At 44.4% G+C, this 144,179-nt stretch overlaps 1 long non-coding RNA gene across 1 annotated transcript in view; it reads right to left on the bottom strand.

Annotated features, from left to right (window-relative positions):
- The window catches only part of LOC109285325 (uncharacterized), a 7,462-nt gene extending 41 nt beyond the window's left edge, over positions 1-7,421 (bottom strand). Inside the window, exons 1-2 of the long non-coding RNA XR_009461129.1 lie at positions 4,692-7,421; positions 1-2,212 (exon numbers count right to left, since the gene is read on the bottom strand). The exon at positions 1-2,212 is cut by the window's left edge and continues 41 nt beyond it. This is a non-coding gene — a long non-coding RNA (uncharacterized LOC109285325). The remainder of the gene's footprint in view (positions 2,213-4,691) is intronic.
- Between the last annotated feature and the right edge of the window lie 136,758 nt (positions 7,422-144,179).

Raw genomic sequence — 144,179 nt, 5'->3', positions numbered from 1 at the left:
AAGCAACCATGGGAGAGAAGCAGATAGCAGTGTTGATTAAAGAACACTGGGTGAATCTACATGTCCAATTAAGGGTATTTGGGTTTACTATGCAGTAAAACAGCACTGGGCAGGTATCTACACATGCAGCCTCCTCGGAGGGGATTTGTTGCTTATGGGAGTAGGCTGCTCCAGGCCTCCTCCTGCCCTGCTCCACTCTCCTGCTCTCACCCTCCCATGCTAAATGGCCACATGGCCTGGCTCACCACCCCACCTTTGGGTTGCTACTTGACCAGCTCCACCTGTACCTGAAACACAGCCCACCACTATGCAGCTGTCCTTCCCCATAGAGACCTAGCTGGCCATCACCCTCCTCAAGCTAACCATGCCCACCAGCCTACAGTACATCGGCCACCTCTTCGGGGTGGGCAAAACAACCACTAGGGAGGCCATCCTGGAGGTCTTTGGCATCCTCCAGAACATTCTGGCCTACACCATGCTCCAGGTCAATGACCCCCTGAAGGTGGTGGCAGGATTCTGCACCCTGGGCTTTCTGTAGTGCACTGGGACCCTGGATAGGACCCACATCCCCATCACCTGCCTGCCCTGGGGGCACTACCCATACTACAGACTGTGGAGCTTCCATTCAGTTGTACTTCAAGCTGCGGTGGACCACCCAGGCTCCTTCAGACATATCAGCCCTGGCTTAGCTAATAGTACCCACAATGCCTGGTTCTTCTGGAATTCCGCCCTGGTGCAGAGGTGTTCCAGACCTCCATTATCAGGCAATGTCATTATCAGGGACCCCACCTACCCACTCCTCACCTGGCTCATGTGGCCCTACATCAGCCAGCTCAACCTATACCAGGCATATTTCAACAGGTACCTAGGCTGGAGCCATGCACTGGTGGAGTGTGCCTTTAGCCACCTCAAAGGATGCTGGTGCACCTTCACTGCCTGCCTCAAGGTCATGGAGGCCAATATCCCCTGGGTCATCGTCACAGCCTGTGTGCTGCATAACATCTGTGAGGCCCAAGGAGAGCTCTTCCACAAGGTGTGAGCAGAGAAGGGAAGCAGCAGGCAAAGGAGACCTGGCACTTGGAGCATCAGCTGTGGAGGCAGTGACAGTAATGGCCCCCCACTCACAGAGGCCCTGGACCTCAGTGGAAACTGTGGACAGTTTTCAGCAAATGTTTTTATTTCCCTCCACAAACCGAGACCCTGTCCCACTCTCCCTCCACAACTACAGACTCCCTCCCACCCTTCCCCCCAAACCCAGACCACACCACTAATCCCACCACCCACCAACAATAAAGCACCCTCTTCCCTGTGCAAACAATATACACTGTGCTGTGTGGTCTCCCAGGGTGGGGGATGGTGGGGTGGAGGTGCCTACAGGGAGGATTCAGGGGACAGGTGCCCAGCACCCCAGCCTCTGGCCATACGACCATGGGTGCGCACACCACAGCAAGGCCATCAGGTGGGGAGCTCACCCAGGGTTGAGGGTGGCCACTGTTCTGCCTGCACTGCTGGATCCTCCTCCTCCATCATGAAACCAAGGCCAGCAGGGCCCATGTGCAGTGCTGGCCCTACTGCAGGCAGTCCCTGTTAAAGTGCCATATGCCTCATGGGCAAACAACGGCGGTGGGAGGAGGAGGTCCCTGGTAGAGGGGCCGGCTGCTGGGGGACCCAGCGTGAGTGCAAGGGCAGGGAGCCCTGGCTGCTGCAGGTGCTGCTGCCCCTCAGCCTAAGCCCACTGTGGGACTTGCTGCTGGGTGGCTGTCACGGGACAGGCAGTGCCAGGGGCAAGGCAGCAGGTGACATGAAGGTGACCATCAGGGCCAGGATGGTGTCCAGCACCTGGTGGTCCTCCTCTGGAGCCTCCACTGCCCAGACCACCATGGCCACTTGCCGCTCCTTCACCTTTAACATTTTCTTGAGGAGAGCAATGTGCCTGTCCTTGAAGGCCAGAAGCCTGTCCCAGAACACCTGGTCCTCACAATCCTTCTCCCAGTCACATGCAATGTCTTTGGCGTGCCAGGCCCATGAGTCTGCCAGCCACTTCTCTGCCATGGTGACCAGCTGGTACAACAGCAGGGTCCAGTCTTGTGTCTGCCGCTGTTGGAAGCAGTGCATGTGGAGCATGCTGGCCAAGGGTGGCAGTGTCCCTGAGGGCACATCCCCGGTGGTGGCTGGTGCCTCTCCCTCATGTGCACATGCTGGACCTGCAGAACTAGGAGAGAGAGGCTTTTTGTGATAGTTTGGAACATTTCAGAGATAACATGTTCTATATCAAAGCACTGTGCACTGCCTGACCTCAGATCAGGGGTTGTACATGCACAGATGCCCAGGGACCATGGTAAGTTGGGTGGATGGGCTCTGCCATAGGCAGCTGCTGGCCAAGCTCTCCATTCCTGCTCCCTCCATAGGCAAGCAGCCTGTCATTCTGATCTCCTAACCAGGCCAGGCCAGGCCAGGCCAGGCCAGGACAGGGCTGGCTCCTGGCAGCAGCTGCCACAGCTCCAGACCCACTCCCCCCGTTCTCCTCTTGCAAGCAGGGGCGGACAGGGGAGAGGAGAGAAAGGGAGGGGAGGACCCTCCCCCCATGTGGGGCCCTTTGGTCCAGGTCTACAGCCCAGGGGTGGGAAGGAGAGCTGGTGCGTGCTGGGTGGCCGTGTTGCTACCTTCCCCCCCCAGCCTTCCTCCCTGTATTACTGGGGGATGGGAATGGCAGGCATCTGTGGTGGCCCAAGTCTGTCCCTGCAGGCAGTGATGAGGTGTGGATCCCACCAGTGTCCCAAGCTGAAAGAGCATGGTGCCTGGCTGCCTGGGCAGTGACCCCCATCCCCTCCCAGGGAGGAGCTGGAGCTCATCGTGGTGGTTGGTGCCATCTGTGGCCTGGACTCCTGTGTGGGGTTGTCCACCCAGAGCTGGTGTGGCAGTCACTGGCCTGGGCTCCTGGAGCTGCTGGACAAACCCAAGGGTGGGAAGCACACCAGGACCTGTGTCTGGTGCCCCAAGAGGCCCTCCTCTGCAGATGAGTCACTGCTGCCAGGCCACAGAGGAGGCTCTAGCAGGACACCCTTGCTGGAGAACAGGGCACAGCTGCTTTCAGGGTCCTGGGGAGCCAGGATACAGTCCAGCTGCCACATGAAGGGCATGGTCCTGCAGGCAGCCCTGGAGCAGTGGTTGTGGTTGGTGACATGGACTCACTGCACCCACAGGGCCTCAACCTTCATGTGGCACTGTCATGCTAACCACTGGTGCCTGCACTCTTGCATGTGGCTGACCAGGACCTCATAGATGTGGGCATTGGAGCACCTGCCCCAGGAAAACTGGCTCTGCATCTTGCCATCACCCCACAGTGCAAATCAGGTCTGTGGTCTATCTCTGGGACCAGTTGGGGCCCCAGACTATGGTGTGTGACTCCTTCAATGATCCTTAGGGATTCCACTTGAGACTGGAGTAAAGGCCAGGCTGAGGCAGGCAAAGCACCCTTCCAGCTCTTGGGCTGGAGAAACTCCAAGCCCCATGCCTCTGGGGCAAGTCTGAGTGTAGTCCCCTGGTGGTGGGGCTGACTGGGAGCAAATTTGTTCCCGGTCAGCATCTACACATATGCTACTGGGCAGTACCTACTGCACAGTTCATTTACTACCAGCATTTTTAGGTAGTAAACTAACCCTGCAGTAGATTAATTTACTGTGTAGTAACTTCCTGCACATTTAAACAATGATGCTTTACTGTGCAGTAAATTACTGTGCAGTAAAGGATCTCATGTAGACACACCTACTGAGGAGTAAGTAGGGAAGATAGACAGCACTGGCAAGTTGCAGCTTGTTGATAAGTGAAAAGAAAGGTGACAGAAACAGGAAAATACACTAAATAAAAGTAAAAAAGGCAAAAACAAGTCAAACTTAGAGACCAAAGGAAGAAAGCCAAGAAGATACAGGACAGAAGATGCTTTTGTGTACACTGGACTAAATCCTGAATTACTCACTTGACATTGCTCTAGGCTTGCACCAGCATAACTGAGAAATGAAGATGGTTCATGTGTGACATTGTTACCAGTACTTTTCATGAACCAAATGTGATATATTTTAAGATACCTCACAGACCCCTGGGATCAAATTTAGCCCTGATGTAACCCTTCTTCCTTCATGTGAATTACACCAGAGATGACCACACTTTGGCTCACTGCCTTTTTTTCTTTTTTTGAAAGGTTAAGCTTGCTATCGGAACCACAGGTCATGTTAGATTTGACATAAGCGGGCATATCAAAGGTATGCCTGCCTTTGAAGGAGGGCTGGTCCTGTGGGGAAATGGTGTATGAAAGATAGAAAGCCTCCACCTTACCTGCAGATGCAACCAAAAAATCTGAAGAAGTAAAAAACTCTGTGAGTCTCTTGGGCAACAGGCCAATGGTAGGTAAGTGGGAACAGATAGGTGATTATTCATTATTCTCCCCTGGTGCAGGTGGATTTAATTTGCTTAGCTGTCTGCTGCTGAAATTCTGTGACAGTATGATCTCATTTTATCCAAATTCCATCAGTTTTGAAAGAAGCCCAGGGATATAGATAGGATACATCATTTTACACTCCAAAGTCTGAATTTGTGAAAGCCGGGCCTCAGCTACAATGGTGAGGAGAGAAACGTAGGCACCAAGATACAGACGTATTCAAGATTTGACTCCTTTGACCTCCACAAAGCTTTACCTGTGTATGCCAGGGCTGGATCCAGCCTGTCATTGACAGAAGTTGGCACAGAATCCGGTGGAAGCTGAAAATCTGGTAAGGGGATGTTGTGGTATTGTGGCAGCATAACTCCTCCTTCTCTAGGGCAGGACATCACCCATCATTCCTTCCTCATGGATTATGAAGTCTTCTATTGATTGTTATCCTTGTTTGGATTAAATCTAATGGTTGTAATCCTTTCTAGGAAGTAGATGTGTATTTAAATTCTTTCTGTGAAAATACATCTGAGGATGCTATAAGTATTGTTAACAATGGCTTGATTTGAATCCTGTCCTCCAGCTAACTCTGTCTTTCTTCAGATTTTTCAACTGCTAACCTAATGAAGGCGGTAACCCTTGCCACTTGTCAGCTCTTGTGAAACACACTTCAATATTTGGTATTGCAGTCCTGCTGATTGTCTCCTTCCTGGCCCTAGAGAGCCTTAATATTCCTTTGTCCTCAGTAAGAATTGAGATCTCCTAGCATCTTAAGGGTTCTTTTCACCCCCTAGCTTTAAGTATAAATGCCAAATGCATTTATTAGCTGCAATAATAATGTTCCAGAATCCTGTTAATTTAAGTGAGAACAGAAACAGGCTGAAATATTCTAAATAGCTCTCTTCATCTTTGTTTAATTCCAACAAATAAGGGCATCTCCCTAATACATATAGAACCATAGATACATAGAAAATTAGGGCTAGAAGGGATTTCAAGAGGCGTAGTCCAATCCTCTGCTTTAAGACCCCTGCTTAAGCCAGGTGTTAAAAACCTGTAAGGATGGAGAGACCACAACTTCTCTGGGTACCTTATTCCAGTGTGTCCCGGGGAGACCAAGAAGAAGGATTGGGAAGCCCCGCCTGCAGGGCACAGCATGGAAAAAAACCATCAAAATAAAGAGGGAAGCATGAAATAACTACTCACCTGTAGGAGGCACAATGCCGGAGGGACGAAGAGAAGAGCCCACGTGGTTCACAAGCTGCGTCTTTATGCAATTAAAACCAGTGGGTGACGTCACAGGGATGCACCGGCCAGCAAAGATAAAAGCGGCCACCGGCAGTAAGGCGGAGAGAGTGAGTGAGGAGGCAAAGGCTCTCCGTGCCAGCAACAGACAGGGCCGGCATGAACGGGGAGCGCCCATATGATGGGTGGCAGCTGGAGCAGCAGGGGTCCCTCACACCAAAGGTACCGAGGCAGAGCCCCAGGAGGGGAGGAGTACCAGGGGTGACTTCCCCCTTGTACCTCCGAGGAAGTTCGGTGGTGGAGGTTCCGAACAACAGTGCAATAAGGACGGTGACCCAGAGGAACAGGCTGAGACCTACCCTGGGGAAGCAGAAGTTTGTCCACCCAGCCGCTTCCAGGTACCGGGTCAGGGAGCTGGGCTGGGAGCGGAAAGGGAAGAGAGACCCCGCAGGACCAGCATGGGGGGAATACTGCCAAGCACGGGCAGGAGTGCGGGAAGAACCAACCGGTAGGACACCGGACAGGAAGACCCTTTTGGGGTTCTTTTTTTTTTCTTCTTTTCTTCATTTTGTTTTCTTTACCCCATGCTTGACAGGGGAACCCATGCCGACACCAGGAACAGAGCCGACGGGCTCAAAGGGGCCCCAGGCATAGGGTCTGAAACAACTAACGATCCTGCCCCAAGGAGGAAAGTGGGACACAATAAGGCACAAGGGACATCCACTGAGGAGAGGTGGCTGTGTTGACACCTGGCACCCCGCCAGAGGTTGGTGTAAGGTTGGGGTGTAGGGGAGGTGGAGCCCCATGAACATCCCGTGAGTGGAGTGGTCATCCCTGAGGGGACCTTCGAGGCTACCCCACTCCCCGAAGTAACATTCAAAGACATGACAGGTGAGTTCGGGGGAGCCCAGAGGGACAACCAAAGCCCACCTCAGGGAATCCATGAAGCCAGAGAGCATGTGCCCTCTACAGTTCGGGCCAAGGTGGCACATGAGTGGGCGTTCGAAGCCAGGCAGGCACACAGTGCTTTACTACCCTCCTAGATTCATAGATGTTAGGGTCGGAAGGGACCTCAATAGATCATCGAGTCCAACTTTCTTTCTCCTAGTAAGAAAGTTTTTCCTAAACAACCTAACCTAAAATATTTAACTTAAATTTCCCCTGCTAAAGCTTAAAACTGTTGCTCCTTGTTCTGTCATCTGCCACCACTGAGAACAGTCCAGCTCCATCCTCTTTGGAACCACCCTGCAGGTAGTTGAAGGCTGTTATTAAATCCCACCTCAGTCTTCCCTTCTCAGCTAAGTACAGACAGTTAAAAAGCCCAAGGCTGAATCAATTCAGTCTTTGCAGGTTAGTCTAATCAGCAGAGATTAAACTGAGAAATAACTGGACAGACATTTGCTTTTGATTCAGGTAATGCAGCCACATGCCTGCAGTGGCTCAGGCCACAAGCTGGGAGGTGCTAGAGCACAGCTTTAGCATGTAGCCAGCACGGGCTATATGTTCACTTCCTCTTCCTGGTGCCCCTGAGGTCTCTGGGATTTGCACTCCAGAATTACAGCTGCAACAGGACTCTACAGCATTGCTCATCACTTCCTCTTCCTGCTTCCAGGTGCCTCTGGAATTTGTAGTTTACAGTTGCAGCCAGCAGTAAGTTTTTTAGCAGAACAGAGCAGGGTAGGGCAGGGCAGCTCTGTACTTGGGGAAAGAAAAATTTAACCCCTTTCCCTGGCCCCAGACCCCTCTGGGGCAGTGCCTGCCTCTGCACCCACCCACCCACCCCTTCTCTGCTGGAGCAGACAACCCAGTCCAGGGCTGGAAAGCCTGCTGAGAAACTGATTTAACTAGAACCTGGAAGGGGCCTGGGACAGAAGTTGCATAAACTGGTTTGAACCAAGTCAGTTAAGTCTGATACTACATTCAACCAGGTTTATCAGTTTCAGCCATTTTGAAACTGGTTTATGTGCACTGAATTTCTGTTGTGTTACAGATTTAAACCAGTTTCTGATCACTTAAACTGGTTTGTGTGTAACTTATGTCCCTAGCTGAGTCCAGACTCAGCCTTTCCTCATAACCAGGAATCTGAGTTGTCCATTTCCTGCAGAAAAATACAGATTTTCCCCTTCGAGGCAGTTTCCTCTTTTGCAAACAAATCTCTGCAGGCTGGTAGAGTTCCATCCTGCAAGAACTGCTTATAAAAAGGGTGGGAAACATTAAGACCTGCCCCGGGGGCAGGGTCTGAGAATCCTAGTCGGCCAGGGCTGGCTCAGACTCAGTTTCCCTCCTGCAGTCTTTGGGTTATGTAGGGTTGGCAGGGGCTGGAGCCTGGGGGCATCTGGAGTCCCCTCTAATAGGGCTGGGGAGGCAGGGGGCTGTGGGTCAGGAATGAAGGGCACCGGCAGAGCTGGGGGGGGGGGGGAAGGCTGTGGAGCTGTGGGTTGCATGCAATTCATGCTATCCAGATACCCAACTACCCAGATATCTCCTGGAAGAATGCTTGGCCAGCTCAGATCGATCACAATCCTTCCTGACCAGCAAAAAGAGCTTTTTTTGACTCAGGAGGTGCACAGGCCAACTAGAGGCAATGCACTTCTTGACCTGGTTCTGGCCAAAGGGGATGACCTGGTGACCAACTTAAACATAGAGGGCAAGCCTAGGTGATAGTGACCATGAAATCATTATGTTCACCGTCCATCGCAAGGCTGACAAAACACATGCCAAGCTTGAAGTCTTAGACTTCAAAAATGCGAATTTTAATAAGCTCAGGTCACTAGTAGAGAATGCCCTGAGAGACCAAGGACCACAGGTAAAGGGAGCATGAGAAGAATGGTTGTTCCTTAAGAAGACAATCCTTAAGGCTCAGAGAAAATCCATTCCCTTAGGAAAAAAGTAGCAGAAGGGTCAAAACACCCTCTTGGCTAAGCAGAGAAGTTTCAGCCCTCCTTCAGAAAAAGAAAAAGGTATACAAACAATGGAAGCTTGGGACAGCCTCTAAGGAAGACTACTAGACAATGGACCTCACTTGTAGAAAACAGATTAGGCAAGCTAAGGCAGAAACCAAACTAAAACTAGCTATAAGAATCAAGGACAACAAGAAGTCCTTCTTTAGCTACATAGGGAATAAAAGGAAAACTAATGGGAGTGTGAGGCTGCTGCTCAATGCCTCAGAATACCTGGTCACTACCACTCAGGAAAAAACGGAATTTCTAAATGACTACTTTGCCTTGGTCTTTCACAGGACTAAGGGGAACAATATGCCAGGTAGGGCACAGAACAAGCAGGGTGGGATTGACACCATTCCCACCATTGCCATAGAAATGGTGTACAATCAATTAAAGAAATTAGATGTATATAAATCAGCAGAAACAGATGAACTCCACCCAAGAGTGCTGCAAGAGTTGGCTGAAGTAATCGCAGAGCCCCTGGCAGAGGTCTTTCAAAAATCATGGGGCTCTGGAGAAATCCCAGAGGATTGGAAGAGGGCCAATGTTGTTCCCATCTTCAAGAAGGGGAAGCGTGAGGACCTGGGAAACTACAGGCCAATTAGCTTAACTTCTATTCCAGGGAAAATCCTAGAAAGGATCAAAGAGGCTATATGTGACAAACTTGCAGAAGGCATGATACTGAATGACAGCCAGCATGGCTTCATCGCGGGCAGATCTTGTCTGACCAACCTCATTTCTTTCTATGATCAGATGACTCATCCCCTGAACGAGAGAAAAGCAGTTGACATCATATACCTCTACTTTCAGAAAGCCTTTGACCTGGTATCCCATGAGGTACTGATCAGAAAAGTGGAAGATATCAGGCTCAACTGCAAGACAGTCAAGTGAGTGTGAAACTGGTTGTGGGGTGGGATGCAGAGAGTTCAAATGAATGGCTTGGTGTTGTCCTGGCAAGATGTGGGCAGCAGCATACCCCAGGGTTCAGTACTTGACCCAGTGCTATTCAACATCTTCATCAACGACCTGGATAAGGGGGTGAAAAGCCCACTGGCCAAGTTCACGGATGACACCAAGATAAGGGGTTGTGTGGACACACCCGCAGATAGGCTGCAGATACAATCAGACCTAGACAGGCTGGCATGTTGAGCAGAACAGAACCAGATGAGGTTCAACGTAGAGAAATGCAAAGTGCTGCATCTGGGAAGGAAGAACACCCAGCACACCTACGAGCTGGGCATCTCTAACCTGACCAGCACTACAAATGAAAGAAATCGGGGGGTTACAATATACCCCAGCAGGAATATGAGCCGGCAGTGCAACACAGTAGCTGCTAGGGCCAATAAAACTCTGGCATGCATCAATCGATGCATCTCCAGTAAAACCAAAGAAGTGATTCTCCCGCTTTACTCAACATTGAGTGGCCGCAGCTGGAGTATTGCATCCAGTTCTGGGCTCCGCACTTCAACAAGAACATGCTAAAGATCGAAAGGGTCCAGAGAAGGACCACTCATGTGATCAAGGACTTGCATGGCAATATGAGGAGAGGCTGAGGGATGTCAGACTCTTCAACCTAAAGAAAAGAAGGCTGAGAGGGAACCTGATTGTGGCTTACCGCTATATCAGAGGTATATATCAGGGGCTTGCTGAACAACTGTTCACCAAGGCGCCCTGGGGGAAAACTAGAAACAACAGCCACAAACTCTTGGAAGATAGTTTCGGGCTGAACATTAGGAAAGATTTCTTCACAACTAGGGTGTCCAGACTATGGAACAAGCTCCCCTCAGAGGTCTACCCTAGAGGTCTTCAAGAGAAGACTGGATGGTCACCTGGCTGGGGTCACCTGACCCCAGATGTCTTTCCTGCTCATGCAGGGGGCTGGACCCAATGATCCTTTAGGGTCTCTTCCACCTCTATGATTCTATGCTGCCAGGGTTGGAGGAGGTGGGGGTGCAGGGAAAGTTGTCAGGGGCAGGGGCAGAGCAGGGAAACAGTAACACTGCCAGGGCAGGGGGGAGACTGCGTGGAGAGCTGGTAGGGCTGTTGGGAGGAAGGGCAGCGATGTGTGGGTGGGGGCTGGGGGAGCAGGGAGGGGTCTGCAGGCACTCTCAACAGACACTCTGGCATGGGGGAACCCAGGCAACATCCTCATGCTGGGACCCAGCTCCACCATGCCCCAGGTGCTGTAGCACTGGCCAATCACCCTGTCCTATGCTGCGGACCAGGTCTTAATGCCCGAGGCCAAGCTCAGCACTGCCCAGCTTGGGCAGGGCCCAAATTCACAGTGCAGGCAGTAGTGGCCAGGAGGAACAGGCTCCACCCCACCCTACCCCACCACATGCGAGGGGCTAAGCAATCCACACACCTCTCATGAAGAGACCCATCACTAACTGACCAAAGTCCGATGTAGCCAGGGGTTGTTTGCTAGTCAATGGGAGTCCATTAGCACTGAGGGTGCAGCCAGAAGCTGGATGCCTTTTGCAAGGACAGAGTTTAATTACAGAGGGCCCAGGCCTTCTACAGGCTCTGTGAGATCTAGGTGAGTTCCATGTGAGGGCAGACGTCTTGATTGCTGCCAGAAAGCCAGAAAGTTCTGTCTGGCTCTGAAAAGGATCAGGATTTTCTGCTAACTCTAAATACTGTGTTTACTCAAATATAAGATGACCCTGAATATAAGATTACCCCCCTCCCCAATAAGTAGATTTGATATATGGAAAATTTATAAATTTGACATAATTTTAGAGATTTATAGATTCATAGATGTTAGGGTCGGAAGGGACCTCAACAGATCATCGAGTCCGACCCCCTGCATAGGCAGGAAAGAGTGCTGGGTTCAGATGACCCCAGCCAAATGCCCATCTAACCTCCTCTTGAAGACCCCCAGGGTAGGGGAGAGCACCACCTCCCTTGGATATAGAACCTACCTATTGGAGATATGCCTTGAATTTGTCCCCCTCCAACTGCTACAGCTGGGAAAATAAATCAGAGAGGTCAGGTAGCCCGCTTGCCCTCTATCCCGCCATGCCCCACAACCTCCTACCCCTGCAGCCCTTTCCCCTTCCTCCTTACCCCTGCTGTCCCTGACCACATAGAAGTGAGGGGCAAATTTAAAAATGCTGACCTTGAATAAATATATGCAAATTAGTATATGAACCCACAGACTTAGTTTATCACAAATTGATTAATTTTACCTTTTTTTGAAACCTCTGCAAGTTTTAGCACAGGTACTCCATAAACAGTCTTATGTGAAATTTTTATACCTACTTATATATAGTACAAACTATGCATGATATTAATCCAAAACCAAAAGGCTTATGATTTACCATATAGTTCACTGGGCTGGACCCCTGGAGAGTCAACAGTGTTGCAAGCTATGGTGACCCCATAGCTCAGCACTGCTCAGTATGTGTGTCTACTCCACATACCCTCCACAAAGGATCTGTGTGATAATCAGCCCAAATTCATGATTGGAACTGGATGTTTCTGTCACAAGTCCTGGGACCCTCCAAAAATGTATATGTAGATAAGGTGCAGAGCAATCTGGTTTGGCTCCACCTCATGGAGGACAGGCCCACACTAATCATATGCAACAGGCTGAAAGACGGGGTGACAGAAAAATTCTGGGTGAATTGTTTGGGGCCTCATTTGGTGATGTTTGCTAGACTTTTAAGACTGGTGAAGAAACAATAATCATTGGAAAGAAAGGTGCAGTTCAGCTATAGGAGTGAAGAGGAAGTTGAAATGTATTCAATGTAGTAGTTGACTATGACTTGAAAAAGAATCAGTGCTGATGGAGACTACACGCAATACCATACCACTCTACCATATATCTTATTCAGCGGGGTTTTACTAATTGATCCTGGTGGTAAGTTCCCATTAGTATGTTTGCACAATATGGGCCATGTGTTTTAAAGTCATGTTCAGTATTGGCTGCATTTAATCAGCTTCAGAGCTGGTTTCCATTACTGAACACATGCTGCTTTTGGCAGCAGTTTTATAATGATATGCAAGGTATTTAATGAGGTTTCTCTGTCTGCAAATATAAGATGAGGACCTTTTCTCCCATGCTGATTGTGGGGGAAACCTCATCTTGTATTTGAGTAAATATGGTAGTTGAAAATGAGTGGATTCAAAAGTTGTAGGTTTAAAAAAACTGTAATATTATGCATGAGATGGTTTAACCCAAGTACAAATGTTTCAGTTTGCAGAGACCATTATCTCAGTGAAAGCCTCTTACTTAGCAAGACAGAATTTCCTTAGAGCCAACTGTTCTATAGACTCTGGCTAATCAGGACCACTACAGACTAGGCACACCAAGCTAGAAGTTTACCCATGGGCTAAGTACAGACAGTCAAAAAGCCTGAGGCTGAATCAATTCAATCTAGGCAGTTTCCTCTAAGCTGTATAGGTTGAACCAATAATCAACTGAACTAACATCCAGTTTTCAATTGGGAAAGGCAGGGGGAGGTCTGCACTGACCCAGGCCAGTAGGTGAGGGACGCTAGAGCACATCTCCCAGCCTGCTGGCCATTGCCAGCCCAGCCAAGTATCCCCAAACCTGTGCTGTCCCCCCACAGGGGGTTAAGAAGTCCCCTAGCCGGGTGCTGGTCCACCTTGGAGGAGCCTCCTCCTCAGCAGGTTTCCCCCAGTGTGGGTTCCCCAGCCCAGGCAGCCCTGGGGAGCTGAGGGGAGTTCCCGCCCTCCCTCTTTCCAGCTGCTGATTGCTTCAGTGGCTGCCACAGGAGAGAAGGAGGAGCTCTGGGCCAGGTGCTCACCCATGCAGCCCAGCATAGGGGCACTGAGGAGCCCTGGCTTAGAGGGTCCCTCCCCCAGCCCAAGGTCTCCCAGCCCAGGCCAGCCCCAGGGTCCCAAAGGGAATTCTTCCCCTCCCCAACCCCAGCCCCTTGCCTTAGCTGCCATGGGTCTCAGGAATAGCCCAGGGAGTGGAGGGAAATTCCTCTGTTCCCCTGCATTAGTTTTGCCTCAGACTTGCAGCAGCTAAGGCAAAACCACCTGCGGAGGTACAGGAGAATTTCCCTCCTCTCCCTGAAGCTGCCTGAGACTCACAGCAGCTAAGGCAAGCAGGAAGGAGAATTCCCCTCAGCTCCCTGGGGCTGCCCCAGGTTGGGGAAACCTGGGCTGGAGTGGGGGGAAGCCCCCGAAAACGGGCTCCCTGGTGCACCCATGTTGGGATGCATAGGAAGGCACCTGGCCCAGACATCTGCTTCTTCCTCTCTCCTATGGCAGCCATTGAAGCAGTCATCAGCTGGGGAGGGGAGAAGGCTGCCAGGTTCAAAATCCCCTACCACAGGTGCTTTCCCTCTGCCCACATGCTGCATAGACCCTAGCTGCGGGGTCTGGACATCTGTTCCCCTGCCCCCCTGCCCCTATGGGCTGATGGACACAGACAGGAAGCAGGCTAAGGAACAGAGAGACAAGGCAGTACCTGCTCTACTGGAGCAGGCAGCATAGCCCTGTGCTGCAAACCATTCTGGGATGCTGGGGGACTGTGAGTTAACTTGAATCTGGAGGGGATCTGGGACAGAAGTTCCATAAACTGGTTTGCCCTAAATCAGTTAAGTCTGATACTACATCCAGCTAGGTTTATCTTAAACTGGTTTTGGCCATTTTGAAAGTGGTTTACGGGCACCGAATTTCTGTCCTGTTAGAGGTATAAACCAGTTTCTGATCACCTAAACCAGTTTATGTGTAACTTCTGTCCCTAGCCATGTATACTATTTTAGTCCTCATGACTGGAAAGCAACTTCAATGGCCCCAAGGGGTCTGACTGTTCCAAGAAGCCAGGACGCATGGATGATAAGCCTTGCTCTACTACAAATATTCAATGCAACTTTAAGCAGAGCAAGCCCACTCTCTGCATACCTGTTTCCACTCCCACCCTTTGTCTATCTTGTCTCTTGGGACTCTTAACGCCTCCAGGGCAGGAACTGTTTCTTACTGTGTGTTTATACAGTGACTAACACAGCGAGGTCCTGGTCTGGATTGGTGTCTGTCAGGGTTTCTGTAATATAAACAAATAACAATGAATTCAGGGTTGGCCAACAGAAATCACAGGGACTGTGCAACGTGTAGGACTGAACTGAGCACCGAGTGAGTTTTTGTCATGAAATTATGGCTGCTGATTACGGCTGCTGCCTTGGAGGAAAGCTAGAGCAAAGTCAGGATTATTTAGTACCTTTGTCTGATGTAACAGATGGGAGGAAAAACCATTTCCCTTGAGCTTCGACTTCACATATGAAGGAGTGTGCAGGAGTAGGCAGCACTGCCTGTGGCCCCATTGTACTCGGAAAAGTGTTCATCAGAACAACAGCAGCAACTGCAAAGCTCTTCAAGTTGTCACAGAAAATTATTATGCTGCTTCTGCTTAAAGTTAAAATTGTGATAAAATGTGGTTAAATTCATGATAGTAAATGAAAGAGAAAAGGCAAATGCTGTCCTGCATGGTAACCATACAGCTTACAATTTAAAACAAGGCTGGAAAAATTTGAGTTTTATTCCCTACAGTTGAAGTGCTTAATTCTGTCAATTCATTTTAACAACAGCCTTTAAGAAACAAACTGTGATACATTTTGTCTGGTATGTAACTGCCTGGATGATTTCAGGGGTGCTGTGCATTTTGACCACATTTAAGGCACATTAATATTACTCACATACAAGAATAAACCCCAAAATATGGTCTGATTAATAATCTCTAGTATTCCTTCTCTAGTACACCTTTCAAAATGTTTTGCAATTCATTCGTTTTTACGGAATAAAACATTCCTTGCACATTGCAAAAAAGAAACTAGCTTGACCTGAAATTGACCTTTATATGTACAAGTTTATTTATTGTACCGGAACTGAAAACAGAAAAACTTCACAAAACAAAGCCAAGCAATGAAGAGAAACAGCTTTGAAAGCAAACCAATTGTACTTACTGAAAGATGGGCCTGAAGAAAAACCATGGGTATGGTATGAGCACAGTCAGGCTTCGAGGCACATAAAAACTCAGCATCAATTCAATTTTGTAAATAGCACTAATTTGCCTCAAATCCAAAATCCTGACTGCCCTGAATTTGTGGGATGTTTAAAAACCACAGCAAAACATTGTGTTTGCAATCCACATGTATGTTAATATTTCCCAAGAAAAAGTGCTCCTGGGGGGTGAGAGAGTTAAATTTTATGTGGAGCTTGTTTCAAAACATATTCAGTGCAGACTGAAACTGCTATGAGATTGTTGCTAAACAATTTGGACTTGCAGTGACTTGCTGGAATTCAGAGTAGCTCTCATCCTTTCAATTAAAACCACTTTTCAATACAGCCCCTAACCACATTCTCATATAGAAGCCATCGTGACTATGTGCTTCCTTCAAAATGATCCATGCACTTTTTCAGTATGTCAGCTTATGTGATAAGAGGGTTAAGGCAAGGACATGGGAATATATGTTTAGCTTCACTGATGAATGTGATAGCTCATACTCCTGAGCTAATGAACCTTCGAAATACTCACACTAACTGATGATCTCCTGAGGTCTCTTCCAACCCTAATTTTCTATGATTCTGTGATTCTTGTCTTATCCTTTTTGCATTGCAAATGGACTTGCATACAGGAGATGGGGAAATTATCATTTTCCTCTGTAAAAATTTTTGCAAAAGTGGAAAAATCACTTATTTTAGAATTGTTTTTGTTGAAGAAAATGAAAATGGAAAATTTCAATGAAAGCAAAGGGCCATATTTTCCTTGTGGACACAATTAGTTCCACTGAAGTTTGTTGTGTTATCTGAGTAAGAGGAGCTGGTCTGGACCACCTAAAATCGCTGAAGTATTACAACGTTGAGCTGCAGTGTTTGTTCTCTATTAAGATTTGTATTCAGAAAAGGGTTTTCCCTCACAGGGCTTTTAGTGTCAGCCAGACCCCAAAAGTACTGAGGTGCACTAAATTTACAAATGATAGCACTGGAGACAGGAGGAGAAATAACCCAGCATTTTCAAATCACATTACAGCTGTAACATGAGTTTGGCCCGAGTTCTGTTTAAAAACTGCATACCTAACCACATTATTAAAATACTAATGTGCCACATATGAGCTTCCTGAATGAACTATATTTTACTTTTCTCAGCCATCTGTTTTTCAGAGTTGATGTTGGTGGTTTTAGTTCTGGTGCTAAAATGTACCTTGCACCCAATGTATTTCCTGTTCTAGGTCTTTCTTGCAGAGACCATGAGAGAGAAGACAGCTTTGGAGACTGTGACCATCCTGAGCAGTGCTAGAAAACCGGAAGCAGTCTGTTGATGTTGCTAAGAAAATGCTCACACGCTGAAAACAATCCCAGAAAAACAACAGAGAAAGAGAGAGAACCTTTACAAGTCAGTAGAAGTGTTTTACAGATTAGTGCAACCTATTGGCTTAGTTATTTTAGGACCAGCCTAGATTCTGCCAGGGAGCAACACGGTTCGGTGGAAAAAGTACTAGCCCAGAAGTTAGGAGCCACTGCCCAGCTCCATAGCTTCAGACAAGTTAGCTCCCTCTCCCTGCCTCCGTTTACCTTCCCATTCTTCTTGTTGTCTTGTCTCCTTGGCTGGGTGCAGTGGGGACACTGATGTCAGTGGCGTAGGACTGGAATACAAGCAATAGTATTAAAGAAGATTTAGGGGCTAAGAAACCATCCGAGTCATACTTCTGCAAAGGGTACTTTGTGCACGACTGCTTTGAGACAGCTGGTACAACAGGCCAGTGTTATGAATTACTGAGCAGTGGTGCTATCCCCACACTTGTTTCACGCAGTTCTGTTCCTCAGGTGAGCTCAGGAACTGATACCATTCAGTCTCTCAGTAGGCCAATGACACAGGGGCAGGGGGTCTCTCCAGCTTGCATAGCTGTGCAGGAAGCAGAGCACAATCAAGTCCTAAAAACAGAGAAGAGGGGGTAAAGGTTGTAAAGCACCAGGAGGCTCCTAAAAGGTGAAAGCTTCTCTGAAAATGCAGGCCACACATCTAGTTAAAAGTAGCCTGCAGTTTTCTTTTACCTGAATACATTACAAATGAAAGCCTCATTTGTTGTAGCTCAGCTATGGTAGCCAGTTTTTCTTGTTAAGGTTGCCTCTGATGATACTGTCCCATTATTACCAGAATCTGGGTAAAACACAGCTAATTTCCACTTGTAACAAATTTAGCTCCAGTTAATATTTTTGTCATGTCTCGGGTTGTTATAAATTAATTCAAAGTGCAGGTAACCTACTCATAAAGTTTAATTAGAAAGCACAGACTTGAACTTTAATCAGGAACAAAGCTGTCAAGAGTTGTGTGGTAAATTAGATAATACTGTATGGTTTGCATCCAGGGAGAGTAAGACACATTTATGCCACAGCTGAAAATATCTGTATGTGCATGTTCATTCTGACTAACACAGATGCAGATACATTTTAGCAGTATGGTTGAATAACATATAAATATGACCCATAAATAATTTAAGCAACATGGAGCTCAAAAAGTTAATGAAATTAGTTTTGAAACAAACCCCGTTTGACCTACTTATATAAAGAACAGGACCAAAAATATGAAAAATTATATATCAGATAACTCAAGTAATGAATTATTGCAAAATGTTGTGAATGGATTGTTTGATAAATATTGTTTGACTGGATTTACTTAACGGAAGTGCAAGAATGTGTGTCATTTATTTCTTCGTCGTATTTATGTCCCAAAACTGAAATGGTATTTGTATCTATCCATACCCACAGATGTGAATGTGCATGCATGTGTGCGCACATACATACAATCTACCATGAACACAGGATTAAAGTTGAACAACCAAGTACTTCTGAGTCAGTGAAGCACTGTCAAAAGGAATATGCTTGACTCACTCCACAACCTCCATACAAGCATAGGGTTTAATTCTCCTCTCTCATATACCAGTGTTTTTCCTGAGCAAATCTATTGATTTCAAAAGGGCTACTCCTGATTTACACCAGTGTAAGATTGGTACCAGTGGGTGCATCTACATGAGAGGTTTAGTAGGTGCATCTACGTGTTCATTAATGCGCCTTAGATACTGTGCATTTAGTTTAGTCCTCCCTTAATAAAGTATTAACTAAATGCACAGTACCTAGAGTTACTGTGCAGTAGCACCAGTGCATAGTTATTTAGTGACACTTACTGTGCGTTAGCCTAATAACACTGTGAAGTAGGCTATTAGAACAGTTATACTGTGCGGTGTTATTAGGCTAACGCGCAGTAAGCATCTCATGTAGATGTGCCCACTGTGCAGCTGCCTAATTAACTGTGAAGTAAACATCCCAGCATCTACATATATACCCCTATTAGGGCACATGAGACTACTAAACTCTGATGCAGGCTAGTACTTATAAATACAAGTACAAGCCTGCTCCGGAGTTTTCTCATGTGTAGCAGTGCACGTGTAGACACCGACACGGCTGGCTGGAGCACAACGGTATTTCAGTGGGTGAGGGCTGCCTACTGGCTAGCTCCACACTGAATCACCCTCATGCCCCAACCAGCCCCTCCACAGCACATTTTTCCCAGTTGGAGCAGCTCCAGGCTGGCAGACTGACCCCCTGGACCACTTGCCAGCCTGGGCTGCTGCAACCCAGATCAATGTCCTGTGGTCAGGGTGCACATGCAGATGCGCGCCCAGAAGCAATAAGTTCCAGAGTGATGAGCTTTGGAGCTTATTACTGTGCATTAATAGGCATGTGTAGAGACCCCCTGTTGTACTGTTTTATAACTAATGGAAAATATTAGACACACTTGTAAGTTCACAAACAAGTTTACATTTAGTAGGTACATGGGCTCATGTTTGGTTTTGTAACTCTACTGATTTCAGTGGAGTTAAACCAAGAATACATTGGGTACAGGGTCTGCACTGCAATCTGATACTGGCACAGTACAGGCTCTAAATTGATAATATGAGCACATAACAGATGATAAGTGAAATATATAGCTTATGCGACCAGTCTTCAGTCTTTTATTTGCCCCCAAAAAGAAAAAGACATTATTATTATTTAGGTTGGAGTAGCAGACAAAATGTGCTAGGAGCCTTTCAAACACAGAGACAGACACAACACCTGCCCTGAAGCGTGCAGATACATGGGTCAGCTTGTAGCTCACGGGCATGGGGAAAGGGAAATGTCACCTAAAGGTCACAGAATCTGTGCTGGGAAGCAAGGAGTTATAAACCTCTGGGAATAGATCCACTGAATCAATGAGCCTCTCATGTGATTTATAACTACTCGTGTGACTCAGGCATGTAGTACTGAAACTGCATGATGCTGAATGAGCACTCCCTTTGGCCCAACTAATGCCAAGCATTTAAGCATGTGAGTATTGATGTCACTACTACTCACATGCTTAACGAGAAATGTTTTCTTAAGTGCTTTGCTGGCTGGAGGTCAGAATGTTCAGGACCTAGCAGGCTCTAACCCTGAACATCAGAGGCATAGCTGCTCGTTTCTGTACCCTGGGCAGTGGTGGTACATGGTGCAAGGGTAGTAGCCAGAGGTTTGCTAGTGGCGGTGGGGCAGGGGGAAGTACTGCCTCCTTTATTTTTGCCACTGATATGTTGATGAGCCATTTAAACATCAATTTGTAGTGGGGAAAAAAAGAAGGCCATAAAGTTAACCCCCTCTGACACCTCCACCTTTCTCCACCCCTTCCCCCCCCACACTGTTTGCTATCATCACTCAAATGCTGCCACAGCTGCTCTGCACTCTTTGCTAATGGAGCCAGAGCTTGAGCCACTGCATGGAAGGTACTGGATGTGGAGGAACATGGGAAGGAAATAAGGGAACAGGAGGGTGAGGCACTCTCCAGGCTCCATTCTGGCACCCATTTAAGGGTGCTTACCCATCCACTGTTACACTGCTGCTAAACGTAAAGTATTTCCATTCTGAGCCAGCATACAGTTTCATAGTTGCTCCTGAATGACTGTGTTGACTGTTTTTCTTTTTGTGGCTGGCAACCTTTTCTTTTCTATGCATGGAATGGACAATCTAGGTCAGCATCACCTTGTGGACAGATTTCTGTTATGTCCAAACAAACTGCACACAGCTAGAAAAAATGGATTTTCAGCAAAAGGCCAATTTATCAAAATCAATCAAAATCCAAACTATTTGTGGGAAATAGCCACGTGCAACAGATGGTTTGTCATGAAAGATTTCTTACAGCATGAAATTTAACATAAAACCCAAAGAGCAAGAGCATGCCTAGAATAGCCAACCGCTGAGTGCTTAGGATACTCGCTGAAGATATGGGACACTGAAGTTTGGGTCATGCTTCAGGCAGCTGGAACCCAACCCCTGGTTTTCCACATCTCCAGTGAGTATTGTCACCAGACCTTTTTCTCTTACGTCACAAATAAATACAAACTTTTAAAGGTCTTGGTGATATCTCTGATCCCTGACTATGACCTCTAGGAACTACTCCAGTAAAAATATTAAGTATTAACAACACGGCTATTCAATAAATATTGCAAAGACATTTTTTTCCTGAGTCATTTGTAAGGCACTGTAAGCCACTTGCACAGAACTCTGTAAAGAATGTGTGATGATACTAGCAATGAGAATGCATTAAAAAGGTAGCACCTGCATGGCATTAAGTTGACTTGCCCTTGAATACACAGGATTCTTTACGAAATGTCAAACTCAAGAATGCAGGAATCTACAAATTATGGTGAATCACACTCTTACAAAATATATAAAGCTTTATCATACAGTACATCTGCAGTTATAATGACTGTAAGAGATCTGCAACTTAAACTGCAAACAACCCTAGAGGACCAGGTTCTGTAGTTTTACTGTACCAGGAATTCAGGAGCATGAACAAAAAAGTCTTTATGCAAAGCTCAAAAAGCACTGAAAACTGAAAAACAGACTTGTATGTTCTTTGTGTATCCAAGCAATTTCCCAGAAAGGTTTCCAGTTTTACAGTTAGCTTTTGTACTGAAAAGAAAAGAAAGATAGTAACCTTTAGAGTGAGTGACAGTAGCATGAAAACATAATACTGTGTGAAAACATATTATATTACATATTGCATCATCTGGTGGTTTAATTAATTGTACAATATTAGTTTCTGTTGACATCAAGTATTCTTACTCTAGCAAAATAAATCATAGACAGTTTCATAATCAAAAAAACATGTTTCATTAAAGGAAAAATACAGGCAATTATATTTGAATAACTTGGCCCCCATTCTTGGGTTGTGCTGAGCTGCAGTCTTTGCTGAACTGATGGGGGCAAGAGAGGGCAAAGGTGACTTTATATCAGATCTACATCAACTAGGATATCCTCTACACCTGGAAAGTCCCTGGTAACCCATTAGCAACTGGCTGTACGGCCCCTTTCCACCAGAGATGAACTAGCTGTTTAGCCTCATCTGCATTATGTATGGGATAAACATTGCATTTCAGGAGCTGGGGAAGATGCATTTCCTTCATTCTGTTCCCATTTCTACTGCTAACTTTTGTAAGCCTCTTAACTGTTCAGTGCCTCGGTTTTCCCTCTGTAAAATATGGATAATACTTACCTTGTCAAGAGATGTTGGCTCCAGAGATGAAATTGGTATATCTTTATTACTATTAGAGAAATTACTTGTGAAATATACACTATGAAAATTTTCTGGAGAGAAACCTTAGAAGCCCACCTATGATGAGATGAGTCAAGTGTGATCACATGGCACAGGAAGTTTTGCACAGAAGCACTTCCAGTGACACTGGGTACATCTACATGAGACAATTACTGCACAGTTGACTAATTAACTGCACAGTAAACATCTCGGTGTCTACACATGCACCTGTATTAGGGTGCACGAAACTAATAAACTCTGCAGCAGGGTAATACTTGTAAATATAAGTACAACCCTGCTGCAGAATTTTTTCAGGCACAGCAGTGCATATGTAGATGCTACTCCAGCTGGCTGAGTCACAAGGTGCTTCAGCTGGCAGGCACACTGAAGCACCCTCATGCCCCAGCCAGCTGCTCCACTGCACATGGAGCCTGGTCAGATCAGCCCTGGACTAGCAGGCTGACCCCCCCCACCCACCCCCCCGAGTCTCCTGCCAGCCCAGGCTAATCTATTTCTGTGCCATCCTTATAGTTAAAAGGCTTTTCCCAATATCTAGCCTGTATCTTGCCAGTTACTTCTTGCTGTATACCTGTTGGACATGGAAAACAATCTGTTACCATCTTATTTATAACAATTTGCATGTTTGAAGATTGTCATCTCATTTATTCATTCTCATTCCTTTCTACATGGAAAGATTAGCAATCACTCAAGTGTCCCTGTGGCGCCTGCGCCCCACTCTGTCTCGTCTATCGGGGTGTTTCCCCTCCCCTCAACTTGCCTGCCACGACTTGGATGTAAATATATACTTTAAGAGGGGTCTACAGGGGAGATCTTTATCCTGGGTGGGGCCTCCCAATAGACGGTGTTACTCACGGTCGTCTGATGTGGTGGTCCATGGGGCTCCGCCTTCCCTATACCCCGTCCACGCGCCAACCGCTGGGTGATGCGTCCCAGATGTTTCCAGGCCTTGTATGACGGCCTCAGACCGGTTTCCCAGTTCCCGGTCGTTCTACCTCCCTTCTGGGAGCGATTTCTCCTTTCTCTTCTTTTATAGGAAATACTCCTCCGAGTTAAGGGGAGCTGCAGGGTGCTTCCCCTGATTCCAGCTCCCTCTTGGAGCCTCCGCTGTCTCCCCTCTCCTACCAACAGCAGGGTGCTCTCCTGCCTCCTGAGCATCAGCCGCTTCAGGAGACTGAGAGAGTGCCTTGGCTTGTACTCTCTGTCTGCCTGCTGCTCTGCCTCCCGTAGAAGGCTTACAGCTCTTAGCTAAGCTGCCTGCTTGGGACCCGCAGGCTGGGTCCTCTCCTCGCTGTGCCTGAGCTCGCAGTACGAGCAGCCCGCTCATACTCTCTCTCTCCGGCTTCCCCTCTTTTCCTGTTCTGCTGGCGTTTTTAAACTTTCCCGCAGCTGCTACAGCCGCTGGGATAGGCTCAGCTGTTCCCTGCGCCGGGAACAGCTGTTGCCACAACCGGCGTAATGGTGGTTTGCGCGGCTGCAGCCGCGAATGTGGCTCCTGCTCCCGCTGCTCTTCAGCAGGTACGTACGCCCCTCTGGGGGCTTGCTCTTGGGGTCTGGGGTCTGCGGGTCCTCCTTTCTCTCCCTCAAGAGCCTGTGGGGGCACTTCGCCGCCATAGTCCCTTATAGATAGGCACCTATTTAATTCATGGGAACTGCTCCCCTGATTTCATGGTCCGAGCATGGCACTAGTTACCATTTTCGCAGTGGAGTGTGGTGGGTCCACTACGCTTCTGATTGGTCGAGGAGCACTAGAAGTCCTGCCCCTCCTTGGAAATTGACAGATGGCCATCTGTCAATCTCTGGGAAGGGCCAGGACTTCTGGGGACCCTCAGTCAATCAGAGGCATTGAAGGGGGTATGCCTCACTCCACTGTGAAAATTTCCCCCTGCCCCACCCACCCCGCCCCCATGCTTCAGGATGCCAAGGCTTCCTGCCTCTTTTTTCCAGCAAGTGAAGGGCGGGGGGTGGGGGAGCTCCCTCTTCCCCCTCTTCCTCCTCTCCCTGCCCCTTTGCTTTCTGGCCATTTTTTTCAGTTCTTTTGCAATCCGCATGTTTTTTCATGGGGACTGGACTTTTTTATGGGGGACCTACCAAATTTGTAGTTTCCACGAAACAAGCAAAATTACAAATTTGGTAGGTTCCTACTTATGGATCACAGTTTTGAAATCTCTTACACTTTTGTTTGATTTTCCCTAACCTATCTCCAATTAATTTATAGTCTTCTTAAAGGGTAATGCCCAAAACTGGACACTGTACTCCATTTGTGGCCCTACTAGTACTGATCAAGCCAAATAACTACCTCCTGTGGCTGACCTACAACACTCCTGTTAATCCAGTTCAAAATGAGGTTTTTCTTCTTTGCAACAGCATCACATTACTGACTCACATTCAGTTTGCAGTCCTTTTTCCTCCCAGGTCCTTTTCTGCAGTAGTTTTCTAGCCAGTAACCCCTCATTTTATTTTTGTGCATTTAATTTTTCCTTCATAACTATAAAGCTTTGTTCCTGCCATTATTGAATTTCAGCTTACTGATTTCCAATTACTTCTGCAATTGATCAAGATCATTTTGATGCTAATCCTGTCTTCAAAGCATTTGCAATTCCTCCCTGTGTGGTGTCATTCACAAATTGTCTAAGTGTACTCTTTAATCCATCATGCAAGTTATTAATGAAAATATTGAATAGTATCAAATTCGAAAGACATTTCTATGAAATGCCCTCCCGTTTGACATCAAAACTTTGATAAAAATTTTGGGTACAGTTTTTCAATCAAATTTGAATGACTCTACTTATCACAAGTAAGAAGTGTCAAACTGCTACAAAAGGGAAAGAACATAGAATAATAGTGGATTGTCTATAATATCGTATCCTTAAAATAAAATACACTCCATTAAACTTGAATTAATATTAAGTTATTTTCACTAGATTCAAAACTTTAAGAGTGATGGAGATCTCCATACACCCAAACACCCAAACACACCCGCAGCCCTCCCACACACTGCCACCCCCCCACCATAATCTCCCACACACCCACACCCTCCCACAGCCCCCACCCCAACCACAAACCCCACATCCACAATCCTCCACACCCACCCCCATCCTCTCCCACACACCCCACCCACACCCCAGTCCACCCCACCACACACACACACACACACACACACACACACACACACACTACAAGAATAAGACTGCATTTTGAGCTATTATGCAACCACCTCTAGATACACCGTGCAAACACATAAATCAGGACACATTTAAAAAAAAATAACATTAAAATAAGTTATAGTGGATGCTTGATTTTTTTAGTATATGATTTTTTTCCCAGTTTCAAGATGGCAGCTCCCTGCCTCCTAAAAGCAGTACTTCTGGGGCAAGGGGAAGGACTTCTGGTGGCAAAGGCAAGGGGTTAGGGGTAGGACTTCCATTCCAAGATGGTGACCAGGGGGTGGGCACCCATCAAGGGGCCCTCAACAGTTCACCAAAACTCATTAAACAGCCCTCCAACTGAAATAATTGCCTGCCCCTGAGAGACTAGACTTTAATCTCTACAGGAATTAAAGCATTACAAAGACAAGGGTTCTGTACTGAAGACAGTCTTCTAATTTGCTTATTGCAATTTACATGGGTCTACCCTAATTCAGAGTGAGGGGAGAAAGTCTACACCCCTACATTCCCTATGTCCCTCTCCCATGTGCTCAGCAACTCAGGTTTTATCTACTCCAAAGTTTTTGTCTCCTTTTTCCTGCCTGAATTCCCCACTCCCTTGTACCAAAGCAGAGGTGTTGAACTGACTCTGGTCAGAGGTAAACTTCAAAAGAAATATCACGATCAATATCCCATTAAGTACCTTTCAACAGTGCTGTTTGAAATTTATGGTCTCCCTTCCTGCCTACTCCCTGTCTACTGCTGTTGGAATTAATCCCTTGGTAATCCTAGAGCAATCAATGCAAACAGAGATTAACATAATGTTCATAAAATAATGCCAGTATCTTCCATTTCCTTCACAGACAGCATGTGACATTCTCATGCTATAGTCATTTAAAAAATAGACCCAAAGTTAAGGTTCAAAGTCCAACAGTATTTCAGGAAGTGCTGAATCTCTCACAGACTTCAAGATATGTGATGTACCCCAGTCACACACTATCTCAGTAGCAAGGGCTGGAAAGACAAGCCAGAACTCCTGACTCGTAATATGATGCTCTAACCACTAGTCTGTTTCCTCATAATAATAGAAACCAAGTCACTTCACAAAAAAGGAACTTTTATGAGAAAAAACATGGGCATAGAAGATGTGTAGGTCATTATAGTTTTTTCCTCACTTACATATGTTTCCTTCATAAACAGCCAACTAACTTTCAGTAGATTCATTTTCATTTCACAATATGTTGTATTAAATCTAGTACGGGTATGCAAAGCAGGCCGTATTTGGTTTAGATTCGGATTCGGCCCAATTCAGGGAACAGTGATTTGATTCGCTGATTTGGATCACTGTCCTGAATCAATTCTGCCGAATCTGAATTTGAAGATTTGATTCCGATTTGGAGAATCAGTGATTTGGCCATAGACACAGCTTTATATGTTTTTTTCTACATACCTCAAGGTACCAGGCATGGCTTGTGAATGCTGAGATGGTGGGCTCGGTTTGGCAATTGGCCATGGGGGGACCCTGGGTGCCCCCCCAGACCCAGGAGGCACCAGTCGCTGAGCCCGGAGCGGGGGGGGGGGTGGGTGTCCCCTCAAGCTCTGCTGCAGATCCGGAAGTGGACCAAAAGTGCTTCTGTTCCACTTTTGGGTCTACCACCAAGTGTGCTGGGGACCCCCCATGCTTTTGTGGGACGCTCCATCCGCCCCACCATCTCAGTGTTCATGAGCTGCCTGGTACCTTGAGGTATGTAGAAAAAACATATAAAGCTGTGTCTATGACCAAATCATTGAATCTCTCCGAATGAGTCTCCTGATTTGATTCGGATTCGGAGATTCGGCTGCCAAATCAGGCCGAATCTCCTCCGAATCGAATCAGTGACCAAAGCTTCGCACAGCCCTAAAATCTAGTTAATGCCAGGTCACAATATCAGGACCATGATATTCCCTTTTTATAGTAAAGGGTATAAAATATCTGAATACCAACATTTCATAGACTATTACTCCAGGTATAAGGATCACAGTCTTTTCCTATAACACGTTATTTGATGACAACATGGATATTCTATTTGCTCTTGGGACAGGGAAGGAATGAAAGTTTGTATGCAAAGTGCAGTAGGCAAGTAGTAACATCACTGGGTATGGGGATGGTGAGCAGTGGAGCAGTGACTCTGGGCACTAACTTAAAAGGGGGGTACAAAAGTAGCAGCTAACACCGCTGGCAGCCCAATGCTCCAGCAATGGTAACACTCTTCCACTGCCAATGCCCAGGACATAAAACTGCCCAGCTATGCCTCTGCAAGCAAAAAAAAAAAAAAAAAGAAAACCACATACTCTGCTAGCAGATTGAGGCAAGGATAAATTTGTTTTCCCTATTTCATTCTAGGTAGCAAAAGAGAAAGGCACACAAGGAGAAAAACAAAGGAACAAGCTTTTCTTGGATAATACATTAAGGCTAAAAGCTGCACAGGTTCTTTTGAAGACTTTCTGAAGTCTGCAGCCAAGTCAATAACATCTTTCCAAATAGATTTTTTTTTTGCAGGCAGTGACCCAAGCCAAAGCTCTCAGCCCATCTCACCCTAAGGAGCAATTATGGAACATGCATGTTTGTTAATCAAGGTAAATTAGAACTTGGAAAAATGATGGTTGCATGTAAAGTTTTGGTTTAAATCACCTAAGAATGGTCATGTTTGAGAATGACTAACTGAAAACAGAAAATAATGGTTATTGTTCTCTGAAATGGCTGGAATTCTTGTGAGTTGGACAGGTGGCTGGAGACTCTGCCCCCCAGGTATTTTCTCCCAAAGTTCATATCAGATCCATATTCAGATATTTTAAAAACAAACTTTCCATTCCACTAGCATACCTGCTTGGATGCTTCCACACATCAGTGCTTCAATAAGGACTAGTAGACCAGTAAAGTAAAAGGTCCAAATGACTTTCAGTTTGCATATATTAAATTCCCATTGTTCCCTGCAAAATGAGCAGTTAACATACAAGTACCCATGTGCATGTGCAAAATTAGCTTGGAATCAAGCCATACCCTTTGTTATTTTGGACAAAGATCTCTGCTGGGCACATTTACTGCTGCAGTTTTGTTGCCACTGGGCATGTCTACACAAGACACTAAAAGCACAGTAGACTAAGTTGACTGCACATTAGAGCGTCACAGCAAAAGCTGTACTAATAAGCTAATGCATGGTAGAATTAGTCTACTGTGCATTAGTGTCACCTAAAAGACATGTGCCGGTGCTACTTACAGCACATTAAGTTAGCACTTGTTATTATGGGTAGTAAATGCGCTGTAATTGTATGGCACATTAATGCACATGTAGTCATAATTACTGGGATCTAGAATGTTCTTTTAGTACTAAGCAGATGATCAGTGGCCAGTCAAACCAGTTGTACATAATTAGCTTCACTTACTATAGGCACACCCAGGGCCACCCATGACAGCAGACAGCTCAATGTGTTTTGAGCATATTGTATTGATAATAGTGATAGCAAGCCTTTGCATGTATTACTCTAACACAGGCTTCCCTCTCTCCTTCCTTCCCCCACCCCTCCAAACATTTATGTTGTTGTAAGTTTAAAGAAAGATAAACATTGAACAACTTGCCATCTACTACAGCCAGTCAGAAAATGGACGAGATTTTTAGCTGATTTCTTTTGCCATTTTTTGGTCAGAACATCGAACCTTTAGAAAATTCTCAGGTAGCTCCGCTAACACAGACTAACTTCTTCACGCCAGCTGTGCTACCTGCACTTATTCATAGGGGTAATTCAGAGACTTGGCCATTAATAACAAATATAGTATTACTATTCTAGAAAATATAGCACTTATTATTGACCACCCTCCAGAAAGTATTGAACGAGTGGGGGCTCTCTTTTCCTCTGTCAATAATATATAACTCAGAGACTTCTAAAATATTACATATTGTGAAGAAAAAGAATCTCATGTAACCAGCTGTTGCCAAGATCTTTCAGCTCTTTATCATTGCTGTGGTTTGTTTTGAGAGGATCATATCTCATTTTGGCTCATCTATAAAACAAAGAAGCTCTCTTTTCCTTTGACAATTACATTGCTCCTTTTTTCAATGGGAAAATATTTATACTGCACCTAATGTGCAGTGCTCTCTGCAAATTCATTCATAGCATCTAATGAAGTGGGCTATTGCCTGTGAAAGCTTAGGCATTTCTGAAAGAGTTAGTCTAAGATGCCACCCTGCCCTGCCTTTTGCCTAATATATATAAGTGAAAGGATAAACTTGGTCAACATGTCTCTACAGATCACTCATTAAACTTGCACATGTTTGGCAGATACCCTTATTGTTCCCTTCAGAGCAGAATTTAAATTTCTTCACAGCAACTCCTTCACAAGACCTAATCAATAAGAATAATCAAATAGTCACCTTTTATAGCTGCATACCTCAAGGACAAGAAGCTCATAATGACGCAGGGAGATGCAAACAACACATTTCTGGGAGCTAAATTCTGTTCTGTTTTAATCTCACATAATCCCATTGATGTCAGTGAGGGTGTAATCATGAAAAAAGTTCACCCAGATAATTCAATGTAATATGACTGGGTTCTTGATTACCTGGGAACCTAGGACTTGTATTTATGTCACATACAAGACACAGTTAAGTCTTTCCTTATTACTGTTATCTGATAAACACAGAATGCCTCAATGAAGCAGTAAACTTGTGACTTGATTACCTAAATACTTAAAATACTGTATTTACTCACTTATTACATGAATCTTTTCTCCAAAAAACAGCTCCCTAAAACTGGGGTGCATGTATTAAACAAGAAAGCTGATTTTCTGCCTAGAACAGAAGCACGCCATTTGGATTTCGGCTCTACAGTGCAGCAGTAGTGCCACTACTAGTCAGCCAGCTGAGGAGTCAATTGTCTTAATGGCTTATTGTTCTTCAGTCCGCTGGGATTAAAGACCACCTCTCCTTTTTAATGGTCTCAATGTTCCACTGATCAAATTAGCTTTTCTTTGGGCAATTTTGCTGTCTACTAGCTGTTCCTGGTCTCCCTGTTTCTGTTTCACAGCCCTGAAAACTCTTTAGCTTTTTTCAAAATCATAGATCTACCCAGGAAGACTAGTCTTCAGCACCAGCCAGGCTTTCATCTTTTAGTTAAACAGGAAAGGGAGAGGGAGTCAGCTGAAGATTAGGTTCTGTCCCTGTTCTATGTAGCCATAACTCTGGAAAAATCTTCTTTTCTTTCATTCTGCCTTTCAAAAACAAGGTATATATTATATTCCTGGGTGTGAGAAAATATGGTATTTCTCTGAGCTGGTGATGCACCATAACATAACGTCATAGGACCACGGCACTTCCATAAGTTCATTTCTCCATGCATGAAGTTGGCCACAGCCAACTCTAGCCCTTCAGGGCATACTCAGTTTGTCTCACTGTAGCAGGATCTGTCCAGGAAGCTGCGTCCCCCTTCCTGGTCTGGGCCACATGGCCCTGTTCTGGTCAGGAGAGGAGTTTATATAACCCAGTGCTCCGCCCTTCTGAACCACAAAAATCCAGCTCTCAGATGGGTTCCAGTTCCCCTTTCCTTGTTTCTTCTTTTCTTTACTAGTAGCAGGGATAGAGTTCCCTGCTATAAGCAAGCCAAATAAAAGTGAAGCTTTTATTTAGACCACGCTTCTCACAGGAAAAGTGCCCAATGCTCCATTACATTGGCCCTGGTGTAGTCACTTATGCAAAATGGTTTAAATCATAATAGCAGCATCTGAACCACCCCTTGCACAGAAGTAAGTGTCTTATAAATATTACCATTCTGTTATTTCCTACCTTTTCTAATTCTAATACTGCTTTGATAAAGATTCTAACATTTTAGGGTCTATCCTGATTCCAGTGATGCAGAATCAAGCTCTAAACCAAGTTGATCTTCCTAAACAATAACTTTGAGCCTTTTCTGTTGATCCAGAATACACTGCTCATTACTTCTACACTTCATTTTAATTTTTCATGTGTATGTCATTGCTTGCACCAGATAAAATCAGGGGAAAAATATCTCAGATGACTCAATGGAATATGGCATTTAGTTCTGATCATTTGCAGAAGCTGAAAATGTGTTGGGAAGAGGGAAGGGGTTAGAGAAGGTAAATTAGTTCCAGAGAATCACTGCCAAGATGCAACTGTGTATTGCCAAAGCATGTTGGTGTTGCCATAGGGGGTGTTATCTGTTGAAATGTAGTTGTTTTTCATTTAGAGATAGATAAGAGTTATGGGAATATATTGAACTTAATTACAGTTTATCCCTCACAGAATAGGAATCTGTATCTTTTCAGATGCTACTGCTGTTTACTTACAATATTATAAATATGAATGAGAGGTAAGAAACGTGAATGAAGTGGTGCATAACCTTTTTTCCCCAGGGAAGCGTATGGGCAGTACCCAGTTTGGCCATGGACTGGATCCAGATGATGGTGTCATGTCAACCCGACAACCAGAGCAGGTGCAATTAGCACCATCCAGCTGCGCAGAGGCAGGGGCAACCCAGCCACACAGGGGAAGGCAGATTGACCCATCCCACAGGAGAAAGAAGGGGATGTGGCTCTGCCATGAAGGTGGGATGGGGTGTGACCCAGCCCCAGCCCATGGGGGGAATGAGCATGGCCTGGCCCAACCCAGCCCTATGGGGGGAAAGGAGGTGTGTCTTCAGGTTTGAGAATTTGGCAGGGGGAGAGTGGCAGTATTAATGGCCACCACTCCCCCATTGCCAAATTTCCCAACCCATGGGGAATGCCATGGGCCAGATGTGATGGCTCTGGAGGGCACATCTGGCCCAAGGGCCAGAGGTTGTGCACCACTGGTCTAGAGCAGTTGTGATCAACCTTTTTGCCCTGTGGGCTGGATGGGTGATGCCTGGTCCATCCGCAGGCCAGACCTAGCCAGTGGGCCTGGTCTGCCTCTCAGGAGCAGAGTGGGGGATAGCCCAGACCTGGTCTAGCAGTACAAGGGTAAGGGGCATGGTCTGGCTCCAATATGGCTCCACAGTGGAAGGGGTCATGGCCCAGCCCTGACCTGATTTCATGGAGCTTGGGAATTTGGCAGTATTAATTGCCACTGATCCCCCACCACCAAATTTCCAGACTTGTGGGGAGCCCCATGGGCCAAATTTGGCCTGCAAGATGGGAGCAGAGCACCCCTGGTCTACAGAATGGGAATAAATCTGATTTCATAACTGTGTAATCAACCAATCCTGAACATGAGGGGAAAATGTTAGAAATCTTCTGTGCTGAACAAGGGAAGGCCTAGGTATATTTCCAAAGCCTGAGTAGTTTGAAGGAAATAACTCCTGTATGGATTCTTTTTTATGTCTAATCACTTGGACATCTGCATTAGAGAACAAGGAGGAAGCTGGAAGTTCGCTATAATTCTACTTTGTGCCATTGTATTTTACAACTCATAATAAATAGCTTTAAGCTGCAACTGTGGCTCCAAAAAATGTTTCAGTTGCTTAAAGGGATGGATTGTGCTTGAGTGTGGCAGGAGTGGGTCCACTCAGGAAGATTCCACCTTGGAATTGGTGTGTGTGGAGAGTGGCAGGATGTAAACAGGGTGTGATTGAAAGCATCACCCCAGGGAATGCCAGAAAAGCAGTATAGACATACCCCAAGCAACCACATGGGGATGATTAAGAATGAGAGCATAGATGGGAATGACAGGGCAAGAGAGCTGAATGAAGATAGACTCCCCAGAATGGTTGTTTTTGAGAGGAACAATTTACAAAATGTGGGAAGAAAAAATGGGTGAAGTAGATTATTATAGAAATACACAGCAGGGCAGTATGCTATGGGCAGAGTAAAGGAGGAAACCTAAAAGACATTTGATTTAAAAAAAAAAAGTCTATTGTCTTTTGTCACAGAGCACTGAGGTGCCCTGTGCCTGAAGAGGGGAAAACTGCTAGGGAAGGAGCCCTAGCAGTGACTAAGGAGCACAACTGTGGGTTGCCGGGGCAACCAAAGCAGGTCAGCTGACCAGAAGGGGCAGCGCCTGGCCCTTATAAAGCCCAGGAGCAGAGGCCTGAGGCAGTCCCCTGCCAGCAGCCAGAGAGGCAGGAGCTCCTGGAGTAATGAGGCGAGGAGAAGCCTAATTGCAGGTACAGCTTGACCTGAGTTGAGCAATGTTGTTATAGCCAGGTGGCTTATGTTTATGTTACAGCCCAGGGGCTTGTGTTTTGCTTTGTTGCTTTTGTACCGATGGTTTGGGTGAGGCTATTAGGGGTTGGAGGAGGCCTCATAGGGGACTCACAGCAGAGTGTGAGGACCCCAGCGCCAGTGCGGGCGCAGCACAGGGGTGCATAGACCCCAGCCCCGGAGAGCGGCGTTTGAGAAGCCCAAGTTCATAGATTCATAGATGTTAGGGTCGGAAAGGACCTCAATAGATCATCGAGTCCGACCCCCTGCATAGGCAGGAAAGAGTGCTGGGTCTAGATGACCCCAGCTAGATGCTTATCTAACCTCCTCTTGAAGACCCCCAGGGTAGGGGAGAGCACCACCTTCCCTGGGAGCCCGTTCCAGACCTTGGCCACTCAAACTGTGAAATTGGGCACAGCGAGCCCCAGGATGGGGGTTGCACTACTGAGAAGCCCAAGTTGGGCATGGCAAGCCCTAGACAGGGGGGCAACATTTAGGAAGTCTAGCATCATAGAGAAGGCCCAGAGAGAACAGGAAGGGGCCAAGATAGGGATGGACCTGAGTTAACATCGGCGAGGTGTAGACTGCGGTGTAGGGGAGGAAACGGAGCCACAGATAGCGCCCCTAGCAGTGGGGCAGTATAAGGGAAGCCTCCTGCTGATTAACATCAATTAATTAAGATCAAGGCGAGTAGGTGGGCAGTTGCCCCAGAGACGGGTGTGGGGGCCACATTGAGGGTGGCCCAGATCGTGTACCTGTCACATCTTTCCATGCAAATTAATTTCCCTAACTCTGTGTGCACCAGAAAATACTGTAGAATTTGCTTTGCCATGATCCATATGGGTAATCCAAAAGGGCCCTCTCCAAAGAATGTACTTGACATTCCTGGTCTGAAACAACAAGAAACAGAGAGGAGATGAACCAAAGGCATAAAATAGACAAGCAAGGTATAGCTACTCCCGCTTAACATTGTAGTTCATAGAATCATAGAAGTAGGGTCGGAAGGGACCTTGTAAATCTTCAAGTCTGACCCCCTGCCTGGGCAGGAGGGAAACTGGGCTCAAGTGACCCCAGCCAGGTAGGCATCGAGCCGCTTCTTAAAGACCCCCAGAGTAGGAGCCAGCACCACTCCCCTTGGAAGTGGTTCCAGATCCTAGCTGCCCTAACTGTGAAATAGTTCCTACGGATGTCTAATCTAAACCTACTCTCCAACAGCTTGTGACCGTTATTCCTTGTTATCCCGGGGGGGTGCTAGGGGAAACAAGGATCCCCTTCTGGTCCCCCCTAGTGATTTTATAGATGGTCACAAGATTCCCCTCTCAGCCTTCTCTTCTGAAGGCTGAACAGGTTCAGGTCGTGTAGCCTCTCATTGTAGGGTCTGCCCTGCAGTCCCCGGATCATGCAGGTGGCCCTCCTCTGGACCCTCTCAATGTTGTCCACATCCCTCTTGAAGTGGGGTGCCCAGAACTGGACACAGTACTCCAGCTGTGGCCTGACCAGTGTCACATAGAGGGGGAGGATCACCTCCTTGGCCCTACTCGAGATGCACCTGTGGATGCATTATAGGGTCCAGTTAGCCCTGCTGACTGTGACCTCGCATTGTCGGCCCATGTTCATCTTGGAGTCAATGATGACTCCAAGATCCCTTTCTGCCTCCATGCTCTCAAGAAGGGAGTTTCCCATCTTATAAGTGTGCTGCTGGTTACTACTGCCCAAATGCAGCACCCTGCACTTGTCCGTATTGAAACGCATCCTGTTTTTGTTAGCCCACTCCTGCAACCTATCCAGGTCTTTCTGCAGTCTTTCCCTCCCTTCTAGCATGCCCACCTCACCCCAAATTTTGGTATCATCAGCAAATTTGAACAGGTTGCTTTTCACCCCATTGTCCAAATTGCTGATAAAGAACTTGAACAGCGTGGGCCCAAGGACCGAGCCCTGGGGGACTCCACTGCCCACTTCCCCCCAGGTCAAATATGACCCGTCCACCACCACCCTCTGAGTACGACCTTTCAGCCAATTAGCAATCCATCTGACCATGTAGGCATCGATGCCACAGTCGCCTAGTTTTTTTAATGAGGATGGGGTGGGAGACAGTGTCAAAGGCCTTGCTGAAGTCCAGAAAGACTACATCCACAGCAACACCTGCATCCAATGCTTTTGTGACCTGATCGTAAAAGGCAATCCGGTTGGTCTGACATGACCTGCCCCTAATGAAACCGTGCTGGTTGCCCCTGAGCATCATCCCCAATGCTGGCCCATCACAGATGTGCTCCTTGATGATCTTCTCAAAGAGTTTCCCCAGGATTGAGGTAAGACTGACAGGCCTATAGTTGCCCAGGTCCTCCCTCCTCCCTTTCTTAAAGGTGGGGACCACATTGGCTATCTTCCAATCATCTGGCCCCTGGCTCGAGCACCACAAGCGCTCATAAAGCCATGCCAAGGGCCCAGCAATAACCCCTGCTAGCTCCCTCAACACCCTGGGGTGGAGAGCATCTGGACCTGCTGACTTGAACACGTCCAGCCCCTCCAGAAGCACTCTAACCTGGTCCTCCTCAACCTTAGGTCTTGAGGTGTTCCCCTCAAGTCCATCTTGAAACATGGTGGGGGAGTCCCGGTCCCTGCACAAGAAAACAGAGGTGAAGAATTTGTTAAAGATGTCTGCCTTCTCTGGCGCAACCACCAGATTGCCCAGAGCATCTTGCAGGGGCCCCACATTTCCCGGTGCCTTCTTCATCCTCCCTATATATTTGAAAAAGGACTTTTTATTATCTTTGATCTTGGACACTAGTCCTAGCTCTATCTTCCTTAGTGTTCCTAATAGCCCCCCTACAGGCCCGAGCAGTGGAGGTAGCCCCCCTCCCCCCCCCCCTTTCACCGGGTGTACGCCGCCTTTTTGGCAACCAGGCATTCCTGGACTTCCTTGGTGAGCCAGGGAGGCTTTCGGGCACTCTTGCCCCCCTTGCTTTTTGTTGGGATTGTCACCCCTTAGGCCCCGAGTATCGTATCTTTAAAGAACGACCATTCATCTTGGGCACTGAGTTCCCCAGCCCTCGAGAACCCCAGCATCTCTCCCACCAATTTCCTCAACTCGTTGAAGTTGGCCCTCTTGAAGTCTAGGGCTACCGTTACATTCAAGTTACTATCTGTTACTAAGTTACCGTTACTATCAAGTTACATTCTTGAAAAATGTGCCTTAAGCAAAACAATGTTAAGTGAATACAATTACATTACAATAGTTACCTACTAGCAGCTGGTGGCCAAACAACATTGTAACTGAACATTACGCGACTCTAAACAAGTATATTCTCTAATAGATCAGTGATGTAATAACGAAACAATGTTAACCAGGATGATGTTAAGTGAAGAGTACCTGTATTCAGGTGAACCATACATACTTATTGGGTAAATACTGTTTTGTTTTGTTTTTGTTTTGTTTTTTCTTGGGGGGGGCAGTTTAAGATTAAAGACAGGAGCAGAAGATGAGGTAAATGTGGAGAGTGAGGAACTTGAGCAGATTTGAAGTGGTAGAGCACACTGTCAAGGGTGCAAGGTGAGAGCTGTAAGAGAAAGGTAGGATTGCCTGAGTAGAAGCAGAGGAAAGAGGGAAAACTCACTTCCATGAGTGCTTAGCAGGAAGAGGAAAAAGGAGCATAAACTAGGAAACAGACAGAGGCAGTGAAGTGTGAGGGGAACAAAGTGACCAAGGTGGCCAGAGAGAGCAAAGTTGAGCATGGTAACCACGGAGCTGATGGATCAGAGGGCAGACTGCTCTTGGACAGAAGCCAACCCAGTACAAATAGGTAGGAAAGAAAAAAGCACGTATGTGTGGGAGAGTGCATTTATGCCTCAGGAAGCCATCTCCATGTGTTAGTGTATTAGATTTCTTGATTCAAAATCAGTGGAATAAATTGCACAAGATCAGCATGGGCCAACTTCCATATATGGACTTTTGAACATGTCTGGGCTCAACATCAGCCAAAGAGGTGGGGCTGCCTGTGCCTCAGGTACAATAGCTCTGGGCAGGGTTCAAAGGTAGTTTCTGCTTCTGACTGCATAAAGCAGAGAAACAGGGAAAGTCTCTGGAGTCTGCTGAGTCTGCGGCCAAAACTGAAATTAGGACAGTTTGCCAAATAGAGCAAATAAATTGTTAGGAAAGTCAGTAATCCTTAAACAAATATCTTCCATAAACATAATGCCATTTGGACTGTTTCTAGGACCATATGTGAACATTATTGTGATAGCTCACATTTGCCTTCCAGACATTCAAACTGAAGTTCCATGGGCCTGATCCTATGAGGTGCCAGGCACCCAGCTCAGGCTTACTAATTTTCAGTAATCATTTAGCACCCTGCAGGATCAAGCTAATCTGTATGCCTGTACAAAGTGGCAAGTATTCACTTCGGATTCGGCTGATTTGGAGGGATAGTGATTTGATTCAACCAAATTGGATCTGAAGATTCAATGCCGCTTTGGAGATTCAGCCATAGACTAAGCAGGTGGCAGTCCTCACCATGCTGGACACAGTTGCCTCCAGCTAGTAAACTGCTGTGGGCAGAGGGGGGAGGAAAGGGGCGTGAGGGACAGAGGAATTGATACTGGGACAAGCTGCCCAGCCAGGATGGCAGGGGGTGTGGGATGCGGGCACAGCAGTGCTGGGGGCGGGGGCTATGCCCTGCTGCCGCTTGCCCAGCCGGGGGGGGGGGGCCCAATGCAGGCGCAGCTCGCCCCAATTCCCAGCACTGTTGAGCCTGCATCCTATGCTCCCCACCCTGGCTGGGCAAGTGGTGGCAACGCCTGCATCCCACACCCCCTGCCCTGGTTGGGCAAGCGGCGGCGGCATAGCCCCTGCTACCAGCGCTGCCGTGCCTGCATTGCACCCCCTGCCCCAGCTGGGCAACTTGTCCCAGTCCCAACCCCAATCCCTCCCGCCCCCCCTTTGCCCACCACAACAGACACAGCTGTGTCCAGTGTGGTGAGGACTGCTGCTTGTTTAGTCTATGGCCAAATCTCCAAAGTGGTGCTGAATCTCTTCTGAATCGATTCAGAGGCTTTTGATTTGATTCAGACCTTTTAATTGGTCTCTTGATTTGATTCAGATTCGGAGATTTGGCTGCCGAATCAGGCTGAATCTCCTCCAAATCAAATCGGCTACTGAAGCTTCGCACAGCCCTACTAATCTGTGCATTTGCCTGAACAGAATTAAAAACAGGCACTTTTAGCTATTGTCTTGAAAGTATGAGTGCATGTGTTAGGAAGAGAGAATAATATAAATTACTAGGACTATTCATATCAATGTGGATTTTCAGGATGGAGTCTTAAATTGGAAGGCAGGGACCAAAAATATTAGGAATTTAGGAACTGCTCACTCAGATCAGCCCAAAGGCCCATCTAATTCAGTATCTGGCTTCTGACACTGGCTAGTAAAAAGTGCTTGACAACAACCCTGAAGAAAGAAACCCTGAAGCAGACAGTTATGAAATAAGAGTAGTAGGGAATATGGGTAATTTATTTCTTTCCTGTGGCTTATTCCTTAAAGCTTGAGGGGTTTTCCCCTGCACATCAGTGTAGATATATTCTCCACTGGCAGGTGGCCTTTGGAAGACAAGGTCAGCAGCATATAATTTAGAGCAACCCTGAAGATAGTTCTTTCTCATTAGCTGGTTCATTATCTTCTCTTTTACTACAATATCACAGATGGTATAGGTAATGGTATTTTGTTTTGAGGGCTAAAATGAATAATCCTATTTCCTCCTCTGTCTGTGGCACTGATTCTTATCATCATTTTATCAGCACATGGCAGTCAGTGAGTCTCCCAATTCAGACATGCACTTATGAACCCAATCTCCTACATTCTAGACCACAGCTATGTATTTTAATCTGATCATATCAATGTTACTGTTAACTCAGGTGAACCGAGGGAGGGCTGGTTCAGAATAACACATTGCTTCAAGCTGTTATATTTTTTACCTGATGAGGAGTAGCACTCAGGAAGGCATATATTCACCAGACCTCCTGAGCCCTTGAGACAGCATTCTGGATACGTTTCTAGCGGGCTACAAAGGGTTGTTCTCTTTTCCACACTGATACTGGTGTAGTCCTTTCCTGTCACTCTTTATTGTACAGTAAGGTATAGTCAAGGTCTTAGTATTCTCACAAGGAAATCAGTATTTTGCAGTTTGTGGTAGGATGACCTTTAGATTTGGAGGGAAAAGAGAAAAAACATGTGAGAAAGATGAAACACACCAAAAGCAGCCTCACAATGCATGAGAGCTAGAAGTGGGACACTTTTTTTTTTTTTTTTTTTTTTTTTTTTTTCTGGTGAATTGTTTTTTCTGGGGGGACTTCCTTGGATTTGGCAGATACTTTCAACCGGTAAAAAGAAGCAGTGGTTAAAAATGCAGAAATAATTTAATAATTGTTAACTGTAGCTGGTTGATTTTTAAAAAGCCAGACATTTATTTTCAATGTTCTGGAAACAAAAAAATAATAATTTAATTTTGAAACGTGACGTTCTTTTAAAAACTGACATTTTGAAGGTTTTAATGGGTTTTAAAAATAATAACTTGAAAATGAAATGAAATGCTTTTAGTTAAGCTGGAAAAAATAAAATATTTTGAATGTGGCAGGACTTGAGCAAAGGGTCCCTCTGCCTCATCACAGTCCATCCTGTCATACCTGACCTACTCAGAAACCTCCCAGTCCCACTCTCCATCAAGCCTTGCTGGAAAAAAAAGAAATACTGTACTTACTCAAACACAAATCAAGGGGGTTTTGCTTCAGTTCACATGGGGGGTGGGAGGAAGCCCCTCATCTTACAATCACGTACAAGGAAATCTTACAAAATACATTGCCTATCCTTAATCTGCTACCAAAAGCAGCAGGTTCTCAGCAATGGAAACCAACTATGAAATGGACTGAATGCAGCCAACACTGAGCATGACTACAAAACACAGAGCGCACACTGGCCAAACATGCTGATGGGAACATTTTTATTTATTTACAAATTTGATTAAAAACACACTTATTACCCTACACCTACAAAGCTTCCCATATTGAGCATCTTTCTTTTACAAAAATTTCATATTTCAAAAAATACATATCCAAAAACCCTAAACTAAATATATTAAACCCTTAAACAACTTACATCAACTTTCCACAAAAAAAAAACCTTACAGAACTCTTTTTCTTCATACAGAACCCCATGAAAAACTATTACCTCAAAAACCACCTGAAATTCTGCCCCTCCCATAAGTCCTCTCTGTTGGTTCAGTGAAACGAGTGTGTCCAGGCTGCTATTAAATCCCTTCCCAGCCTTCTCTTCTCCAGACTGAATAAGCGCAGTTCCCTCAGCCTCCACTCACAAGTCATGTCCCCCAGCCCCCTAACCATTTTTGTTGCCCTCCGCTGGACCCTCTCCTATTTGTCCACAGCCTTTCTGTAGCAGGGAGCCCCAAGCTGGACATAGGACTCCAGATGTGACTTCACCAGTGCTGGATAGAGGGGGAAAATCACTTCCCTTGATCTGCTGGCAACACTGCTACCAATGCAGCCCAGTATGCCATTAGTCTTCTTTGCAACAAGGGGACTCGCATTCAGCTTATTGTCCACTGTAACTCTCAGCTCCTTTTCTGCAGAGCTGCAGCTTAGCCAGTCAGCCCCAAGCCTGGACTGGTGCATGGGATTGTTCCATCGTAAGTGCAGGACTTGGCACTTGTCCTTATTGAAACTCATGAGATTTCTTTTGGTTCAATTCTCCAATTTGTCTAGGTCACTGTGAATCCTAGCTCTACCCTCCACTGTATCTACTACTCCCCCAGCTTGATGTCATCTTGCAAACTTGCTGAGGTGCAAACTCCATCCCATCTTCCAGGTTGTTGATGAAGATATTGAACAAAACTGGCCCCAGGACCAACCCCTGAGGCACTCCACTTGAGACTGGGTGCCAAGTAGACATTGAGCCATTGACTACTACCCTCTGAGCCTGATGATCCAGCCATTTTTCTATCTACCTTACAGTCTATTTATCCAACACATACTTTTTTAGCTTGTTTGCAGGTTTGTTGTGGGAGATCATATCAAAAGCCTTGCTAAAGTCAAGGTATATAACTTCCTCTTCATTCCCATGGATGAGTTGTGCTTTTTTTTCCAATGTCCAATGATTCCTGTTTCTTCACCAGTCTTACATGCCTGGCAAACATCATGAAACAGGGCTCTAAACCAATCGCCCAGAATCCCTCTATCACACCCTCTCTGTCTGGTGCATATGATTAGTGTGCCCCTGCCCTCCATTAAGTGAAGCCAGGCCAGGTTGCCCTCTGTCTCATCTGCATATAAATTTTTGGAGCATCCCAGCACTCGTGACAAGAACACCCGATTCCAGTGCCCTGATTAGCACATGGGTCCTTTATGGAGAGTATCTGGAGTACACACACGTACTGAGCAGTGCTGAGCTGTGGGGTCACCATGGCTTGAAATGCTGTTGACTCTGATGGGACCCAGCCCAATGAAGTATGTGGTAAATTACAAGCTTTGCAGCTCTACAAAGTCATGACCAGCATCAGCCAGCTAACCAGAGAAACAGCATTGTATGGGCACCTTAGCAAACACCAGGGAAGCCTGTTGCCCTGTTTTAACAAGTTTGCATCCTGTCGGGAGTGCCCTGTGGAAGGCTAGGAATCTCCTGTTGTACAGGCACACAGATGTAGAGGTAGTAGGCTGCGTGAGTATGGCACTGAGCAAACTCCAGACCTACTACCTGAAATTGGTAGTGGAGGATGGAGAGGATATGGACAAAGCCACCTGGCACAGAGATGTGTAACAGGATCATCCAACATCCCCTGAGCAGAGAAGGGAGTGGTGACAGTGAAGAAGAGGAAGGGATAAGCAGAAGCAAGGATAGTGACAGCGACAGCAGGAGTGGATCCTCCAGTGGAAGCTGGAGCGACAACGATGGAGAGGACACTTGAACTAAGTATGTGATCCTGCAAGCAGGCAGGGATGGAAGGGAAGTGTTGCTTGGTCTGAGGGATCAGGATTTGCTTGGTTTGTTTTGTGCGTGATGCGGATATTGTATCAGGTTTGGGTGGCCAATGGGCCTTTGTACGGGTGCATGGGTGTGGTTTTTGTAATGGGTGAAGGTTTTTTCTTTTGTGGTATGATACTAGGAGTGTAGATATACATAACCTTATATATATAGACATATATATTTTTACCAAAAAAAAAGTTTGTATTGAGCCTTTTGATGGCTCAGATCAAGTATAGCCTATGCTAGCCTGGCAAGGAAAACACTGTAACCATGGCCTTCCTAGCTGAGGGAAGTCTTTTTAGCTGCATCAGGGAAGAATACTGTACTGGCAGGGGGTAGTACCTGCCAAGGTAATGTATAGCAAACCTCCCACTTAGCTGCTGGAGTGGGAAGGTCTTGGCTTTAAGTCCACTTTATGGAAATGGGAGATTTCTCCCTGGGTTGCCCCTGGGGCCTTACAGCTGAGGGCAAGCAAAACTTGGGGGCATCTGAACCCCAAGCCTCTGGGTTTGGGCCTGCAAATAGGATGCCTGCCAAAGGTTTTGGGAACTTCTGAAGCCTGAGATGGGGGTGGAAGATGTTTGCTGGTAGTAGAGCCACTTTTGGACTCTTGGGTTTGGAAATAGTTTTGGCTAATTTGGCCTGGGATACATAATTTCTTTTTAAGTTTGTATTATGTATCAGTAGGTGCAAAAGTGCTGCTCAGAAGTGTGTTTATAGAGTACTTGTGCTAAAACTTGCAGCGGTTTCGAAAAAAGGTAAATGCATCCATTCTGGATAACTAAGTATATGACTACTATATGGAAATTACTACGGTCATGTTTAATTTCAAGGTCGTTTTCAAATTTGCTCCTCACTTTTATGTATTCAGGGAGAACAAGGTCTGACTGTAAGGAGACGGGTAAGGGGTTGCCAGGAGAAAAAGTTGGGGGAAAGTTAAAAGTAAAGGGGTACCTGACCCCGCAGATTTATTTCCTCTACTGTACCAGTTGGAGGGGGACAAATTCAAGGTAAATCTCCAATAATTCGATTATATGCCTGGAAAATTATAACAAATGCGTACATTTTCCATATAGATGTTCTAACTATTGGGAGTTGTCTTATAATCAGGGTTATCTTCTATGTGAGTAAATATGGTAATGGAGTTGTCAGAGGAATCCTAGGGCAAGGTCTTACTGCCTGACAGGACTCTCGGAGTCCATTGGCTCCCTGGGTTTCTGGTCCTGGACGTCACCTTGCCAGCTCCCCTTGGAGCCTGGCCTGTTCCAGGCCCAGTCCCTCTTGGCCCTTAGTCCCAGGGCCTCCAAACACTGTCTCTCTGTTTGCCAGTATCTGGATCCCAGCTGCTCCTGGGCTTCTACCACTCCAGGGACTAGAGCCTAGAGCTGTGTAGCTGCACTGTCAAAAGCCTTAAGCCACTGCAGCAGGGAAAACAGAGAAAGCAAAGTCTGTCAGTGACTTGGTAACTGATACAGATTGTAGGCTTGACAACATGAAGATATGGGAAGTTTTTCTATCAACACAAATGGTTAGAAGGATATTTATAATTTCTTTTGAACAAAGTATATTTTAAATGCAACCTTATGTTTTAACCCTTGGGGATTGTGTGCCATGTTTAACATCTTTCAGCAGGTCATTTTCCATTCACCGCGTTACAAACATATAACAAACATCTTATTGTTTGCTCACTGTCACCGTTTGTGACAAAGAAGTAACACCAGTCCAGGGAGTAACAACAGCAGAAAAATACTGTGTTATTCGGAGGAGAATCAGGCCCATTATCTGTCTCTTCTGAGTGCACTGTCTAGAACAATGATTCTTAACCAGGATGCAAGGTTAAGCTCTAGGTGGTACCCTGAAATTCTTTCAAGGGTGCCCTGAGTACCATGCAATGATAGCACTATTCGGCATGCAAACACGATTCACAAGATAAACACAGAGATTTCAAACAGGAATGAATAGTATTAAAATCATTCTGACCTGTTATGGTATTTCTGAGTTCTTTGCAACAGAAAAAAAATGCTCTATTAGGTTTTTCTCTAGTCAAATAATGAGTAAAAATTAAGAGCTGGCATTTTCCAAGGGGTGCTTTTAGTCTAATGAGGGGTGCTCTGTGTCCAAAAAGGTTGATCAAGCAGTAACAGCTCCCTACTTGAAATATTCCCTAACTGCATTGACTAGAAATGCCAAGGGGAGGAACTCCTAGCTATTTCTTCATAATAAGTATCATTGTGCAGATTTTCTACTCCAAGTTTAATGAGTTTTAATAGTATCACTTGAAGGATCACTTGAAGGGCGGTGCCATGCCTTCACAGAAACTTCCTTGTGAATCTGAACAGAAATATCCTATTCTTGTTTCAGTGAATTGGGGAACTGGTTAAAATCTGTTTCGGTTGTACATTTTCAGGGATTAAATATGCAGTCCCTGCTAACTCAAAGGGACATTGCCTGTTTACATGTCACTGAACATGCTAGAAATGTTATTCCCTCCCATCTCAAATGTTATTCCCTCCCAGGGAAAATCTTCTTTTTTGACATAATGTCTCTAAAGATGCACATAAAACAGGAAAAATGTGTAATTAAATTAATTTTCTTTATTAATACATATTTCAAGTGAGATGGTAGAGAAAACTGGGGATAAAACAAGTGAGAAATAAACCACTTAATAAATGATAGAGGAATGGAGTATTTATTCTTCAAGGATGGGCTGATGCTACTTTAAGTGTATATATGGTAGATATTACTTATTATAAAATAAGTATATTGTGACTATTATAGTTATGAGCACACTAATAATGTGATCAAATAAACATAATCAGGAATTTTATGCCAAGGAAAAAGAAACGATGGAGCAGCAAAACACTAAAATTGAACCTTCAAAGTGGGAGAGCAGGAATTACAGGCATGGAAGTATTTCCACATGAGGAGCAGCTGAAAAGTTAATGATGTTTAACTGAGACACTAGACCAGGGGTCAGCAACCCCCAGCACCTGTGCCGAGCACAGCATATGGGGTCATTTTGCTAGGTAGCTGCTGCCAGCCATGAAGCCCAGGCTGCTCCCAGCAGGCGGTTGGGCAACTGCAAGCCCTGCTGCAAGCAGACCGGGCTCCGTGGTTGGCAGCAGCTACCCACAGCCTGGGCCAGTTGTAGGCAGGAGGCTGCAAACATCTGTTCCAGGCTCCAGCATTAGCTCCATACTGGTGGGTGCATGCGCACCTCGGAGCAGACAGTGGGGAAGTGGCCTGAGGCAGCACAACCCCAGCCTCTCCTCCACTGTCAGCACAGGGCTGATGACTGGGCTATGGAGCCTGGCGCAGCTGTTTGTAGCCAGCCTGGGCTCTAGGCAGCTGCAGCAGGCAGGCTGCAAACAGCTGTTCTGGGCTCCACAGCCCCAGCATCAGCTCCATGCTAGCAGTGACTGCATGTGCACCTCAGAGTGGACAGCGGGAGGGCTGTGCTGCCTCAGGCCCTATCCCCACCGTCCGCTCTGAGGTGTGCATGCTCCCACTAGTATGGAGCTGATACCAGAGCCCGGAGCAGCAGTTTGCAGCCACCCAGCTGCAGCCAGCCCAGGCTCCGGTAGCTGCTGCCAACCATAGAGCCCAGGATACTTGCAGCAGGGCTTACAGCTAAGCCAGCCTGACTCCCACCAACTCCGAGCCCAGCCCCAACCCCCCACCAGGATGAGGTTGGCACTGCCCTTTGCCAGGAGCACCACACCTTTTGCGGGCTTAGCTGTGCAGGGTGGCTGGGTGGTTGGGCCGATGGGCAGGCTCTGGGCCGGGGCCTTGGCCAGCTGTACTGCAGCCTGAGGGATGGCTCCCCAGGGAAGTACAGGGGCTCTGGTGGGACCAGGGCATTGTTGGGTTGGACTTTGTCCAGTGGCCCAGCAGTCCGGCTCCATGCCCCTGCGCATCTGGTTTTGTGTGTTTGTCTGCCTCTGTCTGGTTGTGTGTGTCTGTGTGTGCACACATGTCTGGTTTTAGATGTGTGTGTCTGTTCTGGGTGTGTTCTGGTTCTCTGTGTTTGTGCACGTGGTTCTCTGTGTACGTGTGTGTGTGTGTGTCTGCTTCTCTCTGCTTTCCTTTCTGTCTATCTGTCTCTCTCTCTCTCTCTCTCCTCTTTTTCTTGTCTCTTTTTTCCTCTCTCATTGCAACATGTTCAACAAAAAAGGAATACACAACAACAAAGGCAACATTTATGATTATTAAATATACTAATATGCAGTGCGTCCTGCCATGTACCCCTTCACCCCCCCGCCCTCATTTTGTTTTCTGGCATGCCGGCACTCTGGCACCTTCCAAGGTAGACATTGTGATTTTTTCGGCACTCTGGCCAAAAAATGTTGCCTACCCCTGCACTAGACCAATAGTTCTCAAACTTTTAGGCTCAAGGCACCCTTCATTAAAATCAAGGCACCCCTCTGAAAATGCCAGTTCTTAGTTTTCACCCGTTTTTGACTATAGAAAAGTAAAAGAGCAGTTTTTCTGTTGCCTAGAACTCAGAAAGACTACCACAGGTCAAAATGTATTTAACACTATGTACTCATGTTTGAAATCTCTGGGTTTATTTGGTGAATTATATTTATACAACTAGAAGTGTTAACATTGCATGGCACCCTGTGGCACCTTTGAAAGGATCTCAGGGTACCCCAACACCCTGGTTAAGAATCACTGCACTAGACATGATAAAGTTCTCCAAATGATTAATAATACTGAGATATATTGCAGCCTTTAATTGACCCCAATTGTGATGGAAGGACAAAGTAACACTCAGGAAAATTAAGATCAATAAATATAAAACTTAGGAAAGGAAGTCCTCTCTTATACTGCACACATAATTAACCTGTGGAAGTCGTTGTCACAAGATAGTATTGATACCAAGGGCTTGGTAGGAAATTTTTACATTTATATGGGTACAAAGAACATTCAGACCCTGGGATAAAAATGTGAAAAAATGTTATAAATGATCAGACTGCAGGGCATAAAGCAAACTATTAACACACAGGGTCAGGAAAAACTTCCCCAGTGACCAGTTATTCCATTACCAGGTTCCTTGCTTCTTCCTTTAACACAGATGGAGCTGGCTGCTAGTGGAAACAGGACACCAGGACATAAAGAACTATTGGTCTCATCCAGTATAGCAATTCTTACAACTTAAAAGGGCCAGGGCATCATAGGATGAAGACCACATTTGCATGAGGAAGGTACCAGGATAACTTGAAAGCCTCAATCTATTGTTTGCATGAAATATAAACATTCCCTGTCATGGTCTAAGATTAGGTTAATTGCAGTCACTAATTCTGCATGTTTCTCCATTGAAAAATGATCATAAAATCAGGACAGGAGAAATTACTATACATGAGGAAAAATCATAAAACGATGCATATCCTTCACATACTGGGGGCCCAGTCAGGCACAGCATGCTCTAAGACAGTGATACATCAGCTTTGCTGTTTGAGGACCATGTTGGCAATTGGTCAAGAGCCCAAGGGCTGCACCTCATTTGCATGAATAATGTAGGAATTTTACCAGAGTGCAATGCACACAGTTAGAACCTTGTAAGTGCACACAACACTATATTAAAAAAAACACAGAAAGACAAAATATGCTTTATGGTTGAGGGCTCCAGTGTATCAAAAGGGAAATCTGACCCCACTTCTTTGAAACTGACTTTTTGATGTCAAGCTTTATTTTTGAGGTAACACATTATAGGTGCAAACTGTTAAGTGGTTGTCTTCCTGTGATCTGATCACATTTGTCAAAAGGAAATATATGTCCTATATAAACTGTATAAAAAGTATTTGCAAAGAGGCATTCCCAAAGAGCAACCCCCATTGTATAACTGGGAATATCTGTCACTTGAGAGAGTTGCAAGATGTGTTTGGTAAAACCTTTTATTTTATGGACCAGCTTTAGTATAGACAGAAATATTAGACAAGCTTTCAAAAATAGATTCCTTTCTCAAGCACCCTGTTTTCTGCAAAGGGAATGGGGGAATTTCATAGCTGGGAGCATGTATAACAAGGTTCTTTGGATAAATCCAATATCTTTTATTAGACCAACTAAAATAGTTGGAAAAATTCTTCTTTGCAATCTTTCAGGTGCAAACAGCATTCTCACATACTAGCCTTTGGCTTCTATTCTATTCCAGAGGTTGTCAACCAGAGGTATGTGTACCCCTGGAGGTACTTGGGAAAGCCCCAGGGGGTAAGCAGCAGTGGCGCAGAGAAGCAGAGGCACTTCTGGTTTCGCTGCTGGCACTTGTGGTCTTGCTGCTGCGTGCAGGGGACCTTCTCCCCCACCCCACTCAATCAGCCACTGACTGATCGGCAGACTCGAAGGAGTTTTAGTTTACTGCACCCTAAGTCATGTAAGGAGCATTACGCCACTGAATCTCCTACACTGGCTGGAATTAATGCACAATACACCACTGACACGTCCAAACACCGACACCACTAAAGTGGTGGAAAAGCATTTAGCCCACTTTAAAGTGTCGAGCACACATGCCTATCATTTAATCTACACACGGCCTAATAAATTCCCTTTCAGGATCAGGCCTGAGAGACTGCAGACAGAGTGTTTTTTGTGAGAAATGTGCCCCCACAGGTAGTAGGGTATTCTTGTCTTTGATAGATTTTGGCGTGCAGTTTGTGGGGGTACTGGAGATATGTTGGCAGGTTTTTTGTTTTGAGCTGTAAGACGTTGGCTTTTGGTGATGAGGTTAGCAAGGTTCAGTGCTTGTTTGAATTTACAAACCACCTTTCACAGCCGAGCCTATGAACTTCACTTCTTCAGCCTCCTAGGTACAGAAACTCATGGACTCCAATATAGACATTGGATTAATGACACACTACAACCTGCTGGACATCCGACTTCCCAGGTACCTCTCCACTTTTACCTGCTAGATCCCCCTTCTCCCCTACCCTAGCCTGTCTCTCTCACCCCCTGACACCTCCATTTCCACTTTCACTGACTGGCTTTCTTGCCTGCATTGCATGCCAGCCTCTGGCTTCTTCACTATTCCTTCCATCCAGGAAAAGCACACACCAACTGCAGGTACTTCCTCAGCTTGATGAAGGGTTTTTCAACCCAAAAGCTTGCTAAGATATATTTCTGTAACTATTCAGTTGGTCTGCTAAAAGATACCAGATTAGATTGACCCAAAGAACCTTGTCTGCCAGTACCATGTCCTTAGAGCCCCTGTCCCCAGTCAGCTGACTGGAAGGAGGCAGGGTTTTGGGCACATCTAAGCTCCATGGCTGGGGCTGGCAGAGAGAGTTCTCTGGCAGCTGCTAGAGAAGCTCCTTCAAGAAAGGCTCTGTGACAGTTTTGCTGCCTGAGATGCTGCTACTGCTACTGTGCTGCGGTGCACTGCTTACCTGTTGTTATTTAAAGTGGTGGAGCAGGCTGAGGCTGTAGGTGAGGAGGAGGCATCATTGGGACACACTGCCATGTTGTGTAGAGGCCCCAGCACCAGTGAGGGCACACCTTAACACACAAAGTCACACGTCATGAGTTTTGCTTGTCAGCAGCCTGAGATGCAGTGTACCAGAAACCCCTGCACCTATCTCCTTGAAACTTGGCAGACCTCATGCCCTCAGAAGGGGCTACCATCCCTGCTGTTTTCATCCAAATCTGTTTAACACACCCTGTGGCGGAGCACAGGGTGCTCCTGCCACTTTAAGGGCCTGGAGCTGGCAGCCTCCAGGTGCCTGATTAGGGCAGCCATTTTGGGGCCTATATAAACTAGGCAGTTTGGCTACAGGAGGGCAGGCAGCAACATCGCCTGGCCTTAGGGCTGTTGTGTACGAACCGGAGGTAAGGGGGAGCTGCAAGGGGTTGGCAGGAGGCTCCTGGTCCTGGGCATGACCTGAAACTGCACCCTGCCGGGAGTGGGTGGTCTGGTGGGGCTCTCAGTGGCGCGGGAGCCCCCAGGAAATGCCAGGCCAGTGATCACCCTGGTGAAAGGCGAGTTGGGGCGCCTTAACCCCTAGCTCCCACCACCACTGGGTGGGTGACCCCTGAGTGGGAGGAGGGCCGAGAGGGCCCAGGTGATGAGCGCCGAGAGGGCCCGTGTGTGTGAGGGGCCCAGAGAGGGCGGACCCCAAGAGTGGGAGTGATGTGGGCGAGGTGCCGCGGTTGCTCCTAGGAGGAAGGGAGTAGCGGCACGGTGAGGCCCGAGGAGTAGAGTGGCTAGGAAGACCCAGCCCGAAGGGGAGAGTCCCCTCGACTGGCCCATGCTGGGGCCAGGACCAGTGAGGGTCAAAAGGGCCAGGGGCCCACCGCGAGGGATGCCCAAGAGCTGGGGACCTGGGGTCCCGACTGGCCTTGAGGTGGGCCAGGGCTAGGTAGCCAAAGGTTCCGGGGGAACCACACCCGAGAAGGGAACAAGGCTTCAGGCGGGTGAGGTAGCCCAGTTGGTGGCGGAGTGACCGCCTGTGTAGGGAAGACCATAGTGGTGTCGCGTAGGAGATTCTGGGGCCCAGTGCAGGGGCTGGTGAGATGTTGAACACCATGATGCCATCTGCGAGGCTTGGGCTGCGGTATTAGGGGAGGTCGGAGCCACAGAGCGCCCCTGGGCATCGGGGCAGTCGAAGGGCAGCCTCCTGCTTAATTATCATCATAATTGAACTGATTATCATCAAAGGCGTGGCGGGCGAGATGAGTGGGCGGTTGCCCAGAGACAGGTGGGCGGGCCATGAAGAGCTCGGCCCTGAGTAGGCCTGCTGTCACGGTGACAGGAGGGCGGGCCACAGAGCTCGGCCCCGGGAGGCCCCCTGTCACACACCCGATACGAGTTTAGCTTTCAGCAGTTCGAGGTACAGTTTCCCAGAAACCCCTACACCTATCACCTTGAAACTTGGCAGGCATTGTGCCCTCAGAAGGGGCTACCATCCCTGCAATTTTTATCTGAATCAGCCAAAAAATGATAAGTCACAGGTATTTCAGTGATTCCTCAATATAGTCTATGGCTAAATCTCCAAATCTCGCCAAATCAGCACCAAATCTTCTGAAGCCAATTTGGCCAAATCAATTCGAGACAGTGATCCAAATCATCAAATCAAATCACTGTCGTCCAAGTCAGCCAAATCCGAATCAAATGCTTCCCTATTCGCACAGGCCTACTGTCTATAGGGCAATGGCAATCAGGATGTATTGTTTATATTTTTAAGGTACTATGCTGAACCATCTCAAAACCATTATGATAAGTAAAACATCATGATTAACTCTATTATCTGATCCCTTTCAGGATTGTATGGGAAACTGAACCTATGAGATTTGGTTATGTGAATACAGTATTGGTCATTAAGCACAAAAATGTGCATCTGGCAAGTATCAGGGCCCCCCAGCGACCTTTTCCTAATTCAAACATCTGACCAGTACATCAGCAAAGATGGGCCATGCCATGGAATCATCATTCCCTATAGTAATCATGATTTATTTGGGGGAGAATGATTTTAGTAATAGCAAAAGGGTTAATTTGGTAATTAGGATAAAGAATGATTTTTGCCAGAGTTCTACACTAGTTTGGGCTAGTTGGAGATGCTTCCAAGACAAGTTTGGTAAAATATCACCAAAGATCAACCAGACACCGAAGGAAGCAAACTGGGAAATTAGTAAGATTATCACTGTAATATAGTGATTTTTTTTTACACAAGAATTAAGTATACCTCTCTGGACCTATTTAGAAAGAATGAAATACATGGGGTCAGATATTTTTATGAAGGGCCTTGGCAGTGGGCGGATTCCCACTTAGTGGGCTGCTTGGGCACAAACCTCAATCACAACATTTCACAGCAAGGGTTTTGCCTTTGTCTCATGCAGCACATGGCTTTTTCATCTCCATTGTCATTCCTCTATCCTGGGTGAAGGACTGGATTGTGAGTCTCAAGGCAGGTTCAGAAGTAATCATCCTCAAGTTCTCAGAGCCCAGAACCACGATGGCCAATTAAATTCCAAATTGTAACATCCCAGCTAAGGTGGTCAGGATTGGTTCTTCACTGCTTAATTGTTCATTAAAGTTTCAGCTTCCATATACTCTGGTATATGTAATGTCCACATCAACAGGCTTGCAAACAATTGAATATGTAGAAGGCTCTTATCTTGAAAAAATGATAAGATATTAGCTCATTCTGAACCCTAAAGTAGCAAATTCATTTAGATATAATATCCATAAGAGATTGGGTTTTCTGTTTCACACAGAAAAATTGAGTAAACAGAGGATTTTACCTTTTATTGGAGGCAAACCCGGATTTCTTGTTTTACAGGAGAAACCCATGGATTTTGCAGTTTGGCAATTGGCTCCCTGAAGGCTGGCAGAGTTCCAGCCTGCTGGGAGGGAACAGGAGGAGGGCAGTGAGACAGGGGGCACTGTGGGCATGTACATGCACATGGCCCCAGGCAGCCTGGAGAGAGCAGCTCCTGCAAGTAAGTGGTGGGGGGGAAGAGGAGGATTGAGGCCCCCGTAGGGAGGGAGGGAGCTGGGCAGGGCTGCGACTGGGGCTGCTGCCCAGTCAGGCAGTGTGTGGGACTTGGGGCCCACAGCTGCAATGCGCAGGTGCAGGGCCCCAGCAGGGAGTGGGACGGGGCCCCAGGCAGCTCTCTTGGGGAGCAGGGGGGTGGAGCTGGCTCCCACCACGGTGCACACTCGCAAGGGAAACGGGGGGGACCCATACCCCCCAGATCTGTACGTGAGGTGGCTGCAGGCTGCGGGCACCTGCCCTGTTGCCCCTCCCCCCCCCCCCCCTGGGGCCCCCACAGCCCAGCAGGTGCAACCTGGCATGGCAGGGAACAGCAGGGCTGTGCAGAGAAGCTGCTCACTGCTGTGAGCTCCGTGCTGCCCTGGCGACGTGTCCCCTCTGCGCATGGCTGCAGTGAGGGCAGTGGTGCGGGGTTGCACACCTCAAAGCAGTCCCACATGCAGGAGGCACCTCACCAGGGCAGTGCAGAGCTCATAGCAATGAGCAGCTTCTCTGCATGGTCCCACTGTTCCCTGCCTTGCTGGGTCATGCCCACCAGTCTGTGAAGGCCCCAGGGAAGGGTAGTAGAGTGGGAGCCTAAGCCTGCAGCCTGTGCCCACCCTATGTACAGATCTGATGGGCATGGGTCCCCCCATCCCCCTTTGGGAATGTGCACTGCAGCAGGGAGCCAGCTCCCCCCCACCCTGCAGCAGGGGGCAGCAGGGTCAGGGGGCTATGGACCTGAGTCTGTAGCCCTGACAGCTGGGGGACCCCTTTGGCAGGGCTGGGGGAGCAGGGGCTGTGGGTGGGGGCAAGGGGCACCATGAGGGGCCTCTAAACCAACCCCCAGGCTGTGAAGGATTGGCTGCTGGACCAAAAGTGACTGCGGGTGGGCAAGCCATGGCCCCGTAAAGCCAAGTGGAGAGGCCACAACTCCTTCCGCAGGGCCCACAGCAGCCACGGCTGAAGTTTGGGCCCACTCCCACCACCTGGGGGGTAGAAGTATCTTTACTTGTGTTCTGGCTGGAAATTCCAGCTCCGGGGCTCCACATGGTGGTCCATAGCTTGCCAGGCCACTGCCACTTCTGGTCTGCGGTTTGCCAGGCTGCAGCATAGAAAGGCTGGAAACCCCTAGCTTAGGGCCCCAGCATGTCAAAATCTGGTCCTGCTCCTGGAGAAGTGTGGCAACCACCCCCTGCAGCATATTCACTTTGCTGAACTATACCTTAAAGAAAGTCTTCAATTTGTGACTACATGATCTAATGAGATACACAGTAGTAAAAAGCAGAAACATTATGTTACTGAGATACCATTTCCAAGCATATTTTGTTAAAATTAAACTGTCTTTGATATTTGTAGGAGTATAGCTGTTAGGAAACCAGTCAGTTAGACGAACCCAAAACAAGCAATTCTTCATGGTTCATCAGACTGTGGTGGGGCACCTGCAGTTCCTGCCGCTTTAAGGTCTCTAGTTGGCAGTGGAACAGCCTGCAGCCTGCAGTGGAACATGACCCTAGGAGGACCCTGGGATTAGCTAAGGGGGAGGAGTAGCCTCCATTTTAACCCAGCCCCTCAGAGAGAGAAGCAGCAGTTGGTGCTGAGCAGGTCAGGAGGCAACATCAGGCTGAGCTGCTCCTGGAAGACCTTGGAGGTAAGGGCAGGAGAGATGGGGATGGTTTGGAGGCTCCTGTTCCTGGGCATGACCTGAAAGTGCACCCTGCCAGGGAAGGGTGGTCTGGTGTGGCTCCTAGTGTCATGGGAGCCCCCAGGAAATGCCAGGCCAGTTACCTCCCCAGTGAAAGGTGAGGAGGGGCACTTTAACCCCAGCTCCAGCCTACAGGTGGGTTACCAACACTGGCAGAGAGTGGGGCCAGCCAAGCCCCATGCCAGAGCTGCCTGAGTCTAGTGTAGGGGCCAGGCACAGCAGCAGTCACCTGAGCCCCACAGGGTGAAAGATCCCAGTGCAGGGGGCCAGGCATGGTGGCAGCCACCTGAGCTCCACTGGGTGGGAGACCCCAGCAGCCCAGTGGGCAGTCGGGAATGTGAAGCAGCCCAGTGAGGGACAGAAGGCCCAGTGAGGGCCCCAGTGAGAGGCAGAAGGTCCAGTGAAAGGCTGAGTGTATAGAGCAGCCTAGTTGAAGATGAGTGGCCCTAGTGAGGTGCAGAACCACGGACTTGGGGAAACAGATGTATCGGATGGGATAATATGGAAATACCAGATGTGGCAGTAATACTGGAATTGACAATATGCAAATACTGGATGTGACACAGAAACAGCTGCGAGGCACAGGACACATGTAAAGGGAGGTTAGAGCATGTACTTAGGCCCTTGTTATCAGAAGGTCAAGCAATGGGCAGCCTCCTGCCTTAGAAATAACATTCATATTATTTTCATCAAGGTGTGGCAGGAAACTGAGGTGGAGGGTTAGCCTGGAAAAGGCGGGCGGCCGGCACTGAGACCCAGCCCTGAAAGGCCAGCCTGTTACACAGCATTAAGTCCTTTCTGTGAGCTTGAATTAAAGCCACGTTGGCTTGCCATCTGTGGCAATATCTCTTGTTATCTTCAAAAAATGTTAACAGATAAGCAATTCCATCTTGCCACAAAGAAGAGAAATACCTTTGGTAAATCTTATTATGGTGTCACCAAATAAATCCACTATTCTTGTTGGATAGTCATTAATCTCAGTCTCTGATATGGGATACAATTTTATATAGGCTTTTTTTTTTTTTTTTAAATCTTCAACAATGAAAGGCCTTGATATGTTGCTATTGCTGAAGCAGTTTTGCTAGAGAACCATCTAAGAAACAAATAAGAACTATAGGCATTAGATCCTCTTTGAAGAGACAACGTATTTTTTTTACCCCAATTATTTATGACCTAGCCATACTCATTTTAATCTGTTTCTACTTCCTCCATAGTATTAGCCTTACCACCATTGTTATACCAGCTGCTGCTTCCCTAAGTGAGATTGCTTGCAAGATTTTATATGAAGGCTTGTTTTCCACATATATTAATCCTTTGAAAAATGAAAGAAGTAGGCTAAAACAGGACATGATCCAAAATCTGTTAAAACCAGGAAGGCATTCCGGTGCAGGAAAAGCAATTCAGAATATTAGAACACCCTGCAGGAGACCCAGGTATTCTTGCAATGGATTAAATTTGGCCTGAGTGGCATAAAAGAAGTGGGGAGGAGTCTTCACAGAACAGTAGAAGGTGAAGCCAAGGAAAGAGTCAAATAAACTACAGGGAGTCAAGTAAACTACAGGGAAGGTAGATCACAGGAGACCAGAGTAGCCTTAGGGAGGGCTGAAGAACCACAAAAAATCAGAAGAACAAACATAGGCATACAATGCTTCAGGGCACTTAGCAGGGGGTAGGAACAGCATAAAAGGTTTTGTTTCAACCATTATCCAAAAAACAGATTGTAAGGAAAAGTGACAGAGTATAGGTAACTTTAACTTTATCATGTCATGACTTTTGTATGCTACATTTTACAACCTTAACATACTGTTTCTACAGCTTTAGTAGAGCCTTCCCTATATATTTCAAAATATTATAGGCACATCCCCACATGCAGGACGTATGTACTTTTTGCTGCTGCACATGCTTCTGCACACACACTTTGGTGTGGGGCAAAGTGCCCCACTTCAGGCAAACTGCCCTTTCCCCATTTCTCCCAGCTCCTGATATGGCTGGAGTAGGGTAGATCAACAAATTCTCCCCCTCAGGGACTCTCCTGCCATGCCTTAGTTGTTGAGAGAATAAAGAAGGATGTTAAGCCCTGAGAGAACATGCAATTAATCACCCTGATATTAAACAAAATGAAAATTGGTTTTATTCGGTTTCTCAGTTACAATCACCACCCTCGGTCGTTTCTTTCACAGCTTGTGGCTCAGCTTCCCCTTTTATTCTGTGTTGCCACCAGAGAGGTTCTGTCCTGACCTCTTCTCTTGTTTCTGCTCTCCTTTGCAGGTCCCCTCTACCTACCTCAGTATTCTAAGGAACTACCTCCATCTGACTAACCAGGTAACTGATCGCCGTGAGGCTTCTCAGCAAGTACAGGGATCACGCTGTGATTTGTCTCACCCAGCGCGTGAGGCTCTGTTGCTCTGGCTCCAGGTCCCAGCCATTCTTGGTGATGCTAGCCTCTCTCTCTTTCATGTTTCTTCGTGTGCCACCAGAGGCAATATGCCCCCCCCCCCCCCATGTCCTCTCCTTTGTAGCCAAACCCTCATCTCCCATGTCCGTCTCCCCCGTGTGTAACAAGGCACATCTGTGCCCCAAGCCAGCATCCTTACCCTTTCTGTGACCTGATTCTCCCCCCACTCTTGGGAAAGGAAACCTACCAAGTAACAGGGTTGACTATCACCCTGTTACATCTGGCATCCTGGAGGAGCCCAGGTGGAACTAAAGGAGGGGAGACATTCTGGCTGGCAGCCAGAGCATCTCCCTGGAGGACGGAGCCTCCATGTCTGCTGGTGTACACTCCTGTTGTGTGCACCATGACACATTTTTCATGGCTTTTTAATTTTTTGCTACTGGGATTTCCTGGTAGCAGGTTTTGTCCCCACACTGCTGGGGCACATTTTAACTGTACATGCCTGCACATATGGATCCAGCCCCTGGCCATTAAGGAATCAGGTAAACTGTTCTTAAACATTCCCTACAAATATTTCTTTTTAATATTGATTTTGATTATAGCTGGAAGGCTGAACTCTTCTGCTATAATTTGCACTGGTGGACCAGTTTGGACTGGTTAGGGGAGGAGGAGGTCTGAATATGGCCTAGGGGCACAACCAAGCTTGAGCCTGTTAAGGATGAGACCCAAGTAACACTATACCCTGAGAGGGGGAGAGCCAAGGCCAGGTACACAGTGTGAGGAAAAGCAGAGAAGAGACTGAGACTGGGCCAGAGACCCAGAGCTGGAGTGAAACAGAACTAGAGTTGGGAACCTGCAGCCCCAAGAAAGGCAGAGACTAGGGCTAGAGGCCCACAGCCTGAGAAAGACAGGGGCAAGTCCTAAGGGTCTGTGGCCCTGGGAGGCACGGAGATTGATCAGAGGCTTATATGTCCTACAGGTCAGAGGAGGAATTTTGGACTGAATGCCCACTGAACTGATCAATTGTTGACACCTGTGAGGCATGAACATGGCTGGAGGGGAGGCCAGAGGCCACGTATAACCAGGAGGACATAATGTGAACAGAGATATTGTGTGGATGAGTAGGCTAAGCCAGCAAGACCCTGGTACATAGGCAATTCCTCCCCCCCCCGCCCAACTCTCAAGTATCATCAAAGGCATGGCAAATGAGTAAAAAGGGAGAGACCCAAAACCTAGAGGCAGAGTTCAAAAGGTCACCAGGAGAAGATCTCACCACATACGGCGCACAGCTCCACTACACTTGGTTTTGTGGTAAACGGATGCCTGCTTATTCTTCTTCCCAGTCTGTTGTTAGTTTAATACTTTCTGACAAGTGGAAGCAGCCCACCCCCTGGATGTCTGGTTTCCCTTCTGCTAAGGTGGAACCCATCTAATTATATCTTCTCCTTATATAAGATGGCCCAGTGTTCCACACAATTAACACCTTTTACTTGATACCACGTACCTGTCAGTTCACTTCCAGAGTGTTTTGGAACTGTCTTCCTTTGCATGTGGGACAGAAAGTATCTTTTTGGAGCTAGACTGTTCTCAGTGGTGGCAGATGACAGAACAAGGGACAATGTTCTCAAGTTGCAGCAAGGGAAGTTTAGGTTAGATATTAGGAAGAATGTTCTCACTTGGAGGGTAGTAAAACACTGGTACAGGTTATCCAGAGAGGTGATGGAGATTCCTTGGAGGTTTTCAAGACCTGGCTAGACAAAGCTTTGGCTGGGATGATATAGTTGGGGATAGTCCTGCTTTAAGCAGGGGGTTGGACTAGATGATGTCCTGAGGTCCCTTTCAATCCTAACTTTCTATGATTCTATGACCTTCATGAGGATGACCTGGATGTTCTTCTTCCTCAGCATCTTTTTTAGTTCTCCTAAGTCATCTATATTTTGTGAGGTATCATGTGAAGCATGGCCATCAGCATATACTGCCAACACCAGTCAAATTCAAAGTCCTATTTAATCTTGCAATCATCCTTTGTGCTGTCTTTGTAGAAATATCATCCCATTCTCCGCCTGTGCCTTGCAAAATGGCCTTTGCAACATGCTCCAGCTACAATGATATTGCTAATACAGCCTACAGTTTTCATTTATATCACTAACAGTATTTTTCTCTCTTTGGCACCTGAACAAATCCAGGGATTTCAGTAACTACCAGCTCCAAAAGTTACGTGTTTTAATATTTTTTTTAAAGCACAAAAGCTTTAACAATCAAATGAGCTTGCAAGGCCATGAAGTAGGGAGGAAAAGGCAACAGTTTGCACTTGGCTTTGTTTTCATCAACACATTAATGATATATGCTATGGTGTCCAGCCTTTGCAGTAACATTACTGCAGAAACTGGCTTGCCTTTCACACCCATTTTTAACAGACATTATTATATTAAAAGAAAAAATTATGAACAATATGCTTTTTAAATGTCTGTCTTTTTTTTTTTTTAAAGGTGTTTCCCCTTTTGGTACCTATGTAAGAGGGTAGTAAAGCACTGGAGCAGGTTACTCCAAGGTGGAATCTCTATCCTTGGAGGTTTTTAAGAATCAGCTAGACAAAGCCTTGGGTGGAATGATATAGTTGGGGACAGGCCTGCTTTCTCAGGCCCCTTCCAACCCTAATTTCCTATGATTTTATAACTAACGGTAAATGTTACCACTTGTGTGTGTATCTTACCTATCTGAGAATATAGAGGCTACAGTATTGCAATGCACTCTACATGGGGCTGCCCTTAAAGACTTCCCAGAAGTTGCAGCTACTGCAGAACCCAACAGCACACCTGATGGGGTGGGGCACCAGGAGCACATAACTTGAAGGCTGCAGAGTCTACACTGGCCCCCAATAGCTTTCTAGGTAAAATTCAAGGACCTGGTTTTGACTTATAAAGCTCTAAATAGTCTGGGCCCTACATACCTAAAAGACTGCCTTCTTCCTCATGCCCCATCATGACCCCTAGGGTCAGTCGAGAACAACCTCTTGCAAGTACCATCAATATGCCAAATCTGTTTGGCAAAAACATATGGGATGTCATATTCAACAGTCACTCCTCAGCTCCAGATCTCTCTCCCCAACAAGACCTGCCAGAGCTCAAGCCTGGACATCCCAAGTGCAGTGAGATCTTGTATCTAGGTAGACATTTAGCAGAAAAAGCTAGGATGAGATATTGGGTTTTTTGGGGGGTCTGTCTTATGTTGATACTCTACGTGCTTTTTAAGTTATTTTGTCCTTTTGTTTGTTCTCCTGTTTTATGAGTCATTCTGCTTTCTTATTGTAGGCAATCTTGAGCCTTTCTTAGGAAGGGTAGCACAAAAATCAAATAAATAAATAAATAAAAGGAAGAAAAGAAGGAGAGATGTTCTTAAGTTATTGTTTACATTTTTTTACATGTCAATTAAGTTCCTTGGCTTATATCAAAAAAGTAGAAAATAGTATTGATGAAGTGATCACTGTGAGGAAGTCTATATTCCTGATTTATACACTTTGCATTACAATGCAAAGTGAAAGTAATGATCATCAAGATCCACGAAGCATGAAGTTTAATGTTATGATGGGCCTGCTCCCAGCTTGGCTGCCCCTCAGGCCGCATCCAGATGAGCATAGCCGTGTGGTATGTAGCACCACAGACACATCTGTGGTTCCACATGCCATACTTGCAGGCATTTCCTGCACTGTTACCTTGAGTGTAGGGGTGTTTTTTGACCCTGGGAGAAAAAGTGGGGTGGCATGCATGGAGGCAGCACACACCACCCAAAACTGGAACCTGGCCAGCCAGAGCCATACTGCAGCTGCTGGCTGCAGCTCCCAGCTGCAGTAGTGACACAGCAGCAACTTCCCTGGCTCCCAGGACCCACAGTTGCTGCTCCCCCCTTCCATACCCCACCCGGGGTAACTCGCTGCGTGCCAGAGGATGCATACACAGGCATTCCCCAGGGACAACTCGCAGTGACACAAGGTGTGACACTGCTAGTTGTCCCCAGGGAATCAAATATCCACGCTCATCTGGATGTGGCCTTAAAGTCAAAAGTGTTTATGACCTGCAATATCTCCTATGAATAATTCTAGAGTTCCTGTTTCTTTGGAGAATACTTTAAATATTTAAATCACTACATAATTCAGTCAAATTTAAGGGATCTTCAATAAGGAAGAGTAATACAAAAAAGATTTGAGATGCAAACACATTTCTCTGGTCAAGTCATTGTTATATACAAACAAATGAAAGCCAAAATATTATCTTGTGCTATTCTTTTAATTTTAAAAAGCCCTATGTCCCCCCACCACCACCATTCTCCTGCCTCTGCATCTCAATATACACATACCCACACACACAGATTTTGGGTTTCATTCCATTAAAAAATAGCCAGCAAAATCAGTGGAAACAAAGTTAAAAATAATACAACATAAATTGTGAATTAAGGAAGGGCAAATTTAAGAATCTATTTTGCATTAGTCTATTGAAAATATCTAATAGTAGCTCTGGCATGAGTTGAGGTAGAACTATTTTATACATAAACCAACTGGCTCTCTTTCAGAGCAGCAGCTATCAATAATTCCATGCTGGGGACCATCTGATAGGAAATCAACTCTGAGCCTCTGGAATGCCAGCATTCCCCACTGCTCTGTTTTCCCAGTTGTCAGCTCTTTTTATAAATTGTCCATTTATAGCAAATCCAGCACCTGCCATGAACACCTCATGCTGCCAAGTGCTTGACTCAGTCTCAGAGAGAACCACTCCACACTTTCCCAGTTTTGTTTAATCTTTTACCAGCCCCAGAGTCGATACATTTCCCTAGGATTTCTGACAGCACATTTATGTGTCATTGAAAACACTGCATAGTCTATTAGAAGCTGCCTTTCATTTTCCTGACAGCAGACAACAGCCAATTCTTTGAGTCCTGAATGGATTATCCTCCTTTGGAGGATGCTGCTTTCCCTTTTTCATAAATCGGACAGCAGGTACCATTTAAAAATGCTTGAAAATGAATCAGGAATGATGTTTTAAAGAAATGCCCCATACGTTGCTATTTTTACTGTGAATAATTTGTAATTTTTACTTTGCCTCTATTTGAATGTATAAATGTATGATTCATTGATAAAAAAAATATTGCTTGGTTGGCTTTATGCAGACATGCTTAGGAAAAGAAGGCAGTAGATGCCGTTAGTATCACCCTTGTCTTATCCAACCTCCCACTTTTCAGGTACCCATATAGTAGCTACAGGGTGTTGAGCATCTGGTCCAGCCACCAACACTAGCCACCTGAGCGGGAGCATGTCTATGCAGGGAGCAAGCATGATCTGGCTCCTGCCACGGAAAAGCAAAGCCAGTCCATACAATACACTGCCTACATCTGTCCTACTATGTAGGGCTTCAGAGCCACTTACAGTCAGGGAAGGAGCTCAAGCTGCTGTCTACTCAAGTTAAAAGAGAGCTGCTTGTAGGCTGCTTTATGAGAAGGGACTCTCAATTTTTGAATTCACTTCTTCTCCCTTTCTGGTAAAAACAGCCCAAGGACGTTGGCTTTCAGATCTTGCCATAATTACTAGGGTTGTACTAAGCAGGCCCTATTTGATTCGGATTCAAATTCAACCTGAATCAGAGACAGTTTTCAATTTGTTGATTCAGATCACTGTCTCTGATTTGAGTCAGCCGAATCCGAATCTGAAGATTCGATGCTGATTCAAAGAATCAGCAATTTGGATATAGACACAGCTTTAAAAGTTTTTTCTACATACCTTGAGGTAGCAGGTGCAGCTTGTGATTGCTGCGATGCTGGGGTGTATGGAGCATCCTACAGGAGTGTGGGGGGGGCCTCCATGTGCTCAGCAGTGAACCCAGAAGTGGAGCAGAAGTACTTCCGGTCCACTTCTGGGTCCACTGGGGAGCACGCTGGTGGGGGGGGGGCCTGTGCCCCCCCCAGCTCAGCAAGCAGCTGCATGTGGACCCCAGGTGCCCGCCCCTGGACCCAGGAGGCACCAGTCGCTGAGCCGGGGGGAGCGGAAGGGCCTCCCACACACTTCCCAGTGGACGCAAAAGTGGACTGGAAGTGCTTCTGGTCCATTTCTGGGTTTGCTGCCGAGCGCGCTGGGGACCACCCCCCATGCTTCTGTGGGATGCTCCATGCAGCCCAGCATCACAGCATGTGTGAGCTGCCTGCTACCAAGAGGTATGTAGAAAAAATATTTAAAGTTGAGTCTATGTCCGAATCTTTCTGAATCCATTTGGAGGGTTCTGATTCAATTTGGAGAGATTAATGGGTCCTCTGAGTCAATTTGGATTCGGAGATTTGGCCACAGAATCAGGCCAACTCTCTGCCGAATTGAATCAAGGACCAAAGCTTCGTATTTCCCTAATAATTACACCATTAATCCACACCATAATTACATGCATTTGTTTGGGCCTCTGGGGACAGCTAAGATTGTCTGTAGGAAGACTGGGCTAAGACAGATTTTTGTTCCTGGTTGGTTGCTTTTGATTTGTGCTAGATATTTCCTCCTGAATTTGTTATGTTTTCATCTGGGTTGTGGTTTCAATAACACAGAGCTCCCAGAGCCTGGCATAAGTGATCTTACTTCAAGCAGGGCAAGATAAAGAAATGAATTATAATTTGACTTTTAAAAACATAGTGGGCCTGATTCTCAGTACTTCACATTGCACTTTTTCCTGTACAAGGTGTATGTCAAACACAAGCCAATCATCATTCCCTATTCACAAGAAAGGCGCATTTTATACCCTTCTACACTGCATAGGTGCAAATTAATTTCACAGCCTGCAGAGGCAGTAGGAGATTAGGTGCACTGCCTTCAAACCGTGCATTATTGTTCCCTCCCCACTGTACCATTGCACAGAGGAAGAACATTTATTCCTATTATAAACAGACTGCTCCTGTTGGCCCCATCCCATAAACACGGGGACACCCAATGCAACCTCAAGGCAACACATTTAAAGCTGAAACAAGGGCTCTCTAAACACTTCATTAGTTTCTAGAACTCATCGCCCAAAACTTCAGTGCAGTCAAGAGCTTAGAAGAGTTCCAAAAAATAATCGGTTTGTGTGAAAAGAGAACTTCCAGTTAGATGTGAAAGAATTCAAACATTCACATAGGATAGCTTATAAACCTTTCTCTTAAAAAAACATAGTCCATTCACTGTCTGGGATAAAAAAGAAGCTGTGGGCATGTTATTTTACAATTTGTCCTTAACAGGGTTTCTTGATCCTTCATCTGAAGACTCTGGTAGTGGCCCCTGGTAAGAGTAGGACAAGTATAACAGAGGGAGCATTCTACTAATTCAAGATGATTGTTCCTAAATTCCTACCACATGCTCCTGCTTTTAATTTCACAGAAGTGTAGGTATAGGCTGGAATTCACACAATGGTAGACACAATGGACAGCAGCTAAGGAGCAAGCTCTATGGCTAGGAACAGACATTATAAATAAACCAGTTTAAGTGATCAGAAACTGGTTTAAACCTATAACAGAATACATGTTCAGTGCACATAAACCGGTTTGAAAATGACTGAAACTGATTTGAGATAAACCTGGTTGAATGTAGTATCAGACTTAACTGATTTGTCTCAAATCAGTTTATGCAAAGTCCATACCAGACCCTTTCCTTGTTTAATTTAAACCAAAGTCTCCCAGCATCCCAGATGCTTTGTAGCCCTGAGTGGAGCTCTCAGCTCCAAAGCAGAGCTGGCCCTGCCCCTCTGTTCCCTGGCTGGAGCTCTGGCAGAGACTTGCAGGCAAAACAGGGTCTGCCTGGCTTCCCCCTGCACCCCCCCCCCTCACCACTCACTGCTCAAGCAGGGGTCCCTCCCTCCTCTCTCCCACAGCACCAACCATAGCCAGCATGTGGTATGCTAGCTAATGCTAAGAGGTGTCTGTGTAAGGCAGATAGGATGAAGGTAGACAGAACAGTGTCCACTTAGGGCTTTTTGGAGCTAATCAACAAATAGTTGGTAATGTCCCTCCATTCCTTCCTTGGAAAAAGTTGTCTAAGAAGAGCTTGAACTAATGAGAGAGGCTTTTGTTTTGCTGATGAGCTGATAAATACTGTGTAACTCCCTGCTGTATAAGTAAATGGTGTGCAACCCCCTGCTGGCTCCCTTGCTGGTCAAAGGAGCAGGGGGTGGCGAGGAGGGGAGAACCCATCCTTAATCAGAGCATCCTGCTAGGGTCTAGCCATATCCCCTCCCTCAGCTCAGCACTATAGAAGGGAAAGGAGGGCTGCTCTAGCACCTTCTGGCTTCTAGCCTGAGCCACTGCAAGACATGTGCCTGAATTTCCTTAGTCCAGAGGGGATTCTATTCAGTTACAAACCAGTTCAGCCTAGCCAGGTTACACTAACCTGCAAAGATTGAATCAATTCAGACTCAGGCTTTTTGAATGTCTGTCCCTAGCCTATGGGTGAACTTATCCTTTCCACTTAGACAATGCTAAATATGTGGAACGTTAAACATTGTTGAAGTTAGAATGTCCTGAGAGCAGTTGTACATTAATGGGAGTGGTGCAACATAGGATGCTGGAGGACTGCAGACTGCTCATTTTATCTCCATGGAGCAAGGCTGAAGTTCCCTAACACAAGCTACATAGAGGAGCCTAGCATTAACCCTTGCCTAAAATGGTCTAAGTCTGAGATACTCAAAGATCACTTAGCATGAGTTAATGAGCTTTAACATGTGGACACCCATCTTTTAGCATGGTTTAAGTGTAATGTGTAACTTCACCCTAATTTTCCTTGTTAGCAGGACTGACCCTATAAACCTTTACTCATGGAATTGCTTTCTCCCAAGTGCATGCCAACCAAGTTAATGAGATGCTTCATTTGAATAAAGAAATACTGCTGTAAGGGTTCACAACAGTAGCTGTTAGGCTTAATCAATTCTGAAGAAGCTTATGAGGGCTTCCTCTCCCCCCCACCTCCGCCCCAGCTTTTTGAAAAGCCTTGGGATGCAATCACTAGGCAGGTGAGGCAGCAACTGTGACGTTTTAAGTTAATAAGTAACAGGTCTCTGTTACATGAAGCTCTATGCACTAACTGCCAATATGGATGCAAAACACTGGTACAATCAGAATATTATCAAATCTGACAGCTGTCATTCCATGAGAGACCATGCAGCTGCTGTCTAACCCCTTTGTAATAGCCTAGTTCATGCAAAGGAAACACAAGAAAACGGTGAATCAGGTCCTCTGAGACTACTCACAGCGGAATGAAGGACAGCTTCCCTTGCAGCCCTGTGCTCTATCTACAAAAAGCACTGTGTTTGTGCTAGCAGTACCTACTTGTGATGCAGTCATCACTAATATTTGTAAAATGTTTTGAAATCCAGTCACTGCACTGTATGATTAATATCCTGAAAAAGTCATCCAATAATAAACTGACCTGCACATCTGAAAAGGGAGACAAGCGATGGAAAGGAATTGGGTTTTATCAGTCAGCTGCCTCTACTGTTATTTGAAATACTGAGAAAATATAATTTTGAAATTATGACAAATAATAACAATCTAGTTGTAAAACATACTTCTTTCCTCTGTTCAGGAAAAATCTAAAAATAAATACAGAAACTAAAAATAAAATACTTTAGACATTTGCCATTTATATTTCCCTTTGCCTAATTTCTGCCAAGCTAACCTTTCATAGCTATTAATTATTCACTCTGGTTTGTGTCAGAGAGGTTTGTGCAGCTACCATTTCAGATATAAGGACAGTAAGAAAATACTGTAAAAAACTAATTCTGGAACATAAATCTGCTTTGCAGACTTCCAAAATCATTTCTAAGCACTTAAAACAGTCTAAAAAATACATAATTCTTTTCTGTGTGGGGATTAGTAGTCAAGAGAGATAACACAGATTTAAATTCATAGTCTTCTACTGCATATAGGAAGAAAGGAAACCTCTGTAACCAAAGAACAGCTAAGAATAATTGTCATATGGATAGGAAGCAATGTTCAAGTCACAGCTTCCAACTTTTTTTCCTAGTGCCATTTCACAGTCATGCAAAAGTATATGTTCACTTCAACAGCAGATTACCAGCGGTAGATTTTACCTCCTTACTTGGAGCATTTCAGTACTTAGGGATGTCAAAATTATTTCAAACAAACTGCTTGGTTAGGCTTAGCCCTCTTAATGAAAATCTGTTTTTTTTGGGGGGGAGGGTTGAGGGGTGGGGGTTATATATACCCAACTTAATAATAAGCTTAGTAATATCATTCTACTAAATCCTAGTCTTCAGTGAAGGTGGTTCAGAAAATTCCATTGAAATGTGGGTGATATGGGATAGATTGGTCAGAATTAAAAAAAAATTTCTCAACAATAAGTGTTCAATGCTTAAGAATCCTAGTTTTGTTTGTTTAAATCTGGTCCATATTATAGTGAGAAGAAAGCATATAGTGACAGTCAAAATAACTGTGTTGGCACTTAGCAAAAGATCCTCATATAACTATGACAAATATTCATAAGGTATCAAGTCATCAGACCCACCTATATGAGGATTAAATAAATCTAGTGAGGTTCCAAAGACAAGCAACAACACAGTAAGTAGAGGGCACTATAGTCTGCAGACTTAATCTTATTGTATGTGTAAGTATTTTTTCTTTCCACATTGTGTTAAAATGATAGCTATTTGTTCTTGTGCAGACATGCAGTCCTTTAAGAAAGCTGCACGTTTCGGCTCCAGTAAATAGTGCATGCATCGTGACACATAACTTATGTCTAGGATCTTGGCCATAAGCCTAACATCTTCAGTCACCAAATCTATATCATGCAGAAAATATTTTCCTACACTTGATCATACTGGATTTTCAGACCAATGTTTCAGTAGTACTCAGTGTATCACTGTATCTGTTACCAGACACCATCATGCATCATATGAATGACATATATTGATATGTGATGCCTTATCTTGACCTCCGGCATTTGTTCTATATATGTATAAAAGGTTAGTCCATGGATAATTAAAGGTTGGTCCATGGATGACTGCATTAAATGGTAGCTCTGTGTCTGTATTTGATGGAACTATGCATATGCAAACCACATGATCAGAACTAAACAGTACATTTAATAGAGCAGGATTTGAGTTTAGTGCATTATTTCCCCTAAAGCCATTTATGAATATATATATATCTACTACTTGTAGATTTCAGTCTTATTTTCACATAATTTAATCCAACTACACATTGTACTATATTTTTCTTTTTTGCCTGTAGTAAAGTAACTGTTCCAAATGCACAGAATTTACAAAGCCCCATTTTAGTTGAATTAGGGGTCTGTGGGCACATCTGCACATGCCACTATGACACTGTTGTTACGGCACAATCATTTAGTACTTCCTTTTGGAAGTACTAAAAGACAGCACAGAAACAGCCTGTACTGCACCAGGCATGCCACACACGGTTATTTTTAGGCACTCCATCACCATAGCAAAGTGCTGTAACAAAGGAATGCATTACTACAGCGACATAGCTGCAGCGTCACAGTTTTTGCCCATGGATGCTACGTAGCCATAGCGTGTTACTACAGTGACACAGTGTCATGTGTAGATATGCTCAGAAAGTCACAACAGGGACTTGAACCCTCCTCTCAGGTGAATATATTAACTACCAGACCAGGGGTACATTTTTTATACCTCTCTTTATGGTTGTTTTCTTAAGCAGTAGATCCAATTCTTTTATATAGCCTTTATGTCTATCAAAGGCTCTCTCTCATTCAAGTAATAGACAGACTCACATAAATAATATAGTAGGAGCTCAGTCATCCATTCCTGACAATGTTACAGGCTTTTAAGGACTCTTCACCTACTCCAGCATTCCTTTAGTAGCTATTTCCAGAAAATAAGTTAAAACTTCACAGTACCAACACTACATAAAGTAAAAGCATCTTATATCAAGAGCAATTAAGCCCATCTTTTGATAAGATTCACAGACACCATCCATATGTAAAAAAAACTGATCACTACTAACTCCCTATTTTGGAAGGGCTGCCTTTTTATAGTAACTTTCCCAGCATGCCTTTCTGGGTCTAAGTCTTTAAATCTGGTGATGTCAAACAGCTCCTGCTCCAAAGGACTTATTTTGTGGTTAGCTGCTGCTTGCTGTGGTTCCTTCTCTGCTAATTAGTAGTATTCATCCATTTTGTATTTGCTTTGTACACAGCACTTCAATCTTCTCCTGGGGGAAGGGCAAGGTAAGTAATGTATGAAGAGACTATTTAGACTTGCTAATAAAAAACTTGGTGGCTGTCTATATATTGCACCATTGGGAGAAAAAACATGAAACAAATGTATTACAGCTTAAGGAGCCTTCCTGGTGAGCCCTCAGTTCCAAGTAAAGGTTTGATTGTAACTCTCCTAAAAGCAAACACAATCTCAAACAAACTGTTCTAATGCTGAAAAGGCAAACAAACCCTAAGGCAAAACTAAACATGGCTTAGTGTAAATTGCCTGGCACTTTTTTCCCACAGTTTGAAGGGATATAAGTAGGCCAAACTGACTCCCTGATACAACTGCCATTTTCCAGATGGGAAAGCTGAAGGCATAGCAGGTTATGTTATTTGCCTACAGTCCCATGTCGAGAAGCTTAAATACATGTCCAAATTAGTTTGACAGGAGCAGAACCCACAGGTCCTGATTAAAAGCTTTTTCTTTTAGTCACCAGATTGTGCTCCTGTTAATTGAGAGTGATCTCCAGTTCCTAAGCAAGGGAGACGGAAAACACTCTTATAAAACAGATATATACCTTAAGACATGATATAAAAATTAAGCTGATAAAATGAGCTCCTCTCAGACTCCCAGCCCATTCTACCTCAAATCTAAAACTAGAAGAGTACAGATGCTTTGGGGCTATTGCTCTATTTCTCAGTACTGTTTATAAACAGCTGATCATGTGTCCTGAACTACCAAAAAGGTTATTCTTGTTTTGGCTTTTTTCAGTTGAGGTCACAAGGAAATGGGAAGAAGTGACTATAGTCTAGTGTGTTTTGAAAAAGAACAAACTTTAATTACATGGAAACAGAAAGATTGCCTCCTTCCTTTTAAAATCAAATTCTGTTACCTGAACAGTATTTGAGTATCTTTGCCATTTAGTGTTCATATAAAAGCATCAGGATCACTAATTGCATCAATAAAAATCATTGTTGTACTTGCCTAAAAATTAAATGGATTCCCTGCATTCTTTTAAGTTTCCAAAAATAATCCCAGATCACTGCCAAAATTAATCTAATCAGAACTCCAATGGAAAGCATTAGCATAGGCCATGTCTCTCAGCTTGCATGTCATTCTTGCACGGGGCTCAACATGCTGATTATCTCACTTGGACAAAGGGATCATTTGTATGTTCTGTAAAGGTGATAGTTGATCTGGACACACTAACAGTTTAACTAAAGATTCAAAAAGCTGTATGTATACATAGACCTATGACAGTATTACTATTATTTCCAGCTGCCATAATGGCCATAGCAGAAGCGTTCACAATGTGGCCCCTGTCAGATTCCAGTGAATCTGAGAATTCTGCTAAAACTTTGTCATCAACAATCTCAGAATATATCTAATCCAAACCTCTAATTTAAAACTGGTTAACCAGCTGTGTGTCAACCATGGGCCTTTTTCAGGCCAGCACTGACAGTCATCTCTGTAAACAGAGGGATTCACAGGAGTCAAACAGAACATTCATTCTAGGATTTCCACTGACTACAGTGATCATGTGCTCTGTCTCCAGGAAGGGTGAAGAAGGGTGCTTGTGCCCTAAAGTTTGTAAAGAACAATTTTTCCAACTATTCAGCTGGTCTAATAAAAGATACCACATTTACCCAAATAACCTTGTCTGCCTATGTTCTTAGATAACACCGCTACAACTAACACCCCTGTCTCCAGGGGACATACAGAGGGCAAAAGAGCAATAGGCCATTGATCCCTGGGATAAGATTAGTCATCGAAAGGCAGCACAATATGGAAGCATCATCTTCATAAAACCAGAGCTTGTCACCAGCACAACATCAATGACAGAACAAAATGAAATTGAAATATTGACCATCAATATGGACAACATCTCAATAACATCCGTTTATAAGTCTCTAGAGAAGTGTTTTGCCTTTGTGAGTCCATGAAACCTAGAACACAAAAGACCACACACAGGCACAGCATCATATGGGGTTACAGCAAAAACTATGGCAATTGCAACTTGGTCAAGATGTGGGCCAAGGCATACCACCTAAGCCTGATCTATGGCTCAAAGCCACCTGGATTGACTAGCTCCCAATGGAGTTGAAGCTATAATCCAGACCTCACCTTTGTTGATAATAATATAGAAGTTAAGTGCAAAAAAGATGTGTTGGAACCCTTTCCCCACACATAGCACAGGCCAATCACTGTCAGTGTCCTAGCAGCCATCATTACAATATGTAGTACCAATATGTAGATGTTTCAATTTTAAGGAAGGAGACTGAAGAGGCTTTTTTGAAAACCTTGACAAAAAACTGACAAACTTTGAACCAGTCTTGAGTAACTACAACATCTTTGTGAATGCACTGTGCAAAGCCTCCAAGAGGTATATACCTCAAGGATACAGAACTGAATATATACCAGGGCTTACTTCCATACCAGCAGCCAAATACAAAAAGTACTAGCAAATGTTTCAAAGAGGTCTTTTCTCAGAAGACACTATTGCGGCAGGGACATCACTAACTAACAAGCTCCAAGAAGAAAGGTGACAGAAATGGAAATAATTGATCAGAGGAATAAATATGACCCACACTAGTGGGAAAATATGTGTTGGGGACTCATTAGGTAAGACTGGTGTCTGTGTCTATTCCATTCTGTGCTCATATGTGCCATCCGTAAAATAGTCCTGGGAGTTCTTTATCTGTAGTGCCTGTTAGACTACACCAGGCTTGTCCAACATACGGCCTGCGGGCCGCCATACGGCCCACAAAGCCGTTTTCTGTGGCCCGCAGTGCTGCGACAGGAAATGAAGGTAAATACTGTTTACTTTTGTTCCCATCCTTTGTCCCTCCCCCAGCCCCTTAGCAGCATCCTAATGGCTGCTGAAGGGCTGGGGAAGGGACAAGGTCCCCACACGCACCGCATCAGCTTGACGTTGCTGACGTGGTGCGTGTGGGAAGAGGAGTAGCCATGTGCTGGTCGGGACAGGATGAGCCCAGCCGGAGCAGCAGGGGCTCAGCTGCACTTTCCCCTACCTATGCCAGTCAGTCCCGAGCGGCACACGGCTCTGCCGCCAGTTCTGCAGCATGCAGTTGAAGCCGGATTCCCACGTGCTGCTGGGGACGGGAGGTGCGCAGCCGGGTCGGCACCGGCCAGCAGAAGCAGCGGTGGAGCCATGTGCCGCTCGGGACTCACCAGTGCAGGCAGGGAGAAAATGCAGCTGAGCCCCTGCCACTCTGGCCAGGCTCATCCTGTCCTGAGCGGCACACGACTCCACCGCCACTTCTGCTGGCCGGTGCAGACCTGGCTGGGCTCCTTCCATCCCCAGCAGCACGTGGGAAGCCGGCTTCAGCCGCATGCTGCTCCAGATGGGACGGACCCAGCCAGGTCAGCACCAGCCAGGAAATCAGCATGCAGCTGAAACTGGCTTCCCATGTGCTGCTGGGGATGGGAGGAGCCCAGCCGGGTCTGCACCGGCCAGCAGATTGGTATAACGTGACAAGCCTATGGCTGGGGAGGGGTCAGGCTCCCTAGATCTGAGACCTGATGTAGGCTATGGCACAGAAACTCACTCTGGAACAACGTGCTAATAAACTTGTGTCTATACCTGCCAGGAACCAAAGTAGCAGGTGGTTGATACCTGGTAAGCTCATGTGAGTAAAGACTGCTTATTGATTTCTGTGTGGCCTTCAAAATGTTTTTATCCTACTAAAATATGCCATACTTTGTGAGAGTCATTGCCTCTGTATGAGAAAGCAGAATCATAGCCACTGAACTAAATTCATGCCCCATGGGAATAATCACAATTCAGCAAAATGGGAGGGAAGGAAAAGCCAGAGTTTCATAGTTTCATAGTTGGTAGGATCAGAAGGGACCTGAGCAGATCATCAAGTCTGACCCCCTGCCATGGCAGAAAAAAGTACTGGGGTCAAACGATCCCAGCAAGGTGTTTGTCTAACCTCCTCTTAAAGACCCCCAGGGTAGGAGCCAGCACCACTTCACTTGGAAGTTGGTTCCAGATCCTATCTGCCCCGACTGAAGTAGTGCCTCCTGATGTCTAGTCTGAATCTACCCTCTGCCAGCTTGTGACCGTTATTTCTAGTCACTCCTGGTAGTGCTCGGGGGAACAGGGACTCCCCCAATGCCTGCTGGTCCCCTCTGACTAGTTTGTAAATGGCCACTAGATCCCCCCTCAGCCTTCTCTTGTGAAGGCTGAACAGATTCAGGTCCCGTAGCCTCTCCTCGTAGGGCCTGCCCTGCTGCTCCCTGATCATGCGGGTGGCCCTCCTCTGGACCCGCTCCAAGTTGTCCACATCCCTCCTGAAGTGCGGCACCCAGAACTGGACGCAGTACTCCAACTGCGGCCTGACCAGTGCCACATAGAGGAGGAGGATCACCTCCTTGGACCTGCTCGAGATGCATCTGTGGATGCACGACAAGGTGTGGTTGGCCTTCCTGACCACGTCTCCACACTGTCAGTCCATGTTCATTTTGGCATCAACAATGACTCCAAGATCCTTTTCTGCCTCTGCACTGATGAGAGGGGAGTTCCCCAGCGTGTAAGTATGCTGCTGGTTCTTCCTCCCCAGGTGCAGCACCTTGCACTTGTCGGTGTTGAAACCCATCCTGTTCTCATCCACCCACCCCTGTAACCTGTCTAGGTCTGATTGCAGCCTATTCCTCCCTTCTAGCATACCCACATTCCCCCACATCTCAGTGTCATCAGCAAATTTGAACAGGGTGCTTTTTACCCCCTCGTCCAAGTCACTAGTGAAGATGTTGAACAGTGCAGGTCCGAGGACTGAGCCCTGGGGGACCCCGCTGCCCACATCCTTCCAGGTCGAAAATGACCCATCCACCACCACTCTCTGGGTGCAGCCCTCCAGCCAGTTAGTGACCCATTTGTCTGTGTAGGTGTCGACGCCACAGTCCCCTAGTTTTTTAATGAGAATGGGGTGAGAGATAGTGTCAAAGGCCTTCCTGAAGTCCACAAAGACTACGTCCATTGCTATCCCCGTGTCTAAGGATTTTGTGAGCTGGTCACAGAAGGCCACCAGGGTGGTCTGACAGGACCTGCCTCTAATGAACCCATGTTGGTTGCCCCTAAGCATAACCTCCCCTGCTGGCCCCTCGTGGACATGCGCCAGGATAATTCTCTCAAAAAGCTCACCCAGGATCGAGGTAAGACTAACTGGCCTATAATTTCCTGGGTCCTCCTTCCTCCCTTTTTTGAAAATGGGGACCACATTGGCCCTTCCAGTCATCTGGCACCACACCAGAGCTCATAAAGCCGTGCCGGGGTCCCGCAATGACCTCTGCTAATTCCCTCAGCACTCTGGGGTGGAGATTGTCAGGACCAGCTGATTTAAATACATTCAGTCCCTCCAGAAGTTCCCTGACTAGATCCTCACTGACCCTAGGCCTGGGTGCGCCTCCCCTGGGGCCTGACAGGGCAGATGGGCTGTTCCGGTCCCTGCTCAGGAAAATGGAGGCAAAGAAATTGTTAAATAGGTTATCTTTGTTGTCTGCTGTGACAACCAGATTTCCTAGCGTGTCTTGCAGAGGCCCCACGTTACCCAGTACCTTCTTTTTGCCCCCTATGTATTTAAAAAAGAACTTCTTATTGTCCTTGATCTGGGTAGCTAGTCCCAGTTCCATCTCCGTCTTGGCCTTCCTGACCACCCCCCTGCAGCCCCGAGCAACCGAGGTATAGTCCTCCCTGGTGATGGCCCCTCCCTTCCATTGGGTGTATGCCTCCCTATTAGCTAGGAAACATTCCCGTATGCTTTTGGTGAGCCACAGGGGCTTTTGCACCCTCTTGCCCCCTTTGATGCTTGTTGGGATTACCTCCCTTTGGGCTTGGAGGATTGTCTCCTTAAGGAACGACCACTCTTCTTGGACACCCGACTCCCCTCCCCTCTGGAACCTGAATGTCTCCCTGACTATTCTCCTTACCTCATTGAAGTCCACCCTCCTGAAGTCCAGGGATGCTGCCTTGCTGCAGGCTTTTGCCACCTTGCACTGGATGGTGAATTCCAGCAGGCGATGATCACTGTCACCCAGGTGGTCGAGCACCTGCAGCCCCCTCACGAGGTCGTCACCTGTAGCCAGCACCAGATCCAACAAGGCGTCTCCCCTGGTGGGGCTATGCACCTCCTAGGTTAGATAGAGGTCCTGTATTTCGTCTAGGAACCTATGTGAGCGGTCAGACCTGGCTGACTGCTCTTCCCAGCAGATGTCTGGAAAGTTCAGGTCACCCATGATGACCATGTCTTTTGACATAACTACCTCCGTGAGCTGACTTTAGAATTCCCAGTCTAACTCTTCCCCTTGGTTGGGTGGTCTGTAGTAGACCCCACCATTAAGTCCCTTTCCCCTCGACTTCCTTGTATTCTAACCCAGAGCACTTCAGTGTGCCCCTCCTCTGACCTTCTGCTACTTGATGAGGATGTGTATTCCCCCTTGATGTCGAGTGCCACACCCCCACCTTTCCTCCCTGTCCTGTCCCTCCTGTACAGCCTATAGCCGTTGATATTCACCACCCAGTCGTGCATTGAGTTCCACCACGTTTCTGCGAGCCTATGTCTGGCTTGGTGTCAGCTAGCAGGAGGGTAAATTCCTCCTGCTTGTTCCCCATACTATGAGCTTTTGTGTAGAGGCATTTGAGGCCTCCTGAAGATGTGTGCACTGGTCCCCTAATCTCAGTACTGCCCGGGCCCCTGTTGCTTACCTGGGTATTTGTTCTGCTCGTCGTCGGTCTAGGCTGGGCCGTTCTTGTGAGTGTCGCTTGGTTTAGTGGTCCAAGGCTTCCTCCGCCCTCATCTTCCCCTTCTAAGTGTGCACCCTAAAAGAGGCCATGAAAGAGTCAGAAGTACAACCTTAGAACCAGGACAGCTATCTGGTGATGGAGACCAGGAGGCATGATGGGAATCCTCTACTCTCATGAGATTTAGGAAAGCAAGAGGACATGAGAACAACATGTAGGCAGAGACAGTGTAGGGCCTTGAAGCCATGTTAATAAGTGAGGACAACTGTTCCCACTCTGGTCAGTGACTAATTGTGGGTACATCTTCACTAGCTTCAAGCCACTCAAACCTGCTGCCAAAAAATAAACCCTTCCTACCCACTTACACTTTACCTGCTCTGAACTGGAAATGAGGCAGTAAGGGCCCCTCTAGGGTGGTCAAGGACAGTAGAAGCAGATCACACACAGGGAGTGAGAGATGTTCCCAGAATGTCCTCACCACCACATTTCTTCTGAAAAACAGGGATGTCCTGAGGTTCATTTAATGTTTGTAAAATGCTTGGAGAGCCCCACATAGATGCACTGCATAGAAATGCAAAATATATTTTTACTTATTTGGTTGGCACCTTGGGCTGAGATTTTCAAAGCTGAGTCAAAAGGCCAACTTCCATTAAAATGAATGGGATTTAGAGGGCTCCAAATCTTTTATGACAACTTTGTAACATGCCTATAAACTGCTTTTTGCAAATCTCAGCCATAGTTTGGAAGCTCAGCCAAAGAACACGAGCATAAAAAGTGCCATGCTTGGTCAGCCCAATGGTCCATCTAGCTCAGTATCCTGTCCTGAACAGTGGCAGAGGTGGATGCAATAGAGGGAGAGTTTTAAACTGGTTAGACCCATTTCATTGTCACTTCCTGCAACTTCATTGGTGTCAAAGGTCACGTGACATCACTTCCTGATGTGATACCACTTCCTGTGAGGTCTTTGAATGTAGCTCGCCAGCCCACTGGGTGATAAAAAGTTCATAATCCAGCCCCACATTCAAAAAGGTTGGACACCCCTGGAATACACTCTTGCTCTCTCACCCACCATGACTTGAAAATGTAATAAGGAGGAAGAACCTATGGATAGGTGCTGTCCCGATATACTCTAGTTGATTTTCTGGGGGCTCCTCCTTTCCCTATACCTCCTTCCCTTTCCACCATGATGATAATGTTAGTTGTCCAGAAATAGTAGTCCCTGCCCAGAGTCTATGCAGGACTGGCTGATCCCTTTTCATGGATCTTACATTTATGATAGTCCAAGCCCAAAGCTCCCAAGCTGCTTTAGTTCATACCCCAAAGACCATTACAAAACACAATGTCCTGCCTTTTTGGCCGATTTCACCATCTTCATCAATGGACAAATTAGGCAGGCTTACTCCAATGTCCCTTGAGACGGGTTACAGTCCAATAAAGCATCAATCGGGATGCATTTTCATCACAAGAGCAATAAAACAAATTTAAAAAAAGGAAAGAAAAGTCTATGCCTGACTCATTGGGGGCATCATGTGTGTTTGCTCTCTGTCTCCGACAGGCTCCCAGGACCAAGATGCACTTCCAGCAGCACAACAACAAAATTCCATGATAATAGACGAAAAGAAAAAAAAATCAGGACTCATTCAGCGAGGCATTCAGGGTGTGTTTCCATTGTTCTCTGCTTGTTCCTGCCTCTTCGGATCATGGAGCCAGTCTCTCCAGGCTCCTGTTGCAGCCCTTCTGGAAGCTGCTGGGCAGGCTGTCTTGCAAGCAGCTGGTACAGTACTGGCCGTTTGCTCCCCGCCTCCCAGTTACCAGCAACACTTTTGGCTCCATTAGAACAGCTGCCTCCTATCCCAGCTGTCCTAGAGCCTCCTTGCTTCTGGTATTTCTCTTCCTCACTCTTGGCGTGCCAGCTCAAAAGAGCCAATGCTGGGTGCCCTTCTTCAATCCGGAGGAAACGCTGGCTAGAAAAGTGTCAACTCACAGCATCATTTGGGCATGCAGGACCGGAGCCCTCAGATAAGTTAGTCTCCTGATCCTCTGCAGCCCCAGCCAGGTCATGCTTCTTTTCACTCCCTCACATATCCCACCCCTCAGGACTCCATCAGGCGTTCCGATTAACTTGCTTATCTCGACCCCATCTCCGAGGTCAAGATTCCCTTCCTCTCCCTCCTGATATGCCAATGTTTCCTCTTACAGTTGACAACGGGATAAGAAGTCAGCTTCTGAGTTCAATCTCCCCACCCTGTAGGTAACGTAGAATTGAAACAGCTGTAAAGCTAGGGCCCATTGCATAATATTGGCATTATCTGTTTTTGCCATATTTAACCACTTAAGGGGTACATGGTCTGTTATCAGTTTAAATTCTCTGCCCAGTAAGTAATACCTAAAATAGTCAACTCTCCAATGTATAGCCAGGCAGTCCCACGTGACTGTAGACTACCTCTGTTCATGGCTTTTCAATTTCTGGCTGGAGTATGTGACTGGTTGTTTCGATCCCTCTGCTTCTTAGGATAAGACAGCCCCTAGAGCTAGCCCCAAAGCATTGGTCTGCAATATAAATGGCAAGGAGAAATCAGAGGTATGACGTATTACTTCCTGACAAAGTGCCTTTTTTGTTTCATCAAAGGCCTTTTGACGGATTGCATCCCATTCAATGCAACTGGTTTGCTTCCCTTTTATGGCTTCTGCCAAAGGAGTTGCTAGTTTGGCAAATCTGGGAATAAACCATCTGTAATAACAGAAAAGCCCCTATCTGTTTTTTATGCTGTGGTTCCATATAAATCCTGATGGCTTCAACCTTGTCTACCAATGGCCAGATACATCCCTGCCCTATCATAAATCCTAAATACTTTGTTTCCACCTTGCCTAAGGTGCATTTCCTTGGATTAATGATCAGGCCTGTTTGTCTCAGTTCTTGTAACACTGGCCTTAAGGCGCATAGCTGTTGACTACAGGACTCTGTATATATTACTGTACTACCTCTATATGCCGATGCATACTGGCACCCAGTCCAATAACCTGGGTATGACTTGAAACTACACACTGCTGGAGAAGGACGGCCTGGTGGAACTGCCCGTGGAGGGGCAGTTCCCCAGAAATGCCAGGCTAGTTGCCTCTCCAGTGAAAGGTGGGTAGGAGCACCTTATAACCCCAGATCCCACTAACCAGTGGGTAATTTTAGATCAGGGCCAGGCAGTGGGGCCAGGCACGTCTGCGGACACCTGAGCCCATGAAGTGTAAGACCCCAGAGGCCCCAGTGAGGAAGCAGAAGTGCATATGGAGGACCACACAGAGTACAGGGTGTGGTTGCACCTGAAGGGCTGTGCGTTGGGGTGTAGAGTAGTGTCTGCACAGGTGGTCCTGAAGAGCTGCACCGGGGGGGTGTAGAGTAGGGCTGCTTGAGTGACCTGAAGGTCTGCACAGGGGCCAACCCCAACAAAATCAAAAATCTTTGACGTGTTGCCCCATGAGGGGCTAGGGGCAGATTTCAGCCCAGTGTAAGTTATACAGCCAGTGCCACATAGAGTACGGTTGCTCAAGCGACCCAAAGGGCTGCATGTGGACCTGCCAGAGTGAGAGTAGATAAGCCTGATGGCCCAAAGGGGCTGCTCATGGAGCTGGGCAGGTTGCAAGTAGCCCAGTGAGGGGCAGTATAAATGAGGCCCAGTGAGAGTGGGCAGGATAAAAGAGGCCCTGTGAGAGGGGACGGTATGTGTGAAATCCAGAAAAGGGCAGAGTGTGAGAGGCCCAGTAAGGGGCAGAATCTAGCCAGAATTATGAACAATTTATGATGCCATCTGCAAGGCATGGGACACTGTATAGGGAAGGTTGGAGCTGTGTATTTTGCCCCAGGCATTGGGGCATTAAATGGGCAGCCTCCTGAACCTTACTTCCATTTTATTAGCCAGCAAGTTGTGGCAAGTGAGGCAGGGCAGACTTCCCTAGACAGAGGAATGGTCCAATGTTAAGATCCAGTCCTGAGATGGCCCCCCGTCACAGGATGGAATCCCACCGACTAATCACCTGAGCGCTGTGAACTTTGGGATTACATTGAACCAAATACGTATCTTCAAAGCACATGTAAAGAAGGTGAAAGGAAAAGTCAGTGCCCGCAACAATTTAAGTTTGTCACCTCAAAGTTGGGAGCAAATCCAGCTACATTATGAACCACTGCTATTGCCTTGTGTTACTCCACTACAGAGCATGCATGTCCAATCTGAAAACAATCAGTATGAGAATGATTAGTTCATGCCAAGAAACTAGACCTAGTTCTAATTGACAGCTGTCATGTAATAACAAGATGTCTAAAGCCAAAACCAAAGGATAGCCTGTGTTTACAGGCCACCTGGTATCAGAAGAAAGGTAGCAAGCCAAAAAGAAAAATCACAGCAGATGCAAGACCCCAGGCATCCACTCTACAATCACAAAGAAGTAACTAAATGGCTTAAAATGTGAAAGTGTTTTGTGACCAGTGTTGCACCATTGGATACAACAGCTGACAGGATGTGTAAGGCTATGGAAAGAAGGATTAAGAACTATCAGGTGCTCTGAAATGGATCTGAAACCCCAAAAGAACCTTTCCAGAGGAGCTGATCTAAACTGACCAATATGGTGATGCCTGAATTGCCTGCACATGCAAATTAGAAGACCAAAAACAAATATGATCAAATGGTACTACTCTAATGACATGAATATTAGGCCTGTACAAAGTGGCTAGTATTCGCTTCGGATTCAGATTCAGCCGATTCGGGGGACAGTGATTTGATTCAGTTCTTTGAATCACTGTCCTGCATCAATTTGGCTGAATCTGAATCAGAGATTCGGCCGCAGCCAAATCAGCTGAATCTCTGAATCAGCCCCATCCCCTGCCTGCTCTCCCAGCCCTGTCAATGGCTGCCCCACCCAGCCCTAGCTTCCAGCTCTTAAAAAAAACTCTGGCACTCACCAGCTGCTGCCAGGCGGGGTGGGGGGACGATCCCTGCTGCCCCCTACTGCTCCACGATGCATAGGGGGCTCTGTCATGAGCCCCCATCCCCCGCCTGCTCTCTCGGTCCCAGCTCCTGGCTCTTAAAAAAAAAAAAAAGCCCCTACTCACCAGCTGCTGCCAGGTGGGAGGGCCATCTGCACTTGCCCCCACTGCACGGGGGACTCTGTCACAAGCCCCCAACCCCTGTCCACTCTCCCAGCCCCTCCATGGCTGCCCTGCCTGCCCCAGCTCCCAGCTCTTTTAAAAAAAAAAAAGCCTCGACTCACGGGGGTGGTTGTTGGCTGGTTGTTCCTTAAGGAGACGATCCTCCGAGCTCAGAGGGAGTCAGTCTCAATGTGAACCAAAGGGGGCAAGAGTGCTAAAAAGCCCCCTTGGCTCAGTAAAGGCATCCAGGAGGGCCTGAACACAAAAAAGGTAGCATACAATCAGTGGAAGCAAGGAGTTATCACCAAGGAGGATTACATCTCTGTTGCTCGTGATTGCAGGGAGGCAGTTAGGAAGGCCAAGGCAGAGATGGAACTAGGGCTGGCGACCAGAATTAAGGATAACAAAAAGTCATTTTTCAAATACATAGGGAGTAAGAAGAAGGCACCAGGTAAAGTGAGGCCCCTACAGGACAGGCTTGGCAATCTGGTGATTGCAGCAAAGGAAAAAGCTGATCTCTTCAATGAGCTTTTTGCCTCCATATTTCTGAGCAGGGACTGGGACAACTCCCCCACTAGAATTATGGACAGGCTCAGGGGACACAATGCCATGCCTAGGGTCAGGGACGATCTAGTTAGGGAACTTCTGGAGGGTCTGGATGTGTTTAAATCAGCAGGTCCGGATGCTCATCATCCAAGGGTACTGAGGGAATTGGCAGAGGTCATAGCAGGGCCCCTGGCACAGCTGTATGAATGCTCGTGGTGCTCTGGCCAGGTCCCAGAGGACTGGAAAAGAGCCAATGTGGTCCCCATTTACAAGAAGGGGAGAAAGGAGGACCTGGGTAACTATAGGCCAGTTAGTCTCAACTCAGTTCTTGGGAAGACCTTTGAAAAAATTATCAAGGAGCACATCTGCAGGGGCCCAGCATGGGAGGTAATGCTCAGGGGCAACCAACATGGGTTCATTGCGGGCAGATCCTGACTAACTAACCTTGTTTACTTTTACGACCAGGTCACAAAGTCCTTGGATGCGGGCCTTGAGGTGGATGTCATCTACCTGGACCTCAAGAAGGCCCTTAACACTGTTTCTCACCCCATGCTCATAAAAAAACTAGGCGACTGTGGCATTGATGCCTACACAGTCAGATGGGTGGCAAATTGGCTCAATGGTCACACCCAGAGAGTGGTGGTGGACAGGTTGTTTTTGACCTGGAGGGATGTGGGCAGCGGAATTCCCCAGGGCTCGGTCCTCAGGCCTGTTCTATTCAACATCTTTATCAGCGACTTGGAGGTGGGCATGGAAAGCACACTGTCCAAATTCACTGACGACACTGTTTTTAAGATTGGCTCTTAAAATTCAAAATAAATAAATTAGTTGTGACTAAGCTTCTTTGTTTTGATACCTGTAGTTACTCATGGGTTTGTGACTACCTAACTGGATTATATGGTTGTTTTTTCCCATTATATTTCATCAGCTTGTATATAATCAGTCTCTGTGCTACTGGAAGAATATCTCTTTTGCTAAGTAATTTAATTTGTGTAGTTTTGATGCTGATTTGCCTTTCTTTTTTTTCAAATATTATAATTTTTATCAATCAGGTAGTGAAAGAAGCACAACACATAAGAATGAATATCCTGATTGATTCTGGGAGGGTTTTACTTGTCTTAAAATGTTCATATATTTTAGTCCACATTGTAATAGTTTCAATTATAAACTCATAGAAAATAGGGCTGGAAGATCCCTTGGGAAGTCATCTGGTCCAGCCCCCTGCTCAAAGGAAAATATCTAAATCCTAACCACAAATGGTTATCTAATTCTAACCCAGGAGATTACCTGCGAGTCTTACCTTACCCCAGAGACTCAAAGAATCCACCTGGCAGAGGAACAGGGCTCCTGCAGTATAGATTCCCCACACAACAGCTGCAGCAACGCTTGAAGCATGGGCTTCCCAAATGCCACCATTCTAGTGCTTCCTCTAAATCTGCACATGGAGCTACACCTGCACCTATTGTCCACCTGTAGTTATGCTACTGATCAGTTCTCATAACCACTGGGTTACATTTGAAGATTGTCATAAAATCCCCACTCTGTCTTCTCTTCTCTAAACTAAATATTCCTACCAAACTAAATATTCAGCTTTCACCCATTCCTCATAAGTCATGTTTCCTAGATATCTAATCACATCTATTATTCACCATTGAACTCTTGTCCACTTCTTTCCTGAAGTGCTGTCACTAAAACTGGATGCAGTTCTCTCTAGGTGTAGCCTCCCCAGTGCCCAAATAGAAGAATGATTTCCATGACTTGTGAGGGACAAGCCACTGATGGCTACTTTTTGAGCATGTTGATCCAATCAATTATATATTAAATTATGTACTTTTGTCTAGACTGTATTTCCTTAACTTACTAATGAGAATGTTAGGAAAGATGGTGTTGAAAGCATTGCTAAAGTTGAGATCATCCCATCCACTGTTATCCCCCACCCACAAAGACTTGTAGAAGGAAAGCAGATTGGTAAGACAAGACTTGCTCTTGATGAGTATGTTAGCTTTTCCTGATCAGCTCGTTCTCCTCTAGGGGCTTAGAAACAGATACCTTGATGAGCTGCTCCATGATCTTTCCAGGTATCACAGTCAGACTGAGCACTCTGTAATTCTTCAGTCCTCCTCCTCCTCCTCTTTCATAAAGAGCACCACAATATTTGTCCTTTTCTAATCTTCAGGGGCGTCATCCAACTTCTGCATGTTCTCAGAAAGAATAGTCAGTGGCTCTGCAATTATTTCAGTCAATGCCTTGAGTTCTTTAGGATGCATCGCATCTGCCCCGATAACTTACAAACCAAGCCTGTGAATTGGCAGTTATTCTGATGGAAAATGCAAAGTCCTACTAATTTGTTGGGTCCTATGTCATATTGGGACCCAAACACAAGCAGACAGGTGGGCAACCCACAGAGGGGAAATTTACCAAAGCTCTTACAGCCTGCCTTGACAATTTAGACCATAAGCTCTTTTGGGCAAGAATTCTTTGTTATTATGTTTTTATATAGCACATAGCACAGTAAGGTCCTGATCTTACTTGCAGGTTCCAAGCACTACTGAAATACAAATAATATTTAGCCTGAAAGCTGCTCACATGAATGTTCTGAAATACTGCCTTCACTTGGAGTGTAGCTAATGCCTGTTTATTCCTGAATGCATACATGATTTATCAGTTTAGTAAGTAAGCTTTTGTTTTGTGAATTATTCCTGCTCTTTTTTCCATTTATTTCCCATGTACTTCAATTGATCCAAAGCTTAGATTAATTTTTCTGGTAAATATGTAGAATGAAGTTTTTATTAGAAATACATTAGCTACTCCTGCCTTCAACTTTAACTATTTGAAATGTACATGGCCAAAAGGAGAAGCTATAAATAACATAACCTTGTACATTCTGTCTCTGGGGCAAATGTGAATGATGATCTTGTCATACATGCCTGAATGAGGACTGAAACTGAGATGCCTCACTCATATTAAAGTGTTTTTAAGATATTTGCAGAAAGTGGAATTACAGGCATACTATGCATGTCACACTATGTATAATACTATGTAGTTCTTTAATAATAAGCAAAGAATTAAAAAAATAATCTGTACAGGTCTTTGTAGCATGGTTAATAAAGGAACAGGTTTTTTTCCTATGAGATATATAATTTACAGAATGCTAAACATAAGCACTGTAAGACCAAATGAAGTTGCTTCTGAAAATCAAACCACTTATTTAAGTTGCTAAGTATGGATTTAGAAGTCTAAATGTAAGCACCTGTTTGAAAATCTCAGTTTAAGGACCTTTCAGCTACAGACCAAGTGGTGGTAAGGGTAATAACATGTTTTAGTTACCTTCAGGAAGGGCTACTGCAGTGTGGTATCCTTGGTACTGAAGACAAAACCCAAATGGTCCAACATGACAGGATAAACTGAGGAAATTACATTGCATTAGCATTCTGCACAATGCACTGTTCTACCATCCTCTAGGTCTGGTTCACACTCCTGACAGTAACCTTTGAAGCTGACAATAGGTTAGGGCCTGGATGTCTCAGACACAAAGAGTGGAATTCTATTTGGCTTTGTGTGTCTAAATGGCAATTTCCTAGCCATCTGCTTGGCTATTTTTGACCCTTGCTTTATGCAGTGACAGCCTAAAACCATGCATGTACACTGAGTATGCGTAGTGGGGCTACACACTAGCTGGGCACACACAGCCTACTCGAGCCTAAGTCCTGGGGGAGGAAGGTGGTCCCATGTTTTAACTCCAATAAGTGAGTGGCTAGGGCACTTTCCCATGACACTGCAGATCCTTCATCTCTCTGACTTCCTAGTTTGATGCTCTGACCACCATACCGTAGGCCAGATATTATCCAAACACCTTCTTTTGTGTTCTCATTGAGGCTGAGTCACTGTCACTCAGGGATTGGATAAAATGGATGGAGAGCAGTGCAGTAAGTTTCTGCCCCATTGGGAACAAAGTTCCAAGCTGGCCCCAAACTGATTCTGTGTGTAGGAAGGGTCATGGAGCAGGTGTGTATTCAGCCCGGAGCCAATTCAATACCCACCATGTGCTGTCTGGGGGCAACTCAGGACCCAAGGCCAGCACCAGGGGACAAATGATGCAGCTCTGCAGGCCAGACCCAGCCAGTGGCCTGGATCTTTGACACCCCATCAGTAAACAAGAGTTCTCAGAGCACAGAAATACAAAACAGTCTCCTTTTTGGTATTTCACAGTCGATGTGAAGTTCCTATTGGTATAAAATTGTTACCATTACAAACAGAAACACCTTTTATTTCAAGATTATTATAAAGACTAAGGGCTCCTATACATGTACAAGGAAGCTGCTCTGACACACTGTATAATTCCAGCACGTCGGAGCAGAATCAGTTAATGAAGATGGCTGGAGCATGGTCACTACTACACTCCAGTGTCATGTGTATCAGAATCCCCACACTGAAAAATGGCAGCGGGGTGCTTTAAACTAAAGCTCATTCAGCAAGCTATAAAGCCCCCCTCCCCGCCCACCCCCCACCTCCCGAAGCACATCTGTACATACCCTAAGAGGGTGGAAAAATCAGCATACAGCCCCAAACAGCCCATAATAGTAATTGGGGAATCAACTTGTTTGAACTGTGTGCAATAAACCAGGCTGCACAGATACTATATTTAAGAGTTATGGAGGTCATTCATGTAGTTCAAACTAAAATTAGTAGAAAGTATGTATATAAACTTCAGCCTTTGGCGTCTTCAGTAGATTTAGTGTTATTTCCCTGTATAGTAAAAGGTTTAAAATTAATCACTAAGGATTGTTAATGGTATTCTGGTAACTTTTATGGCCTGAATTTCTGGCACTGTTACACTAAAAGTTTCTGTCAGCGTTTCTATTTTTTTAAAAAAGGCTTTTTGTGGGTTTATACCACAACTGTAAAATATTACATCATGGTGAATCTTGGCATTGCATTCCGGAAGGAAAAATGTTTGACCATTTTTACTATATTTTTTGATAAAACAAGGGGAGGTAAAGCAGGCAAAACACTTTGAATAAGATACATTTTAGAGCTTTTTTCATCACAGTCCTGTTTTGATTCTGATCTTCAAAATGCAGCCTCAGGTCATCATGAATCTTATAATATACTGTTTAGATTAAGTTCAAGATATGCAGCAATAATATGCATTTTCTTATCAAAGATCAGAATTGGGCCTTTGTGCTACCTCCATTTTACCCTCATCCTCTTATCTCTGTTGGGTTTCCTCTCTTGGTATTTTATCTCCTTCTAGTCTCTTTTTTATTGCTTCTTCTCTTTCTTTCCCCCCCACAAAACATATTGGCTGGGTTCTCCATGGTTCAAGCTAGTTGGAGGCCCTGAAGCAAGTAATTGTCTAAATATCTGATTAGTAAAATACAGTTCAGGCCACAACACAGTCACATGTACCACAGCTTGGTAAAAGATAGGAATCAGGGGGCTGCTGCATCTTCTTTAAGGTCTTTAAACAAATCACCTACAGTAACTGTATGTAGTGCCTACTATGGACTATGAACAGAGCTTTAGGTTCTACTGTACCATAGATAAATATGCACATTTTGAATCTAATTTATTAGTGGTTGGGTAACCTACATCCCAAGAACATTAGGTAGATACGGAAAATGTAGTTTGATCTTCCAGTGCAACTTTGTAGCATAAATACAAATGATAATTAATAAAATGTATTGGGACTTTAATTCATAATAACTGTGTTTCTGGATAATCAGTTTTTGACTGTATATATTTAAATGAAACAATGTCTCAGACATATATGCTTTGCATATTTATGCCCAACTAAAGGGTTAATGAGGTCTCAGAATGTATATGTAAATCAGCTAAGCTAGAGTCTGTGAGCTACTGTATTCCTATGGGCTATGAAATCCTGAAACACTCAGATGAACTGTATTGTGGCATCTAAAGATCTAAACAACAGTTACTGCAGAGCAGGTTGAAATTGCTTAGAAAAGTGTTGGTATCTGAGTTTTTTGCAAGACTGTTAGACTGCTTTCTTGATTTCTCATTAGCTGTAAATCTTCCCATGTTTAAATAGAAGAAAAGGAAATCTAGGCATATGCTTTGTGATTTGATAATACATGATGATTAACTTTACTCACTTACTGTAACTAATTTATGCACATTTCCTAAAGATTTTTAGTACTGTGCTAAAGCATATATCTGCTCATGCAATAAGAAGTACCTAAATACACAGTGACAGAATAAGTATCATTGCAGTATTTCATGTCCTGTCACACTGATCCACAGATAATGGGATTCTGGGAAACCATTGATAAGAGATCTTCCCTTATGCACCAAATTATCTTGGTTTCTCCCACAACAAAACCAGCAATAAAACTGTCCATTCCCTCTCTACCCTTTTGCAAAGTGCGTCTTGGCCAAACTGGAGATTCTTGGCTTTGAATTTCCCATTTCAGTTCAGGAAAGAGCATTTCCTCAGTCACCTTAAACAATCTTTTATATGACTTACTCCAAACACAATTCTGTCCTTGGTGTTAGTTTTCTTTGTAGTGCTTTTTGTTTTGTTTTTTAGGGAATATAGACTTCAAATACTCTGTGTTCTGATATGCACACAAAACCCACATTCATTGGAGCAGAAGTACTATGCATTCATCCAAATGTGAAATTTGGACCCAAATGCTATAACTAAAATATATTCGTTTCTAAATTATGTTAGTCTTCAGCTCCAAGTATGTTGCCTATTATAAGCAACAATGTATGGCAGAATAAATTTCTCACAAACACATAAACTTATGCCAATTGTATTTTACAATCACCTGGTTATAGGTAGGCTCCCAAGTATATTAAACCCTGCTCCTCAGAAGAGAAAAGAAGTATTTCCCTTCAGTTGTTTCTCCTTGTAGGAATGCTGCTGCTAATTCCCTCAGTTTTTCATCCTTTCTTAAAAAAATAGTGTAGGAGAGAAATATTAAATACTTTGCAAAAGATGGCCTGTGTACACCACGCACAAGTGTACAAGCGCAAGTACAACAATCAAGCTCCATCACTTTTCCTTTATAATGTGATTTTATTTCATAGATTTCATATACATTAGGGCTGGAAGGGACCTCAGGAGATCATTGAGTCCAGCCCCCTGCCCCAGGGTCAGGAAGCAGCTAGGGTCAAAGGATCCCAGCAAGATAAGCATCTGAATGTTTCTTAAAAGAGTCCAGAGTAGGTGCTTGCACCACCTCTGGAGGGAGCCTATTCCAGGCCTTGGGGGCTTGGACAGTAAAAAGGTGAAAGGTACAATATTAGAAGGCAATAGACCACAACAACAAAAAGTTTATTCCCCTATGCAGTACATAGTAGATTAAAAAGCTACAAACAAATTTCCATACTTTTTCCAGCAGTGTGAAACTTGATCCTGACTTCTACAGGCAAGAGTCCCCATGATAGTTACTGGGGCTCACAGACTGACAGTTGATGCCAAAGGTCCACTAGAAAATAAACCAAAAAAGAAACTTACTTAGGTAGGCCACAAATCAGCTCTTTTTATCACTATTGTAATCTTGCCAGATCTGACCCCAACATTTTCAGAAACACTGTCCTGATTTCAGTTGGATCCAGTGCCAAATGACCAATAGCTTTTTATTTATTTATTTTTGAACATCTGGCATGGCTTTTAGAGACACTTTCTTGTCTTAATATCTTTTATTAGAATGAAAGATGAAGTATAAAGGAACAAATGAGGAGAGGAAAATGCAGTTTATTACAAGGCATAATAAGGATAAATTGACAATCACTGAATCAGTCTCTTTTTTCCTCCCTAAAAACTAAATGTAGCAGAATATTAAAGGACATTTTTCCCTGTGCTCCCTGAATATTCCACAAAAACTAGACACAAGAGTTTTGACCAATAAAAATGGTATCTATCATATTTAGAGGGAAGGAGAAAAGTCAAAACTAGCACTTCATTTCAGTAATTTCTTTATTAATTGGAGGAATTTGTTAGGACATGCGTAATTTACTACTCTTGGAACTGATTCTTCAGTTCCAATTTGTTCCTGGACAATTTACATGAGTAAAGGCCCTTGACAAATTATTTAGAAATTAAAATTGACCTAATAAAAACAGCGCATACCTAAAGTGTAAACCAGTTTAAATCTTAACTTATTTCAGAGTGCCTCAGTATACAAGTGTACATTTCTTTCATACTTCAGTGACTATGTATAAGCCCATACAGCAAACTGCAGACCACATCTGAATTTGATATTACGTTTCCAAGAGACTGAGAGGGTGCTTGTATGCATGATTTTTCCATGTACGCACGATGCAAATCGCCATTTGTGTAGCTTAATGGCATCACCATATACACATGCATGGGGTTTGGGTGTCTCAATTTGTCTCACATCATGACAAACTAGACTACATCCCGGTGTAGTTTAGTTTGACACGTGGCAAACTATCCCATTGTGGCCAAAAGTCTGTCGTGTACATGGCAACTCACTAAATTAGGTGTCCTGTGCCCCCTTGCCCACCAGGTGCCACTACAATCTGCAGGTACATGCAGGTAATTTGCAGTGTAATTTGGGGGTATTCTGTGTAATGAATGTTTTAGCACACCAGGTGTAGCTGCAGAGCCCAACACAGATCAATCTTCTGCTGACCACTTTTTTTTAGTTCATTAAATAAATTAATGTTTTTAATAGCACTGTTGCATTATACATCTGGTTTATAAAGATCACAGGTATGTGAATTTAGAGTATTTGAAACAAGATAGATAAAGCTTTGTATATTTGTTGAGTGTTTGCAATATATATATTGCCTGCAGTACATGTGAAATACTGTATTTATATGATCATGATTCACCGCTCTAATTTTTGTCAGCTGCTAGTTTCTAGCCTGCCAAGTTTCACATCTGGCAGTTTTGTACAATATTTAGATTTGAAATCAGTATGTGGTTTGTAATAACTACAGAAATAAATTAAAAGATCCCAGGACATTATTTATTTTTAATATGCTTTGACAATTTGCTTTCCTAAGTCACTCACATGAATCCTTTTTTGTGGGGCAGCTTTTTAATTTTGCTGTTTGGTTTCACCACACTAGCTTTACAACACTGAAATGAAACACAGACTAGTCCATCTTGGCCACAAGCATTTGTACTATCAGTTATTACCATCTTGAAACACCAGCATTTAAATACTGCTTGAAAACTTGTTTTTTTGCTACGAGAGGGGAAAATGTATATCTCTTCTGATTTAATACTCTCTCTACTGGAACCACATTCATATTAACATAATAATAGAATGAAATAGTAAAATGGACCTATTATAAAGTTTTTCTGTCCTTTGTTCTTCCTTCCGTGTCTTCTTGTGATGGCCCTTCTGTCATGTAGCTTCACTGGTTGGGATTTACTGTTTCTTTCTTGCCTCTGTATTTGTTTATCTGAATCTGATATAGTCAAACAGAATCTTTTTTACAAATATTACTGTCATTAAACAACGTTCTTTATCACTCTTTGCATTTACCACTTGTGGCATTAAAAGTACCACCTATAGTGCTAAGGTAAAAGGCATACTTGCTGCTTTCTTCAATGGCTTTGATATCCTAATCCTTGAAATTTTAAATTATTTTCACTTTAACTTCAGTCGTGAACTCATTTAAAATGTAAGCTAAATTAAAAATACAAATAAATGTAGCTGCTATTTAAGCAGTCCGGATGACAGTAGGAAAAATAACTTCAGATTTTGAAAACCCTTCAACTGAAGTGAGTATTGAAGTGCTTTACATATGGTTGTTATATAACTGATTTAAACCAAGGCCTCTGAACATGAAATGTGAGTAAAGTTCTCTGATAATATCTGTATAAGGCCTTGCTCCTACTTATTTATTACTTGCTTTTATGGTAAAGTTAGAGGTTACATCCAAGATCAGTACCTTATTCTTCTAGGAACTGTAAGCTATGTGGAAAAAGCTTACAGCCTAAATGATATTACAATATCAGTCAGTGGCAGAGCTAAGATTAAACCCAGGCCACCTCTGTTCCCATCCCATTACCCTGCCTACTTGACCATTTGAGCACTTAATCTTGCCAGGGACTGTACAAGTAGACCCTGGGGCTCATGTACCCCATTATCTTTAATGGGATGTTAGGAATAGGGGCTGCCTGTGGAGAGTCACTTGTAGAATTAGGTCCTGAAGCTGAGAAAATACTGTAAATATTCTAGAGACAGATAGGCATATTAGTACAGAGATAACAATAGTGATTGTATATATATGAAATAAGTGGGCCTAATTCACTGGTCCTTGAGCACAGGGCCAAGGTAACTCTGATTTCAGTCGGGGCTATGGCTCTGGCTTAGCAGTGTGGGGGCAGGACAGAGAATTGCCAGTGGCACATGACCAGCAGTTTATTGTTGCTGGGGGAGATGTCACCTCCCTTTTGTTGCCAAACACTACTGTTTTGGCCATTCAACACTCATATCAGTTGCAAAAAAGGAGGTGATACCTCAACTTGCAGCAGTGAACCTTTGGCTACTGCATCATATACTGCCACTGCACAGGGTACCATGCCAGCCAATTATGCCTCTGCAAGGAAGGTATTCATATATTGAGACTAAAGCACCTTCTACAATACATTTCCATTCTAACAGCTACCAGCCTTCAAAGATATTTGAGAAGAAGGCAGGATCCAGGAAAAGAAGGAAAATGAGCTACTCATTGAAACACCTGCACTGTGTTGAATTTTAACCCTCTTTCTCTTATAAAGAAAGAAAAATACAAAATACCAACCCTAGCAAAGTGTCCACCAGTGTTTAGTATCAAAGATGCCTCTCCACATTCTAAATGGTCCTTTTTGCTTAAAAAAAATAATTCATGTCATATTAAATCAGATGAATGGTGCCATTATACTGAGGGATCATTCTGGCACGTCAGCTGTATCTGCTGCAGTTTGCTCATCCACCCTAACCAATATTTTTTGATACTGCAACCTTTCCTATCTGCTAAAGTGATTACATTCCCACCAAGTTTCCATAGTTTCATAGTTTTTTAGGGGCTGGAACTTAAATGATAAGGGAAGAAAGTTCAGTGGTGTAAATGACTATTAATACTTTGACTTTGTTTTGACTGAAGGGTCAGAGTTAAGACTGGCTGGCTGCCTGACAGTTCAAGCCATGCTAATTAATTATGATACTCAAGGCTGAGTGGAAAATTAGCTGGTATTTCAGCAAAAAAGCATTTTAGTTTGAAATGTATTTTATTTCTTGTTCTATAATCCCATTGGGCTGGTTACATTATGGATAGTTTGTATACTCCTATGAAAATTTAATCACTGGATTATGTAATAGTTTAATTACTGTATTTTTCAGCTAAAAATATTTTCATGCAAACATCTGGTAATTTGAGAGAACTATTAACTGTGTTAGTTTCAAGTCAGGCAGAAAGCAGAGAAGGATAACTCAAAAAGGAATTGTTTTGGTGAGCTTAGTTAGAAGCTTCCTACATTTGCTTTCCTTGGCAGTGAATTTTAAGCGATGGACGTCCTAGCAACTATTATGTAAGAAATAGTAGCTAATACACATTAGAAACACTATTTTTCAGTGTTCTTTGTTAGTTGTGAATCCTATTAAATCACAACATCATTGCAAAACTGCACAAAAGATGTGGTTTTCAAAGTATAATTCACTTCTGTGAGAAACAGTAGCTGAGACCTGATGTGGTCCTATGGCCAGAACACTGGGCTGAGACTTCTGAGACTCAGTTTTTCTATGTGTCTGCTAGGAGACCTTGGGAAAATCATTTCAGCTACGGACAGAAATTACACATAAACTGGTATAAGTGGTTGGAAACTGGTTCAAATCTGTAACACAACAGAACACGTACACTGCTTCAAAATGGCCAAAAACAGTTTAAGATAAACCTGGATGGATTTAGTATCAAATTTCACTGATTTAAGTTAAATTGGTTTACTGAAATTATGTCCCAGATCCCCTCCAGATTCAAGTTAACACTCTGGGTGCAGACAGAAGAGCAGCTCCCTATTGCAACTTAAGAACGCTCTGCAGGAAGCGCTATGAGTTGCAATGATGCGTTGCCTCCGGGAGTTGGGGATTCCAGCTGCTGTCTGAGAGTCTGCAGCTCGGTCTCCATAGCAACACCACTCCTCCCTCCCAATCCAGACACTGTTTTCAGAATGAAAATTATAGGAACTGAGGGGGAGGAGAGAATAGGAGAGGGAGGGGATTCTTGGGAGGGGGCTCTTCCCAAGCCAGAGCTGGAGAGTGGGGTTGGTGGACTGGAGCTACCCCCCACCCTCCCAACCTGGGGGAGAGTCCAATCCACCTGCCCCACCCTCCAGCACCAGCTGAAAAAAGCCCAGACCAAACTCCCTCTACTCCCTTCCCCCACCTCCCATTCTGAAAACAGCAACAGGCTGGGATGAAATGTGTTCATCTGAAACTTCATGCAATGAGGATTCAGCTTTTTGTAGGATCAGGCCCTTTTAAAGCAGTCTGCAGCCATGCACTTCTGTTTGGCCACAGCTGTAGAGCACTTTCTGGGGCCAGATCAGATGAAAATCAACATTTCTATGTATGCCCACAGTACCATAGCATCCCAGGAAGCTTTATACCTCCCCTGCAAAACCCTCTCACAGGGTAGGCAGGCTAGCCTTGGCCCAAACTGTCTGCTCCAGCTGAGCAGGGAGGCGTACTCTAGTGCCCCCCTGGCTTCTGGCCTGGGCCACTACAGACATGTGGATGCATTTCCAGAATCAAAAGTGAATGTCTGTTCACTTGCTCATTGATTCAATCTATACAGTTTAAACTAACCTAAGATTAAATGGATTCAGCTTAAGGCTTTTTGACTTTCTGTACTTAGTCTTCATCTCTGTATCTTCCTATTCCCCATTTACAAAATGGGAATAAATATACTGACCTTCTTTGTAAAGCACTTTGTGATATTCTGATGAAAGGTGATTCAGTAAGAGTTATTTATTATGACTAAATGCAAGAATTGCAACAATTTCAAGCAGTTTGGAAATACCTCTAATTAGGCTATAAGTACTCCTAGAAGGTGGCTAAAGAAATCAATTTCCAAACTTAATTAATCAAATATAAATCTAACTTCTATATATAAACTGGGTCAGAGAATAAAGCCTGAAGCAATAAGGACAAGCTAAGGAAGATGTAGAGCAGGTTAACTAAAACGTGATGGGCTAAATTACTCTTTTTAAGCTGTAGAAAGCTTTTTTCTTAATCTCAAAGGGTCGTGCACTTATTGTCACAAGAGCTGGATAATTCTGCTCTGAATGAGTGTGTATAGCTCCCATAGAAGAGAATTGATGTTTGAAGGCAACAAGAGTAGTTAGAGCCTGATCCAAAGCAGGGATCCTGGTTTTCTCTGATTAAAAAATCTCCAATTTTTGGATTAAAAGAAGTACTCCAAAATCCACATTTTCCATGATTAAAATGAAACACCATTATATATCTATCTAACTATTAGTAGTGTTTTGGTTTAGTCGCAGAAAAATGTGGATTTTGGATTAGGTTTTTTAAACTGAAAATTGGGGATTGTTTTAAATCAGAGAAAACCAGGATCCCTGTGTATTACTAAAATCAGTGGAAGTCTTGCTTGAGTAAGGAGTGTTGAATAAGATACTTGGCATACTTCACAAAGCTACTTCTGGATGAAGGGGAGGAAGGAAGGACTTGTGACTAAAATGGAGTACAAGAGGCACATCTACACGTGATTAATGTACACGATTAAACTCCAGAGCTTATTGCCTGGGAGCAAATAACTCCAGAGCATATTGCTTTGGAGTTTATTCATGCGCAGCACATGGAGCCTGGTCAAAGCAGCCTGGGCTCGCAGGGAACCCTGGGGGTCCGCCTGCCAGCCCAGTGCTGCTTCAACCAGGCTCCACGTACTGTGGAGGGGCTAGCAGAGGCACAAGAGTGGTTCAGTGTGGGGTTAGTCGGCAGGCAGCCTCTGTGCTGAAATTCCTTGTGCCTTGGCCAGCTGCGGCAGCATCTACACATGCACTGCTGTGCATGAAATACTCTACAGCAGGTTAAAACTAGTATAGAACTCATAACCTGCTGCAGAGTTTATTAGTTTTGTGGGCCCTAATACGGGCACATGTGTAGATGCTGAGATGTTTACTGTGCAGTTAATTAGTCAACTGTGCAGTAAACGTCTTGTATAGATATGCCCAAGAAGTTATAATTATATGCAGGCTTTACCTTATGTTCTTTTGTTTGATCTAAGGCAAGTTGTTTAATTCTTTTGGCTTCCCCCCTTGACAAATGTTTGGTAGAATGTAATAGAAAGGCATACCCTTGCTATGGAATTCTATGAGATGATTTTTAAAAACCTCTATAAAGGTACCATTACAAGCTACAAGTTGGAAGCTTCTATGAACCCATCTGGTTTTACTGTTATTACACTGAATAGAACTTTTCCAAACATACAATTTATGTGTTTTTAAATAAGGTTAAAAATTTAACTCCCCCACTAGGTTATTGGAAAGCTGGAAGTGTGATTCTGCTCCCACTGAAATAAGATGCACACCTTCCACTGCAGAATCAAATCCTTAATGTAACGATGTTTGTTAAACATTTTTGAGAACTTCTGATGCACGAACAACATAGCTGCAGCTGCTTTCATTTCAGTTGCACACAGCCTCACTATTAATCTCCTGTACAGTTTCCACATTCCCCATGTGAGCAAAATCAATATTAATGTACACTTTGAGTACACTAGTTAACACGTGCTTTCTTTATGGCTAATTTTATTAGCACATATGACATCTATTTATTATTTTTCTTGCATTGAGTATTACATTGCCATTAGAAAATTAAGCTAAGAGTTTATTAAAGGCATGCAGGAAGTGCTGGAAAGTCAGAAAATGCCAGTGCCAACTCTACTGCTACACTATGCATTTGTGACAGGGGGCCGTCTTTGGCTGCATTTTTTTTTTTTTTAAATATGCCGGTAAGTGTGCCCCCATCAAGTCTTGCTGGATTTTTCTTTTCTGGGGATCAGCTTCGCCTGCCGCGACTTGATTTTACTTGGTTCTAAAGAAAGAGGGAGGCTGACCCACAGGTTCCCAGACAGGCCCCAGACTCATTACCCGTAGGATAATGAGGTGTTGCCTTAAGGGCAAAAATGCATGCTCCTACCTCCCCCATGCCTCACAGATGGTTTTATAAATTTCTCTTTATGTCAGGGTCTCAGCTACTGTGGGCTTACCCCCTCTCTCTCTAGCAAGGCCTGTCAGTCAAAACCCACTAATCGGGGCTTGACTCCAAGGCTCTAGCTCTCTAATTCACTTGGGCTCAAAACCCTCCGTTCCATGCTCTCCATGACACCAGGCCTACCAGCCCTTCTATACTGTGGCACCAAACTGTTGGGGCCTCAGCCCCCTTTAGCTTTGCCCCTCTTTCTGTAGTTAGGGTCTTTTGTCTAAATCCACCCACTAGGACCTGGCTTCAAGGCTCCTATATCTCCCCTTCAAGTAACTTTGGGCTTGTGGCATTAGTGCAGCACCCCTAGTGCAGCAGGGCTTCTTGAGCCCTCTATCACAGTGCCCCTTGGCGCTAATGAGGCCTCCTCCACCCCTACAGCCTCAGCCACAAACCATCAGCGTTTTTAACATCAAATGTAAACCTTAGGCTCCTATGGCCATATAATGAAAATAATAATAAAGAAATAAGAGAGGCAAAATGCCTGCTTACTTTATGTGATTGTGCTTCTGACTCACAGCGTGGCATAATCTTCCCAAACAGGCTGCTGCAGCCGCACCATAGTTATCAGGAGTCCCCCTCTCTGCTGCCTCTCTGGCCTTCTCCACCTGCAGTTTATATGGTTCTGGCCTTCCCCTTCCTGTCACCTGACCAGCTGGCAGGGCTCGATCCTTAACCCCTACTCAACCGGCCAGCCGCACCCAGAAGGTTCTGGATTTAAAGGGACCACCCTGTTTCTAGGTAACAGGGCCAGGGATCCCTGTTACAGGGTTACAATACTCTTTAACTAGATCATCACATTGTATAATACAATATACTACGTATCTACAGTATTTATGTATGTGCCATATTGAAATCATTTGTTTTACTTTTTTTACTTTATATGTAGACTTAGTTTTCTTCTATTTATGTTTGGATAAAAACATCTGCCTTGTACGAAGAGGATACCCTAAGTGTGGGTAAACTACTCTTCAGACAGAAACACAGCTACCTGAACTCAACAAGGGGATACAGGTTTCCCTCGCTTTATGCGGGTTCTGTATATGTGAATTCGCTCTTATGCAATGACCCTTTTTATGCCAAAAATTCATTATATGCGAGGTAAATGCACTCTTATGCGATTGGTGTGGTGGAAGCCCAGTCAGATGTTTTGTGCAGTACATTGTGGGAGTGATACGCACCAGAATATAGTCTCCTGTGTGGGTCTGTGCTCCTTGCTTGTGGTCTGTGACACGTGTTTCTGTAGTTGCCATCCCCATTATGGTAACATTCACCACCACCCTGTGCTTGTGTGTACTGTCTGCGGTTGGTGAGTACCAAAACTGTTTTGGAAAAGTGGTAGAAATGGGTCTGGGGTCAGTATAGTCAAGGTCTTGGAATATATCCCTATTTGTTACATTGTAAAGTGGGTTTCCTGCATATGAATTCGAGTTGTGTGTCATTTTCCAGGAACGCATGTACAGCATGAAGCGAGGGAAACCTGTATTATACAGATTAAATCACGGAGTGTGTGAAGCTAAAATTGATGTGGCTCCCACTGAATACCTTGCACAGCTCTCTGTGCAGAATTAGCTCCTTAACTGCAACAATAGTTGCAACATTTCTGAGAAACTTAAAGGCAGATATTGGTCCATGGACCTTACTTAGGAAAGGCACTAAAAGCATTCTGGCCCTGTGCAATAGTAGTGCATTAGTTCAGCTTGTTATAAACAATGAATACATAAAATAGGACAAGACTCTCCAGTACTGCAGAGAACCGGAGGAGATTTGTCCCTAATGCACAATCAAAGCAGGGCTTTTCTGTGGTTTTGGTGCTTCTCATGTTCCACTCTGAAACAATTAGTGCCAAAATATACACTAAATCATTCCATGAGCTTCAGCCTACAAGCAGAATTTTCATTCACACTTTTCCATCCTCTGCTGCAGGACTAGAATGTAAGACATCAGTGGAATTCAGACCTACGACCTTCTGAAAATGCACGATGAACCCACTTTGTAAGAGACATGCATTTCAGTCTTGGGACTTCTTTTGTTGTGTTTGCTACAGCAAAATGACTAAAATAAGATTGTTGGAGTGCCTTCCCCCCACCCCCTTTCTGCTGTTCTTCTCGCAACCACTGGTCTAGAAACAGGTTGATATAACAGGTATATATCAGAGAATATATAAATGACATCAATTCTAGCTCAGATTTACAGTTTTAAAGAAATGAATTCCCAAAGCCCTATTAAGCTATTCAAGAGGTTAAATATGAACCTTCAGCATTCCAAATAGCAGAATTTCATCTTGTACTATGGAGAAAAAATGACTTCCAGTTTCACAACTATAATTTTAGATTCATAACATCAGAAAACTTTGGAACTTAGCTTTTCTGCTTCTAAAAATATAGAAGAGCTGGCTCTGCATCATTTTCTAATATGTCATTGTAATGGGTTTTATTTGTTCATGTTTAATGTACAATTATAACTACATACATGAATTTGTGTGTTCAAAGAATGTCACAATAATTAACTAAGTAATGGGCACACCCAAGTGCATTAGACAACAAGTACTGTGGTTCATTTTAGGATGGTGAAAAGATAATATGTGGTGTATCTTCTGCTAATTAAATGATCTTTCAATCATACTGCTATGTATATATTTCTGATAATTCTGAGAGAAAAGCTTGTAGTGGATGTATATTTAAAAGTTTGGAAATGTATCTTAGGATCTGATAATCTTTGATAAACAGAAAATTAGCACGGAGAAAGCTCAGGGTGAAAAAGTAGAAAGATTCTTGGAACTGTGGAAAGGACCAAAGATGTTTTTATATAGATGGGGAAGTCAGAGAAGGATACTTACTGGATACAGATACGAGGAATGGAAATAATAAAACCTAATTAATGGAAAAAGAGAACATAGCAAACATTTGAAATATCAGGTCCTGTCTGGGTAATGAAGGATAGAAGTAGCTGCAGTTAGAAACTGACTTTACAGTATACCTGTAACTTACTGTGACACTGAAATTTGGGCTTTCCTGATAATTCCGTTATTAAATGTAACAGACCGTATATGAGTGCCCTCATTGAACTAACACCCCACCTCCACAAAAAAAAAATCACAGGAAAAAAGATATAAAAGGGGTTAGCTTAAAGGAAGAGGTAAAGAGATGTTATACATATGGGGAATTTGGGCATGTTTGAGTTTCAGGAAATAAAAACAAAGAAGAGATAGAAAAAAATAAGCAGTTTCTCTTTATTTTCCTCACCCAGGGTTTCATTCCAAGAAGCAGCATTTCTTTATATTTGAGATGTGCATGTTTGCAGTAGGATGGATACGTGATCCCTGGGACACGAGGAGGAGTCAGTGGCATGTACTTGTAGTTCATATGGTGGATTGAATCAGTATGTGGTTAATCTCTGCTGTGATTAAACAGAGTACATAGAGTGTTGATTACAAAATTCTCAGGCCACATATACATACATATGTACTCACACACACACATATACACATATGCACACACTAATAGCAATTATCTTATTGATTAAAATTATAACAACAACTGAATACTGTGATTCCAGATATAATTTGGAGAGTTCTAAGATGCTAGAATGTGAACAATAGAACAGCAAATTACAAGACTAAAAATAGTTCTAATATTTATAATTGAGTTCATGCCAAAATCTATCTACTTGGTCATCAAGAGATTAAGAATAATATTAGACTGTCACCAAACCTCAGGAGAAAGTGGCAATGCTATTCAGAGGAAGGATTTATTCGCTCCATTAACACTACACGTTATAGTTGATTAAGTATCATTTAAAATACAGTTTGTGACAAGTTATGTAAACCACAGAAAATGATTTACATGATTTACCCCTGTGAGAATATTGCACAGGGGGTGGACAGTGAGACTTGAAGTTTATTATCAGGACTTTAAAAAACATTAAACAAGACATTTTTTGTGATGTGAGGGATATGGGGTCTGTCAAGGGAACCTATGCATATTACACTGATAAGCATTAAAACATGCAAAGAAATTCACACATACAACAGTATGTAGTTTTCTCCTGAAGGCCTCTTGTAAAGCTACATTGCCTATATAGTAAGTGAAACTGGTTCAGTTTAGTGACTGCCAATCTTTCAGTTTCTATAATCAGCAGGGGTCCTGGTTTTCCCTGATAAAAAACATTGCATATTCTCTGATAAAAACCCCAAAATCTGTGATTAAAATGAAAGGTCCCTCACTCCCACCCAAAGCCACTGGCCCTGCTGGTACCCCTCACCCCACACTTACAGACTCCTGCCCCTGCAGCCCTGCCAGAGGGGCCCCAGCTGCCAGGGTTATAGGGCCAGGAACCCGGGTCTACTGCCCCCTGCCCAGCTCCCCCTCCCACCCTGCTGCCTGCCCACTGCAGGCTTGGGTGGGGTGGAGCTGGCTCCCTGCTACTGCGCACACTCCTCAGGGGAAGAAGGGGCCCATGACCCCTGGACTTGTGTGTGGGGTGGGGGTGGGTCTCCCACTGTGTGCTTGGGCTCTCGCCCTGCTAAACTCCCTTGGAGCCTCTGCAGGCCAGCAGGTGCAACCCAACACTGCAGGGCAGAGTGGGGCCATGCTGGAAAGCTGCTTGCTACTGCAAGCTCCACACTGCCCTAGCGATGCATCCCCTGAGCGCAGCTGCAGTAAGGGTACAACATTGCGCCCCTGCCCCTGCTGCAGCTGCACACGCAGGGGATGCATCAAACAGTAATAGAACATGGCCCTAATACTTTCAATTTATTTTTTAATAAGAGGAAATATCATGGGCTGTTGTATAAATGCAGGATTAGTTTTTCTTTAAACATGACTCCTGGAAGCATAAATACTTGAATATCTATAGTACAATTCAGTACTTACATAGACTACATTTCATGTTCAAACTGGTCTGGAGACATTACCTATTAATCATCACCACCTGTAATATTAAACAAATTATTGTTTGTATTTTACATTTGTGAAAACTGAACTACAGTTTAAATGTTTTGTCCAAGACATAAACAGTTTTTTAAAATTAATTTAAAATTAGGTAGTTCCTGACGCTATGTCCCTTGAGATGTAATTAGCTGTGTCCACCTTAAGTTAAGGAGAAGGCAGGGTAGATTTGCATCTAGACCCTTGCCCAAATCTCTGTAACAATTCTCTTTTTAATAGTCTCATGACTTATAAAGAAATATATTATACATGGTATCTTTCTATTAAGATAAATTATCGATCTACAGTTCTCTTGTCTAGGTTCCTATTACAGAATAGGTGCATCCCAATAAAACAAAAGTGTTGATAAATTCAAAATTCAAAGCATGTATTGGGAAAATTCAGATTGCATATGAAAAATTATTGATAAGCCATAATGAAGTGTGTACTCATTGCACATTAAAGTAATGTAACATAGTTAGCAGCCTTAGATCCTGATCATGCAAACACTTATGAGCTTGCTTAATGTCCTTGCTATGACATTGAAATTACTCCCAACAGTTAAGGATATGCATAAATATTTGCTGTAACAGAACCTTCAATGGTCATTTGAAAACCATGACAGAACAAATTTCATAGTACAGAAACTAACTTGGAAAGTCAGTGTCCATGTTTCTGTATTTTCTCCCCACGTATAAACATTTCATTCATCTAAATTAGTTTACTGAATAAATTACTTAATATTCATTGTTTCCAATCACAGATTTCCTGTGCATGACAATATACTTTACTATGTCAAAAATGGACTTTGACCTTCTTCTATTGTATAAAAACTACAAGAAACATGTTTAAAATTCTTCTCTTTCCAATACCTTTGTGCTGAGGCTTCAAATGAGTGGGGTTTTTCTCCTATGTATTTCAATGACTTTAAAAATTGTCAAGAGAGCAAAAATAAACTCCAGTGTTGTTAGAGTAGCTTCCATGTTGATTTAAATTTTGGATATAATGGAAATACTGGAATTCAAAACAGTATTTCATCTTGAACTGGAGTATCTTATGTTTATAAATCAAAAGATTAATACTGATGCCTCCTGATAGAACCTGCAAGTAGTTATGTACTTCCACAGAAAAAAAATAATAATCCTTATTAGTAAAAAGCTTATTAACAATACCTGACAAGTTATTTTGGTTGTGTTCAATGGTTTGATTGAAATGCTGACAGGAAGAGGAGGGGAGTATCTGATGACAAGTGCAGACTTGTTGCTGAATGCTGAGCTAGTGTTGGGTGTCTGCCTTAAGGAATCAGAATTCAGTCTGTCTTGTTTTTTTGAGCAGCCATGACATGATAATAAGGGAGACATTCCCATCATTTCATCTCCAATCTTTATAGGACCAGGGGGCAGGGAAACTATTCAATGATATTCCATAGAATTACATAAGAATATCGGCAAACACAAAGCCCCAGTACTGCACCAAGTGATCACTTATTTCGATGTCATTAAATCATTAAAAGCCTTGTATGCCCTTGTATGAATGGGAATGGGGAGAGGACCAAGAAAAATGGTGAATATATTCTTTCAGTTTTTATTCATTTTTCTTGCAGAAGCTTTAAAAAAGTCATACCAAATACTGTTCCCCTACTGTAAAGACTACTGTGGATCCTTCCTTAAAAACTTCTAAAGAAAACATCTATGATGATAACCTGATATGTGTGTAGGTTCTCCTAATATAATGTAGGTGGATGCAGCTGCACGAAGTGTGGAGTGTGGAGCGTGGAGCTGGACTGGCTGCCTGAGGTGACCCCGTACCTCACCTCCCCATCTGCCTCTCTGCTGCCTGCCAGCCTGCCTCAGCCCACTGCCTGCCCCACCTGGGAGCCCCAATCCCGATCTCCCCACCATCACTGGGACCATGGAACCACTGTCCACCACAGGGTAAGGGCACTGCAGGGCTGCAGCGCTGACAGGAGCCCTGGGGATTGGGGCCCCAAGTGCAGCTGTCAGCAAACAGTGGAGTGAGGCTGCCTGGCTGCGGGACTCCCCATCCCAGCCCCACTGCCACTTTGTGTGCACCTATGGGTAGTGCATCTCCCTCTGGCCCTGGAACCAGTCCTGCAATGGGCACAGGGTAGAAGCAAGGCAGCGCACACTGTGTTTTGCCTCGTATGGAGGGAGCAGGCAGGGGGATGCAGGGGCATCCACGAAGCCACTGCAGAGCTAGAGCCTGGCAGCTCCCCATGCTCTTTCCCTCTGGATGGGTCTGGGTCAGGGCCAGGGGAGAAGCCCAGGCAAACACTGGGCACTGCTGCATCTACAAGGCGTGTTCAGGGTGAGCAAGCTGCCCCCACGCACCCTTCCAGCTGCCTCTGGCCACTCAGACTTCCCTGTGCTTGCCACCTGCAACCTGCTGCCAGGGGAGCTGGGATTGGGGGGGGGGGGGGGGGGGCTGCCCTGCTCTGGGCTTGAGCACTGGCTTGCACAGCCTCCCATATGAAATGGGCATCCATAGGCAGGGCTTGATGCCATAGCAGTGGGCTTGCTTTGAAATGCTTCTGTACGGAGGAGCCCTTGACTTGTTCCTAGAAAGTGAGATTTCCAAATGAGCATCTTTTCATTTGAATGAATGACTGGCCTGCCTGCTTGTTGCAACATCAAGGATAAAAGTGTACTCGTGTAGAGAATGGTTGAACTAGCATGGAGGTCTGCCTAAAACCAGCCATTGAGACCTATTTATTCAAGCTGTGCGAAGCTTCAGTCCCTGATTCAATTCAGTAGAGATTCAGCCCAATTTGGTGGCCATATCTCCAAATCTGAATCAAATCAGAAGACCCTTTAATTTCTCTGAATGGAATTGGAACCCTCCAAATTGATTCAGAGAGATTCAGAAAGATTTGGAGATTCGGACATAGACATAGCTTTAAAGGTTTTTTCTACATACCTCAAGGTACCAAGAGGCTTATGAATGCTGCAATGGTGGAGCAGATGGAGCATCCTGCAGGCCCACTTCCAGGTCTGCCAGGGCCTCCCCACAACTCACTGGCTCAGTGACTGGTGCCTCCTAGGTCTGGGGGGAACCAGGGGTTCCCCTGTGGCTGACAGCCAAGCCGAGGCGGCGCAGCAGGGGGGGGTGGGGAGAGGTGCCCTGCGAGCTCCCTGGAATACCCGGAAATGAGCCGGAAGTACTTCCATTCCACTTCCAGGTTCAACGCTGAGCACGCTGGGGGGCCCCCCCATGCTCCTGTGGGACCGCCCCAGCATCACAGTGTTCATGAGCTGGGCCTGGTACCTCGAGGTATGTAAAAAAACCTTTAAAGCTGTGTCTATGGCCGAATCACTGATTCCCCAAATCAGCATCGAATCTTCAGATTTGGATTCAGCCGAATAAAATCAGGGACAGTGATCTGAATCAACTAATCAAATCACTGTCCCCTATTTGGAGCAAATCTGAATTGAATATGGCCCATTTCACACACCCCTACTATTTATGTACTATTTTATGTGTTGAGCTAAAGGTTAGATAGGTTTTGATGTGTCTAAGGCAGTCTATAAATACTTGATAGGTTCAGGGCACTGCCAAGTGAAAAATACCAGGAAATTTTCATCAGTAGAGTTATTTCAAGATGATACATGTAGATTTTAGCAAGTGACTTGATTTTGCTGATCTTTTTATAGGATTATGTCTCTGTTTTTTGGGCAAGACATGATACTAAAATACGATATACTGTTCCTCATAATGCAGGCATCAGTCAGTATTGCAACTATAAACAGCTTGTTATCACATTAGAGATAAAGTAACTGGATTTAAGAGCATCAGGATGTGCCTTTGGAAAATACTTAAGTCTCACAGTAATCTTCAGTGGGACTTAGGTTTGTTGTTATGAATTCAAGAAGGGTCAGTGCTTGTCACATCAACAGATCTCACCTATGCTGATATATTGATGCTACCCTTGCTACTAAAGATGTATATACCAGTTCTATAGATGTAAGAATATCTCTTGGGTAATTCCTTTTTCAAACACTTCTGGACAGCATTGTGTATTATTTACCTAATTGTATATATGTTGGGGTTTTAAGTACATGTTAAAGGAGGACGGATTTTAAGAATTTTAGAGACTGGAAGCACATTCTCATAAACTCAAATAACAGATAACAATTAATTTGTAAGTGAAACTATTGGATGTCAGGTATATTATTTTCTCTCCAATAGTGTAATACAATTTACATCACCATTATGAGTTACTTAATCTTTTATAATTATTTCCATTGACTGAAAGTGCCTTCAGGATCAATAATGCTCAAAGTTGAACAAGATTCTATAAATCCTTATGATAAATATTTCTGCATTTTTTTAATACAGCGTTGATTATTAACCAGTATAGAGAGCATCCTTTGTTAGTTTTCAACAATGTAGAGCTTTTTTATAGACCTGCCATGATACTTTTTAACTTGAGTAAGACAATGAAATAAATTGTATACAGGTAGAGCTCATATAGTTTTGCACCCTGTAGTAATATGTGTATGCGCATATAATTCTTGCCCAAAGAATTTATGATCTACGACACTGAGCAGAGTGAAAAGTATAATCAAAATGCAGTAACTTGTATGCATTTTGTTTGTTTTAAAACAACAAAATGTCCCTTGTCCCCACCCCTGATCTGTCCATTATCGGTTAGAAGATATTGTATGGACTCCAGAGATCCCCTGCCAGTTTTCTTGGTATTATAGTCACTTTCTTTTTTCTTTGTCATTTCTGTGTGAAAGATCCACCTAAGAACAACTGGGAGGGATCAGAATTGTCTCTGTAATATACTGTGAAAGGACTAAAGTAAATTAAAATGTTTTTCTTTAATCTTTCAGTGACTGTTACCTGTCACTATGGCATGTACAATATACTTAGAAAAGCAGTGGCTTTTAGTGGTTGGCTTCATTTCTTTGCTGCCTTTAAAAAGGGAGCCATTTCAATATGAAAAGCAACTTTGGAAAAATAATCTTTACCAAAATATATAAGACTCATTGCCCATGTCTCTTGCTGTTAACTTATTGTTGTTATACATAGCTTCCTAAGTATGCTCAACTTAGGAACTCTCTCTTATCAACTTAAAGAGATAATTGCAGTGGGCTTCCTGGCAACTCAAAGTTAACTATAAAATATTCTTTGCAGCAGTCCATAGAGAAAAAGAAACTAAAATACAAATGTAACACTTCAGTTTATCAAAGTGAAGTACTTCCCATGTTATCTTCTTAGGTCTGATAACTATCACTAGCAGAGTGCTGCAGATCTGTGACAATTGAGGCTTTCTCTGTTGCAGAAGAAAAAGAGGAAATATTGTTGCTGTAAGTTTGACTGGAATATTTGTTTTGAACTGAAGTGTACTGATGTAGGAATTCAAAGAAGTTTTTAGCAATATGTGGTAACTTGTGGAAGAAGAGTAAAGCTATATGTTATTTCATTTTATTAAATGCTTCTAGATTCTACTTAAGGCAATTAAAAAACACAGAATGAAGAATATTAAAGCTTTCTTTGTAAATTGAAAGCATGAATGACTGGTGCCTCCTGAATCTGGGGGGGCACCATAGCGGTGAGCAGGGACTGCCCGCAGCTGTTTGTGTTGGTAGCAGCAAGTGGCAAGCAGGGACCACCTGCCATTGCTAGCATCGGCATCGGAAGCAGCAAGTGGCGACCATCCACAAAAGTTGGCGGCGGCTTCGGTGGTGGCCAATCTCGGGGGGGGGCATATGTCCCTCTGTGCACCCACTACAGATTGCCCATGACTGAAAGGATTCTAAAGATTTCAGATTAAGTCATTACTCTTTTTTTGTATGTATACGATGGTGGCATGGATGAATGGTTGATCAGTGTTCCTCAAGACAAAATTTTCTAATACTTTCCTATCCCCATTTTTATAAAAACAAAACGCAGGAAGTGCTGCATTTCATTTTTATCCATAGTTCTCTTCTTCAGTATTCTAATATTATAAATGATCTAAGTCTGTCTGTCTACCTGTCTGTAATGCTTTATTCGCGCTCTGAGTGGCTGACAAACAGCCAATCTGAGTGCAAAGAAGCATTCTTACAGAAGGCAGCACTACTGCCATGATGGTGGGGACACATGATAATGCAGAGGGGGAGTGTGTCTGGTCCCAATGTGGGGGGGGAGTGGGCCCAAGAAGGGGAAAAGCTGGCCTGCCGCGGCGGTGAGAAACAGCAGGCCCAGCCCGATGCAACCTCAGCAGCAGCTGGGGGAAGGAAGGAGAGGGTCTGCTCCCCCCTTGGGCCCAGGCCTGCTGTTCCCCCACCCCCACTCCTCTGCATCGACCCTGAGCCTGCTCCTCCCATTCCCCCGCCACCAAGTTGGCCCGGGCCCGCTGCTCCCCCCCACCCTGCTGCCATGGTGGCCCAGCTTCTCCCCACCCTCAGGCCCAATCCTCCCTTCCCCCCATTGCTGCTGTGGGGAATGGGGGAGTGGGCCCGGACCCCAAGCAGAAGGAGGGAAGGGGGAGCGGGCCCAGATGGGGGGGGCAGGGCTCCATCCCTGCCCACTCCCCCCACCCCGTAATTCTTGATGGGCAATTGGCTAGTCTGAATTATAATTGTGTGTTTGTTTGTTCTTTGCAAAGAAGTGTTTGCCATCTAGCATAGCAGTTTAAAAGTGCTTGCATTTTAAAATTGTGTAGACCAGGAATAGCAAATGTGCCTGGTAATTCAGACATAAGAAGGCCATAGCCTACTTTCTAGCCCTACACTGCTATGTAAATAAGTAACTGATATATTTTGCTATGTTTTCTGCAGTTGATGACTGATAGAAAATGAAAAGTGCCAAAAATATACTAGATAGATTGCTGTTATGACTGTAAGAGAGCAGTACTAGCAAAAGCTTGCCAAATCCAAATTGGCTCATCAGTCCATGACATTTTCATTGTTTTGTGAATTTCAAAGCAGGACTCAAATATAGTAATGAGAACACTGGATAATGTGGTAGATGAAAGTGGGGAGGAGTGCCATTGTTAATATGGCTTGGCAAGAGGTTTGACTCCTAAATAAGTGGTATTAAAGAAGATATGTTATATCCTTGTTATATGTTAAAGCTTTCCTTAATACTACCTATTAACCTGAGTTGACTTTGTAAGTGAATTTAAATTAAATACAAAACAATTTGAGGGTACTGATCAACTTAATGACACTGGATTGGGCCAAGTTTAATTATACCCCTAAGAGCTCAAATAGAAAACCAGTCTTCCCTTTCATTTGTGTGGGTTTTTTTAGGGGGAAGAGGGGAAATATTGCAGCATGGTGATTCTGACTCTTGCTAACGCTGAGGGAACACTATAACAAGAGCAGCACAGCAGATGCCAGGGTCTCACTATGGGCCTTTGTGGACACCTTTTAAACACAGAGTAGAAAGAGGGTAGGGCAGTGATTCTAACCAGGGTGATGGTTCACCCTGGGGTGTCTTGAAATCCTTTGAAGGGTGCAACTAGGTGTTAAGGCATAAACAGGTAAGTGCATTCTCAGGCTTGTACTTACCTGCTCCCCCATCCCCACTGCTCAGCCCCTCTGTAAGGAGGTAACACTGTCACATGTTAATTTATTTTTTGAAATTCAGTGCCACTTGGTTATGAAGGGGTGTCCTAGTCCAAAAAGTTGAGAACACTCATGTAGGGAGAAGGAATATATCCAGTGCTGAACCAAAAGATCAATCAGGAAGAATTTTGTCTTCTTAGTTTCTTTGCTGGCTCCCCCATTCTCTTAGGTGGTCTATATGTATTTTTGAAGATGGTTGCCCTGCATTGGTCTTTCTCTGAGTTACTGTTCATTTATTGATTTCAGTTATTCTGATGGCTGAATGTTGCTTAGATTTTATAGATTTCATAGACATCAAGGCTAGAAGGGACTTCTGAAGATCATCGAGTCCAGCCCCCTGCCCCAGGGGCAGGAAGTCAGCAGGGGTCGTAGGATCCCAGCAAGATAAACATCCAAATGTCCCTTGAAGGTGTTCAAAGTAGGTGCTTGAACCACCTCCAGTGGCAGTCTATTCCAGACCTTGGGGGCTCAGACAGTAAAATTCTTCCTTATGTCCAGCCTGAAATGGTCATGGAAGAGTTTGTGACTGTTCAATCTTGTCATCCCTCGGGGCATTCTGGTGAACAGACATTTCCCCAGATCCTGGTGAGCACACCTGATAAACTTATAGGTGGACACCAGATCACCCCTGAGCCTGAGCTTTTCCAGGCTGAAGAGTCCCATAGCCTTACATCATAAGGTCTGTTTTCCTGACCTCTGATCATGCACGTGGCTCTCCTCTGCACTCTCTCAAGCTTCTCCACATCCTTTTTGAATTGTGGAGCCCAAAACTGGATGCAGTACTCCAGCTGCGGCCTCACCAAGGCCGATTACAATGGGAGAATGACATCCCAGGATTTGCTTGAGAAGCATCTATAGATGCAAGCCAGCGTTTTGCTTGCTTTACTAGCCAAAGCAATACATTGATGGCTCATGTTCATCTTGTGGTCAATCATGACCCCCAAGTTCCTTTCGTCCATAGTGCTAGCCAGTATAGTACTGCCGAGCCTATAAGCATGCTGCAGGTTTTTTTTTCCCAAGGTGGAGAACCTTGCATTTTTCAGTGTTAAACACCATCAGGTTCTCAGCCACCCATTTCCTGAGCCTGTCAAGGTCAGCCTGGATTGCCCTCCTGTTCTCAGGTGTGGACGCTTTACCCCAAAGTGTGGTGTCATCGGCGAACTTGGCCAGTCCTCTTCTGATACCAATGTCCACATCATTAATGAAGATGTTGAATAGTATAGGCCCAAGGAAAGAGCCTTGAGGGACCCCACTGGTCACAGCGCACTACAACGATTGACTTCCATCAACCACCACCCTCTGGGTCTGACCACGGAGCCAATTCCCCAGCCAGCGGATCATGGTGAGGCTGAGGCCACAGTTGGCCAGTTTTGCTAAGAGTTGATCATGGGATACCAGACCGAAGGCTTTTTTAAAGTCAAGATATATGACATCCATCTCTTCTCCCTTGTCCAGGTGATAGGTCACCTGGTCATAAAAGGAAATAAGACTGGTCAAGCAAGACCCACCTGCAACAAACCCGTGCTGGCTATCCCTCAGGATGTTGCCATCGGCCAGTCTGTTAAGAATGGCCTCTTTGATAATCTTTTGTAAGACATTCCCTGGGATAGAGGTCAGGCTGATGGGCCTATCATTTGCCAGATCCACTTTCCTCCCTTTCTAGAAGATAGGCACCACATTGGCCTTCTTCCAGTATTCAGGCACTTCACCAGAGCACCAGGAGTTCTCAAAGACCCGTGCCAGTGGCTGGGCTATGATGCTTGCCAGCTCCTTGGGTACCCTGGGGTGTAAACTGTCAGGGCCAGCTGACTTGACGGTATCCAGCCTCTCAAGGTGTTCCTTCACAAGGTGAGCACTGATGGAGGGTAAGAAATCTCCCTCACCCGGGCCTTCCTGTCCCATAATGGGCAGGGGCGTCCTTGGGACTGGTGAAAAACCGACGCAAAGTACCCACTTAGCAAGTTGGCTTTTTCCTGAGCGTCAATTGTCAGTTGTCTCATCTGGTTTAGCAGGGGTCCAATGTTGCCCTTGCTTTTCCTCCAGCTCCCCACATATCTAAAAAAAGGACTTGTTACTGTCCTTGATACTTGCAGCTAGTTGGATTTGAGTCGCAGCCTAGGCTTTCCTGGTTCGCTCCCTGCAGGTCTGGACCAGTGCAGAATATTCCTCCTTGGAGGTGGAGCCAGTGCTCCATCTTTTGTAGGTCTTTCTTTTTAGATGCAGGAGGTCTGCCAGTTCCCTGCAGAGCCAAGGGGGCTGCTGTGCCCTTTTGCTGCCTTTCCTCTAAGAAAGGCTAGTTCCTGAACTTGTTAATTACTGCCAGGATTCTACAAAATACTAATCCTTCAAGCAATTCCCACCCTGGGCAAACCAACAAATTGGACCGATACTCTTTAATGTCTTCATCAGTGACTTGGACGAGGGAGTCAAATGTACTCTGTCCAAGTTTGCAGATGACACAAAGCTATGGGGAGAAGTGGACACGCCGGAGGGTAGGGAACAGCTGCAGGCAGACCTGGATAGGTTGGACAAGTGGGCAGAAAACAACAGGATGCAGTTCAACAAAGAGAAATGCAAAGTGCTGCACCTAGGGAGGAAAAATGTCCAGCACACCTACAGCCTAGGGAATGACCTGCTGGGTGGCACAGAGGTGGAAAGGGATCTTGGAGTCCTAGTGGACTCCAAGATGAACATGAGCCGGCAGCGTGACAAAGCCATCAGAAAAGCCAATGGCACTTTATCGTGCATCAGCAGATGCATGACGAATAGGTCCAGGGAGGTGATACTTCCCCTCTATAGGGCGCTGGTCAGACCGCAGTTGGAGTACTGCGTGCAATTCTGGGCACCACACTTCAAGAAGGATGCGGATAACCTGGAGAGGGTCCAGAGAAGGGCAACTCGTATGGTCAAGGGCCTGCAGACCAAGCCCTACGAGGAGAGACTAGAGAAACTGGATCTTTTCAGCCTCTGCAAGAGAAGGTTGAGAGGCAACCTTGTGGCTGCCTTTAAGTTCATCACGGGGGCACAGAAGGGAATTGGTGAGTATTTATTCACCAAGGCGCCCCCGGGGGTTACAAGAAATAATGGCCACAAGCTAGCAGAGAGCAGATTTAGATTGGACATTAGGAAGAACTTCTTCACAGTTAGAGTGGCCAAGGTCTCGAACGGGCTCCCAAGGGAGGTGGTGCTCTCCCCTACCCTGGGGGTCTTCAAGAGGAGGTTAGATGAGCATCTAGCTGGGGTCATCTAGACCCAGCACTCTTTCCTGCTTATGCAGGGGGTCGGACTCGATGATCTATTGAGGTCCCTTCCGACCCTAACATCTATGAATCTATGAACAACTCACAATGACCCCTGTTTAAAGGTCTTATTAGGAGACCAATGGTTTTTTTTGTCATATCTTAATGGATAGTAATTATCCTACTAGTCACTAGGTTTGAAAGTCTAACCTCCAGCACCACAAAACTCACTTAGACGCAGAGAGTGCTCAAGATCAAATTAACAATCCGTGTACTTTGCACAGAACTGCCGTACCTTAACAAACCCCTCGGGGTCTGCAGCCCTCCCCCTCCCTCCCTCCCCCCCCCCCCGGTGCCTCAGAGGCCTCCACCCAGATGGAGCCCATGGTTCCAGGCTCCACGCAGACAGAGCCTCTGGCTCTTGGCTGCGGGGGCTGCCTGACATTTTTTCAGGCTCTGGGATCTGGGAGCATGGCCACCTCCCCTTGTGAAGTCTGCTCCATTCTGGGGTCTCTGGCATGCCAGCTGGAGGAGCTCTAGGCCGCAGTCCAGAGACTGCATGCTATCAGGGATAGTGAGCAGGAGATAGACTCCTACTGCCAGGCCCCCTGGAGGCGGAGGGTAGACTAAGGTCACCTTCTAGGACAAGGGAGGACTCGGGGACCTCCCTTTCTGTCCAGCCAAGGGGTTGGACCAAGGTGGTCAGGGGCCCCAAAGCCCACTGCACCAAGGTCCCTGCCCTGCTGGAGCTTTGCAACAGGCATGAACCTCTTGCAGCCCCGGCAGAGCCTGCCAAGCTTCCAGCTCCTGCAGGCAACACAGACCTGTTAATTTGATTGTTAATTTGATTTTGAGCACTCTCTGTGTCTAAGTGTGTTTTGTGGTGCTGGATGTTAGACTTTCAAACCTAGTGACTAGTACAATAATTACTACCTATTAAGATATGACAAAAAAAACAGTCTCCTAATAAGACCTTTAAACAGAGGTCATTGTGAGCTTTTGGTTTGCCCAGGGTGGGAATTCCTTGGAGGATTAGTATTTTGTAGAATCCCGGCAGTAATTAACAAGTTCAGGAACTAGCCAACAGAAAGACTGTTCTGAAAATAATATTAAAAATTACAATGAGTCTATTTTACTCTAAAACAACATTTTCCAATTTTCGCAGGCTCATGGCTCAGTTCTGATGTCAGCCTGACTCTTCCAGTAGAATTTCTTTGGGGTTTGGCTTCTCTTCGGTTTATGACCTATACTTTGGGAGCCAGTTCTAAAACTTGGTATTCAAGAACTGATTAAAATTGTCCTGTTCTTTCTTTCTGTTAATTTCTTTTGCCCATTAACTGAGTTGAATAAAGATCTTTTCTGATAGGCTGATCAGCAGAAAGACCAGCAGAGATGTTATAATTGTATGACTTATTTCAAAAGAACATAAGAACGTTCTAATGCTAATCCAATATCTTCTTTATGGTGGTGTTTTGCAGCTGATGGAGTGAGGCATGATAGATGTAAGAAATCTTCCAGCAGGCAAAAGTGGGATAACCTGTCCCCATGAAATTTACATTCTTATAGCTAGAGATTGCCCCAAACCCTGAAGATTTGATATTCCTTTCAGAACTGTTTAATACTAAAATAAATGTCCAGAGTTTTTAGTTATTCATATAATCACCCAATCCCTCATATAATGTTGGCCTTAACATCATTTTGTAGCATTGAGTTGCAGTCTAATTGCATGTTGTGTGGGAAGTATTTCCTTTTATCTCTTTTGTTTATCACTTTTCATTGACAATCCTCTTGCACCAAGGTAGGGAAATCAGAATGGAAGTCCAGTTTACATTCACTAGACCAGTCTTTATTTTACAAACTGCTACCAGGACTTCTCTGTGTTTCCTCTTGAAGGTAAACAATCCCAATTTTTTTTCAATATTGCCTTATATCAGAAACTTCCTGGAACCCTGATCATTCTCATTATTCTTGTCTTAATACACCCTAAATTTGTAGTATCCTTATATAACACTTCTTGTTAATGCATCTCAAATTAAGTATCTCTATCTGCATTTTGCAAACGAGGTAATCAAGACATGGAGATGGAAGTAACTTGCCTAAGGTCACTCAACAGATCAGTGGCAAAGGTGGGATTAGAACTGAGATCTCTAGAATCCCAGTCCACTGCCCTGGCTGTTAGAACATGGTGACACGTGGCATTTTATATCCTGAATTATTTTCCGTTCTGTTCTTAACATTTTTTACTTTTTGACCACAACTATACTTTAAACAGAGGTCATTCAGCTGTCAGCAGTTATGCTCAGGTCCACTTTGTGGGTTGACAGTTAATTTACAGTTCTACAAAGAGTGTGCTTTTCACTTATTGTATCTTTCAAACTCATTGAGACTGCACTTGAGGCTGGCTATACATGTTCTATATAGCCATCGTGCCTGGAATCGCTGCTCCAGGATTCCGCTGTTCAGTGGTTAGGAGTGTTTAGATGGGGACTAATGGGGGATACTTTTATCAGACTTACCCAAAAGCTTGCAAAGAATAATTTTTTTCCAACTATTTGAGCTGGTCTAAGAACCTTGTCTTCCTATGTCCTTAGACAAACACAGCCACAACCTATACTGCTGTTTATAGTTTAGTGACATTGTCAATTTAATAAAAAAGAATTCTGGTCCTTCTCTTACAAATAATATGTAATTCAAAGTGATTATTCACTTGTTTAGTTTGTATTTGAGGCACTTTATGTAGAATCTTTTTCAAGTTTTCCCTGTTTGTCAGTATTTTACACAGTACCATGGAAAGGTGGGAAGAACCATTCTTTTAAAAACATCAGAAAAAGGGAGTTTAACATTACAGAAATTGGGATGGGGAATTGGAACAAAGTATAATACCCACCACTTCTTTTAGCCACAGTTTTGTGAAAATCAGTTGGTGCTATGTTGGTGCATATCCCAACTTGGTGTGGATATAAAGCATCTTATTGCAGGAAGGAAACCAGGAGTTGAGAAATTAGATGTACCCTCGTGTACCACTGCAGGATAGCTAAGAAAGTTGTCTTTCTCATGGGGGATTTTCTGTTCATTCAGAAGAAGGACTAGTTGGAACAGAGTTAAAATGGCCTTCCCAGAAGGTAAATCTGTCATTCACAGTTATCAGCACAGGTGAAAGCTGGCAGAATGGGACACTCAGGAACAAGGTTGAAGGCATCTGGTCCAAACACGCACATTGTAAACTGCTGAGACATCAAGGCAACCTGATATTTATCTTAGCTCCTATATACAGACTCCTCTTTTATACTGATGACAATGACAAAATATATTTCTGTTCCACTGCATCACACGTTGCAGGAGGGTAAGGCCTACAGCCCTTCAAGAAGTTTTTCTCTCTGGATGACTTGGACAGAAGAGAATCTGCGGTCCATTTATGCTGTGCACATCCTAGGGAATGTGATAATGTGGAATACTTACACCCTCAGAGCTGAGGCCAGTTCATGGGCAGAAAACCCATACGCCCCGATATGAGGAAATCTATAAAGCAGCCACCTGGTCATTTGTTCACATGTTCTCCAGTCTGGATCCTTTGGTCCATGGATGCTTGTGGCATCCAAGTAACTGTTAGGAAATAATTACTCTATTTTGCAAATAAGTAATAAAATGCAACAAAAATGAACATGTGTAATTCCTGCTCCCTTCTCCAGGGTAAATGTCCTGCAGCACTGGGTCATCCAGCCCACAGGGCTCCCCATGGGTTCAGAACTTTGGTAGTGGGGTAGTGGTGGCACTGTTCCTCTGCTGCCAAATTTCCAGACCCATGCAGAGCCCCAGGCACAGTGTGCTGGATCAGGCAGTGGAACCCAGCATGCAGGCCTAGGCAGGGAGCAGTGCCAGGTCCCTGGGGTCCAATTCCAGAGGGAAGGGGCAGTGCTGGACCCTAGGACCCAACCTTGATATGTGGGGCTCCATTTAGCCTGCAGACTGGCCTTGGGCCAAATGGCCCAAAAGGTCAAAAAGCTGAGCACCACTGGTCTGGAGATTCTGTTTTAAGTAAGAATAGGACAATATGTACTTTACCTGGCAATTTCCTTTCTTGGATGAAATACCAGATTATTAAATTGCACTCTGTTCATTGTTCTACAAGGTGATTTTTCTATTTAGTCTTAATCTTAAATTTCCCTACCAGTAAAGAATGGTTAAAGAATCTAGGTGATTAAGTATTAAAACTGGCACAGTGACTGATAGGTTTAGTCAGACTCCAACTGTATAGAACTGAAACCCAGTATTATGGATCTGGGAACATTTAACAGTCCTTCAGGGAAGGATTTTTTTTTATTTTATTTTATTTTAAGGAAAGGTGTGTGTAACTTTTCTTCCTCTTCTCTTCTACATCAAGATTTCTCTATAGGCTCAGTGTTTATTCTCCCTTGCTAACTTCCCCCTTCTTGTTAGTTGTTCTATTTACTGTATCTAGAGAGTCTCTGAAAGCTTTGCTCCATCATTTTTTTCAGAGTTGTGCTGCATTGTGTCTCACTTCAACTTCCACCACTTCTCTCCATTTGTTGCAGACACGCCCTGGCATCTAATAGGTTGTCTTTTCTCTCCTGTCTCGCAAGCACATGGAATGGTGATGAAAGATCTGATCAGGTCTTTCAGTGATTTCAATGTTGTTGTCGTGTGTTCCAGTTCATTTAAAAAAAAAAAAAAAAGCATTCCCCTAAGGATTATATTGCACTTTTTTCATTCCATGACAGGGTGAGTTTGTGGTTAATAATGAAGGACAGTGATAGCAACTTTCGTATGTCTCATCATATACTGAAAGAAAACCACTTTTCCATCAAATCAGCCATAGAGCTAATGCTCATTTCAGACCCCAGGATTCTTTTTTAAGTAAAGATGTATTGTTTGCTTCTTAGTAGTACATAGGACCTCAGTCACAAACCAGAGACCTGTGCAAGGTGCTGTACAAATAAGTGACAAAGACTGACTTTGCCTTTGTTTAGAGAGGTTGTGGTCTAGATGTATGATACAATACATAAGTGAATAAACAAGGGAAGATGGGAGAGAAGGTTGTGGGAAGGCAAGGTAACTATGTAATAAATTTAATATAACATAGTTTTTTTAGCTTGCTGCATGCTTGCCTGCTGTCAAATGTTGCTATTTTATATAATTTATCAGGCTTGTGGAACCATGTATTCAAAGGAAAAGAATCATTTTCAGCTCATTTTCTTTCCAATGTTAATAGTATGTCTAAACATATTTCCTTAAACCTTTTGTATGTCTGAAAATTCTTTCACTTTGTATTTTTTTAAAGAGGATTATTCAGAAGTCATTTTCATCCAGTCTGAGTTTGTCATTTATATATTTTCCTAGCAATTAAAGACTCTGCCTCTATCCTTCTACCAGGCAAAGTATTGGATTCTGTCTCAATGGGGAGATGGAAGGTCAGGGCAGCCTCTACTCTTTCATACTCCTGCCTAGGTGTATGCATTGAAGGTCCTGGTGACCTCTCTCACATACATCATGGTCCAGAAGGATTGATAGTTACCTATTACTTCTGTTAATGAGACAGTCATCTCAGGTCACTGTATTGGGATGTTTTCTTTCTTTCATACTGCTAAATTCAAGTCTTTGAATTATATGAGACTTGTGGATACTAGACTTGTTGCATAGTAAAACAAGTGGGACCTGAAGAAGGGCGCTTAATGCCTGAAAGATTGTCCAACAGTGGTCACAACCACATAGTTGGTCCCATAAAAGACACACAAAAAGTTCTTGCCTCCTGGACATTTCCTGGACCATCACAGCTACAACTCTTCAACCAGGCTACAACAAATGGTATCCTCATTTTTCTTATTAAAAAGAATTATATTAAAATCTGAAATATACTTTTTTCAGAACAGACTAGTTAAGCTTATATTATTGGGGAAAACAGACATGAAATTCCATTTTAAGATTGATATTTCATTTTTTTTAAGTGTTAGAACTGATGTTTGTTTTGTGCAGCTTGGTTGGTCTTTAAATCATGTTAGACTATGCAGTTATATGACAAACTTGAGAAATGCAAGGTATCTATTCAGAACACTAAATATTGATGTACTTGGTCTTTCTAACGCACAGCTCAGTTTCAACATGTTCAGAAACAATAGTAAACTGTCTTACTAGCCAGGGAAATATGCTGAAGTATATGATTTCCCTTAATACATAAGCAAAAATATGAGTATGCTCTGCTGTTGGCTTGTTCTGACTTGCTGCATTGTATGTGAAACAGTGTTTTTTTAGTTCTGCTGTTAGCAAAGATCTTCAGTAGAGCTGAGTGGAGAAAGGTAACCATTTAGATCTTTTGAAATTTGGATTTGTTCAAATAAAATGCCAAAATCACAATGTTATGTGAATGGGAATTGAGCCTTGGCTCAAGGACAGGCTGTGCAGACACTGGGAGTCCAGACTTCTGAGGGAAACCAGGGCATCCAGGCTCTTGGTTGTCCAGCAACTGAGGTAGACTCTTGAGAAATCACACAGGTGAACTGGCAGGGAAGCAATCAGATTTCTAATGTGTGGACAGGCTGTGTTTTGTAGGAATGTTGTCAAATTTTGGGTAAAATATTTAGATTTCAGTGAATTGGAATTTAAATTAATTGAATTTTTCCTGCCAGCTATAACCTTTGGCTCTGTTTTTATATAAAAACTGAAAGGATGAATTTGGTGTTTGCCTAGCAGCTAATATATATTAATTTATGCACTTGTTTGGCTTTCTCACGTGCTTCAAGTTAATGTTCCTTAAGGTTGTTTATATACTTAGTTAAGTATGTGCATACTTACATGGTTCAGGTCCATGTCAGGATATAAATTCTAATCTTGTAACGGGGTCTGCAGGCTAACACTTGAGTGAATGTGAGTTCCACTGAGTTCATTTGGATTTTGTCAGTGAAACTGTCCACGTTTTATGGATCTGATTGCAGGATTAGTGCCGTAGCAGGCTGAGCAAAGCAAAAATTCCAGTAGATGATATTTCTTTGTTCTGTTGATTTTTAATTTTTTTTTGGTGTAAAATGGAACTCCCCAATAGCCTGTTTCACAGGAAAATCAGGTCCCCCAGCCTGTCTGGTGCAGATCCTGGTCAGCTATGTGAAGGAGATCTCGGTCATCACTCACCAGCTATGGTAATAGGGACAACTGTGTTTTGTAGTCTCCCTTCTGTGGGTAGGCTCAGAGTACATGTAATGAAGTTAATGCTTTGATCAGAATTAACTTTTTTGGCTTTTGATTGAGGTTCTTCTGCAGGTAGTTGGGGAAAGGATACAGCTTCTTGAGATCTCAGATGCTTTCTTTACAGATGGTTGATGACACATGCTGATTTATTTCTACAGAGGTGTGCAGTTTGCCTCTGGGTGCTTTAAAAGGATTTTAAAGGCAGAATCTCATGTAAAAGTATAAAGAATTAATTAATGCAGCAAATATAAACACAGCATCAATGAATGGGGTACAGCCGTGATCATTTCCAGGCCTGGCTTTTGGAGTTTTGACTGCAGGAATCAAGCCCTCAATTTAGAGATTTGCTTGGTCACATTCTGTTGAGACCCCTTGTTGTCATAAGAGCTATGGACAGAAATTCAAAAAGCCTGAACCTGAATTGATTCAATCTTTGCAAGTTAGTCTAACCTGGCTAGGCTGAACCGGCTTGCAACCATAAAGACATTCCCTCTGGGCTGAAGAAATGTAGGCACATACCCACAGGGACTCAGATTAGAAGCCAGGGAGTGCTAGAGCAGCCCTCCCTTCCCATTTAGGGTGCTGAGCTGAGGGGAGTGTGGCCAGGCCCCAGCAGGATGCTCTGATTAGAGAGGGGCCCCCCTCCCCCCTCACTGCTCCTGACCAGCGAGGGAGCCAGCAAGGAGTTGCTAGCATTTAGCACCCCATCAAGAAAACAAAAGCCTCTCTCTTTAATTCAAGATCTTCTTAAACAACTTTTTCCAAGGAAGGAACAGAAGGACATTACCAGCTACCTGTTGATTAGCTCCAAAAAGCACTAAGCGGAAACTATTCTGTCTGGCTTACACAGACACCTCTTAGCATTAACTAGCATACCACATGCTGGCTACAGTCTGTGCTGTGGGAGAGAGGAAGGGGGGGAATCCCTGCTTGAGCAGGGAGTGGGAGGGGAGAGTGCGTGGGAAAAAGGAAGCCAGGCAGACCCTGCTGTGCCTGCCATCCTTGCTGGAGCTCCAGCTAGGGAGCAGAGGGGTGGGGCCAGCCCTGCTATGGAGCAGACAGCCCACCCAGGGCTGCAAAGCATCTGGGATCCTGGGGCACTCTGGTTTAAATTAAACCAGGAAGAGGTCTGGGACAGATATTGCATAAACTGGTTTGACCCAAATCAGTTAAGTCTGACATTACATTCAACCAGGTTAATCTCAAAATGGTTTCAGCCATTTTCAAACTGGTTTATATGCACTGAACATCTGTTCTGTTACAGGTTTAAACCAGTTTCTGATCACTTAAACTGGTTTATGTGCAATGTCTGTCCCTAGCCAAAAAGACACACTAAATAGTTCCCTACTGTTCCTTCCCTATCTAAGCAATTTTGTCACAGGAATGTTGCGCTACTGAATAGGACGAAGGAGGGTTATTTGTCTGTGGATAGAGGAGGTGGTGGTTCACAATACAAATTTGTTTAAAATATGGTTATTTTAACTTGATTGAGAGTGGCATCCATCATCTCCTTTGCTCAAGGTGCCACAAAGTTTGATCAAGCCTGTTTTGTTTTTGTTTTGTTTTGTTTTGGGGGGGGGGGGGCTTTTTTGAGGTAGTCCCATAATGTGACAACAGAAACATCTCTAGTTTTTTGGGGGGAGAGCAGAGTGTGAAAATTATTTGGGGTATTTTTATTACATAGAAGAAACAATTGCTGGCAGAGAGATGGATTCACTTGTACAGTGTTAAAATTACCAGGTTTTGTGTATTTTGAAAAGAAAACTAATAGATTTTCTTTTGCTTACAAATGTTTTTCATTGTGCTTTGAATACTACAAAAAACCCTTAACAAGACAATTTATCCACATGCAGGTGTTAAAATACATACTCATCTCCGAGTCCTTATTATCACATACTAATTCACAAGTTACTTTCTTGCTTCCAAAAGATTTTAGAGGAAGGATCAGCTTTCATTGTCTTCAAAATCTTTGTGATGACAGGAATGGTTTAAACAAAGATGATTCTCTCTGGAGCAGAGGTTTGAACTAGATGACTCCTTGAGGTCCCTTCCAGCCCTGTTTTTCTATGATTCTATAAAAAATGAATTTTGCACAGTCTGGTGGATAATGACCATGTGTCTAAACTTACCTGAATCCTTCAGTCAGGCAGACAGTCCTGTATCTTTCAGTGACACTGTACTTGCCTGTGGAAATCCTTTTAAAAGCTTCTAAACATACATTGGTGTGTATAAGGAGAGAGTGCAAAAGGAACTGTTGTAAATATGAACTAAAAACATTTTTCACACTTGTTTCTATTTCATTAAAAATAAGTTTAGTGCTCAATCTTGAAGCAGGGCTGGGAAAGGAAATCAGGAAATGGATTTAAAATAGTTAAAGGAATTACAATTAGGGAGCTGGATTTACGCTCAGATTGAAAGTATATCCATGAAAGTTTAAGCCCTGAAAGGTGCTCACAGACAGCCTACAAACTAGAACAGCCCCCGGTATGATCTGGGTGCCAGATGATTTGCTGAATTAGTATGTTCTCTAGGCATTGCTTTATTGGCACAATTCCTGTGCAACCAAGCTGACAAGTTAAAGCTGTTTTTCTGTTGTGGAATCCTTCAGAAAGGACAGTGGTGCAAATGGCTCTTCATTGGTAGTTATTCCCTTTGGGTTACAGCAGTTTCCACTGCCAGAGTTTATTCCTCCATGGGCCAGCAGGGCAAAGTCAGTCAATGCACCTACAATCACTCCTTACTAATACCTGAGATCATAACCTCATTACTAGGATAGCCATGATGAGAACTAAGATTGTGACTTGAGATATAAGCCATATGACAGACCAGTTCTTGAAAGCAAAATCCTGCTTTCATGGATATGATACATGACATTTTAAGAAATCGTCTCAGAGGTAGAATAGTCTTAGGTGTTCATACTGTCTCAGCAGATCTTCAGAAGTTTGATTTTATTTTTTTTACTTAATTAAGCCAAAGAAGTCAAGTGAAGGCTGAGACTTCGTTTTGAGTCTTTCCTTGGATGTTGTGGATCATGCGAAAATAGGGTTGGAAGGAACCTCATGAGGTCATCTTCTCCAGCCTCCTGCTCAGTGCAAGGATCATCCCTGACCAAACCCTCCCAGCAACCAAAGACCCCAAATTTGGTGGGTAGTGGTGCAGAGTGGGGCGGCAGTGACAGCATTTTATCTTCTGGGTTCCAAAGCCATGCCAATACTGACTTGAAGTGTCTATTCGTTTACGACAAGAGCCTGGATCACCCTCCTGTCCTCAGGTGGACGCTTTACCCCAAAGTTTGGTGTCATCAGCGAAGTGGACTGGCCAAGTTCATCGACAACACCAAACTTTGGGGTAAAGCGTCTACACCTGAGGACAGGAGGGTGATCCAGGCTGACCTTGACAGGCTCAGGAAATGGGTGGACGAGAACCTGATGGTGTTTAACACTGAAAAATGCAAGGTTCTCCACCTTGGGAAGAAAAACCCACATCATGCTTATAGGCTCGGCATGCTACGCTGGCTAGCAATATGGATGAAAGGGACATGGGGGTCCATGACTGACCACAAGATGAACATGAGCCATCAATGTGATGCTGCAGCTAGTAAAGCGAGCCAAACGCTGGCTTGCATTCATAGATGCTTCTCAAGCAAATCCCAAGACGTCATTCTCCCGTTGTAATCGGCCTTGGTGAGGCCACAGCTGGAGTATTGTATCCAGTTTTGGGCTCCACAATTCAAAAAGGATGTGGAGAAGCTTGAGAGAGTCCAGAGGAGAGCCACGTGCGTGATTAGAGGTCAGGAAAACAGATGAGAGGCTATGATGAGAAGCTATGGGACTCTTCAGCCTGGAAAAGCGCAGGCTCGGGGTGATCTGGTGTCTGCCTATAAGTTTATCAGGGATGCTCACCCAGGATCTGGGGGAACGTCTGTTCACCAAAGCACCCCAGGGGATGACAAGGTCAAGTGGTCACAAACTCCTTCATGACCGTTTCAGGCTGGACATAAGGAAGAACTTCTTTACTGTCCACACCCCAAGGTCTGGAATAGACTGCCGCCGGAGGTGGTTCAAGCACCTACTTTGAACACCTTCAAGAGAAATTTGGACGTTTATCTTGCTGGGATCCTATGACCCCTGTTGACTTCCTGCCCCTGGGGCAGGGGGCTGGACTCAATGATCTTCCAAGGTACCTTCCAGCCCTAATGTCTATGAAAGTCTATGAAAGACTTATATTTGTCTTAGTTGTAACAAATATATGGTCCTAGTGTTGGTCTTTTCTGTTATCTTTCAGTTAGAAAACCAAATGAACCATCTGTTCCTTTTCATTTTCCTAAAAGATTTAACCTAGTACAAAATCTCGTTACTTGATTTTTTTTATTTTTTTTTTAAAGCAAGTACTGGTGAGGCTTTGGAGTGCTTTATTATTTTTTCAGATAATGTTCCATCAGAAGGAGGATGTTTGAGTATTTCCTCTTCTGTAAAAGACATTTCTTTTAATTCAGTACTTTTGTCAAGTTGAACATTTGTCAGACTTTGCTCTTCCTGGCTTCATGCTCCAACCTTAAGGTAGTCATAACCCTTTGTTATATACCAGTATACAGCTTGAGCTATTTTGTAATAATAGTTTCAATTGTAAAATTTTTTCATTACATTTCCCCCCTTTTATGCTACTGGATAGAAACCGAATTCAGTTTTGTTGCATTATAGTACTTGTCAGCAGCCTTCTTTATATTAAGTAAATGCATATGCGATACCTCTTGCTCGTAACTATCCCTATAGACTTCTTTCCACAGTTCCCTTCATGAATTGTTTAAAATTAGCCATAGTCTAAACTGGGACAGATTTTCATCTGACTTCTATTTTTTGTTCTGTCAGTTCATGGACAATATGTGTAACTTGTATCATGTGCAGAAGGGACTAGTACATGTTCTATACTATTGTATCATGTATATTTGTATCTTGTGTAGAAAGAATAGAAATTCCAAAGCCAAAGGCAGGGGCCTGGTTAAAGTTAGACTGAAAATTTGGTCTAGAATTTCCACTATGTAACCATTTATCTGGAGAGAAGAATCATTAATCTGCTACTAAAAGTTGAATGACTGTTGTTGGTTACTGGCAGTTTTTATGAGGAAGGCAGGAAGGACTTGCACCTTACAGACCAGGGCTGTCAAATACAACTGTGCACAGGAAAATACATCAAATATAGGTCATATGTGCATCCTTGAGCCAGACTAGGACCAAACCTGCTATAGGGCTCCTGCGATACAGGGCTGGTTGGTGGGGCACCACATGCAGTGTACCCCTGTGCCCCATGCAGCATGCATGACTGGTTCACCCCTACATTGTGTGCAGCTCTCTATGGCCCCAGGACTTGCTGTGCAAATGGTGCTGAGACTGGACTGGGTGCTGCACACTGCACAAGGGATCTGGGGCACAGGCAGCATGTGGCACCCCAGACTGGCCTCCCTGCCTCCTCCCCCGAACTGTGCTGCCTGCAGTGCACATGGTGCCAGGTCCAGTGCTTGTGGTACCTGGTCCAACCCGCATGCTACATGCACTGTGAGGCTGGGTCTGGTTCAGCGGCCCACAGGCTGGATCATGTGACTCCACAGGTCAGATACGGCCTATGGGGGCCCTATGTTTGACATCTATCTCTATTGTGGACTAACTAAATCAGAGATGTATAAGCTTTCTCAAACAGCAGCTTGCTTCATCAAATGTTATGAAGGGACTGCAAGAAACAGCTTCTAAATAGAAAGAAGTGATTAGAACATGAGGAGTAGGGAGAGAGGCAAGGTCATATGACTAACACAGTTCCAATTTTTATATGGGCTATTTTCATAAGACAAAGTGGCAATTATATGCTTGTTTGTAGAGAACAAGTTGTGGCTATGTTCTGAGTTGTCAGGTTAGATATTTCATAACATGTTGAAGTGCCTTTTGCATCATTGGGCATACTTACAGAAGTGGAGGTTTCAGACAAATAAATAAAAAATAAATTTCAGTTTATTTTATTATTTCCAAACATTTTAGATAAAAGAGAATGTGCCAGCTAGATCTCACTTGTGTTATCTTCATACCAAGGTTCCTACCAGTCATTGTATAGAAACACAGACCAGACAAAAGGAAATCTTACAGTGAGCCAACTACCTGTACAGTTGTCAAAAACAAAATGAAATAGAACCTCACACAGTAACTTTACTGGGACTGCCACAATTTAATAAAAAGAAAATAATTTTAAATGGTGGCATGGAGTCCAGATGTGCAGTATAACTGAAGTCCAAATTTAGGCACCTAAATAAGTGACGTGGTTTTCAGAAATGATGAGCTTTGTGGCAGCATGTAGGTGCTTGGCACTTTTCAAATGTTGTTTTTTTTTTCCTTACATAGATGCCTAAGTAAGAATTTAGGAACCTGGAAAAAGTAATCCTGGAAAAAGTGTGCAGGTAGAAACTGCCCAGTTCAACAAGGGAGAGTCTTTTCCTCCTTATCCAGAAATATATTATTCCCCGTGTTTCTTTCCACTACCATTTAGAGACTTGCTGTGCTTCTCGTGTTTTACAACAGATTGGAAAATGCTTTTTTAGCCAACAGTATACAAGGAGCAAAACTTGCACTGTTTTTTTTAGTGCACTTCTGTGCAGGAAGTGCAGTTCTTGTATAATTATATGCAGTTGTACGTGACTAAGAACCTTCTGTGTTTGCCAGAACTTTTCAAACCTCGTGTGTGTTTCCTCAGTAAAATATGTGATTTTACTTCTGTTGGGGCACATTGTATTAAATCTTTCAGCTCCTGACAGAGGGTGGGTGGCCCTTTCTTTAATTTTTGCATAGTAGGAAGTTTAAAAAACCCCAAACTACTTCTATTATTGCAGTAAGAAAGTATAACATGATCTTGAATAGAAATGTTTCACTAATCTTGATGGGTTTTGTATCTCACTGATGTGCCCATAAGCAAGCAAAATGCATCGCTTTCAAAAACTGTATCCAGTGTTTTCTGAAGGCACAGATCCATTTAGTTTCCTTGTTTGTTTTAAAGTATAGAGGTCCTTATTAGAGCTGGTGGAAAATTCTCCAGTAAAACCAAAATTTTCGGTGGAAATTCTGAACCAGTTTCATCAAATGTGGAATTTCTGGTCAAAACCATAGCACACCTTGTCAGCAGAGCCAATAACTCTCTTCCCAGGTGAGTGCCCTAACCACTGAGTTTGGTATACTGGGGTAGATGAGGTGCACTCTATTTTGGGTTCATCCCAAGGTAGAATTAGAGAATTTTTTTAACATCAACTTGGAGGGGAGTGTCGGGTGGTCACCAGGTACGGGTGCGTGCTCTTATGTCCAGTTGACATTCACCGGTCTTCTCCGGGGTACCGCAACCCTCAGTCAGCCTATGTGGGGCTCTTTCTCTCTCTCTTCCTGCCTGCCACGACTTCGATGTTTTAATTTTTTTTGGAGATGTTAACGAAACGGAGGTGTAGTGACTACCCCGCCTCCACCATGACTGACCTTTGGTTCCCGCCTCAAGCTCCGAGTCCACCAATGGAGGGGACGGCAGAATGACCAGACAGAAAAGATTCTTTTCTTTTTTTTCCCCTCTCTTTTTTTTTATTATGATGCCCATTGAATTTCTTCTCCAGGGGTCGAGTCCTGGATGCCCCTTGGATTTATTCATTGCCTCTCCAGCGCTGACTCTCCATGCCTGCTGGCAAATGGGGAGTTCCCTTTTTCTCCTCCGGGCTGATTGTGGCCGCACCTGGCTTAATTGGCAACCTGCGGCCATTAACAAGCCAATATAAACAAATGAAAAAAACAGTAGGACGCAAGTGAACATTGCCTTCTCCCGCTCTCTCCCTCTCTAGATGGTTGAGGCTTCTTTCCCCTCTGACCCCTGAGCCACAGCGCCCCCGGGGAATGGGGTTTTGTTTCCTTTCTTTTCAGTCTCTCTCTCTCTCCTTTTATTTCCTCTTCTTATCGCGGCTGCACCTGTCTCAATTGGCAGCCCATGGAGATTAATCTGTGCTGTCAGAAAAAAACAGACCAGTGGCTCAGGAGCATCCGCCCCCTTCACCTCACTTTCTTTTCTCCCCCCTTTTATTTTCTTCATATTCTCCTTCCCTTCTCCTTCACCCTTTTGGTGAAGGCTCCGCAGTGCCTCCAAGACCTGATCAAGCGCTTACCCTTCACCCAGGGCGTCAGTCTTGGGCTGAGCATTCCCAGTCTCCATCCTGGCTGCTGTCGACCGTCTTCCCCTTTCCCTCCTCCTCGGCTCTGCCCGCCGCCCCCGGATATTGCCCCAGCCATGGATTTGCACCAATCCGCCTCACCTGCCAAGGTGATAAAACTGGGCTGGGGCGAAATGGGAGCTCCTGCCATAGCGTGGAGGTTCTATTTTGGTTGGGCCTGTGCCCCTGGCTGAGGGAACGCCCTGGGTGAGTATCCTTTGGTCCCTCACAGGCAGGAAGAGAGGATGGAAAAAGATTCCCTATCCAGCTCTGCTACTTATACTCTAGGTTTAAGGAATTCTTATGTTTGAGATTTGAGACACTAAAAATGTGGAGAGCAAACAAGGGTTCTATTCAACATCTAAACCAAATCAACTTTGTAATTTATAGTCTCTGCTTCTGTGGTTTTTTAACTGATAAAACATATGCCTTGATCGTTGTTAATTGATCTTAATTAGATTAATCATCCTGGCTGCTGCTACAGCAAAGAATGTACAAACTTTTTTGATATTTAGATTGGAGGCCTCTTAGTCTTCCTGCTATCAGGATTCTAGCCAGATGCTGTAAGAAATATTTTAGGACATGAGCATTAACATAGGAAACTTAGTCTTAAAAACCATCCTCTGAAAGAAGGTAAAATCAACTTTTGCAAGACTAGTGGATAACTAACATACTGTTTTGTAAATTTCTGCATGTAATCAAAGCAGTGAAAATGGTTGCTGAAAATCAATAGCATAAATTAACAGGCCTTAAATGTACAGAGGAATGTCATGTATATGTAGAGAGACATGTGTACAACAAAGAAAAGATTTTAGCTTTAACTGTCTGTCTTGGTTTTTAAGTCAGAGATTAACCTTCATACTATACTTCTCAGATATTCTTTTGAATGTTGATTGTTTATCCTGGTGCAACTGTCAAGGAGTGCAACTGTCAAGTAGGGAATTGGTGTGGACCTCAAATGGATTGGCAAAAACCTTAGACTGATTAAGTTCACTATTTGTACAGAAGGATTTATTTAACTTGAAGGTGTTCAATACTTTTGAGCTAACAGTGCTACCCAGGTTAAAAAATAAAACAGGTCAAAATACTATATTGTTTGTTGCAAATAAATGTAAAGTCTGAGGAAAGAGTTGATTGTTCCAAAGATATAGTTGTTATGGAGTTAACAGTAGGTATCCTCAAATAATCTTGTCTGTCTGATCACTTAAAAGACCTCTCCCCACAGTACTGCAGTATCTGAATACCTGAGAGAAATTATTTATATTACAGGGGATATGAGAACATATAAATTTCAAGAATTTAACTTTGGGATAGCAAGACATAGAGCCTAACTTAATGTTTTAAAGATTTATCTTAAAACTGTACTCTGTGGTTAAAAGCTATAGAGTTTAGTGCTAGGTCAGTATGAAATTTTCCATAGAATAGCTGGAATTATTTACACTGAGCCCTAAATCTGAAATGGGAGGATGTCCTGAATTATTGGTGTAAATATATAAAAGTTATTTTTAGGGATAAGAACTTTTGCTGGCCTCTATGGAGGAAGGGATGAGAGGAATGTGGGAAACAAGTCAAGCAATTCTAGCTTCTTAAACACTTTCCTTTACTGCAGTTTGGCTGCTTAATATTTTATTTCATTTGTCTTAGAAAATTTCTGCTTCAGTTGAATGGGAAGAAGCAGTTGAGGCAGCCATTTGTTGCTTTCTGAAGCAAAAATACCTTCATAGTTCTTAATGTTAAAGTGAATTGGTAACAATCTTGTAATCAATTGAAGTAAGGAGACTTTGCATACTTATAGGTCAGCCTCCTGAACTAGTTATGCAAATCATACACAACTAATAGAAACAAAGAGAATTGTAATATATAAATGCCCTAGCTATATATCTGACAGTACAGCATGTTTGGAAGAATTTTCACCACTGTTCTAAACAGTCTCAGAAAGTGTTGTCATGTTTAGTATCAAGTTGTTCCTGAGAAAGTGATGCTTTGGTCTCCTATTGAAGCCTATTCAGTTGTCTATTAGAGGCAAACAATCATGTTGCAGTGATTTAAAGAGGTCAGGATCTTATTTCAAAGAAGCTGAACCTTTTGCGTTCGGGGTAAGCCCCTGTTTAGCTTTCATTTACTGTGGGGGTTGGAGCAGGTATATAAATAATTGCTCTGCAGTAAGTCCCTGAACCCTTCAACTTGCTATGTTTTGGTTGCCCATACTAGTGGCAATCTGGAATGGCCTTGCTTCAGCCCAAGGCCAGCCAGTACTAGGACCTGGCTCCTGCCAATCCCTTTCCCCTGCTACCTAGCTGCAGCATGGCCCATCTGCCTTGCCTCAATATGACACAGGTGAAGCCCCATGCTGCTAAAGCCCCCCAGCTCCACTGGCTGAATCCAGTGGCTCTGTGTACAGCTGTAGGTCTCTTATCCCTGGCTCAGACTCTAAGTAGCCAGAGTTTATAAACTTGTCCTGCATAGATATTTGTAGCCTAAATGACATACGATATCTGAACACATTAACTGTTTTAAATTACTTAATATTAAGATTAAATTAAGATAAGGCTAGGATACACTTTTAGGGAACTACATATGTGAAGGGGCCTGCAGCATTTTGTCTTTTATTAAAATTTTGATTTTGTACCAGATCTCTCATATTTTCAGTGATATTTTTCAAAACCTCTTTTTTCCGTTGTGATTTTCTTTCTCCTCTTTCCCCACTCTGCTCTCCTTCCCCCTCATAAAGTATCTACTAAGTAATATACATCTTCAGTTTAGGCTTTGCCAGTCCTGAGTTTCAGCAGAATAATTTACTTGTCTTTGCAATTGCTGTTAATACTCAATATAGGGCTGATTTCTCTTGTGACATTATTGCAGGTTTTGAACATGCCTTTTTATACTAAAACATTATCTACAGTGACTTGACCATAAATGAGCCAAGATAAATCTTTATGAACCAAAATAAACCTGTACAGTAAAGTGTATAATCATTTGCAGATTAGTGTACGGATTAGTAAAAAGATTCAGTCTGAACAAAAACGCTGCTTATGATGAAGACAAGGAAGACATTACTGCTTTCCTCACTATTGTGCATACTCATGATATATATCAATGATTTATTAGTCCTACAACATACTTGTCTTCTACTATCCTTTAAAAGGAAAAAACAGCCTGCAAATATTTCAGTTGAATAAATTGTAGTAAGAGTTCCAGATAAATAACCAGCTCATCATGCTGATTTAAATTTTGGTTGGCAGCTTCTTCATGCATGAGGTAGGTTTCATGCTGTGCTTTCTTTTTGGTCAGAATGTTGCTTTTAAGTTCATACTACATCCGTATGGAAGAACACCTCTCCTCTGGTTTATCAGCTCATTGCATATTGAAGCGGATTAGTATGCTACTTTTTTACACAAACATAAATAATAGGGCTGAGTGAAACACGAACATTTCATTTCGATGTCCATTTCGTCGTTTCAAAGGGACAGTGTTTCATTTCGTCATTTCATTTCGAAGCACTGTCCCATTTTGTTTAGTTAAAACTGTTTCGCTGTTTCAACGAGTTTCGAAATTTCACCCATAGGCTATACTGGGGAATCATGAAAATGCCTAAAACTTTGTCATTTTGTGCCTGGTTTAGATGGAAATTGCAGGGATGGTAGCCCATTCTGAGGGCATGAAGCCTGCCACGTTTCAAGGAGATAGGTGCAGAGGTTTCTGGGAAAATGGACCTCAAACTGTTCAAAGCAAAAGTCCTGACACCTGCCGGCAGTGGCAGGCTCCTCTCATCCAGCGCGCAGATCCAGGAGACTGCAATCCCAGGAGGGTTGCAGGGCTGTGCCAGATTCCTCCTGGGAGTGTGAACCCCCAGATCTGCATGCCAGATGACAGGAGACTGCTGCTGCCACCTGGGACCAGCGCTGATGTAGTCCACACCACAGAAGATTGCTGCTGCCGCCTGAGACCTCTCATCTGGTGCACAGATCCAGGGACTCACACCCCTGGGAGGGACCAGCACTGGGAATGGGCTGCGGCCACCACTGGACAAGATTGCTGCTGCCACCTCCCCCGGGTGGCAGCAGCAGCCTGAGTTTCCTCTCATCTGGCACAGATCTGAGGGTTCGCACCCCAAGAGGACTCCGGCACAGGCTGGCAGCTCTCCTGGGGATGCGAGCCCCTATATCTGTGCCCCGGATGAGAGGTTCAGGCTGCCTCTCCCACCTGGGACTGGTGCTGGGTACAGGCTATGCCCAGCACTGGACAAGATTGTTGCTGCTGCCAATCCCAGATGGGAGCAGTAGCCTGAGCCTCCTCTCATCCGGGGTGCAGATCCGGGGGCTTGCATCCTCAGGAGGGCTCCTGGGCCATGCCAGACTCCTCCTGAGGGTGCAAGCCACCAGATTTGCACCAGATGAGAGGAGGCTCAGGCTGCCGGCAGCAGCAATCTTGTCTGCTGCTGGGTGCAGCCCGCACCCAGTGATGGTCCCTGGTGGGAGAGGCAACCTGAGCTTCCTCTCATCCGGGATGCAGATCCAGGGGCTTGCACCCCCAGGAGGGCTGCCAGGCTGTGCTGGAGACCTCCTGGGGGTGCAAGACCTCAGATCTGTGCCAGACAAGAGGAGGCTCAGGCTGCCGCCTGGGACCAGCACTGGGCATAGCCCACGCCCAGTGCCAGAGAAGGGTGCTGCTGCCACTGGTCCCAGGCAGCAGCCTCCTCTCATCCAGTGTGCAGATCCAGGGGCTTGCACCCCTGAGAGGAGTCTGGCACCACCCCACAGCCCTTCCAGGGTTGCGGGCCCCTGGATCTGCACACCTGATGAGAGGAGGCTGCCACTGCCACCTGGGACTGGTGCTAAATCCAAGTAAGCCCAGCTTTGAAACTCAAAACATTCCCACCCTTCTCTTCTGCAGCAGCTGCAAGGCTAGAAGGAAGCTCAGTGGGCGGAAAGCTAGGGTGCCATAGCCAGGCAATGGCAGGCCACTGAATATGATTGGGGAGGGATTTAAAACCCCACCCTGGCCTGCAGAGACCCCAGCTGGGGTTCACCTGGAGTGAGAAGGGGGAAGCAGCCCTTGCCAGGTTTGCCCTCAAGGATCCCCATACCAGTGGGAGAGAGGGAAGACAGTAGCGTTTAAACCCCCTTCTTGCCCCTCCTTTGCCTAAGGTGCTGCCTGGGCCAGCTCTGGCCACACCCCCTACCATGTAAGTGGCCAGAAGGGCAGAAGCTGGACAGACCCTGACTGGGGTCCCTGTGCTAGTGGGAGAGAGAGGAGATGGGAGGTGGCTTAATCGCCCTCCCTCTCCCCCTTTTCCTGAGACTGCTGCCTGGGCAGGCTCTGGCCACGCCCCCACCACAAGAGCAGTGAGCAGGGGGGAAAGCCAGGCAGACCCGGGCTGGGGTCCTTTGTAGGTGGGAGAGGGAAGGCAGGGGGGTTTAATCCCCCTTCCTCCCCCTGAGCCTGGTGGTCCATGCTCTCTCACTCACCTCATTCCAGATGGGAAAAGTCTGACAGAGGCTGCTCCACCCCCACCAGGCAGACCCGGCTGTGCCAAACATGTTTCCCACCCCCACCCCCTTGTCAGCCAGCCTGCTCTGCTCTGGCTAGTGAGCAGAGGGGCGGGGCCAACCCTGCTCTGCTCAAGCAGATTGCACAGCCCAGCTCAGGCCTGCAAAGCATGCTACAGGACTCTGATTTAACTTGAACTAGGAAGAGGTCTGGGACAGAAATTACATAAACTGGTTTGACCTAAATCAGTTCAGACTGATACTACATTAAACCAGGTTTATCTTAAACCAGTTTCAGCCATTTTGAAACTGTTTATGTGCACTGAACTTCTCTTCTGTTACAGGTTTAAACCAGCTTCTGACCACTTAAACCGGTTCATGAGTAACTTGTTTCCCTAGCCTCAGTCTACTGCTACTTAAGTTATAAGGTCTCTTATATATATTTGGTACATCTTTCTCTTTCCTTTTCTATATACATTTAGGTGGAGTGCAAAATGGTTTTATACGTGAATGACGCCAGAGTTCTCTTACTGTAAGCTGCATTTGCTTTCCAGAGAAAAATGTTATACAGCTTGCAAAGCTGGAATGATGATATTTAAAAAACCCATCAAATATCCACGTTCTGTTACTCATTTGGCTGTTTGTGAGGAAACCTAAAATCCTGGTTTCAAAATATATTTAAAATTTCCTGATGCTGGCAGTGCAGGAGCAGTCACAAACTAAAGTTGAGAAGTTTACTTCAGTTCATAAGAACTGAATGTTGTTTTGTGCTCAATAAGTTAGTCAGTTGTTCCACTTCCTGTAGTGCTTGGTTCAAACTTTTCCCACCTGACCAAATTATATGATACAAGGAAAAGCAATGTTGATATTCAGCCTTACCACATCAAACTGTGATCTTGACACTTGCTTCAAACCAAGCTGGTCTAATTCTTAGATGAATCATCTAAGCAGAGCCTCAGGTGTTGCAAACAGTGCACATTCATGCTGGAATGCAAATCTGTGCTCAGTGATATCAAGATATATTAAATAAAATGCTCAGGTAATGGGACTGAATAATTATGGTATACTTATTCATGCAGTGAACACTGAAGGCATACGATGGTCTCTGCTTTGTTAACTAAAGAAAGGAAACCAACATGTTTTTACTAGTCATGTTACACATGACAATACCCCCCTCAATTGTCTTGTCCAAGCATTATTTTTGAAGGAACAATAACCACACAAAAGTGTGCACTTTTCAGAAAGCAAAGCTGAAAACTTAGTTAGCATGTGGCTGATTAAACTTAAATCTCACCATTGTTGTAGTGACTTGTTGTAAAATTATTGTCAAAAGAGGTTATTTTGTTTGCCCCAGAAGGGATAAAGTACCTATTTTTCTCTTGGGTACTGCATAAATACTGTGCTTTTAAGTTGCCTTAGAAAACTGTGGCTCCTTCCTTATGAGAAGGTTTTTCATTGTCACCATCTTCCTTATACAAAGGATTCCATTTCTCCATGGAGGTTTTCTTAACATTCTAGTAGTAAATGTTGATAGTTTTGATATTTATTATTTGTGAAATAAATTTTAATAAGCATTCCCAAAATTTTTGCTGTTCTTATTTTTATGAGTTTTTAAAAAAAATTAAAGCTTCTTTCTTAATGAATGTCTACCTTTGTTTGGTTTAGTCCTATGGAATGGAATCCTTGATTGTTGTTCTGAAATTTAAAAGCTGTTAATCTTTAAGTCTGACATGAATTTCCTTCATGGATGAAGCACCATTTTCTTCATGATTCTCAGTCATTTTAAACATCCTGTAAATACTACCCATTTGGGTCTAACTTTTCAGTGTCTAAATGTTAAGGCCAGGTACAGACATTGCACTTTTACCAGTATAAGAAATTGAACACAATCCCCACAGGAAATGTGTGTTCTGTTTGCTACTGACCCAAGCTACACTGCTTACAAAAAACAGCGAAACTTAGATGGATTCCACCTTGGGCCTTCTGAATTCCTGTACCTAGCCTAAGATTATTTTTGCTAGCATTGTAGGTCAGTAAACTGCACCCTTTCTTGGTCAGCCTAACTGTCAGAAACAGAGATAGCTAAAACAGAAAAAATTGCTAAGATTACCAAGACAATATGGCATGGACATAGTTTTAGTTTTTTTGTTTTACTTTTATGGCTAGGGACAGACATTACACATAAATCGATTTAAATGATCAGAAACTGGTTTAAACCTGTAACAGAACAGATGTTCAGCGAACATAAACCAGTTTGAAAATGGCTGAAACCAGTTTGAGATAAACCTGGCTGAATGTAGTATCAGACTTAACTGATTTGGGTCAAACCAGTTTATGCAATGTCTTTCCCAGACCCCTTCCTGATTTAAGTTAAATCAGAGTCCCTCAGCACCCCGGCATAGGCAACTGGTGCCTCCTGAGTCGGGGGGGGGCACTTCCCTCCCCCCCCCCCCCCAGAGCCTGTCAGAAACCGGTAGGGGAGAGGGAGAGTCCTCCCGCGGCTGATCACACTGACCCAGAAGTGCCAGCAGTGCTTCTCCTGGTGCCCCCACTCCCCGGCTAGTACTCCCGGGGGGGGCACCAGTGCTCCCACCTGTCCCCCCTAAGCGGGGAATGCTAGCTGTCAGGGGGTGCACCAGTGCTCTCAGGGGGTACACCCCCTATGCATCACCACTGCACCCCAGCATGCTGTCTGGGCTGGGCTGGGCTGGGCTCTCTGCTCCAGAGAGCTGGGCTGGCCCCTCCCCTCTGCTCCCTGGCTGCAGCTCCAGCAGAGATTGCACATACAGCGGAGTCTGCCTGGCTTCTTCCTGCTCCCCCTCTGCTCCCTCACTACTTCCTGCTGAAGCAGAGATTCTCCCCTCCCTACTACCTTACACAGGCACCTCTCAGCATTAACTAGCATACCACATGCTGGCTACAGTCCATGCTGTGGCAGACTGGACAAAGGCAGACAGGACTGTGCTGGCTTAGGATTTTTTGGAGCTAATCAACAGGTAGCTGGTAATGTCCCTCCATTCCTTCCTTGGCAAAGCTGTTTAAGAAGAGATTGAACTAATAAAGAGTCTTTGCTTTCTAATGGGGTAATAAGCATTCACTGCTGGGCTACTCAGAAGGGGCGGGGGGAACCCCTCCTAATCAGAGTGTCCTGCCAGGGCCTGGTCATGCCCCCTCCTCAGCTCAGCACTGCGAAAAGGAAGAGAGGGCTGCTCTAGTCCCCCCTCCCCCCAGCTTCTAGCCTGATACACTGCAGGCATGTGCCTACATTTCTGGGATGTCTGTACAATTACAAACCAGTTTAAGCTAGCCAGGTTAGACTAACCTGCAAAGACTGAATCAATTCAGGCTCAGGCTTTTTGAATGTCTGTCCCTAGCCTACCAGTTTGTGAAGAAATTGATATTGTATTGAGCTTGAAAGAATTTGGCAGGCTACAGCATATGTAACAGATAACATTGCCATTGTATAAACTTTTTTGTACAATAGTAGACTTGATTGGACCTTTTATCTGTTTGGAACTTATGGCTTCATTCTTCCCACTCATTCTTATGCTTTAATGTATTTAGGTCAGTGAGAGGTTTTTTCTTTTGTTTCCTCTATTAAGCCATGCCTCTTGGGAACTTTTAATCTCATCAACTCTACTATTCAGTTCTTTTAGTGTTTGCAGTCTTTTTATTTTTTGACCTATTTGATTCTGTTAATATTCTCTCAACTCTGTGGCTGTGATAGATTACCAGTGTGGTTTGAACTGAACAAGCAAAGTTACTGAAACAATAAAGCAGAACACTGATAGAGGTGTGGTAGGAAAAAGGGAAGAGAATAATTTTCATCTAGAAAGTGTGGGTATGTCCTTCTGGAATAGCGGTAACCAGAGACTGGTGTGAAAATTAATCTAATGTGGATGTATAGTACCCAGTTCTTCAATACTTAATCATTTCAAAAACATTTTTCTCCAAATATGACAACTTGACTACTTTTTCATAAGTGAATCTGACATTTGAGTCTGATATTAAAAAATGATCAAATGGAGCCTTATCTAACTTTATGTGCATACAAGTGTGCACACAAAAAGGCTGAGACATTTTAAGCTGCTTGCTAACTTTTTCAAATACAATCTCAGAGTGTTATGAATCAGTCCCATACAAACTATAATGTTTTTTAAGATGCTGTTAAGTGTCAGTAAAGTCCCATCTTATTAGAGTTTACATTGTGCAGTGAAAAACTACATAAAGAGGAGTAATCTAAAAATGGTTGTATTTTATTGGCATCATTGCCTGGGATTATATAGAACAAAAGGACACTTGCCTTTCTTATTAAACCATTAATCTATTTAAGTAATATAGCATTTCAGTGTAGCATGAAATCAAGTAGGATGTGATTTTTTTTAACTGGAAGTATATTATATGACTTGGAAAGCAAAACCTTTACTTGCTGGCTACCTCAGATTTTCTACTATTGAAATATCTAAGTACAGTTCAAATATTTCTGTAATGTACATGTACTTGAAAAATGGTAACTAAAGGGAAAAAAAAACCTGTCCAAGCAATTTGTTCAGCAACCTCCTTGTTCTTTTTTAAAATTTCCTAGCTCCCCTTAGCCATGTCACTCCTGAGCAGAGCTAATACCAGGTGGTGAGGAGAGGAATAAACTGTTTGGTTTTGGTTTTTTTTGAACAGTAATAGAATTGTCAAGGCATGTCCATCTCCTGTTTGGCAACCCTTTGATCTTTATTGTTGTACCCCCTACACTTTCTCTTCTCTTCTTCCCATATCAGTGGCTTTTTGTCCCTAACACATTTGTTGTTATGTGAGTTTAGTTCATAAGCTGTTTGGGGCAATGACTATATTTGTTTGTGTTGAACACTTCATAGAAACATCTTTTGCTATACAAAAATAAATTCTCATCCTGAGAATCATGTTTTGATGATATATAGTAGGGCTGTGAGAAGCTTTGGTCACTGATTCGATTCGGAGGAGATTCAGCCCGAGATTCTCCAAATCTGAATCGAATTGGGAGACCAATGAAAAGGTCCGAATTGATCTGAAGCCTCCGAATTGATTCAGAAAAGATTAGGAGGAGATTCGGAGATTCAGGCAGTCCCCGCTTGCTGCCACAGGGAGCTGGACCCGGACTCTGTGCTGGTAAGCAGGGAGTGGGGGGGGCAGCTGAAGGAGGGGGAAGGGGACCATGGGGGGGACCCCCACCAGGCCCCATCCCCTGCCTGCTCCCCCAGCCCCCATGGGCACCCCCTTGCCCGCTCTCCCAGCCCCCAAATGGCTGCCCTGCCTGGCCCCAGCATCCCAGCACTTTAAAAAAAAAGCCCCACACTCACCAGCTGCTGCAGCAGCCGTTGGGGCCTCTGGGGGCTCATGGCAGAGCTCCCCCCCCTCCCCCAGCAGCGCGGAGCAGTGGGGGGCAACAGGGATTCCCCCCCCCTTGCAGGCCTTTTTTTTTTTTTTAAGGTGCCAGGATGCTGGGGACGGGCAGGCCAGCCATTCACAGGCCTGGGAGAACAGGCAGGGGATGGGGCCTGTTCAATTCAGCAGTGGCCAAATCTCCAAATCAGATTTGGCCAAATCGATTTAGGACAGTGATTTGAATCACTGAATCAAATCACTGTCCCCCAAATCAGCTGAATCCAAAGCGAATACTAGCTGCTTCACACAGGCCTAATACATAGCTATATTCTTCTTATCTGGCACTGCTGATACTATAGTACCACAAAATACATATCTTCCAGCTTGCTTTTCAGCAATGTGACTTGACTGTGACTTCAAAATACATATATAGTCATATATATATATATATATGTATAGCAGGATAGCTATAGTGGATAGCATGTATATCATGCTGTCCTCTAACCACCATGGTCCTATTTCAGTGTGGAAAGGGAACGCCATGAGTGTAGAGGACTAAGTGTACCAAACTTATGAGCTCTTCCAAAACAGGTAATAGAAATTATAGATAGCAACTGTCAATCTGAGACATTCTTTACGTTACTAACTTCCACAATTTTCTTTAGTGGTCGTTATGGAATTGTAATGCATAAAATCATGTTAGTACCACTATTGCTATAAAATACCTCAAAGGAAAAATTCATGATGTAATGCTCCATTTGAGAAAGGAGACTGCGTGTTTTCTATATTAACCTTTGTAAAATGCAAACCATGTTCTATGCTTTTGCAGAGTTTGTGTTCAAATTGCTCTGTTTGTATAGGTTTTCCATGATATTGTAAAGTAAACTCATGGTTTATATATTCTTACAATCTAAGTTGGTATCTTCATTACTACATATAATAATAATTATTAGTGGTAAAATTCTCACAAATAATTGTTTTCCAGTTTGTAAAGTTTCAGGCTAGGGCATGTTTGAATTCTTTACCCAAAGAAAATAATCCCCAAAACCTGTATTTTGCAAGTACCAACACTTTCCATACAGAAATGCAAGCCCCATCCAGCAATTGTTAATACAAGAACTAAACCTATTTACCAGGTGGTGAGGAAAGGAATAAACTGATTTTTTTAAAACAGTAATAGAATTGTCAAAGTATGTCCATGTCCTGTTTGGCAACCATTTGATCTTTATTTTTCTACTCTCTGCCCTATGGAAACACACCATAGTCTTAATACCATATACCCTACTGCCCTGATTTGTTGTACCCCAGTTAATACTGTTTTCATCATATATGTTGTTCAGATACCTCAGGGCTGCCTTCTGCATATTATGGAAACAAATGATGCTGCTGTTGCTGTAACCAGTGAATGTATTCCTTCAGGCTATCCTCTTGTGGGAATATAGAGGACCTTAAGTTTCCTTCTTAGTTCAGATCCCATCTTGCTCCAAAATGCTAGAATGCTAGTATCTGAGGAACAGGAAAGATTCCTATCACTAGTCTTAGGCCCAATGGCTTCCTGCCTGCCACACCATAACCCCCTTCCTTTTAATAAATAAATAAATAAATAAATAAATAAAATCACCCTCCTTTTTTCCTGGGATATTTCACCTCCCTTGGTTGCAGCTATGATACCTGGAAGTTCCCTAAGATTGGGAAGTGGAAGAAGTTCTGCAGAAACACAACAAAGGATGTGTCTGCTTTGCTAAAAAAGGATTCTATCAGCTAGTAGATAAAATTGCCAAAAACTCCCACTGAAGTGCATAATCTATACAGACGGGTGAGCCAGGTCAAACATGATGCCTCTTCTGGGCCTGTGCTGTGCTCAGTATGGGGGTGTACCTAGCTGAAAGTAATGCACTGTTTTCTTCCCCGCCCCACCTCCCCCAGCCCCTTCCCTCCATGGCTGTGAGCATACTTGGGCTTTAATTCAAGTTAGCACTTTGAGTTTAGCTTCAAAGTTCAAGTTACCTCATCTTTGTTGCTATCTTAATCCAACTTAGCTAACTCTGGTTAGCCAACCCAAGTTAAGATATACCCCTTCATTTTTTTTCTTTGCAGTGTTTATGTACTCACCATTCTTTATCCATCTAGTAAGAATGGCAATTGCTTGTCATTCCTTGTATTTTTTTACACCTTGCTATTATTCTCTTGCCAAATTCATCTCAGATCATGTTTATATATGGATAGTTACACACTGAGAGATTGTATTCACACATTATTTACTCACAAAACTAAATGACTTGTTTGCTGTTTTGTATATATGTTAAACATAAACACATGGTATCTCATCTTTTTTTTTATTATGAAATTTACTACAAACACTGATGTTTGTTGTATGCTTTATACACACAATGGGAAATTTAAAGACCCCGCAGCAAGCTTTTTTTTTTTTAATTTGTATTGAGGGATACGGAGTATTTCAAAATAAATACATGGGGAATCAATTATAACAGCTCTGAGACCTATGACTGCATTGCCTGTGTTATTTATGCAAATGTTTGCATTCCAACTAACAATCTAGGAGAGATGTTTTAAGGATTTCTCCAGCATTACATCATTTTGGTTTTCTTGTTGCTCCTTAAATTGCGAATTTAAAAATCCATTTAGCAACCAAAAATAAACTTGAAACTTTCTGTATCATCCCCTTAAATAAACCTGCAGAAATGATTTCTGAATTAGACTTCCACATTTGCAAGTGCTGTATATGACCTTCATTTTGACAGCATCCTGTAAAAACCTACTCCAAACTCTGCAAGGAATTTCAATCTGGGATTCAATTCAGCTTATTTTAAAGACCACATTATAGTGTTACAGTAATTGGACACCTGTGTTGCATACTGCAAGTAGCTTGAACTTTTAGAACTTCCTTGCAGCCTACAGTAATCTGTTAGCTAATCTGCGTGCAAGGAAAGTCAGCCTTTTTCTGATTTGCTGCTTTAGAATCAAAATCAGCCCTTTCACAAAGTGCAATAACTATTGGCACATGGAAACTGTACCCTTTTCCACTAGGCCTGAATGTGGTCAGTGGTAAGTTCAGCACCCATCATGGTGGCTATTTGTATGGAATTGTTACTTGTATGCCTACATATTACTTTCACTTCATTAAAACTATTTGATCTAACCACAGGTAATCTATCCAGTATACATCTGTGTTGCTTGTTTATTCCTTCTAATAATTGCAACTAACTGAATAAAATATGTTAAATGAGAATTTGATACATGTAATAAACCCTAGGGAGTGTAACTCTGATGTATCAAAGAAAAGCGTGACTCAGTTTATTTCTTAAAATCCTGTTATAACATCTTACTTTCTTACAACAGTACTTTTTAATATCCAGTTATTTTTATTATGATGTTGCACTTCCTTTAACTTGTTAGTATCACTTATTCTGTAACTTAATGACAATGGGAAACAAATTGAGTTTTCTTTGGTTTTTTGTTTAACCAAATAAATCGAAAAGGAAAAGCCTTGTATGTTGAGCCCAAGTCAAAATTACATGTTTTTTATATTAAGAATGTTTTTGAATATATGAAAATGGCTTTTTTTCTTAGAAAATATCTAGGTAGAGTAATCTCATTTATTTAATTTACACACACACAGATTTGTTTAAATTAAATACTACCCTCATAAGTGTTAATGTAAGTTTACTTTAGATTATTTTCCATATAAATAAGGAAACTTTATGTTGAATTAGGCTCCAAATGAGAAGGAAGTCTGCTTAATGTCAAGTGGCTATTAAATGTATGATCTAAAAGTATATGATGAATTAAGCTTTTCTTTTTTCACAGTTTCTTCCTGCAGTAAAAATTGGAGATTTTTTTCATGAAAGCCTTAGTATGGATCTACACTGAAGTCTTTACCTTGACTGCACCATGTAGAAATACAAACTAGCTTTAAATTAGCTAACTGTGGTACTGCTAATAGCATAATCCTAAATTAGTAACACAGAGCTCAGGCTCCTGGACAGGTTGTGTGTGCCATGCCAACTGCTGCTGCTGCTACACTCAGAGTAGCAAGACTTCACTCTCCCAGCTATGTTGCCTAACCATGAGTCATGCTCCCTCTTTGTCTTGCTCTTTTGGCCCCTGAATCCTGCTGTTTTTACTGCAAAGGAACACAGCTATGCCCACTGAGCCTAGCCTATAAGATGGCAGTTACAGTACTTTTATGGAAAGGCACAGAACCCATATTTTTCACTTCTGGAAAAGCTCTAGCCACTAGTCCAGGGATTGGGAACCCCTGGCATGCGTGCCAGAGCACAGCATCCAGGGCCATTTTGCTCGGCACGCCACAGCAGGTCCGGGCTCTGGGCAGCTACTGCTGGCCACAGAGCTGGGGCTGCTCCCAGCAGGTGACTGGGAGGCTGCAAGCCCTGCTACAAGCAGCCTGAGCTCCATGGCTGGTAACAGCTACTCAGAGCCTGGGTCAGCTGCTGGGGTGGCACAAGCCTCTTCCCAGTGGGGGTGCTCAGGAAGGCTGAGGGCTGTACTAAGGGCATGGCGGGTGGGCACAGCTGCACGGGGTGGGTGGGCAGCAGCACTGGAGGGGGGATATGGGGGAGCTAAGGTGAATTTTGGGGTGGCCATAGCTCCCCCCCAGCCGGGCTTTGTGCCAGCATTGGCCACGTGCACCCTTTGGATGGACAGCGGGGGAGAGGCATGAGGCAGCACAACCCCGGGCCCCTCGCCCACATCGACTCTAAGGTGCGGATGCAGTCGCCGCCAACATGGAGCTGGTGCCAGTGCTTCATAGCCCTGGCACCAGCTCCATGCTGACGGTGACTGCTTGGGGCACAGGGCAGGGAGAGGGCTGGGGCCATGCAACACTGGCTCCCCCACTGCCGTCCACCTGGAGGCCTGCATGCATGAGTGGCTCAAGCCCCTCACCAGGCCTGTGCCCCAAAGCACGTTGCTTGCAGTGGCCACCAGCACAGAGCATCAGGACCAACTCCACGCTGCCAGAAACTGCATGTGTGCCTCAGAGAAGATGGTGGGGGAGAGGCCCGGGGTTGCACCGCCTCACTCCTCTCCCCTGCTGTCCACCCAAGCAGTACACACAGCCGCCGCTGACACAAAGTCGAGCTGGGACTCTGGAGCCTGGTGCACAGGGGCGGCACTAGAGCAGCTTGTGGGGGCTATGGCTTCCCCAAAATTTGCCTTAGCCCACCCTACACCCATAGCCACCCCTCTAG

Source organism: Alligator mississippiensis, chromosome 3, assembly GCF_030867095.1.
Source record: "Alligator mississippiensis isolate rAllMis1 chromosome 3, rAllMis1, whole genome shotgun sequence".
In the NCBI taxonomy this organism is placed as follows: Eukaryota; Metazoa; Chordata; order Crocodylia; family Alligatoridae; genus Alligator; species Alligator mississippiensis.
Note: the sequence above shows the minus strand (reverse complement) of the source record. Positions and strands in the feature narration are given on the sequence as shown.